Source organism: Eublepharis macularius, chromosome 8 (assembly GCF_028583425.1).
Source record: "Eublepharis macularius isolate TG4126 chromosome 8, MPM_Emac_v1.0, whole genome shotgun sequence".
Lineage (NCBI taxonomy): Eukaryota > Metazoa > Chordata > Lepidosauria > Squamata > Eublepharidae > Eublepharis > Eublepharis macularius.
This window is the reverse complement of record NC_072797.1, coordinates 84,967,240-85,111,418: the sequence shown is the minus strand read 5'-3', so window position 1 is coordinate 85,111,418 and position 144,179 is coordinate 84,967,240. Positions and strand designations below refer to the sequence as shown.

The following is a 144,179-nucleotide window of genomic DNA, read 5'->3' as shown; positions in this document are numbered from 1 at the left end:
TTTAAGACAAGAGAAATTATCATTGTTGATTCAGCAAAAGATCGGGATCGATAACAGCGACATGGAAACATTTGGGACAGGGTAACGGCCGGAACGAGATGCCTAAAAGGAACACCTGCTATTTGATGACATGCTGCAGCAGTTGACAACAAAATGTTTCGGGACAGGGTAAAAGCCGGAACGAGATGGAACAGGCCGGAACGGGCACTAAAGAAATGCCAGTGCCACAAAAAAGAGGGGGATGTGTTAGAGACCCTCCAGAGCAATATTTTAGAAATGAAAACTCTGGACTGGCACCCTTCAATTAACCCTTTCCATGCCAAAAAGCTCCCGGAACAGCACAAAACAGCCGGAAAGGGGACCAAAGAAATGCCAGTGCCACAAAAAACAGTGGGATGTGTTAGAGACCCTCCAGAACAATATTTTAGAAATGAAAACTCTGGACTGGCACCCTTCAATTAACCCTTTCCATGCCAAAAAGCTCCCGGAACAGCACAAAACAGCCCGGAACGGGCACTAAAGAAATGCCAGTGCCACAAAAAACAGTGGGATGTGTTAGAGACACTCCAGAACAATATTTTAGAAATGAAAACTCTGGACTGGCACACTTTTATTAGCCCGTTCCATGCCAAAAAGCTCCCGGAACAGCACAAAACAGCCCGGAACGGGCACTAAAGAAATGCCAGTGCCACAAAAAAGAGGGGGATGTGTTAGAGACCCTCCAGAGCAATATTTTAGAAATGAAAACTCTGGACTGGCACCCTTCAATTAACCCTTTCCATGCCAAAAAGCTCCCGGAACAGCACAAAACAGCCGGAAAGGGGACCAAAGAAATGCCAGTGCCACAAAAAACAGTGGGATGTGTTAGAGACCCTCCAGAACAATATTTTAGAAATGAAAACTCTGGACTGGCACCCTTCAATTAACCCTTTCCATGCCAAAAAGCTCCCGGAACAGCACAAAACAGCCCGGAACGGGCACTACAGAAATGCCAGTGCCACAAAAAACAGTGGGATGTGTTAGAGACACTCCAGAACGATATTTTAGAAATGAAAACTCTGGAGGCGGGGCGGGGGGGCGTCGGGGGGAGTGGCGCAGCCGCGACCCCCGGGGGCCCCCGGCCCGCCGCAGGCGGGGCGGGGGGCGTCGGGGGGAGCGGCGCAGCCGCGACCCCCGGGGGCCCCCGGCCCGCCGCAGGCGGGGCGGGGGGGCGTCGGGGGGAGCGGCGCAGCCGCGACCCCCGGGGGCCCCCGGCCCGCCGCAGGCGGGGCGGGGGGCGTCGGGGGGAGCGGCGCAGCCGCGACCCCCGGGGGCCCCCGGCCCGCCGCAGGCGGGGCGGGGGGCGTCGGGGGGAGCGGCGCAGCCGCGACCCCCGGGGGCCCCCGGCCCGCCGCAGGCGGGGCGGGGGGCGTCGGGGGGAGCGGCGCAGCCGCGACCCCCGGGGGCCCCCGGCCCGCCGCAGGCGGGGCGGGGGGCGTCGGGGGGAGCGGCGCAGCCGCGACCCCCGGGGGCCCCCGGCCCGCCGCAGGCGGGGCGGGGGGCGTCGGGGGGAGCGGCGCAGCCGCGACCCCCGGGGGCCCCCGGCCCGCCGCAGGCGGGGCGGGGGGCGTCGGGGGGAGCGGCGCAGCCGCGACCCCCGGGGGCCCCCGGCCCGCCGCAGGCGGGGCGGGGGGCGTCGGGGGGAGCGGCGCAGCCGCGACCCCCGGGGGCCCCCGGCCCGCCGCAGGCGGGGCGGGGGGCGTCGGGGGGAGCGGCGCAGCCGCGACCCCCGGGGGCCCCCGGCCCGCCGCAGGCGGGGCGGGGGGCGTCGGGGGGAGCGGCGCAGCCGCGACCCCCGGGGGCCCGGCTGTCTTTGTCTTTGTCTTTGTCTTTGTCTTTGTCTTTGTCTTTGTCTTTGTCTTTGTCTTTGTCTTTGTCTTTGTCTTTGTCTTTGTCTTTGTCTTTGTCTTTGTCTTTGTCTTTGTCTTTGTCTTTGTCTTTGTCTTTGTCTTTGTCTTTGTCTTTGTCTTTGTCTTTGTCTTTGTCTTTGTCTTTGTCTTTGTCTTTGTCTTTGTCTTTGTCTTTGTCTTTGTCTTTGTCTTTGTCTTTGTCTTTGTCTTTGTCTTTGTCTTTGTCTTTGTCTTTGTCTTTGTCTTTGTCTTTGTCTTTGTCTTTGTCTTTGTCTTTGTCTTTGTCTTTGTCTTTGTCTTTGTCTTTGTCTTTGTCTTTGTCTTTGTCTTTGTCTTTGTCTTTGTCTTTGTCTTTGTCTTTGTCTTTGTCTTTGTCTTTGTCTTTGTCTTTGTCTTTGTCTTTGTCTTTGTCTTTGTCTTTGTCTTTGTCTTTGTCTTCGTCTTCGTCTTCGTCTTCGTCTTCGTCTTCGTCTTCGTCTTCGTCTTCGTCTTCGTCTTCGTCTTCGTCTTCGTCTTCGTCTTCGTCTTCGTCTTCGTCTTCGTCTTCGTCTTCGTCTTCGTCTTCGTCTTCGTCTTCGTCTTCGTCTTCGTCTTCGTCTTCGTCTTCGTCTTCGTCTTCGTCTTCGTCTTCGTCTTCGTCTTCGTCTTCGTCTTCGTCTTCGTCTTCGTCTTCGTCTTCGTCTTCGTCTTCGTCTTCGTCTTCGTCTTCGTCTTCGTCTTCGTCTTCGTCTTCGGCGAGGGCGAGGGCGAGGGCGAGGGCGAGGGCGAGGGCGAGGGCGAGGGCGAGGGCGAGGGCGAGGGCGAGGGCGAGGGCGAGGGCGAGGGCGAGGGCGAGGGCGAGGGCGAGGGCGAGGGCGAGGGCGAGGGCGAGGGCGAGGGCGAGGGCGAGGGCGAGGGCGAGGGCGAGGGCGAGGGCGAGGGCGAGGGCGAGGGCGAGGGCGAGGGCGAGGGCGAGGGCGAGGGCGAGGGCGAGGGCGAGGGCGAGGGCGAGGGCGAGGGCGAGGGCGAGGGCGAGGGCGAGGGCGAGGGCGAGGGCGAGGGCGAGGGCGAGGGCGAGGGCGAGGGCGAGGGCGAGGGCGAGGGCGAGGGCGAGGGCGAGGGCGAGGGCGAGGGCGAGGGCGAGGGCGAGGGCGAGGGCGAGGGCGAGGGCGAGTTTTATTTTTGGCAACCTCTTCTACATGCCAAACTTTTTTGGTACAAATTTGTAATGTTATAAAATGGTTAAAATATCATAAAATTGTAATTTTACTAACAATCCAACTCAAATAATTTTATAGATAATTCAAACAGAATTGCTTCTATAATCATATTAGGCATAAATATTAAACATAACTTTTAAACATTAAGTAAAAAGTATTAAGTACTTGGTAGAGATGGGTTGAAGGTTTTATCTTAAATCCTGAGCAGCTTGAAACCTTCAAGTGAGAACTGAAAACACGTTTCTCTGTTTTAGAAAACCTGCTTTTCAGTACAAAATAAACGGGATGTATGTTTTTGTTGCACTCTCCCAACCAGGAGACAGACTCCTCCTAAGAGTTTAATGGCTTCTTTCATTAACAAACGCTAGTCGTTTTCATTACGTGAGGTATCAAAATATAAATGTTTATATGTATCTGATACTGCTCACTATTTTTAATTGGCTGTCAAAGATAAAGCACCAGTTATACACCATACTAGAAAAAGAACTACAGTGATGTTCATACAGCGTTATTTAGAATGCATATGTTTCACAAAGTATGTGTTCTAAACCATAATCAGCAGTCTATTGGTTTGAATCCCACTACTGACATGAGCTCACTAGGTGGCCTTGGGTCAGCCACTCCTCTCAGCCTCAGCTCCATTGTGGGGATAAGAATAGCACTAACTTGTTCACTGCTCTGGGTGAGGCACTAATATGTGTAGAAGAGCAGTATATAAGCACAGTTATTATTATTATTTATATTTCCATGACACCATCCCTTGACCTGTGAAATTAAGTATTTTGATAAATATGAAAGTGATACAAAATATAAATGCATTGCATAATGTGTGAGTGTACATATACAAACTTTAAAAATTGTTTTCGATAATACCGCAAAGCATGATTACTGAGAAAGCTGCTTTCACTGCTTTCAGTGTGGAGAGCTGCTTGTAGATCAAAACAACCTGACGAGCTGTCTTCATGCAGAGTACACTTGATTCTCTTGGCTTTCAATTCTGCTTTCGTTCAGCATGGGTAAATCAATGTGTCAGCAGTAAACATTTGTATCACTCCTCTCTGAATGACCTTTTAAATTTTACTGCCTATCGTGTCAAAGCAATTAAAATTAACAATACAGTTACTAAGCTGCTAAGATCAATTAATGGCTCTTAGGCTTTATCTATTGATCTAGTGACATCTTCAAAACCCACTGGTAACAGACTATACATACTTCTCTTCTATCCACAATAGATACACAAGGATTGATTACATATTCTTATCTTCTAAATTACTCATTTAAATGACATATTCTTATCTCCTAAAATAATTAGTCAAACTCTTACATCAAGGATTGGTGACAAGTTGTGGACAGACTATGCTTGGACAGAATGTACACTGAGAATAAATGACATCAAACAAATTGGAAACTAAATAAATCACTTTCATTTAACAAATAAATTTCTTCTGAAGTCTCTTTAGAAATTAAACAATAGAAACAAACTATGTGGCATTCCTCAAATCCACATGTAGGATGCTATGGAAGTGGTACTTAGAGGGAAATTCATCTCCGTTGCCTCCTGTCATGAAGAGCAAAAAGAAAACATTAGAAATGAAATGATATCTAGAATAAGAAAACTAGAAGATGAACACAAAAAAGGCCACCCAATCTATAAACTTGCTTGCATGAAAATTAGAGGAAAAAACCTCCTCACATTCTATACAAGCTATTAAAGGCACCCAGGAAAAACTCAAACTAATTCTGTAAAATTAGCCGATGTATTTGCTGAAAACTACCAAACCATTTGTACATCAGACAATCCTGACACTAATCATATTTTAAATTATTTATCATCACAGGAAATTTGGAAAAAAAACTCACAAGAATATAAACAATATCTGGACCAACCAGTCACAACAGAAGATGTTACAGTCACTATCAAATCCTTGAAAAAAATAGCAAAGCTTCAGACAGGGATGGATTCCCCGCCAAATTTTTGCAACTCTGTTATGTTAGGAGGTAGCATCCCTCTATCTTGGTCAGAGGCTGAAATAGTAGTTACTCCAAAAAAGGACAACCATATTACAAATACGAAATCTTCTCAACCAATACCCTTACTGAATCAAGACCAAAAGATCTTTACAAGCATATTTGCCAAAACATTGTCTAAATTTAAATAACCAACTACATTCACCTTGACCAGACAATACACGTAACACTTTAACTATAATTAATTTCTGTGAAGCATACAAAACCCCTGCATTACTTCTGGCCTTTGCTATAGAGAAGGCATTTGATTAAGTGGAAATACCATATCTAAAACTTTTACTTCAAAAAATGGGTTTTGGCGACCAATTCTAAAATGCCATTAATGCTCTTTATCTTTCTCCAAAAGCTACAGTTAGGACTAACAATGTACATTCAATAGATATCCATATAGCAAGGGGAACTAGACAAGGCTGTCCCCTTTCCCCATTTCTGTTTGCCATAACTATAGACAGGGCCAATGCTACCATTAGACCAACTAGGCAGCCGCCTTGGGCACAGACCTCAAGAAGGGCATAGTTTTAAACAGATTACTTTCTTGAAACAAATGCAACTGAGAAAACCTATTGAGCACCCCCTAAATGGTCCTGTCCACAGACATCAAGCAGCTCAAAAGCTCACCGTAACTTTTTTATTTATTCATTTATTTATTTGTTTATTTGTTTGTTTATTTATTTGATGTATACCCTGCCCTGGGCTAAGGGTGGCTAACAACATTAAAAAATACATTAAAATCACAGAAACATAAAATCAATAATATTTTTTTAAAAATAATTAAAATAGTCCAGGAGCAGGCTATTTAAACAAATATTGGGAGTCCGTATACAGGCATGGCAGGTGGCTGAGGGCAGCTCCGGAAGAAATGGTGGTCTTAGATGGAAGAAGAAGGACACTCGCTGGCACTCAGCCAAAGGCCCAGCAGAACATCTCCATTTTACAAGCCCTGCAAAACTGTAACAGGTCCCACAGGGCCCAGATCTCCAGCGGGAGAGCATTCCACCAGGCCAGGGCCAGGGCAGAAAAAGCCCTCGCCCTGGTTGAGGCCAGATGGATGTCCTTTGGGCCAGGGACCACCAGGAGTTGCTTGTCTGCAGAGTGCAACACCCTGCAGGGGACGTAATGGAAGAGGCGGTCCCACAGGTATGGCGGTCCCAGTCCATGAAGGGCTTTAAATACCAAGGTTAACACCTTGAACCAGATCTGGAACTCCACTGGAAGCCAGTGCAGCTGGCACAGCACATGATGAATGTGCGCTTGGATGGGTGTTCCGGTAAGGATGCGTGCCGCTGCATTCTGGATCAGCTGTAACTTCCGGGTCAGACCCAAGGGCAGTCCAGGATAGAGTGAGTTGCAGTAGTCTAGCCTGGAGGTGCATGGATTACTGTGGCCAGGTCCTGTGGTGAAAGATAGGGCGCCAGTTGCCTGCCCTGTGGAAGATGAAAAAAGGCAGACCTGGCAACAGCCATGACCTGGGCCTCCATTAAAAGTGTAGCATCCAAGGTCACACCCAGACTCCTCACCATCAGGGAAGGTTTCAATTGTACCCCATCAACAGCTGGGAGCCGGTTCCCAGCTCGATCGCCCCATGATCCAGACACAGAACCTCTGTCTTCAGGGGATTCAATTTCAGGCGACTCTGATGTAACCATACCATCACAGCCTCAAGACCCTTGACCAAGGAATCCAAAGCAAGATCGGACTGGCCATCTGTAATGATTCCAAGTAAACGTGTGCATGTATCTTTAAATGCTTGATGAGATAGGTGAAGAGTGGGGGGTGAAGGAGATGGATGAGTGGGTGATATGTGTCAGGCTATGGCATTCCAGACTTGATAGTCTGTTTCACTCCCTTCTGCAAGAAGATGAGGTCTTTTGATTTCAAAAGGTTTATTGTGAAAGACAGCATTCAAGCCCAGATGTGCATATTCCAGGATTAGAGATCCTGGCCGAGCAAAGCGTTGCTAGGAATGAATCATAGAGCAAAGGTTGTTACATTTCACACTCCCGGAGCCCAGCCTCCCCCCCAAGTTCATACAGCAAAACTTCTTAGAGGTGCGTTGAGCTGGCCAAGGTCGAAACAGCAGATAAGACAGGATCCTTTCCCATGGAATCGGCTCCTTGCAGGTGTTGCCTGGAGGGAAAGAAGTCTAAACACTACACGATTAAATATGGCGTTACTTAGGTTAAAACAGTTTCTGACAATATGATTGGTTGAGGACTGAGAGGGTGGGTGGAGTGAATGCAGTTTGAATGTGTGAATGAGAGTAAATGAAGTAACTTTAAGAACCGAGAACTACGTTTATGAAACCGATACGCTTCTCGAATAAATAAAAGCTTATTTTTGTTTTGCTATATCCCAGTGTAGCTGTCATTGCTATATCCCATTCCTATCTTCAGGGCCACATAGAACCACGAAGGAGCCTGATGCTTAGGAACGTTACCGAAGGGAAAATTTAAATAAAATATCTTGGAATAAAATATTCCGGGTGGCAGCAGACTAACCAGAGGGTTAAGGGATAGATTAAAAGAAAAATCTACCCTAAAGAAAGTAAAGGTCATAACACCACCCATCAGCAGATAGAGCTGAGTGTCATCCGCATACCAGTGACAACCTAGCCCAAAGCTGCGGGCTAACGGGGCAAGGGGGCACATATAGATGTTAAATAGCATCGGGGAAAGAATCGCCCCCTGAGGGATACCACATACCAAAGAATGGTAAGCAGACATCTGTTCCCTGAGTGCCACCCTCTGTCCTAGATTGTGAAGGAAGGAGTTCAGCCATTGCAGGGCTGTTCCACGAATCCCCACATCGGCAAGGCAATGGGTCAGAAGATTATGATTGACCATGTCAAATGCTGCTGTAAGATCTAAAAGTATCAGCAGTGCCGACCCACTCCGGTCCAGGTGTCGCCGCAGATCATCTGTGAGGGCAACCAGAGCCGTCTCTGCACCATGGCCAGGCCTGAAGCTGGACTGGAATGGATCCAGGATAGAGGCATCACCCAGGTATACCTGCAGCTGTTCTGCTACCGCCCTCTCAATTACTCAAAGTTATCTCAGAAGTCTCAGTCAACTTGAGAGGAACAATCCTTAGTGAAACTACTCCTTTTTAGCTCTCCAGAGAGCCAGCTAAAAAGAAGAAAGCAAACAAATTAAGTAACTGCAGACAAAAGTATCTCCTTTTCAAGTACAACACAATTCTCTCTCTCATTGTCTCACAGCAAACACGAGAAGGGGGTGGGAGTAGAAGACACTCTGTTGTGCCAGCCAGGAAAAAGGTGGGGAAATAGCTTCCAATGCTAGAAAAAGAAACTTTTCAGCAACTTGAGGAAGCCAAGCAAGAAGTGAGAAGGAAAACAAAAGGGAAAAGGTGGGAAACTGCCTCCAGAGCTAAGAAAAAAACCCACTTCTTAGAGCAAACTGTATTCCAGCAACACCAAGAGAAGAGGGAGAGTGGAAAACACTAAAATCTTCACAGCTGTTCTGCTGTGTCTGGAAAGAAATGGGCAGAAAGTCAGCTTCATGGCTGCAATAAAAGGGAGGAAAGTAGGGAAATTCTGCTGTAGCAATGCGCATAGCATACTTGCTGCAGAGGAACAAGTGCAGGGAAAAATACCTCTGAACTAGAACCTACAACTATATAGCCAAGCTTTTAAGGTTTCCTCAAAATCTGAAAATCCTTTAAAGAGTTATGATGACCTCGTCCAATCCTTAAGGCCACTTTTGGTAGGTGCTCGAGAGGGAAAACTGGTCAAGACCAATTTGTCATCTAAACCTTGGTTTGATCAAAGCTGTATTTGTGCTAAAAATGCTTTAATCTATGCCTATAAGCTAGCACTGAGAGCTGATGAAAAGACCAGACAAGATGCATATCGTTCTCTTTCATTTTTAAAAAAGAAGTATAAATCACTGGTTGCCCGCTGTAAGAAAGAACATACCAGAAAACTGTGGGCCAATATAACTGAAGCAGCTACGAGCAAAAACTCAGTGGTGTTCTGGAAACTAGTGTCAAACCGCGCCTCCACAGCCGCCTCCCCCTTGGCTTCCTCTATCCCCCCAGATAAATGGACTTCGTGTTTCCAAAAAATGTATGATGATCCTATTCAACCCCCTCCTGCCCTAACAATAGAAAACCTGGCCAAATGCTCCCCCCAGTTCATGCCGAAGAGGTAAAAGCTTATATTAGCCAGTTAAAGAATGCAAAAGCCCCTGGGCTTGATGGAATATCTCCAGAATTACTAAAAACAAATAAGGACTGGTGGGAAACTTTCCTAGCCTCCCTATTTACTTATATTGATGAAACCGGCTACATCCCCAATGATTGGGGAATGGCTATAGTAGTCCCCTTCCATAAGAAGGGAAAGAAGGAGGATCCATCCAATTATAGACCAATCAGCTTACTAAGCATTGTAAGCAAGTTGTCTACAAAACATCTGCTGAAGAAATTTTTAGACTGGCTAGAACAGGAGCATATAATTGCTGATGAGCAAGCTGGGTTTAGGGCTGGCAGGTCAACAATAGATCACTGCCTAGTAATGCAACACCTTGTAGAGAAATACGCTACAGGAGACCAAGCATCACTTTACCGGGCATTTGTTGATTTAAAAGCAGCTTTTGACACAGTCTCTAGAAATAGACTTTGGAGGAAACTGCAGGCCTCCTCTATTGATAGGCGACTGCTGTCCCTTTTGGGGGCTATGCACAAGCAAACTGCCCTGAGTAAGGTGCAGCCGAATTGGGCATTTGACTGACCCCATTCAAACTTACAGGCAGGTGTGCCTTCTAGCCCCCTTTCTGTTTATCTTCTACATCAACAATTTGGTAAACCTTTTGAATGACCCTGGATTGCACCCTCCCAAATTAGCAAATAGGCACATTCACGTACGGCTCTATGCAGATGATGCTGCATTACTTTCTAGGACCCCCATAGGGCTGAAACGAGCCCTAAAAAAATTCTCCCAGTTCTGTGATACTGAACACCTTCTAACTAATTACCAAAAAACTAAGATCCTGGCTTTCGGTAAAAATCCAAAGATCAGACGATGGGAGCTTCAGGGGCATCAGTTAGAACAACTTACCAGCTTCAAATATTTGGGTGTAGTTTTGCAAGCCTCAGGTACCAAAACAACACATAGCAGCTTCGTTGCTGATGTGGGAGAAAAAACAGCACACGGTATACTGAAATTCTATCGATCACAAGGGGGGCAGTATGTACCGGCTGCACTCAGTTTGTTTAAAGCCAAACCATTGGCCCAATTAGTATACGGATCATTTTTGGGGCTGCCATCCTCCTCTTTCTCTCAACTTGAGAGAGTGCACTCCAAATTCCTTAGAGCTCTATTACAAGTGCCCAAATGCATGCCAAACTCATGGGTTAGACTGGAAACAGGAATGTTAAGGGTAGAGGCCAGAATCACCATCCTTTCAATTTTCAAATGGCTGCCAGGACGTCTAAACCCACAAGGTCTGCTCCCTCTGTTATTCCAAGACAATCTAATTGGCAAAAGGCGACTCTGAAATCCCTGGGAAAATTGGGTCTTTCCCCTCAAAGTTTGCTAGTCATGGGGTTAGACCGAGCAAAATCACTCATTAAGCAAAGAGTGACAGACATTGAAAGACAAGCATTTTCTTAGAGCACCAGGTTTTATTTCTTCAGATACTACTAAATATATTGCCGCTCCTGCAGCCTATTTTTACTTTCTTGAATCCAGTAACTCCAGAAGGGCATTTGCTTTAGCTAGAAGTTCAACTCCACCCTCTGCCGTTCTGGAAGGAAAGTTTAAAGCTGTCCATTACTCTCTTAGGCTTTGCTCCTATCCCCTAAGAGAAATTGACTCAATGGAGCACATCTTCTTCAACTGCCCAAGTCATAGTAAAATTAGAGCGGAAACCATCAGTCCATTAGTAGAAAGATTCCCTGGAAGTTCAAATAAAATCAAACTTGATTATCTTTTGTCTGATCGGAATCACCAGACACCATGTCAAGTAGCAAGATTCTGTGCCCAGGTCTACAAGCAACGTAAATCACATAAGGCAGCTTAAACAACTAATTTATGATGATCTTATTTTTTTACTCTTATATTTATTCATCGTTCTTCCCCGGTATCCAGTCTCAACTGCTTTTAAACTGATTTGCAAATGGTTTTATATGTACTGGTCGCAGACTGTAATAATAAACTTGAATTGACTACCTCTGCACTAAGAACAGCAGAAATACCTGAACCTACTTCATGGGGTGAAATATCCTAGCTACCACCAGAAGAAGCTGAGAAATGGAGAAAAGCGGAGGGTGTGGTGTCGGTGTTGAAGAGAATGATAGCACTTTGAAAGAGCTCCGTCTCTCCCATGCCTGAAATTTAAAATTTATGTTGAAAAGGTAAAGTAAAAATATTTACCCTTCCAACGTAAAAATACACTAAGAGATCCGAAAGGCAGATTCATATTTATTAAAGGCACTATAGAAAACCAAACTTACACATTTGGCTCAATTGATGCCCAAAAACAAGACAGCCTAATGAAATTCTAAAACAAAGTTCATTAGAATACACATGTATCACTTAGTGTAATTTGCTCTAAACCATATTTTCATGACAAACCCACAGAAACAGCAGCAACATAATCTAAGAGTATAATGGAGAGCAACCAGTAGAAACAGAAGGATTAAAAATATCGTGCTCACCAGGTTGGAGGCAAGTTCTGACAACAACAGGGCCAACAACAAAGATTCTCAGGTCAAACTCCATGGTCAAGTAACAGATTCCAAAATCAAAGACTGTGACCCACCAAGGCTCAGGCAGCCAGAGCCTAAGAGCTCACCCACAGCCAACTCCAGAATGCCACAATTCTGACTAGCTAATCCCATGCTAGCTGCGGCCTTATAAAGGGAGTTTCTCCTACAGGTGAGGCTGGGTTCATTAAGCTTCTTTCTCCAAGCTGGCTCATCTCTGCTACTCAGGAGGACCCCTCCTCCTGATTGGTCTATAATTGGATGGATCCTCCTTCTTTCCCTTCTTATGGAAGGGGACTACTATAGCCATTCCCCAATCATTGGGGATGTAGCCGGTTTCATCAATATAAGTAAATAGGGAGGCTAGGAAAGTTTCCCACCAGTCCTTATTTGTTTTTAGTAATTCTGGAGATATTCCATCAAGCCCAGGGGCTTTTGCATTCTTTAACTGGCTAATATAAGCTTTTACCTCTTCGGCATGAACTGGGGGGAGCATTTGGCCAGGTTTTCTATTGTTAGGGCAGGAGGGGGTTGAATAGGATCATCATACATTTTTTGGAAACACGAAGTCCATTTATCTGGGGGGATAGAGGAAGCCAAGGGGGAGGCGGCTGTGGAGGCGCGGTTTGACACTAGTTTCCAGAACACCACTGAGTTTTTGCTCGTAGCTGCTTCAGTTATATTGGCCCACAGTTTTCTGGTATGTTCTTTCTTACAGCGGGCAACCAGTGATTTATACTTCTTTTTTAAAAATGAAAGAGAACGATATGCATCTTGTCTGGTCTTTTCATCAGCTCTCAGTGCTAGCTTATAGGCATAGATTAAAGCATTTTTAGCACAAATACAGCTTTGATCAAACCAAGGTTTAGATGACAAATTGGTCTTGACCAGTTTTCCCTCTCGAGCACCTACCAAAAGTGGCCTTAAGGATTGGACGAGGTCATCATAACTCTTTAAAGGATTTTCAGATTTTGAGGAAACCTTAAAAGCTTGGCTATATAGTTGTAGGTTCTAGTTCAGAGGTATTTTTCCCTGCACTTGTTCCTCTGCAGCAAGTATGCTATGCGCATTGCTACAGCAGAATTTCCCTACTTTCCTCCCTTTTATTGCAGCCATGAAGCTGACTTTCTGCCCATTTCTTTCCAGACACAGCAGAACAGCTGTGAAGATTTTAGTGTTTTCCACTCTCCCTCTTCTCTTGGTGTTGCTGGAATACAGTTTGCTCTAAGAAGTGGGTTTTTTTCTTAGCTCTGGAGGCAGTTTCCCACCTTTTCCCTTTTGTTTTCCTTCTCACTTCTTGCTTGGCTTCCTCAAGTTGCTGAAAAGTTTCTTTTTCTAGCATTGGAAGCTATTTCCCCACCTTTTTCCTGGCTGGCACAACAGAGTGTCTTCTACTCCCACCCCCTTCTCGTGTTTGCTGTGAGACAATGAGAGAGAGAATTGTGTTGTACTTGAAAAGGAGATACTTTTGTCTGCAGTTACTTAATTTGTTTGCTTTCTTCTTTTTAGCTGGCTCTCTGGAGAGCTAAAAAGGAGTAGTTTCACTAAGGATTGTTCCTCTCAAGTTGACTGAGACTTCTGAGATAACTTTGAGTAATTGAGAGGGCGGTAGCAGAACAGCTGCAGGTATACCTGGGTGATGCCTCTATCCTGGATCCATTCCAGTCCAGCTTCAGGCCTGGCCATGGTGCAGAGACGGCTCTGGTTGCCCTCACAGATGATCTGCGGCGACACCTGGACCGGAGTGGGTCGGCACTGCTGATACTTTTAGATCTTACAGCAGCATTTGACATGGTCAATCATAATCTTCTGACCCATTGCCTTGCCGATGTGGGGATTCGTGGAACAGCCCTGCAATGGCTGAACTCCTTCCTTCACAATCTAGGACAGAGGGTGGCACTCAGGGAACAGATGTCTGCTTACCATTCTTTGGTATGTGGTATCCCTCAGGGGGCGATTCTTTCCCCGATGCTATTTAACATCTATATGTGCCCCCTTGCCCCGTTAGCCCGCAGCTTTGGGCTAGGTTGTCACTGGTATGCGGATGACACTCAGCTCTATCTGCTGATGGGTGGTGTTATGACCTTTACTTTCTTTAGGGTAGATTTTTCTTTTAATCTATCCCTTAACCCTCTGGTTAGTCTGCTGCCACCCGGAATATTTTATTCCAAGATATTTTATTTAAATTTTCCCTTCGGTAACGTTCCTAAGCATCAGGCTCCTTCGTGGTTCTATGTGGCCCTGAAGATAGGAATGGGATATAGCAATGACAGCTACACTGGGATATAGCAAAACAAAAATAAGCTTTTATTTATTCGAGAAGCGTATCGGTTTCATAAACGTAGTTCTCGGTTCTTAAAGTTACTTCATTTACTCTCATTCACACATTCAAACTGCATTCACTCCACCCACCCTCTCAGTCCTCAACCAATCATATTGTCAGAAACTGTTTTAACCTAAGTAACGCCATATTTAATCGTGTAGTGTTTAGACTTCTTTCCCTCCAGGCAACACCTGCAAGGAGCCGATTCCATGGGAAAGGATCCTGTCTTATCTGCTGTTTCGACCTTGGCCAGCTCAACGCACCTCTAAGAAGTTTTGCTGTATGAACTTGGGGGGGAGGCTGGGCTCCGGGAGTGTGAAATGTAACAACCTTTGCTCTATGATTCATTCCTAGCAACGCTTTGCTCGGCCAGGATCTCTAATCCTGGAATATGCACATCTGGGCTTGAATGCTGTCTTTCACAATAAACCTTTTGAAATCAAAAGACCTCATCTTCTTGCAGAAGGGAGTGAAACAGACTATCAAGTCTGGAATGCCATAGCCTGACACATATCACCCACTCATCCATCTCCTTCACCCCCCACTCTTCACCTATCTCATCAAGCATTTAAAGATACATGCACACGTTTACTTGGAATCATTACAGATGGCCAGTCCGATCTTGCTTTGGATTCCTTGGTCAAGGGTCTTGAGGCTGTGATGGTATGGTTACATCAGAGTCGCCTGAAATTGAATCCCCTGAAGACAGAGGTTCTGTGTCTGGATCATGGGGCGATCGAGCTGGGAACCGGCTCCCAGCTGTTGATGGGGTACAATTGAAACCTTCCCTGATGGTGAGGAGTCTGGGTGTGACCTTGGATGCTACACTTTTAATGGAGGCCCAGGTCATGGCTGTTGCCAGGTCTGCCTTTTTTCATCTTCCACAGGGCAGGCAACTGGCGCCCTATCTTTCACCACAGGACCTGGCCACAGTAATCCATGCACCTCCAGGCTAGACTACTGCAACTCACTCTATCCTGGACTGCCCTTGGGTCTGACCCGGAAGTTACAGCTGATCCAGAATGCAGCGGCACGCATCCTTACCGGAACACCCATCCAAGCGCACATTCATCATGTGCTGTGCCAGCTGCACTGGCTTCCAGTGGAGTTCCAGATCTGGTTCAAGGTGTTAACCTTGGTATTTAAAGCCCTTCATGGACTGGGACCGCCATACCTGTGGGACCGCCTCTTCCATTACGTCCCCTGCAGGGTGTTGCACTCTGCAGACAAGCAACTCCTGGTGGTCCCTGGCCCAAAGGACATCCATCTGGCCTCAACCAGGGCGAGGGCTTTTTCTGCCCTGGCCCTGGCCTGGTGGAATGCTCTCCCGCTGGAGATCTGGGCCCTGTGGGACCTGTTACAGTTTTGCAGGGCTTGTAAAATGGAGATGTTCTGCTGGGCCTTTGGCTGAGTGCCAGCGAGTGTCCTTCTTCTTCCATCTAAGACCACCATTTCTTCCGGAGCTGCCCTCAGCCACCTGCCATGCCTGTATACGGACTCCCAATATTTGTTTAAATAGCCTGCTCCTGGACTATTTTAATTATTTTTAAAAAAATATTATTGATTTTATGTTTCTGTGATTTTAATGTATTTTTTAATGTTGTTAGCCACCCTTAGCCCAGGGCAGGGTATACATCAAATAAATAAACAAACAAATAAACAAATAAATAAATGAATAAATAAAAAAGTTACGGTGAGCTTTTGAGCTGCTTGATGTCTGTGGACAGGACCATTTAGGGGGTGCTCAATAGGTTTTCTCAGTTGCATTTGTTTCAAGAAAGTAATCTGTTTAAAACTATGCCCTTCTTGAGGTCTGTGCCCAAGGCGGCTGCCTAGTTGGTCTAATGGTAGCATTGGCCCTGTCTATAGTTATGGCAAACAGAAATGGGGAAAGGGGACAGCCTTGTCTAGTTCCCCTTGCTATATGGATATCTATTGAATGTACATTGTTAGTCCTAACTGTAGCTTTTGGAGAAAGATAAAGAGCATTAATGGCATTTTAGAATTGGTCGCCAAAACCCATTTTTTGAAGTAAAAGTTTTAGATATGGTATTTCCACTTAATCAAATGCCTTCTCTATAGCAAAGGCCAGAAGTAATGCAGGGGTTTTGTATGCTTCACAGAAATTAATTATAGTTAAAGTGTTACGTGTATTGTCTGGTCAAGGTGAATGTAGTTGGTTATTTAAATTTAGACAATGTTTTGGCAAATATGCTTGTAAAGATCTTTTGGTCTTGATTCAGTAAGGGTATTGGTTGAGAAGATTTCGTATTTGTAATATGGTTGTCCTTTTTTGGAGTAACTACTATTTCAGCCTCTGACCAAGATAGAGGGATGCTACCTCCTAACATAACAGAGTTGCAAAAATTTGGCGGGGAATCCATCCCTGTCTGAAGCTTTGCTATTTTTTTCAAGGATTTGATAGTGACTGTAACATCTTCTGTTGTGACTGGTTGGTCCAGATATTGTTTATATTCTTGTGAGTTTTTTTTCCAAATTTCCTGTGATGATAAATAATTTAAAATATGATTAGTGTCAGGATTGTCTGATGTACAAATGGTTTGGTAGTTTTCAGCAAATACATCGGCTAATTTTACAGAATTAGTTTGAGTTTTTCCTGGGTGCCTTTAATAGCTTGTATAGAATGTGAGGAGGTTTTTTCCTCTAATTTTCATGCAAGCAAGTTTATAGATTGGGTGGCCTTTTTTGTGTTCATCTTCTAGTTTTCTTATTCTAGATATCATTTCATTTCTAATGTTTTCTTTTTGCTCTTCATGACAGGAGGCAACGGAGATGAATTTCCCTCTAAGTACCACTTCCATAGCATCCTACATGTGGATTTGAGGAATGCCACATAGTTTGTTTCTATTGTTTAATTTCTAAAGAGACTTCAGAAGAAATTTATTTGTTAAATGAAAGTGATTTATTTAGTTTCCAATTTGTTTGATGTCATTTATTCTCAGTGTACATTCTGTCCAAGCATAGTCTGTCCACAACTTGTCACCAATCCTTGATGTAAGAGTTTGACTAATTATTTTAGGAGATAAGAATATGTCATTTAAATGAGTAATTTAGAAGATAAGAATATGTAATCAATCCTTGTGTATCTATTGTGGATAGAAGAGAAGTATGTATAGTCTGTTACCAGTGGGTTTTGAAGATGTCACTAGATCAATAGATAAAGCCTAAGAGCCATTAATTGATCTTAGCAGCTTAGTAACTGTATTGTTAATTTTAATTGCTTTGACACGATAGGCAGTAAAATTTAAAAGGTCATTCAGAGAGGAGTGATACAAATGTTTACTGCTGACACATTGATTTACCCATGCTGAACGAAAGCAGAATTGAAAGCCAAGAGAATCAAGTGTACTCTGCATGAAGACAGCTCGTCAGGTTGTTTTGATCTACAAGCAGCTCTCCACACTGAAAGCAGTGAAAGCAGCTTTCTCAGTAATCATGCTTTGCGGTATTATCGAAAACAATTTTTAAAGTTTGTATATGTACACTCACACATTATGCAATGCATTTATATTTTGTATCACTTTCATATTTATCAAAATACTTAATTTCACAGGTCAAGGGATGGTGTCATGGAAATATAAATAATAATAATAACTGTGCTTATATACTGCTCTTCTACACATATTAGTGCCTCACCCAGAGCAGTGAACAAGTTAGTGCTATTCTTATCCCCACAATGGAGCTGAGGCTGAGAGGAGTGGCTGACCCAAGGCCACCTAGTGAGCTCATGTCAGTAGTGGGATTCAAACCAATAGACTGCTGATTATGGTTTAGAACACATACTTTGTGAAACATATGCATTCTAAATAACGCTGTATGAACATCACTGTAGTTCTTTTTCTAGTATGGTGTATAACTGGTGCTTTATCTTTGACAGCCAATTAAAAATAGTGAGCAGTATCAGATACATATAAACATTTATATTTTGATACCTCACGTAATGAAAACGACTAGCGTTTGTTAATGAAAGAAGCCATTAAACTCTTAGGAGGAGTCTGTCTCCTGGTTGGGAGAGTGCAACAAAAACATACATCCCGTTTATTTTGTACTGAAAAGCAGGTTTTCTAAAACAGAGAAACGTGTTTTCAGTTCTCACTTGAAGGTTTCAAGCTGCTCAGGATTTAAGATAAAACCTTCAACCCATCTCTACCAAGTACTTAATACTTTTTACTTAATGTTTAAAAGTTATGTTTAATATTTATGCCTAATATGATTATAGAAGCAATTCTGTTTGAATTATCTATAAAATTATTTGAGTTGGATTGTTAGTAAAATTACAATTTTATGATATTTTAACCATTTTATAACATTACAAATTTGTACCAAAAAAGTTTGGCATGTAGAAGAGGTTGCCAAAAATAAAACTCGCCCTCGCCCTCGCCCTCGCCCTCGCCCTCGCCCTCGCCCTCGCCCTCGCCCTCGCCCTCGCCCTCGCCCTCGCCCTCGCCGAAGACGAAGACGAAGACGAAGACGAAGACAGCCGGGCCCCCGGGGGTCGCGGCTGCGCCGCTCCCCCCGACGCCCCCCGCCCCGCCTGCTGACTGAAAAAATAGGACATATTTTTTAGTTGTTACTTGGAGCATCCAGCCAGGTAACTCCTCTTCGCCTGAGGCTAAGTCCCAGGCTACCAACAGATAATTGTTGGGGTGGAGAGAAGCGAAAAACATGGTCTGGGTGTGCTTTCAGTCTCGAGTCTGCAGAAAACTGCAGTCTGTTTTGTGCTGTTCTGTGAGCATATTGGCATAGAAAGGGTTAATTGCCAGTCCAGAGTTTTCATTTCTAAAATATTGTTCTGGAGTGTCTCTAACACATCCCACTGCTTTTTGTAGCACTGGCCTTTCTTTAGTGCCCATTCCGGGCTGTTTTGTGCTGTTCCGGGAGCTTTTTGGCAAGGAACGGGTTAATAAAAGCAGGGCAGTCCAGAGTTTTCATTCTAAAATATTGTTCCGGAGTGTCTCTAATACATCCCACTGTTTTTTGTGGCACTGGCATTTCTGTAGTGCCCATTCCGGGCTGTTTTGTGCTGTTCCGGGAGCTTTTTGGCATGGAACGGGCTAATGAAAGTGTGCCAGTCCAGAGTTTTCATTTCTAAAATATTGTTCTGGAGTGTCTCTAACACATCCCACTGTTTTTTGTGGCACTGGCATTTCTTTAGTGCCCGTTCCGGGCTGTTTTGTGCTGTTCCGGGAGCTTTTTGGCATGGAAAGGGTTAATTGAAGGGTGCCAGTCCAGAGTTTTCATTTCTAAAATATTGCTCTGGAGGGTCTCTAACACATCCCCCTCTTTTTTGTGGCACTGGCATTTCTTTAGTGCCCGTTCCGGCCTGTTCCATCTCGTTCCGGCTTTTACCCTGTCCCGAAACATTTTGTTGTCAACTGCTGCAGCATGTCATCAAATAGCAGGTGTTCCTTTTAGGCATCTCGTTCCGGCCGTTACCCTGTCCCAAATGTTTCCGTGTCGCTGTTATCGACCCCGATCTTCTTTCACACTCAGGGGCCGTTATTCCAGCCCCAGAGCCCTTCTGTCACACCCAGAGGCCATCATTCCACTCAGGGGCCTGTCATTCCAGTCCCAGATTCTGTCTTCTACACCCAGGGTCTGTCATTCCACTCAGGGGCATGTCATTCCTGTCCTAGAGCCCTTCTGATATAGCCAATGCCCATCATTCCAGTTAGGGGCCTGTCATTCCAGTCCCAGAGCTTTTCTGATACACCCAGGGGCCGTCTTTCCAGTCCAAGAGCCCTTCTAATACACTCAGTGGCCATCATTCCTCTCAGAGGCTTGTCATTCCAGAGTCCTTCTGCTACACCCAGGGTCAGTCATTCCACTCAGGGGACTGTCATTCTTGTCCCAGAGCCCTTATGTCACACCCAGGGGCCGTCATTCCATTCAGGGGCCTGTCATTCCAGTCCCAGAGCGCTTCTGCTACACCCAGAGACTTTCATTCCAGTCAGGAGGCTGTCATTCCCATCCCAGTCCCCTTCTGTTACAGCCAGGTGCCATCATTCCACTCAGGGACCTGTCATTCCAGTCTCTGAATAGTCTATCTGGGCCCAGGGACCTTCCTTCAAAATACACTCCACATTTTCTTTCCAACTTTTTTATTTTTGCTGTAATGTGTTTCAATGGAGCCCATGCAAATAAATGGGCATTCTTGGTTCCCATTATTTCCAATGAGCGTTCAAGCCTCTCCCATTATTTTCAATAGGCAATCCTGTCATTCCTTTTAGTACATCCCAAAATAAGGACACGCGGCTCTAATTTGCACACATAACAGAAATAAGGATTTTTGAATTTGACTAGCAGGGCTTAGAAGTTCAACTGCATTCCTAGCTTTGATACATCTGTCTTTCCCATTGCCTAAGCCTTTATGTCCACCTTCAAACAATTTGGAAAATTAAAGAACTTTGTTGTTAAGGATTGATTTCAGAATTTGACCTCTGTCTCTCACCACATGTTGAAAGCTACTACTCATTAAATAGGTTGAGATGTTCCTGATCTTTCTTTTGATCTCCAAACACATTACGGCAATGTTTTTCATTGGGATGGTTCGCAAGTATTGGTCCACCTCTTTGGAAAATGGGTTGAGAGAGTATAGGATTGACCAAAGTCCTGGCTGTCCTATTTCTTTCTTCCTTTCATGCACACCAAAGTCTGCTATCTATCTGTCTGTCTGTCGTTGGCTTTTATCACTGAGACTCAAGGTGCATAGACACTGTGTTAACAGGGCCCAGCATGCGTAGAGAGGGAGCAGGGTGCAAGCCCCACCCCCCTCCTACATGCATTCATCATTCATGTTCCCAGGCTGTCCACATACTTCATCCCGGTGACTGGAAAACACTCATTCCTCATCACGGAGCTGTAACCATAGACGCGCACAGCATCCCAGACAGAGTGAACCGTTACAGCCTTGCATATGGAAACGCATGTCTCCGTTCGTGTACCTTTGCAGCGCAGGGCGACCAGCTTCCTGCTCCCCAGAGCTCGAGTGCAACGGCCTTTGCCGCTTTAAACGCAACTGAAAGAGCCATGTGGGGAGGGGATGGGCAGGCAGGCGAAGCGAAGCGAGGAGCGAGCTGTGGGGGGAGGCGTGGGGGCGAAGGCAGGCTCCCATGCGAAAGAATGCACGAGGCGCCCAGGAGAGGCAGGAAAGGATATGATGGTATGTGTGAACCGGGCATGTTGTGGGGGCGATCGCGGAGGGGAGGAGCCCTGCGACGCGGAGGAGGCATCTCCTCGCCGGCTGTTTGGGAAGTTTGCTGAGCTTCCCCGGGACTAGCAGGCTCGCCTTAAAGAGACGGGGCGGGCACGCAACTCCGCGCCTAGGCGCACTGCGAGTGGCGGCAGCCGCGAAGCCGGCACGAGTGGCCGGACAGCCAGAAACAGGAGTCACTGCGGAGAGCAGGATGAGGGGCGGCAGACGGGCACCCAGGTGAGCGGCTGGGGGGATTAGGGCATCCCTCGGCGGCGGCCAAAGCGGAGACGAGCCTTCTCTCTGCTGCGGCTGTTGCTGTGGCGTGGAAGCCGAACCCAGTGTGAGACCAGGAGTCGGGGCTGCTTTGGCGGGCTGAGAGGAGGGAGGTGACCGGACTCCTGCGGTGGGGCAGTTGCCCCTTCCGCTCTCTGGCGCCCGCTTTCTCTCTCGGGGGCTGCCTTCCCGCTAAATTCCGGAGTCTCTACAAAGAAAACGCGACCTGCGCCTTCCTGAACTTTCCAGTCACTTTTGACAAAGTAATAGGAGTTGGGTGTGTGCGCGCGCGCTTGTAAAGCGATAAAACTGGAAAAGCGGAGGGGGGGGGGGGACTAGTCCCAACTTCGCCTTTTTGCTTCTGAGGAAGTCTGACTGCTGGAGACTGAGACTCCTCCTGATTTGGGTCGGAGAAGAAGTTCCTCTGACATCAGTTCGTCTTTTGGTGTTACTTCCAAATGAAAGATGGGGCTCCAAAGAAGAAATACTTTGGGGGAAGTGGGAACGGCCCATCTGTGCTGGGAAGCGGTTGTGTTGAGGGCTTCTCCGCAGCAGTGGCTGCTTTTGTGCTGGAGTGGTACACAACCTCTACCAGAAGCAAAAGTCCAGCAGCAAAAAGCCCCCATCGGCGTGTTCGCGCGTGTGTTACAGCCGTATAGTCGCCTTGCCTGTGGCAGCCTGCTCCTTCTGACTTGCTGTTTGGATTAGCAAGGATTCTTTCGGTGCCCGGGAGGCTGGGATGTGGGGCATCCAGGCCAAGGCATTGACCAGTCGTCCTCCCTGGATGGGGCTGATCTTGTTTCCAGGTCGGGCTTCTAAGATATCGTAGCAAAAGCAATAATTGCTTGATAGGGAACAAACCCTGTGACCAAGCCCAAGTCTCTATTGGTTTTTGATGGTTGGTGCATTGTTAGTGTCAGTTGAATAAAAATATTATCTTTAAAGTTCAGAAGCATATGCCTGTTTACAGTGAACAACTTCCTTCAACAAAAAGAAACTTCTTAAAGTTATTTACCCACTTGAAGCACACCTCTGAACCCACAGTCATAGTGACTGAGGAGTTTAAGGATCAAAAGGATGAGAAGGAGTTCGAAAAACCCAACCCATTCCAAGAGGAGTCTTGGTTGAGCAGAGCTAGGTGGGTCAGGGGAGTGGAGGTTTGAGCACTGCCCCTTGGGACACTAGCCATCATTGATTTCTTGAAATCAGAAACATTCCTCTTCCAAAGACAAAATCACATTATTTAAACAGAAGGTATTCTGTTACAAATTTTACAGCCCATCTTTCAAAAAAAGTCTTAGATGAGAGAAATCAATGCAGTGAGCCCACAGTGCCTGCACTTGTTTTGGGGCAGGGGTGGCCATGGAGAGGGTAGCCACTGGGACTGGGTGCCCCCAGCGGCCTTAATGGCCAGTCCATCCCTGGAAGGCTCCCATCAGTTAGTGATGCCTGTAGAAATGGATACAGATGTGCATTTTAGGTCACTTCAAGACAAAAAGCCAAGCAAACCAAGTTTAGCTCTCTGGAAGTGCAATCTGTGGAAATGTAGGATGCTTATTATGGGGCCATGGTGATCTAAGGGATATCCTTTGAAATAATTAACATCATTATCTGTTTCATATTTTAGCTATGGGACAGTGACTAGAGCTAGATTAAAGGAGACCCCATTTTATCCTCTTTGTACCCCCAAATCTATCATATCACAACCCAATTCTATTATACAATAAACAACAATGGCCCTCCTCTTTGTTATGTAAGGCAGTAGTCTTTTAAATTTCTCCACACCTACCAACGTGATAATTTTTTAAAGGATAAAATAGAGGAGAGGAGAATTGGTAAGCCACCTTGGGTCCCCCTGTTGAGGAGAAAGGTGGGGTATAAATGAAGTAAATACATACATTTTAAAAATATAAAATGATGAGAAAACAGCCACCACATTCTGAGGTGTAAGAAGAATGTTTAAGGGCTTGCTGAAGGGTATACCTCCCCATTATCCCATGCAAGGAGCCAATTTCCTTGCTGTAGAGAGAGCCTGATGTTATTCATTTATTTCTTGCACTTAAGATCTTTTTACCCCTGTCTTTTGCCGCTACAGTTGGGATTCAAGGCAGGGAACATCATCAAAGTAAAACAGCAATTGAATAATTAAAACAACAAGATGGGTGAGCAGTGTCACTGAACAAAAGAACAGAGCCAGACAATCACTGCTCTGCCAGTAATAAAGAAAAACAATTGGCATGCCCATGGGTCCAAAGGTCATTTTTAACCCACCCAAAGCCATCCTAAACAGTTTGATTTTACAGGTCCTCTACAAGTTCAGCAAGGTTAGAGCCTTTCTCACTTCCTCTGGGAGGCTGTTCTGATGAAGGGGAGAAATAATTGAGAAAGCCGGAGCAACAGCAGATTGAACTCTGGCTAGGGGTGGAGGTAGAAGGAAGGTGTTGACTGGATGAGTGGAGCTGCCACAAGCAGCTCCACGTACAGAGAGGCCCCAGGGATTTATGAGCTTTGAAGTTAAACACCAGCATCTTGAATTGGAACTAGAAATGCATACGCAGCCATTCGAGTAATGTACTCACACCATCCTTTTCCAGAAGGCAAATGGTAGCATTTTTGCAACTGTTGAAGTCTGCTGAGTGAGATTTCTCTCATGGAAACATAATGCTGTGGCATTGCTAAATTTGGTGCATAATAGAAAGCTGTAATATTGAATACCATGCAGAACCACCGTGTCTCTTCCTGGTCTCTTCCTTAGGATAGCTGGGAAGATGATTTCCTGCTCAGATCAGATTGGCTACCCGCTCTAAGTTTTTGTTGTCTTTCACACAAACATGTGGCTTTACTTAATTTGCTATGACCCCACTAGTAGCCATAAACCATGGCCAACAAACTATTCCCTACTAAGTAGTACCACTTGATAGTAAAGAAAGCTTGGGCGATTTCCTGGCTCACTTTAGTTAATTCTCTTCTATTGAACTTTGAAGATCTGGAGGACTGATAGTGTAGCTCTCTGCATGATCTCATCTTTCCAGCCCTCAGATACTAATTTGATTAGCCATTTGTCCAGCTTTTTGCTGATAGCAATTGTGAAAATGCTGCAGTTTTCAGTGCAAAGTTATTTACATGTTACTTTATATGCTAAAATCCCCAGGGGTCATGCCTGAGTAGGGTTGCCGCCATCAGTGATATTAACTCTTTATGCTCTGGATAACTGCCTCTTATCAGCTGTCTTCTATCAGGGAGAATGCCCTTATTTCTCAAAGGGCCATGTCATCATCAGTTCTAATCTCCACAAGACACCACCCTTTCCAAATTCATATAAACAGCAGTGTTCTGAGTCAGCATTGCTTGCAAGCAGGAAGTTTTAGCAATGCCTTTACTTGGAATATTTTAAATTCAAAAGGTCAAATGTTTAGTTCTAAGCACGTGTAGGGAAATGTTGGAAAGGGGTATGGATCCCCCTTCCAAAATACAGTGTTGATCTAAATGCCACCCATTTAATCTTCCCTACTGTAACAGAGTCCCCAGCATTTGCGGGAGGAGGGGCACTCCATGGCTTTTGGCAGGAAAGGAGGTCATCTTCCTTTTCCCCCTGGCAGAAGTGACTTATAACCTACACAAGATGACCACTGGGTTCAATCCACAATCTCTAATCTAGAACACAATACTAGCAGTATTTCTAAGTAAAAACTTGCACCACATCCAAGGTAGGTACAATCTCCTGTGAGTGTTCCAACAGCCTAATGGTGACACAAGTCTCTTCTTTCTGGCCATTGTTTTAGGGATTCATTGGAAAAGAGGGGGTCTGACCTTACCCAGTCACAAAGTGGGAAGCTTTGTGCAAACAATATTTACTTACTTCAATTATAGTCTGCTTTTCTTGCCCAAGCTCACGTTAAATCAAACAATTAAACACCACAGTAAGTACAGTATAACCCATACATTAAACAATGCAATAAAACTGGATTACAAAATTGGAAAATACAGTAGAATAGCATAATGCATATAACAAGGAATGCAATATATTTGAATTATGGAATGAGAGAACAATGTAATAATACAGTATAATATATATAATGAAAACTGCCTAAAATTTCACAGACATTAACTACAACACCATTCCCTGTATAAAAATGTCCGTCCTGAATTATTTCTTTTTACACATTCTACACAGTTTACACAGAGGGCTTTTTCACACACTCAATTTATTCCTGATTTTTTTAGCAGTCAATTCCCATGCATTCAAATCCATTTGGCCATGGTTCTTCCACGTCTGCCTTCCCTTTGCATTTTTACAGTTGTGGAGTTGGAATATTTTGTTCTGCATATACCATAAGTAGTTTTTCGAGTGAGAGTAATGTCACAGCACCCTCTCCCTTTTATTTTTTGTACATGCTTATATTGATGGGCTGAAGTATTAAAAGATTGAAAATGAACACATGGGTAAGTCTTTGCATAGAAAAGCCTGAAAGGAAAGCAGTTCCACCACCCATACCTAAATTCTCCCCATCCTAACTGGAAAGTCCTGCCCAGGCTGACCCACAGCCAGGAGGCGGAGGCTGGCACCAGCAGGGACAGAGTCCAGAACAGCAGTGGCTATGTGGTTTTCAAACCGCACTGATTTTTCTGGCAGCTTAAGTGACCGTGCCCCTTCCACTGGCCATCATGCTTCTGCAATATTTTTTTTTAATTTTCTATTTCATATCACTAGCTTGACCTAACATTGTAATAAAAGATGCTGCTCTTTTATTATATACTCTGAATTCCCAGCTTTCATTTAAAAAAAAAGTAAGTCAAAGTCAATTACAAACATTCATAAGTGTGGATCCAGCGGGGAAGGGAGGAGACCACACAGAAGTGATAAGCGGAGAGAGGAGATCCCTTCGCCTCTTTTCAAGTAAGTCTCTAGCTGCTTATCTTGCAGAGATAAAACAAAAAGGGCATAGCTCTGTGAGGGAAGGGGCTAGAAACTTACTTTTTAAAAAATGAAACTTGGGAATTCAGAGAAGCTGCCACACCTTTTATTACAACATTAAGCTGATCAATCGATATGAAACTATTTTGTAAAAGTAAGTCTTTAGCTCCTTCCTTTGTGGAGATGTGCCTTTTTCTTTGTATCTTCACAAGGGGAGGGGCTAGAAACTTACTTTAAAAAAAAAAGAAAAATGTTGGAAATTCAAAGAACCTGTTGCACATGTTATTACAATGGTAAGTCAATATATTGATATGAAATTGATGAGTTAAAAAATCAAAACAAAACTAGGAAGGAGGGAAAGGAAAATATGGGGAGGAGTGGTTCAATGACGATGAACAGCCAGTCATCAAAAAGTGGGTTGGACGGGGATGGTGGAAACAAAACATTATGCACCAGGAAAAAATCAACTCAAAATTGGCTTCCAGAAAAAGATTGGGGTCAAAGCGGTGTCAAAAAGATAGGAAAAGCCACGGGGGGGGGGGGGACTGAAAAACTTGAAGTGAAAACTAAAGGCAAACAAATGCATGTGGAATTCAGAGGATAAACTGAAACAGTATGGGGCCAGAACCAATGGGAAGAACCTCATGTGGAAAATGGCAGGATTTCATCAGGGTGAGCACTGATTATTGCTATTTTTCCCTACTGTCTCTTCAAAGATACAACCACAGACAGAGTTGGGCAGTTAGATCCTTAGGCACAAATTTGATTGGTCCTAGCTAGTGAAATGCAGAATGCATAGTACGTGGGGGTGGGGGTTCCACTGCAACAGTCACCCACTTCAGTTCTCTGATTCTTGAAAAAAGAGTATTATATTCCAATATTCCTCCATTTACACAGAAGATTTATAGATATAGACACTTCACTGGAAGGTCTGGTAATATGGTTTATTGACCTTTTCAGTTAAAACACAGAACACTTTATGATTCAAAGGGGCTGGAATATCATATTCTCCCTTCAAGAAACAGATAGAAGAGGCTTGGATATATGCAGAGCTTTACTCTGGAGGACCTTTGGATCATAATGAAATTTAAGCTTACCACAACCAAATAAATTTGGAAATGGCAAGAAAGCAATGAAATATAGCTTCCATTAATATAGTTTAAAACCACTATTAAAATCAGTTGATAACATCTGTAGGATTTATATGCAGACTTCTCAGAAGAATTGCAAAACCATGCTCTGTAGAAGCCAAGACAAATAACCATGTACTAAAAACATCAGCTCCCTCCAAGAAATTCTGTTCTGCAAGCCACTGTTGTTATCTAGTCTACGTTTGCAGCCACAAAGATGTTTGGGGAGGAAAGAGGAGTGTGGAAGATGCATTTACATTGAAAGCCAAATCTGTTTTACACTTGAGCACCATCAGTGGTTACACAACAGATTATAATGCATTAACTCATTACATAAACAGTCAAACAATATATAGGATGTTTCTCTTCTGTCTATATACACACTTTCTCTAAATTAAAAATTGTTATTTGGAGGTTCTACTTATGATCACCAGCTCAACACTATATTATTGGGCCTTTATTTGCTTCCTTCTTGTTTGGTGAAGTTTTGTATGATCAGCTGTTTTACTCTTTTGTTAAACTGGGAAAGAACAAACTAATAAATGGGATTGTTAATTAGCACGGCTCAGGTGAATGTTCATTCTGCCATGAGACTAAAGAAGAAATATTGGTTGATCAATTAATCCATTAATTGAATACTAATAATTTTCTTATTTATTACAATTTTGTATCACTGTTCCTCAAGGAACTCCTTACAATAATCATAACTCATATGAAGCTGTCTTATGCCGAGTCAGAGCTTTGATCCATCTTTTAGTCTGACAAAGTGAAAAATTTTCTCAGTACTGCTTCCTGAAATACTTCTTAAAAATCAGTGGCAGTAGGCATTGCCTCTGGGTATGCTTGCCAGTCCCTTTCCCCCCTTGCTGTCTTTCACTTGGCTGGTGGGGGGGGGAAGAAACATGCGAGAATGCAGGGGCAAGGGCAAAGCATGCTCCCATATGCTCTGGAGCTAGGGTTGCCAGTCCCCCACTGGGGTGGGGGGATCCCCCACTCCCACCTTCAACCCCCCCCCTTCGCTTACCTGGCCAGTGGGGGAACACACTTCCCGGGTGCACTCCTGGGTGGCACAGCGCACTCCCGCATACCGTAGCAGCCCAGTTTGTGCTGGATTTGGCCTGATTCAGCCCGAATCGGGCCGGATTTGGGCTGAATCAGGCTGGATTGGGACACCACAGAGCACAGGAGTGCTCCCACGTGCCGCTGTTAGTTGAACAGCCTGTTCGGTGCACAACACAGGCTCTCATTTGTGTATTCAGGCTTGGCCCACTATAGCAGATTACACTTTAGAGAATCATAGCAATACAACTACAAAAACAATGGCAACAAACCCCTGTATTTTTGCTGATATATGTAATTGCTGTCACATTGATGTAGTCTTAAATAGAACTGCTGTCATCTAATATTTCTGGAAACTGTCTAGTAATGGATGGTGATGCTTGTTTGTTCTGCTGTTATAAATTCCATTGCTCTCTCTCTCAGCTTTCCCTCATGAAAGAGATGCCCTTTACACTTGTCCCACAGGAGCTGCTTTCCAAACAGGTTCTTCTCACAGAACTAGCACAAGCTTAAAGGCTCAGAACCATGTGGGTGAGGTCAGTTGTGTGCATGTTTCCCACAGAATCAGCCCCCAGAACATGAATACAGATTCCATAGGGAAAAGATTTACACAACGGGCTCCACCCTCAGGGTTGTGGGCTTGTAAACAGTACAGGAGCACTATGGGATGAAGCCGCCCCATGGTTGCAAAAATTTTAAAAGGTCACCTTAATATGACTAAGAAACAAAATAAAATAGTACAGATGGAGTAGGCTAGGGTCACAACATGGGCAGGTTTAGCTGTCACCTCAGGGATACTTCTGCTAACTTGCCAGTGTGTACTGGTTAGTGTGTTGGACTAGGATGTGGGAGATCCAGATTTGAATTTCCACTCTGCCATGGAAGCTTATTGGGTTACCTTGGACTAGTCACACACTCTCTGCTAGGGTTGTCAGGTCCCTGGGTTTGAAAGCGGGGGATTGGGGGACTCACACCACGAGGACTTACTTCAACATCACAACGGGAATGACATCGTTCCCAGTGCAATGCAGAAGCAACAAATCGCAACGGGGCTGATTGGGCAAAAATCAGCACCCAGTTTTACCCAATCAGCCCCTGGTGTGACCCATGCTTCCACATTGCAATGGAAATGATGTCATTCCTGGTGCGACATGGAAATGGTGCGGAGCATTCTCGCCCCATTCCTGCTCCTTTCCCCTCCACCAGCCACATGAGAGGGGGCGGGACGGAGGCTGGGAACAGGAGACTCCCCTCTCCCCCACTGGGAGAATGGGATCCCTACTCTCGACCTAACCTACTTCACATGGCTGTTGTTGTAAGGATAAAATGGAGGAGGGGAGAACTGGGTGGATGGTTTTTATCCATTCTTATAGTAAAGGTAAGAACTGCTCTTGGGAACAACATTGCAATGGGAGCAAGACATGCCTGGTGCTATAACCATCGACAAGGATTTCATGGACAAAGAGGCAAAGCTCCTCCTCTCCTCATGAAGACAACTCCAGGGTTGGTTGCATGGAAATAGACAAGATGGACAGTACTGACACGTGGAAGAGGGCAAAGACTTGATCCCTGATGCTCTGAAGATTAATTGATTGGACTAACTTTACAGGAGGATAATGGTTAGTTAGGCAATAAAAGAAATTTCCAAGCAGAGAGAGCAATTTAACAATGGAGCCAATGTCTTAGAGGGTTACAATACCTGAATCTGAGTTATTTCCACTGGCAATTAAATAATCATTTATGAAAGCAAGAGGTCGTTATAGATTGCCCTCCCTTGATTTGTTCTCACAAAACTTCAACTGATATTTAAATCTAGTGATTCTTCTGGCCCTCTAATTCTTAACTAGAATAGCCTGCAGCACTACAATAGAAGTAGAGTATGAGACTTCAGCCAACTACTTGCCACATCAGGAACCAATGCCAGGAGCTGGCAAGGTTGGGGTGGAGGAAGTTAGGAACATCTCATCCATCATCTGACTTTCTAGTGGGAAGTGATCCTGCACTTGGTATAAATCCCATGTCATCACTTCCTCACTGACGGAAGTGGAAATAACAGTCAAAAGTTGGCACAGCTGTAGACTGGCATCTGGGAAGTAGGTGGACAGCACCTGCTGGAAGCTGCAGATGGGTGGAGTCTTTTTCTTCATATATTAGCAGAATGTGCTGCTGATCCATAAGAAAGAGAGTGATCCATGAAACAGGGATCAGGCACTCCTGAATGCTTTTAATTCCCAAGAGAAGGAACCTATCCTTTAACATCTTCAGGATAAGTAAAAAGAGGGTGGACTTTTTATTACTTTATTTAGATCTGCTAGTCTAATTTCTGTGATCATTCCACACCCAGTTTGGACACATGCAAGAGAAACTGGGGTGGGGAATCCTACTACTCCCCAAGTGCATCAGTTCATCTCTCTGCAGTGGAAACAGTGAAGGAGCCAAATGGGAGATGCAGTCACAGAGCAGAGCCTTTTAATAGCAACACAGTAAAAGATTGCTAAAGTGCTAGCTAGCCCTTTAGCAGAAGATGCTCTTTGAAGGACAGAAGGTGGCAGCAAGCCAGAGAGAATTAAAAGGGGAGCCAGAATGGATGGGGATCCAGCACAGCTGAGTAATTTCTCTGTCCCACGTGCACAGAAACAGTGCTGGTTAGAGCCGCTATGCCACATATGCCAATGCAGTTGTTTTATTTACTGGTTAAAGGCTGCTGGGAAATCAAGTGAAAATTTGTTAACTGGTTGGCAACCTTAATCTAAATATGTCATGTTGCATAGGAATCTGAAAACAGATTATTTTAAACTATTTTCACATCTCTCTTGAGACTGCATCCATCAAGAGCTAAAACAGACTGGAGAGAAGTTACTCTAGCTCCCAGGATTTTCCCAGGAGATCCCAATTTTTCATGGTGTCCCACCTCTGCCTTATAGACATGCTTAGAGAGATCCAACATGCCTTGTTATTCTTTCCCCTGTCCAAGAGACAGAAGTCTGCTTAAGCACAACAGTGTCTGATTTCATTGTTTCAGAAGGAGCAAGGAGGTATAAAGATAAGGTGGGCATTGCTGACACTGATTGGTTAATTTGTTAATATTCAGGAAAAATTACTGGTGGAGGAACTGAGGTATCTTCTGTTATGGATGGGGTTATGTCTCCATAAAGGAGCATATTCATTGCTTGGAGGTTCTGCTGGACCAGGGCTTCCTGTTGAATGAACAGGTGGAAGCTGTAACTAGGAGTGGCTTTTACCAGTTTTGACTGGTGAGCCAGCTATGGCATTTTCTGGACAAAAAAGGATCTTGCCACTATGGCTCATACCCTGGTAATATCTAGATTGTACTACTGCAATACGTTTCATATGGAGCTGCCCTTAAAGAATATCTGGAAGTTGCAATTGGTACAGGATGTTACAGCAAGAATGCTCACTGAAGTGGGTCATATGGAGCATATATCTCAAGTTCTGTTCCAACTCCCAGTTTGTTTCCAGTGTACCTTACAGACTGCCTACTCCCATATGAACCTACCCAAACATCTTCATAAGACCTGCTTCAGGTGCCCCCACCATCTGAGATTAGATGGGTGGTAACCTGAGAAGAAGCCTTCTTGGTCACGGCACCAAAATTATGGGAGATTTGTCTATCCACCACAATTAGTGTCTTCTGGAGGATGAAGACTTTTCTGTTTTGTTTGGTCCTCTTTATTTATGTGTTGTGTGTGTGACTGTTTGCCATCTTGTGGGCACCTTAGTAGAAAGGAAGCATAAAAATGTTTTAAATAAAATTAATTAAATAATCTTTGGAACTTAATATGTACTAGTAAGTAAATTCTACTACCTAAGCCACATTTTCTAGTTAGCCAAATTCACTATGGGCAAACTCCAGTCAAAAGCCATCAATTTTAAGACTCATTAACCCACCTTTAAGACTGTTTATAAAACTTAAAGTTAAGCATCTGAGGCATTTGAAAGTTTGGTTACATTATACTTTGTTTGCCTTGTCATGTCAATGCAGTGAAACATTGGTGTCATTAAGTATATCTTTTGCCCTTTGACTTCCCTTTTAAAATGGCTTTAAAATGAAGTTTGAATGTTACCTTATTGCTATATTTTATGTAATGCAACCCAGGCACTGTTGCTGCTCTGAAGATGAAACTTAGCATTAGGAAAGCTGCAGGGCTGCTGCCAGAAATGATATCTCTGTAATGTCCTAACTATTCTGTTGTGTCTTTCCCCACCACATGATTGCCTTGGGGGTTGGGGGGCGGGATGTGGAACACAATGACATTAGGATATGGGACAGTTACACATCATTGACCATTAACTGCACATTTGTGGGGAAATGACACCTATGGCAATCTCCCATTGATTGGATCTAAGTAGTTTCTACACTGGTGAAAAAGGGAGGGAGGGTTCTTCTTTGACGGTCCAAAAGCTGCTGGGGATCAGGGCACCTACACAGACAAAACTAATGTGGGACAGAGATTCTACTAAGGAGAGGGATTAGATGAGATTGAAAAGGAAAGGGGACACCTCAGACCACCTGAAACGGCTATAGGGGAGATCTTGGAATCTTGGGAAAATCCATGTGGGACAAGGTCTGTACTAAGGAGAAGGACTAGGTGAGGCTGAGCAGAAAAGCTAGCTGGATTTCTCTTATAATGCCTAGATCTATTCTATAGATATGATGAGCTGAACATTTTAGATATTCCCCACATATTCTATCATAGAAAACGTGATTATACTGTTATAAATATATTTAACATGGTGAATGGCATATTGAATTATGTTGTCTTTTGCTGCTGTTTTTAAAGGTCTTGGTTTCAGCGCACGGGAATGCTGACATGCAACCAGTAGAGAGGAATACTGCTTCGTTCCTAAGGAGCCTTCTACATGGTGTGACTTGGGCTCCCCCTAGTAGAAAAAGTGGAAATAGCTTTCTAAATTTATCATTTTAAACCATGGCTGTGTACACCACACCAACCACTCAGTCTTTTTTGCACCAACAAAACAAAGCGTTGGACCCTGTGATAAAACTTCATTACGATTATGTTGGAAAGAGCGACCGAGGAAAACAGGCAAAGGGCATAGACCCGACCACTATTGCACTTCTAATCATCTGTAGCTTTATCATCCTGGAAAATCTGATGGTGTTGATTGCCATATGGAAAAACAACAAGTTTCACAACCGCATGTACTTTTTTATTGGCAATCTAGCCCTCTGCGACCTGCTAGCTGGGATTGTTTACAAAGTGAACATTTTGATGTCAGGGAACATCACCATGACTCTTTCGTATAGGATGTGGTTCGTTCGGGAAGGCAGCATGTTTGTGGCTCTAGGAGCATCTACTTTCAGCTTGTTAGCCATTGCTATTGAAAGACATTTGACGATGATCAAAATGAGGCCATATGATGCTAATAAAAAGTACAGAGTCTTTTTGCTTATTGGAACATGCTGGCTTATCTCAATCTCCTTGGGTGCCTTACCAATCCTTGGTTGGAACTGCATTGACAATTTATCAGACTGTTCCACTGTTCTACCACTCTATTCTAAGAAGTATGTAGCATTTTGCATCAGCGTCTTCACTGCCATTCTGGTAGCCATCGTCATCCTTTATGCACGCATTTATATCTTGGTAAAGTCCAGTAGCCGTAATGTCACAAATCACAGCAACTCGGAGAGGTCCATGGCATTACTTAGGACAGTTGTGATTGTCGTTGGAGTTTTCATTGCCTGTTGGTTGCCATTGTTTATTCTGCTGCTTATTGATGTGGCCTGCGAAACAAAGTGCCCCATTTTATACAAAGAAGATGGGTTCATTGCCTTGGCTGTCCTCAATTCAGCAATGAATCCCATCATCTATACTCTGGCAAGTAAAGAAATGCGTCGGGCTTTCTTCCGCCTTGTTTGTGGCTGCCTGGTAAGGACCAATGCCACGTCTTTGCCTATCCAGCCCACACCAGATCAGAGTCGAAGCAAATCCAGCAGCAGCAACACGCAAAAGCCGAAAGATGAATTCCCACAGACTAAAATTTCTTCATATACAGTTGAAAAAAATAAATCTTCACTTCAGAATGGAAATTTCTGTAAGTGACGCTTGATATCACTATGAACTAAGGATTTTCTGTGGCTTTTTAGAGCCAAATGGAAGCCCTTTGGGTGGGGTTTCATGATTTTCATTTATAAAGAAAATGATAACCAATTACCTATCTTGGAGTGTCTATTTTTTAGCACAAACTGTTCTGGACTAGCATTAGGACCATAAGAGAACTGATTTGGGAAAGGTAATTTAAAATAGTATATGAAACCTGGGTTTCAGTCACCAATAACTATCATATTTCACATCTCATACAACGCCTCTGGTAGGCTCTGTGTTAAGCATAGCTCTCAGACTGACCATTCCTTTTCCTAATAGCTGGGCAGTTTGGAAACATCATATGACTGACCCATCTCTCTCTAGCAGTGAGAATGTTTGCAAACATTCCATGATATTACAGTGGGTCAGTTAACTGTCTGGGGGGTAGGGGGGGCACGCTCACAGGGGATTGAAACAGCCAGTTGATCTTTGTGAATGTTAACATTTTCTATGCACTGCAGGTGCTCAGAACAACCTTCCCTAATAAGGTTTAAAAAGGAAGTTATTTCTTCTCTGTGCTCTGCATTAATTTTTTCCTCTTGTATCATGCTAAAGCTAACGGATTCACACTACAGGTATAGTCCCCCAGACCCTGAGATTTGCCATGCCACCAAATGAATGCTTAAGATGGGACATAAACCTCGCCCTGCTGAAGGCATTATAAAAACATTGCAAAGATATTGCATTGACATGAACAGACAGATAGCCAAAGCTGAGGCCTCTAACTATTTAATTGTATGTTTTTTTAAAAAATAACAATTTTATGGCAAGAATATCTTAGCATTATATTCAAGATATTGTATAATAATATCAAATGAAGATAAACCTCATGGAGGGGAGGGAAGGGCTATGCCATCCTAGTATTCTGTCTTGCAGTCATTTATTCTGTAAAATCCTGTTAACCATTTGTGAGAAGAAACAATTTGTTTTTTATTTTTTAAAATCACAATAATTGTTTATTGCTATTGAATCTTTTATTTAAAGTAGTTAGAATCCAGTAGAAACATGTGTCTTGGAATTTTATGCATGGGTTTTTAAAATTAAAAACAGTGCTTATATTTTTTTTATTTTACTTCTTGATAAATGTTTAAAAGTAGATGGTCCAACCTGTCCAAAAGTAGATGGTCCAATTGAAAACCCTCCATAAAGCAAGGGTAAATTGACTACTAGAAGTGGTATTCTTTGAAAGATTTCACATGAAAGACCACATTTCAAGAAGTGTTAGGGCTGCCAGGCCTCCCACTATGGCAGCAGTCCTCCTGCCATTAGCATTCATTGCGTGCTGCCCCTCCATTCTGTGATGGGAAAAACATTAAAGAAAATATTGGCATCATCTGTGCCATATCACTTCCAAGGAAAATCCAGAAGTGACATCAAGTAGCTCTAGGAATTTTCTGAAACTCTATGGTTTTATCATAATATTTCTGGTGATTCTTAGAGCAACCGGATATCATTTCCAGGTTTCCTAGAAGTGACATTATGGCATAGACAACACACATGCTCCATGTCCTCTCCTTCAAAGCTCCCAAACCCTCATTAATGCCTATGCTAATAGAGCTGAATCACAAAAATCACATTTGAATGTTCATTAGATAGATGAATGTTCATTTTCATAGATAAATATACTAGCTCATATGTACATGACATGAAGCTATAAAATAATTGGTAGAGCTATTCTGTTTACATAGCTCTAAAATTAGCACTCATAGGCACTCTCTGTTCACTCATGTGTTCTAGCTCCACACAGATTGTGTTGGAAGAGAGAGAGATGAGAAAAAGTTGCATTTGCCATACTTTAGATGTGACCTGTTGGATGTTTTCGGTGAATCAGTCAAAAGAAACAAAGTCAGCATAAAGAGAACAAGGGACAAATTGTAGTTCCTGACAACATTGTGAGCCTGTTGAAAGACTGGCCAAAACACTCTGAAGTTCCTCAGCTAACATTCTACTTTTCACCTCATAGCAGCATTGACTTCCAATGTTTTTTGACTAAACATCACAGCACCTCACTCAACAGGCAGAGACTGTAGATAGGTGACAGCCACTTTGTATCTTCCTTATAGTTGTATAGATGGAATTTGATGCTAGACATTAAAATATGTGGAGAGGCTCAGTTTATGAAACATTTTGCCATAAATGTTTGGGGAATTCTTTATTTGAGTGATAAATTATGTTAACAAAGGCTTTTAAAACGGGACATCATTTCAGATAGTATATTATGCAGAGTTATTGAAATTCAGTATTTAAGATCAAGAACATAAGCACATATAAGTGAAAATGCATTCCCTTATGCATTGTGGCATGACTTGCACTTAACGCTACAGTTCATAACCCATGGTCCTTTTTTCACTCCCAGATTATTAAATGGCAGTAACTGAAATGCTTAAAGTTGTTGAATTGCACATTTTGTTATTCTAAAATTACAAATCTTGTAAGCCATTCAGTACATTAAACTTTCAGATTGTATGCAATGCAAAAGAGAACTTTGAAACTGTGAACACGTACCAAACAGTAGAAAGTGATGTACTGAATTACAAAAATCTGTCTAAAAAGCAACAAGGCAATGTCTTAATAAAATATTTATGAAAATGCAAGTTAAACAAGAACTATCAGAATAACCCTTAATAAGAATTGGATCATAGATGCATGTTCTTAGGTACCATGAAAGGGTTTTTTTTTGTTATGTTGTTATACATTAAATTTTACTGTGTTATACCCAAGAGTAATTGTCTGGTTATTTTCTGGCTTGCTTTGGATTCTTCTTTAAGAAACAAATGAATACTTTTTAATTAATGTCGTTATATGATGCCTTTCCTGACAGACCATAACAGCCAACAAAAAACCTAACCTGTAGCCAATGTGAAGTTAAAACCAAAACAAATAAGGGAAAACAAAAAAATAATAAAACCTGGGGTTAACAGACTGTTTAATGGCGGCGGAGGGAGCTTTCTGAATTTTAAAGACAGTAATCCTAAGAAAGATTTCTTAGGGTGCAATTTCTTGCCACTCAGTATCCTGCATGACAGCTCCTTTTTAAAAAAAAAAAAATTATTGGATGGGTCAGTATACACAAATCATAATATTCTATATCAATATCCATCACATTATGTCACTCCCACCCATTCCCCCCCTTTTCAGTTGACTTCCAACAGTTTTCCATTCCCTTCATCTACATTACATCACTATCTCCTATAATATTAATTTCTACACTATAATATATAGTATAACATCTATATCTACCATGTTTAAAATAAGTCTCTAATATTACTTTCAAGATCATAATATAAAATATACTATATCATTCTTACTTATACACTATCCATATTTTCACCTCTAATATAAAGTAAAGATCTATTCTCCCCTCTTAACAATTATCCAAAGACCACATTTTGCCTTTCATGTCCCACTTTTTCCCCACATAATTCATAAGTTTCTCCCAACTCATAACATAATCCACAGTGTCTTGTTCTTTCAACTTCCTTGTTAGCTTGTCCATTTCTGCCATATTTAGTAATTTCAGAATCCAATTTTCCACTGATGGTATCTCTTGAGTCTTCCACAACTGTGCATAAGACATCCTAGCTGCAGTAATCATATAAAGCACCATTGTTCTGTCCATTCCATCAAATTCTTCTAGGTTCATACTTAATAACAACAATTCTGGGTTCTTCATCACATTTTTCTGCAAAATATCTGACATAACCTCTACAATTTCCCCCCAGAATTGTTTAGCTTTTTCACAAGTCCACCACATAAGATAAAAAGAACCTTCATGTTTCTTACACTTCCAACACTTATCTGACATTTGACTATTACCATTTGCTGACTTTTTTGGCGTTAAATACCATCTATACATTTTATACACATTTTCTCTTATAGTGGTACATGTTGAAATTTTTATAGTATTTTTCCACAACCTTTCCCAAGCTTCCATCGGTATATCTTTATTACAATTTATTGCCCGTTTCACCATCTGTACTTTAACTATCTCATCTTCTGTAAACCATTTTAACAGAATCTTATATACTTTAGATATCATCTTTTCCCCCGCTTGAAGTAAACATTCTTCTAGTTCCGAGTTTTTAGTCCTAAATCCTACCTTTCTACGATCTGTATCATATAAGTCTTTTATTTGTCTATCTTGAAACCAACCATACTGAAACGGCAGTTCTTCATTGGTTTTAAGTATATATTTATCACAATCTACTCTTAAAATTTCTTTATATGTCCTCCACTCCTCTCCATCATATTCCACCTTTGGGTTTACAACTTCTGCAGGTATAATCCACATAGGAGTCTCTTCATCTAAATATCTCTTATATTTTTTCCAAACCGCAAATAAACTCCGTCTCACAAAATGATGTAAAAACATAGCATCAGCTCTAGTCTTCTTATACCACAGATATGCATGCCATCCAAAAAATTTGTTATATCCTTCCAACGTCAATAGCTTATGGTTTTTCAATAACATCCACTCTTTCAACCAAACCAAACATATAGCTTCGTGATACAATTGCAAATTCGGTAATTGTAGTCCGCCTCTCTCCTTAGCATCATATAATACCTTCATCTTGACTCTGGGCTTCTTCCCTGCCCATACAAAGTTCAAAATCTTCCTTTGCCATTTTTCAAATTGCTTATTATCTTTCACAATTGGTATTGTTTGCATTAAAAACATTATCCTCGGAAGTACATTCATCTTAATTACAGCAATGTGACCCAACCATGATAAATTCATTTTGTTCCATTTCAACATGTCCATATCTATTTGCTGCCATAATTTGTCGTAGTTGTTTTTAAAAAGATCAATATTTTTCGCAGTGAACTCAATACCTAGATACTTTGTTTTATGGACTACCTCACAGTTCATTATCTCCATTAAATCTTGTTATTCTTGCGTAGACATATTTTTACATATTAATTTTGATTTACTCTTATTTATGTAAAATCCTACTAAATCCCCAAATTCTTTTATTTTATCCATCAATCTTGGCATATTTTGGATTGGATCTTCCACTATCACCATAATATCATCGGCAAAAGCTCTCACTTTATACGAGAATCCTTTAATTTTCAAGCCTCTTATCATATCATCTTCACGTATCTGCCTCAATAAAATTTCCAATACCATCACAAACAACAATGGGGAGAGTGGACATCCTTGTCTTGTTCCTTTACTTATTTCCAACTTTTTTGTTATATCACAGTTTATGATTATAGCTGCAGATTTGTCTTTATATATTGCCTTCACTTCTGCATGACAGCTCCTGATGTCCCAGCAGAAACGTCCCCCCCCCCCTCCGGAATTGGATGTAGACTAAATTTTCCAGAGGCAGAACAGAACTTTCCTGCTTCCGCCTCCTGCTGCAGACCATTGACCTCAATGAAATGTTGCTCCTGAGTAGAGATGGGCACAAACAGAAAAAAAAATCTGAACGTGATGTTCATTGTTCATTGCCATCCATGAACGGACTCACAAACAACCATGAACATGACCCTGTTCACAAACATGTTCATGCTTGGCTGTTCGTAGGGGCCAGCAGGCTCTCCTCCAGCCATCATCCAAGTTTGGTCAAGATCCCTACTGCACCACTTCCAGAAACCTGACCTGAGCAGGCACCAGGAAAGGTACCAGTAATAAATAATAGCTTGGCCCCAGAGCCTGGCTGTAGCCCTGGAACCTGAAGGTGGGTAGATCCCTACCGCACCACTCCCAGAAAACCTACCTGAACAGGAAGCAGGAAAGGTACCAATAATAAATAATAGCTTGGCCCCAGAGCCTGGCAACAGCCCTGGAACCTGAAGGGGTAGATCCCTACCGCACCACTCTCAGAAACACTACCTGATCAGGCAGCAGGAAAGGTACCAATAGTAAATAATATCTTGGCCTCAGAGCTTGGCAGCAGCCCTGGAACCTGAAGGGGCAGATCCATATCCCACTACACACAAAGAAAATTCAAGCTCCAATGCACTTTCCCTGTCTCTCTATCAAAATACCAACAGCAGCTGTCTCTCCCTCTCCACTGTCTGCAAAGACTAGCCAGAGCTGGAAGCTCCCCCCCTCCTCCATGGTCTTTGCTCTCTTGTAACAAATTTGGAGCTCCACACTTGAAAGGAAGACAAGCTAAATTGGGCTTAGATTGGGGTTTCCAGGGCAACAGCAGGAGTTCAGACAGAGTTCAAAAAATCCCTGCCTACGTTGCCAAGGGAATTGATTGCCAGACTGTCTGGCTTGATGAACAGCAACAAACAAGGCTTTCAACGACCACCTGTTCGTTTAGAATGGGGCCTCACGAACAGCTTGTTCTCAAACAGCAGATTGGGCTGTTCATGGCTTTTTGGGGGGTTCGTATTGCTATTCATGCCCATCTCTCCTCCTGGGTGATAAGGGATCTGGAGAAATGGATGGTCTGCAGGAGGAAAGGAAAATTGGCAGAAATTGCCAGTTTAGTCTGGATTGAACCCCAAGTCTGTATGCACACAATCTTGCAATAGTCAAGCTTTTTCAAGCCCTAATAATGAACAATTGCAAGGTCAGAATTAAGTTCATTCAGTTTCTCTCACTGAAACAGATGCAAATGGAGAGTGCTTCATATTTGCCAAGCTTCTGTTTATGATCTGTTGTTAGTCTTTATCATAATGAGGTCAGTGAAGGGTTGTACCATTTGGTGCCCATTTTTGTTTTCTAAACTTCAAGTCTGAAGTTCAAGTGCTATCAGAGGTGCAAAGGAAATTCCAGTGCTCTACACCCTTTTAACCAGAGACCTGGTAATAACAACAACAACATTTGATTTATATACTGTCCTTCAGGACAACTTAACACCCTCTCAGAGCAGTTTACAAAGTGTGTTATTATTTTCTTCTCAACAATCACCCTGTGTGTTGGGTGGGACAGACTGCTCTGAGAGAGCTGTGACTGACCCAAGGTTACCCAACTGGCTTCAAGCGGAGGAGTGGGGAATCAAACATATTAGTGTCCTGCCACTCTTAACCACTGGCTCCATAGTCAACTTTAATTTTTATTGTGGAACTTTAGTGGCAAATCCCCCCTGAATATATCAAAGAACATGGTGATCACCTATGGTTGCCAGATCACAGACAGGAGTGCACCTTTTCATGCGTGCGCTTTGTGTGCATGTGCTCCTGGGAAGTAGTGTCATCGCGCAGGCCTCATGCCGCACCTGGGAGTCCTCCTGTGTTCCACAGCAGGTTGATTTCAGTTCATTTAGGGCTAAACTAGCCCCCTTTGGGGCCAAAATCAGCCTGCTGTGGAGCATAGGAGTGCTGCTGGAGTGGTGCAATGGGCTCTGTAGTGCACCTGCACTCCACAGTGGGTCAATTTCAGCCTGTTTGGGGCTGAAATGGGTCCACTCGGGGCTGAAATCAACCTGCTGTGGAGCGTGGGAGTGCTGCTGGGGTGGCGTAACTGGCCCTGGAGTGCTCCTGTGCTTCACAGCGGGCCGATTTCAACCCCAAATAGGCCCAATTTAGCCCGCTGCTGAGTATGGGAGTGCTGCCAGGAGGGCCCTGGCGAGCTCCTGCAATTCACAGCAGGCAAATTTAGGCCCTGTTTTGGCCCATTTGGGGCCCAAATTGGCCCACTGCAGTGCGCAGAAGTGTGCCATGCTGCCTGGGAGTGCACCCCAGGAGATGCGTTCCCCCACCTTTCCCCCCGCCTGCCAGGTAAGTGAGGGTGGAGGGTGGGAGTGGGGAGATTATTCCCCGCCCCCAAAGGGGGACTGGCAACCCTATGGTCACCAACCAATATATCATTTAGCTAAAAATACCCTACCCCAATCAGAAGGCCCTTCAACTTACTGCAGAGAAAATGATGGAAAACTACATTGTTCAGCAGGATTTTGAGCATTGTTCTGTTCTTATTTTATTAATTAATACAGTAACTACTTTAGATAGCCAGTGGCCATATTAACTGAGTAGCCCTATTCTAAAATTCCATATCAGTGGAAAGCAGAGCATATACATCAACAGAACATCAGTCCTCTCCCTTACGACTGCACAGCATCTGGCAGTAGGAATTTTGTATGGTTGTAAACGCAGTAAGTATTTTTAAATTCTCATCACTTAACTACTCAGCATGCAGATCAGAGGCAGGAGAGAATATGGAGAAAAAATAGAAAAGGCAGGAGACACATCTAACATATGTTTCCCCTTTTCCTGTGGAGCATATCCTCTCCATATCACTTTTCCCGGTTCTGCACTTCTAATATCTACTGAAATGTACCAGAGAAAAGGTACCACAATGGCTTGAGAAGTTTAGAAAACTTTGCAATCACTTGTTTCCAGGAAATGAGAAAAATCTCCATTTTTAAAAAAATGACGTCATTTTTCAAGTGTTCAGTACCCACCATTAAATGCACAGTTCCTAAAAGAGTTAGCCTTAGTTAGTCATGAAAGTGACTAACATTTTTTTAAAAAGTATTTCTTATTCAGCATACTGTTAGCTTGTTAGCTTGTCATAGTATAGTTACAGCCCATGCAGGGTGCCCAATGAACTTCCTGTTCACATCCGCTAAGCCGTGGCTATGAAGGGAAGGGGCAAGCCTGTGCTGATGGATTTCTTCCATTATATAGTAACCATGGAATAGTATCCAGTTTGCACAGGTGAAGAAACATCTCAAGATCTTCCCAGGCATAAAGCTCCTCTACCCAGGGCAAAGGATGTCATCACTGTGTGCTGGCTACTATAAGTCTTCATTGAGAAAATAGCAATGCCAGGAATGGCTAGCAATTGCATGCTCTCCTCTCTTCTCTTTGGCTGATACTGTTACAGCTACAGATTTTTCAGAATTAGAATGGAACCAGATATGAAATTGCAAATTTGAGATTTTGCACAATTCAAATTGTTGGTTAAAAAACACCCTCATAACTATTTTGTTTTGAACACAAATTTCAAAAAACATTTTGCAGAATTTCAAACCCACGGGCAATTATTTCAAACAAGGGAAAACTCATTTCCTATTGCACTTCCCCAATTTTCAGTTTAGTAGGGAGAGTTGTTTGGGGCGGGGGAGCGCTCCCAATTGATGATCATCTGATGCTTGAAGCTGTATTGTTCCCCAACAGAAGGAATAGTTGGGGAAAGTGGCTGAGTTATACAAACTGGTCAGATTTAGAGAACTACAGAAATCAAACAACATAACCCAGTTAAAAAGTCAATGGAAAGTTTTGATCCACCGTGTAGAATGCCATGATGTAAAGGTATGAGGTTCATTGTGCGTTTATGTAGATGTTTAGCATGTACCAAATTATAATCATTTTTGCTACTTTTGTTTTGTAAATGATGCTTTGTGTGCTTGAAATGTCCTTACAGGACATCTTTACCTACAATTTTTAGATCCCCTAATCTGGAGCAGCCTCTTGAGAGTCACTGAAATATTCCTGCCACCTTTTTTCTCATTTGTTCCGACATCAATCTCTAGAGCTTCTACTAATTATTTCAATCTCAGGTTTCTGCTTTCAAGCAATAAGCTAATGATTGTATCAAGATGCAATTACGATGACCTTCTACAACCTGCTTGCAAAGCTGTCCTCTGATTTGTTTGCCCCATATACTAATTAACTAAGAAAAGGCATTCTAGGAAAAGAGGCATGATATGTTATCAAAAGTGACGTCTTCAAAGCTTGTGTTTGTTGAAGCTGTGGGTGGGATTACTCTCTTCCATATTTGACCTCTCTCTGTTTCATCATTCTTGTATTTCTATCCCATCTTTCCCTCCATTATGTATAACTTGAATGAATGAAATCCTGCCCTCAAGTCATAGTTGACTTATGGCAACACCTGGTGGGGTTTTCAAGGCAAGAGACTAACACAGGTGGTTTGCCATTGCTTGCCTCTGCAACCCTCATCTTTGTTGGAATTCTCCCATCCTATTACTAACCAAGGCTGACCCTGCTTAACTTCTGAGATTTCTACAACAAACAAAAGGGCTCCTCCAGATGTAGTAAAGCTACTACAAAAACACCATCTGGAGGTATAACAACATATCAAACTACATACAAGAATTTATGAAAGCATTTTTAAATATATTTTTTTCAGAAAGTGCAATAGTGCTAAAGTGCTCCATCTTAAGTATCAAATAATCCTATTATCCACTTATTCAAAAACCCAGAAACCTTCATATTGTTAAAGAGATACATCTTTATAAGAAGAACTCTCTTTCACCAGTTGGACTTAAAGGATGTTTAATGATTGTTATTTATTATGAACAATATCTATTTATTATTAATGTGATCCAATGTATTATATTTCATGTCTACTATTTATTCATTGATATTCATTGATTAGGATTTATTGATAGGTTTATGAATGAGTGGAAAATAGAATTGTTATTTGGTATTTAAGATTGAGCACTTTAGCACTATTGCACTTTTGGAAAAAATATATTTAAAAATATTTTCATACATTCTTGTATGTGTAGTTTGATTTGTTATACCTCCAGACAGTATTTTTTGTAGTAGCTTCTGAGATCTGACAAAATCAGGCTCTCCTGGGCTATAAATAGGATTTCCAGGAAGTCATTCCTCCAGGCACTGACCAAAGCTGGTTTGTACGAGTGCATCCTGTGGTCCTCATCCTTCAGCGTCTTCTCCCAGCCCCTTAGTAGCCGTGTCTCCTTGGAGAAGACTGAGACGGCCCTTAGCACTTCTTGGGAAGCTGGCCTCCAGGTAAGACGTGAAAAATTGAGCTCCAATCTTAATGTTGTTTTTATCTGGTTTTTAAGGTATTTAGACCAGCTATTTGGATTTTAAAACTCTTTGTACTGTTAGTTAGATATTTTTTTCCTGACCAGAGCCTTTGGCCAAATCCACACTTCCTTTTTGTTTCCACGCCTTTTTCGCAACCGCGGTGCTGTTCAAGCAGATACTCACACGCTTTCCCATTCCGCATGTTCCCCGCCATCACCACACCACAATTGCGCCTCCTTTCCGTACCACATGATAATGGCGGAAATCTGTTTTTGCCCGGATCTTTTTTTTAAAAAAATGGGCTTTCATAGCGCATTTTCACAATAAAGAAAGGTTGGTATACCACAAAACCTACTTTAGTGAGCAGCGGTTTGCACGGGAAAAGGCTAGGAACATATTGGCTGTGCTGCGAAGCATGCCAACCACAATCTGAGCCATCATTAGAAATATCACACTCTGCGCATCCATGTTGGCGACTACTACAAGCAGAACACCACTGTGAGCAACAGGGTTTCCGGAGAATGTTTTAATGTGACAAATTATTTTCAAATTTGCCCACCATAACAACCAGCCAATTGTTAGAAAGTGGTCTGTGATGAGCAAAAACTGGACCAATCAAAGTTGAGGGGGAGGGGACCTTGCCATTTCTTAAAAGTCGGAATATCGGTATAGCGCAAAATTAACTTTAAAAAAAAAAGAAGTGACGTGCGCCATCAATGCTGACGACGGAGGAAGGAACCGCCCACTATAACACTTTACTCATTGGTGTGTGGAGAACTGATTGTGCCACGAAGACGCACTGGGAGGGTGAATGCGATGATGCACAGCATGGTAGCAGAATGAACCCAACTGCCATGACTGCGCAAGATAAGCGGATGGTGAGTGTGGATTTGCCCTTTGTTTGCTATTTTAATTGGCTCAGCGTTTGATACTATAAACAATCCTTCTCAGTGTCTTATCAAGGTCTCCATAGAGTGGGAGCATAAGCAAGCAGCAAAATTGGCTGTGACTGCTTAATTGTGTCGTTTAACTACTGGAGGGAAGGAGAAATAATAAAGTGCAGAGGGAAAAGCAAAGAATATACCTGCTTGGATGTGTTTGGACGAAGGAGCAGTTAGTACCATGAACCTCATTTTATGGCTGCTAATTGTGAATAGAAGCTCCACCTGTGAGAGTGTTTGACTTCTAAGAATGGGCTCCTTCAAAAGGGCTCGGGACACAGAGGACCTTTCCCCATTCCTGCGGCTAAGCAGACTAAAATTGAGGACTTTTTTTCATCCAGCAAGCCATTGATAGTAGATACAGTTCAAGCAATTCTAACATCAGTCAAGCACTTCAAACTAACTCTGCTTCCAATAACAGCTATATGGAAGAAAGGGAGGTAATTTCAGATTCACTTGGAGGAAACCGAGACCTTGAAACCTCTAAACCAAAGTCAATTAGTGATATATTATTTGGTAGTACACTACTAATCACCAGAACAGTAGACTGTATTTTGAAGGGAATTAAAGTAATTGAAAATAAGGTTGACCTTCTAAGAATTCTACCAATTAGGCTACTAATCAAGAGGATTGTCTAGTTAAATTCACCAACAAAAAAATCATTTAAGAAAGCATATTACCAGAGGGAGTAGCCACTTCAGTTCATAACGAATTATCTAACTGTTTAAAGGCAGCTGTATCATCCTTTATACTGTATATCACAAAACATCAGGACTATAAAGCAACATGGATGCTATAGGGAGCCATTGGCTTGGAAAAAATTGGTTTACTTTTGCCAGCTCTCCCTTTTGTACTTACTGTAACTTGCTTATGAAAACTGTCTCACATGCTTGCTTGTATCTTTGTACCTGGCCTGATTGCACGATACAGCCATGAGTGCCATACAGACGCACAAGCAAATTAATTTAGCTGTAAAAAATGCTTTCTTCCATTTCCATTCAGCACAGAAGATGGCTCCCTACCTTGACCTGGGTGATATGGCTACTTTGAGGCTAGACTATTGTAACATATTCTACATGTGAAAACCCTTGAAGGCAACTCGGGAAGTTCAGCTGGAATAGCATCTTCTAAACCAGGAACATACTGTAAGGAGCTGGGCAGAATGAGCGTATGAGACCTATTTTATAGTAATTCAGTTTTCCGCTTTGTTTCTGAATTCAGTTGTTAATGATTGCCAATAATGTTCTTCAGGGCCTGGAGCCCACATAATCTGCAAGACGACCTTTCCCAATATGGTCTTTTGTGATGACTTTGCTCATCTGAGTAAGGCTTTTTGATGCCTTGCCAATGGGTAATAATAGTGATTAATGACTACCCATACCTAACCACTCTCAGTTGTGGAACAGTTCACCCAGGGCTGTATTTAGGGGAGGGGCAGTGGGGGGTCGCTTGACCCAGGTGGCACCAAAGAGAGGGCACCAGCAAGAGGGCATCTTCTAAGGAGGCTTCTATGCGCACGCACGCATGCAGATCAAGCCTGGCCACCAGCCACCACCCTTTCCCTCTTCCTTGACTGAGTGCCCAGCTGCGCACCGAGAGCAACCAGCAGGAGGTGGCTGCTGCTGTGTGTGCATGGACAAGTGTCCAACTTGTGTAAGGCATCACTTGTAGCTTGGCTCTCTGTTCGCTAGCCGGGTTTGGTGGAGAGGCTGTCTGGAGTGGAGGAATGGCCGGCAAGGAAAGAGTTAAGCATTTTCACAGGTTCTCCCCCATCTGCTTCTTCTCCGCTTCCCCTCCTGAAATAATTTCCCTTCAAAACAACAAACTCCCACTTTAGTTTGCCTTTTAGTCCTACATTTAGTGCATTTAGTCCTACAGTCACAACCAGCCTAGTTATATCTGGAATTGGGAAATTCAAGGATGGGGCTTGGCTCGTGTTTCCTGACACCTCTCTTTTAAGAATTGGAGACAAATAAGAGCCTGCTGCCTACGTCAAGAGCAGCTCCATTTTCTGCTATGGGGCAATTTAATTGGCTTTGCACTTTTTTTTACCTCCAGTGCTGTTTTTCAGAACCTTTAATTTGATACTGGCTTTGGAACAACCTAACACCTAAATGCTTCTGTGCATGTGCAGAGTGCTTTCTTTGCCATATTACTAAGCTCCTTGTAGACCCCAGCTTAGCTGCATCTTCAAAGCCCCCATTTGGGAAAGGGGTTCTTGATTGTTTCTTTGGCAATCTCAAAAGACAGTATTCGCAAGTCTCTTTTTTGGACTTTTGTGTAAATCTCCAGCTTTTGCTGTCCCAAAGGTTCAGAGTAGGCAATATGTGTTCAGTGGGTCAAAGGTAGGGTGGGGAAAACCAGAATAATGGTACTCACTTAGTTGCCACATTGCCAGCCTGGAAAAATGTTTTGGAAACAGCCTTGAAAGAAAGTCTATGAAAGTTTCTAGACCTCAAGCCCCACCCCCCTGTCTGAATTGTGATCAAAAAGTTTCTCAGTCTCGTTGCTATTCTGCCTCATCATTGGCAATCAGCCCAGCTAGAAGGCTCTTGGGTTTTGGCAGTGGAAGAGAATTCCAAGGTTGTAGGGCAGCCATCCTACATACAATGCTATCAAGAAGCAGCTTTTTGGAGGAGGAATAATGCCAGGTATAGAGAGTCCAGCTGGAGCATCCTAGCGGGGTAGGTCTCTACTTCCTCTCAGCATATTGAGATATGTTGATATGCCCAAGGGCATACAGTGAGTCCACAGCTGAGCAAACTTCCAGAAGGTGCTTTGCATAGGTCTGTTCCTCTCTTGGAGGGACAAGAAGGATCTGCATCTGTGAATGAGCAAAGTGAAGGGTGGGCTTTCTTAAAACTAAGGGTAAGCCGCCAAAGCTGACTCCTATTGCAGAAACACATTGGGACGAGGCTGACATGGCCAGGGAAAATTCCCAAATGCAAGCTGAGCTCATCTCAGAGAAAGCCCAACAGAACCTAACTGAAGCACAGGAATGGAATCCCCCCCGCAACCAAAATGAAGGAAGGATACCAACACCACATAAAAGAATCACATCCTTTCCTCCCAAACCAAACTGAAGCAAGGCAGACAGCTGCAACGTAACCCAACAGAAGCAGACTGGTGCAAGGGAATGCCTTGTGCTTCTGGTTGGATACTGCTTGGTTCTGTTCTGTGCTGTTTCCCCACTGGCTGATCCCAGTGCCTGGCTGCTGTGAGTGATGCTGGTCCTGTTGACCTAAGTTCCAGCCATGTCCCTTCCCTCCATTTGGTTTGCTAGGAATAGATGTGATTCTCTGATTAGATGTCTGTCCCCTTCCTTCACTTAGGTTGTGGGGGGATTGTATTCCTGTCCTTCAGTTTTGTCAGTGTGGGCTTTCTCTGGGATGAGTTCAACTTGCATTCGGGATTGTGCCTACCCATGGCAGCCTTGCCCCAGTGACTTTCTGCAAAGGGAGTCAACACAATTTATTCTATTGTTTAAAATAGTTGTTTATTATATATTTATATTTAAAACATTGATCATATATGTATATATAAAGAAAAAATATAAGGGAGCGCCATTTTTTACTTTTCCCCCCACTCAAAAAATATGTAGATCCGGCCCTGAGTTCACCTGACGGCATCATGAAGTTTTCCCACATTAGCACCAATCCACAGAATGTGCCATAAGTGTAAAAAGATCTGTAGCTCAATCCTTCCTCAGTTTGTTCAGAAGTTAGCTTCACTGGTTTCAGTGAGATTTATTTCCAGGACTGCAGCCTTAACAGTAACATGAACAGAGACAACTAGGTACCTTAAAGGATATAGTCAAGGGTTACAAGCTAATGGAGGGCTCGTTCACATGTTCATTTCCCAGCACAGATATACCTGTGTTTACCTATAACACTGGAACAGGTGATGGATTTTTTTTGTTCTTGTTGCTAATATACATGAAGTTGGGAACCTGACACAAGGAAAGTGATGTGTGAGAAGTCAAGGCGACTAAAGGACTTGAATCTTGATAATGCATATAACAGACAGAATCCTGTTTCTTTTTTTTACTCCAAGACAGACTTTACTGTCAGAATCATGGATAAAACGGCTTTAAAACGAATTGTTTTAGATAGCTATCAACTTTTTATTTTAAAAAAACTTTCTGAAGATGAGTTACAAGCTGCCTTGTTGGAGGAGACCAAGGCCCATCTAGTCCAGTATTCTATGTCCCACCAACAGCCAGCCAGATGGCTTTGAAATTTCATAAGCAAATGGTCCTTTATGACCCTCCCCTATTGCCTACCCTTATTTCCTAGGATCTTGATACACAGAGGTACCATTTGGCTCATACCCATTGATAGACTAGGTAGTGTAGTTAACGATATTTCGTCAGCACAAGCAGGGGCTGTACATTGCCAGTCAAGAGACCAAGCTGAACCACAGCCATGCAAACAGTGTTGCTTGGACTTGCCTTGGACCTGTGTCAACAGAGGCGGGGACAGGGGGAGTCCAGTGGCACCTGGCGTGGGCTTTCGAGGACCACGGTTCTCTTTGTCAGATGCATCTGGCGGGGAGGACTGTGGTTATCGAGGGCTTGTGCTGCAGTGCTGCTGAACTCTTTGATTTTGCTACTACAGACTAACACGGCAAACTCCTTTGAATCTTTACACAAGCAAACTGATCCCCACACCAAAAGGAGCTGTCTGCATCTCCATATCAAAGGAGTTGTTTACATCCCCCCTCTCCTCCTTCCCCCGTTTCCCCCCCTCTCCTCCTCTATATTTGGCCAGTTTCCTTCTGCCCTCCATGCATCTGACAAAGAGAACGTGATTCTCGAAAGCTTATGCTACAATAAAATTGGTTAGTCTTAAAGGTGCTACTGAACTCTTTTTAACAGTATGTGAGTTCAGGAGATGATGACAAGCGTATGGTAGCCCATTGTTTCCTCCCATGCCATCAGTCAGTGAGAAAAAGATGAGCTCCAGAGGCAGCTACCAGCATCCCCGTAGAAGGTGGCAACAGGGATAGGTATATTTTCGAAGGCTTAGGGATAGGTTTTGCCTGAAACTCCTTCTGTTTGGCTGTGTCAGCACTCTTACTAGATTGTGCTGCCCCAAGCAGCCAGTGAACTGGCCCAGCCTCTATGACTTTGTCTCTTTCTTGTTTTAAAGCCAGTGGCCATGACCAGCCCTATTGGGGATAAATTCTGTACATTAATTATGGGCTTTGTTAAGAAATACTTTCTTTGTCCTGAATCTACAGCTCAATGGGTAATCCAAGTTCTTGTATTCTAAGAAGGAGGAGGGATTCTCTATCTACTCTCTCTCCATACCGTTCATAATCTTATAAACCTCTGCCATGGTGTTTAAATAAAATGTAAATGAATCCATTCCATAACCCACTGTAGTCCTTGTTTCTGAGCACAGTGTGAGCTCTTTGGAGAAAGGGTAGGCATAAAAATGAAAGAATAAGCAAATAAAAAGAAAGGCCAGAATTTCCTACTGAACATGAATGACTGGAGAAAAAGAATCGTAATATCGAACATTGGTTTAATAAATCAAAGCTTATCTTATGTATTATTAGAAAAATCAATGCATATACTTCATACACAAAGAATTCACACCAAGTTAAAGTCAAAACAAGTTACAAACAATTTGGAGTACCATTATATAAGAATTTCAGTGGGACATCAGAAAAGAGAAAATGCTCTTGTACTTAAGAGACAGTGAAGAATATTTACAAAAGTTGTTACAAACTAACTTGCCCTGTTGGAATTCTAGCTCCTAGATTAATTTTCCCTCATCTGGTATTTAGTCATTGAAGATTGCTTGCTTTCTCTTTCTTATTGTGCTTATTAGATCATAAAACTACCCTTTAGACATTGAGGTATTCCATGTTCTCATGGAACGTAGCTCTTTGATACTCATTAATCTGAACAATCAGAGTTGGTCTCTTCAGAGAAAAGCAAGGGACATAATATTTTTGTTCCATACATTCAGCAGACTGACTTTAACAATAAAAATATCTATGTATTTATATATAATGTGTTGATGTGTGGTCAATATTCCTATTAAAGAATCATTTTTATTAAAGTCGTTTTAAAGAGGGGAAAAGTCTGCCTGTTATTTTACCATGCTTTACTATCCCTAGGAAGCAATAAGAATTTTCTTTTTCTTGATATTATGTGAAATGGTATTTCTTTAACCTACAGAAAACACAACAGGTGAGATTCTTTTAGTATGGAAATCAGTTTATAGCTCTTCTCTGGTGGCGGCTCAACAGAGATAGCCGTTGTTCTTATCAGTGGGTCATTGTTTCCTCTCTGCTGGCTGATGGAGGCAGAGTTCACTCCCAGAAGAGACAATGGGCAAATTGTTTTCAAGGTGATGGTTGATGAGGTGACTAATGCTGTCAAATACACGGTCCTTGGTACGAACCTGAAAAGAAGGAAGAGTAAGAAGGAAAATAATTTATATTCACCAAAAATGATAATTTTGGCCTAAGGCTCTGTATGAATTGAAAAATATAGAGATTCTTGAGTATAGTTTCAGGAGGTTAGCCGTGTTAGCTTGCAATACAACAGCAGGATTTGAGTCCCATGTCACTTTAGGGACTAACAAGTTTTCAGGGTATAAGATTTCAAGTTATTGATTCAATATTTGGGTGCCTAAAGCAGAAAAGTGGAAAGGCAGAAATGCAGGTATTTTTTCACTGTGCTATCTCATGTGGCCTTTCCTTGCCTGCACCAGCCTGCCCCTCACTGCCAACCTTTGGTGTTCAAGATGAAGTCAACAAACTTATGCAAAATCGGAGTTGCACAGGCACTCTAGCGTCACATCCAGTCAAAGGTCTGTTTTGTCATGCCCTTGATTGTTTGTTTGATTTTTTTTTAAGCCTGAGGATGGGGTCTACTTAGCCTCAAAAAATGAAGGACTATACTTCCACATTTTTAAATCAAATTCAGATCACAAACTTTTCCCTAGGATAAAACAGACCATTTTGACTGTTTTTTTTAAAAAATTAGATTCATGTGACTATACATGATTAAGTAAAGGGATGTGAACAGAAAAATGGCCTTTAAAAGGTGCTAGTTCACATGATGAAAATGCAGTAGTGAGTGTGACACTGAGTACATGACAGCTCAATTTAGCACGCAGTATGTAAATTGGCCATTACTAAAGGGCAGATGCCGTGAATTCTGAATACAGGGTTTTAGTTAAGGGAATCAGCAGTAAGTTGGAAAGCGACTTTTTCAAATCTTATTTCAGTCATGAATTCACAGGGTTGCCTTGTATAAGTGTCTGTTAGCATCTAGTTCCCCTTCCCGCAAAGGTGATCTCTCTAACACGGGTACAAAAGATTTGACTGATCGTCTTCAGAGGGAGGTTCCATCGCACTGCTGAAAGGATCTGTGTAGGAAGAGTCTGGGCTCGCACACCAGAAGTCATGTGTCCTTGAAGCCTAATTTCCACCACCACGACCATGCTGGGTTATTTCAGGCATAAAAGTGGGCTGAGCCCAAGTTACCTACCAAAAGGGGGAGGAGATTTTATTTTCTTTGCTCATTAACTCTCACCCCATGATCCTATTAGTGTGAGGGAAGGGCTCGTCCAATATCACTGAAAGAATCCCTTCAGGAAGAATTGGATTTCAAGACCACAAACCCTTTCATATGAGTCTCATTTTCCTCCTCCCAGTGAAAGGAGGGGGAATCAGTCTTCCTCTGTTACCAAAGGAAGCCTTAGAGTAAATTTTTCCAGTAGGCCTGGCTGCCAATTCCTCTGCAGGCCTATATTTCCCAAGATCTTTCCCAGATTTTGGATAGGACTAAGAGAAATTGGAGGGGAAAGGAAAGCCAGTCAGCACCAAGGAGGCTGGACCGTGGGAGAACTAATATCAGCTCCCTTTGCAAGGGAAGGTGTTCTTCTCCCAGAAGCCGTGTGGCAGCGACCGACAGGAGAGGCTCCCTCACCCAGGGAGGTGGGTTGGGCCCAGGAAGGGCCAGATGTTGTAGGGACCAGGAAGTTAGCTGCATTAAGAGGCTTTATTGTTTTCTTGCCAGCTTCTTTATATGTTAATTTTGCCCTGCCTTTTGTAAATGTATCCCATTAAACTGTTTCTCACAAGTGCTTCTTTCTTCACCTGTTTAGTGATTCTCCTGTTTAATAAAGCAGTTTGCTTTACTTTATCTGGGTCCTCATGCCTCAAGCTTGACTGATCAACTGGCAATACCCTAATCAGTAGAGGGGTGCTGTTAGGAAGGGTGAAGGAAAAAGGAGGTGCTCTGAGACCACTCTAGTTGAACTCCCAGATCAGAGTAGTGCCATAGGGTTGCAAGGTCCCCTTACTCTCTTGGCGGGAAGGGTAAGGCCTGGCACTTACGTTGTGGCTTCTGCATGTTTATTTTCACAGGCATGCATAGTGTGTGCGAGCTCCCAGCGCTTGTGTGATGTCACTTCCAGGAAGTGATGTCATCACACCAGGTATGGGCACGCTGCCATGCTTTGCACAGGGCTAATTTTGGCCTGTTTGGGGCCAAAATTGGCCCTAGTGAAACGTGGGAGCATGTCTGCAACCGGTGCAACAATGTCACTCCATGAAGTGACGTCGTCATGTCTTGCCCGGAATGTACCCAGTGTGTGTTTTTCTGGGTTGCCTGCCAGTGACAGGCAATCTCTGGGGAACTTGCCACCTCCTGCCAATTGCCAATGATCAGCGGGCAATGGGGCAAACCCCCGGGAGATTGCCCTCTACAGGCAGGCAACTGGGAAGCCTGTAGTGGCAGACAGTAAGGCCCTGAAGGGGGGAACAGGGCTGAAGGGGGGAACAGGGAGAGGGGTATGGGGAGGAGCTAAAGGACCCTTAGGGTTGCCTGTAGTAGAGAATCCTCCCTTGACTCCTCTTATGTGTAAGGGGAAATCACAATTGAGGGGGGGGGAGAATTCTGATGGACAAGTAATATCTAAATAATATTTAATTATCAAAAGGGATTGAATACACATTGTTCTCCACATTGTATATTCTTATACTATGAAAGCTGTCCAAATGTTTTATAATATGTAGTACTGTAAACCAAGGAGACCATGTTGAGCATTAGTTTCAGCTTACAGCTTGTTGTTCTTTGGGCAAACAAAGTCAGAACCACAGACATTAGCTGCATGTTTTTAGAAAGCCTTGCTCTAAAACTTGCAGACTTTTTGACCCATAAGAAAAAGGGAGAGTTTCTTTCTTTCTTTCTTTCTTTCTTTCTTTCTTTCTTTCTTTCTTTCTTTCTTTCTTTCTTTCTTTCTTTCTTTCTTTCTTTCTTTCTTTCTTTCTTTCTTTCTTTCTCATTTGGCCTGTCACAAGTAGAAGCAATTACAGACTAAGTCAGCTTCTGGGTCATTACAAAAATGATCCTTTACTGCCCTCTGGTGTCTGTTTGACCCCATGACACATGAGTTGCAGCTGTTTCTCTCCCAGAGTTTATGACTGTTGGATAATGGTTTGTCCATACTATTGTTCAGTCGGGGTGGGGGGATCTAGGGCCCATTTTTAAAACCCGGCTTTTAAAATCACAACTTCATTTGCACTAAACAGCATGAGGTTTGTCAGATAGGTTCTCTGCTGAAGTATTATTACAATAGGCTATTGAGGCAGTATGGTATAGCTGTCAGAATGCTAGCCTGGGATCTGGGAGATCCAGGTTTGAATGCCCACTCTACCATAGACATTTGCTACATCACTCTCAACCTAACATAGGAAGCAAAGCTGTTGTTCTTGATGTGAGAAGAGCAATGTTGTGTTGAATTCCCAACAGGTAGAAAAGTGGGGTATAAAGGAAGCAAATGAATAAGTACGTTAGGTAAATATCCTCCTGCTTGTCCCAAAACTGCTATAATTTTTGCACAGATATCTTTTAAACATTCAAAAATGTTTGACAGATAATTGGAAAGTGTTTTATGGAATGCTCAGAAATGTGTGTGTGTGTACACCTGACTCCTTCCCTCTCCATTTGTGAAGGGGCAAGGAGAGGGGATGGCTCTTTAAACAGTGGATTTGATCTATCAAGGCCTAACTTTCCTGAAAACTACTCTTCTGAATCATCTTCACCATAACTGCTTGCTGATGTTGAGTGGAACTGCAGTTGTGGCCTCCCAAACTCAATTAAAAGGCTAAGAAAATGATAACTTGAATCTACCCCAGAGATCCTGGAAGTTCTGGGAATGCCCTGGCCAGCTGTCCTTGTACTGAATGCTACTGGGTGTATAGATGCAAATCAGTTTGAAATACTGGAAAGTTTATGTTACAAACAAATCATCAATTTGATCATAAGGGGTGCTCAACTTGAGAAAAATGAGCCTTGCAAATAGGTTCATTTGGTTTGCAGAGAGCACAAAATCCTTAACTGTGGGTTTAATAACAACATTCGATTTATTTACCACCCTTCAGGACAACTTAATGCCCACTCAGAGCAGTTTACAAAGTATGTTATTATTATCCCCACAACAACAAACACCCTGTGAGGTGGATGGGGCTGACAGAGCTCCAGAGAGCTGTGACTAGCCCAAGGTCACCCAGCTGGCTTCAAGTGGAGGAGTGGGGAATCAAACCCAGCTCTCCAGATTAGAGTCCCACACTCTTAACCTCTACACCAGACTGGTTTATTTCTTGAAGACTGTGAAAGTTCACTAGCTGATTTTATTATAACAACAACAACATTCAATTTATATACCGCCCTTCAGGACAACTTAACGCCCACTCAGAGTGGTTTACAAAGTATGTCATTATTATCCCCACAACAAAACACCCTGTGAGGAGGGTGGGGCTGAGAGAGCTCCAGAGAGCCATGACTAGCCCAAGGTCACCCAGCTGGCTTCAAGTGGAGGAGTGGGGAATCAAACCTGGTTCTCCAGATTAGAGTCCTGCGCTCTTAACCACTACACCATGGCTTTTACTGGCAGTAGCAATAATTCACTTTGTTCCAAGCTACCTGGGATTATCACACTTACTTGCTGGATGGGGCTAACAGGGAACTTGCTGACAAACAGTTCAGGTCCAGCTGGAATTAGGGCCTGAATGAATGTTGTTTGCAAATGGCATGTGCTCTTCTTGCTAAACCTCCACAATACAAGCCCACTTGCAAATAAATACAATTACACAAACACTATATTATTCTCCCTCAAAGGGATTGACCTGAATATCCCATTACACAGACAAAGATACCAGTGAAACAATGTTAAGGAAGGTTGTTGTGGGTTTTCCGGGCTGTATTGCCATGGTCTTGGCATTGTAGTTCCTGACGTTTCGCCAGCAGCTGTGGCTGGCATCTTCAGAGGTGTAGCACCAAAAGACAGAGATCTCTCAGTGTCACAGTGTGGAAAAGATGTAGGTCATTTGTATCTACTCAGGAGGGGTGGGGTTGAGCTGAGTCATCCTGTAAGAGTTTCCCAGGGTGTGGAATGCTAATGGCGGGAGGCTTCACTGTATCCTGAGGAGGTTCTTTTGCATATGGATTGGTACTTGATGTGCTAATCTTCTCTGCAGGGCTATTGTCGGGGATAGAATGTTTTGTTAGCCTGGTGTTTTTCAGAACTGGAAACCATGCTCTGTTCATTCTTAAGGTTTCTTCTTTCCTGTTGAAGTTTTGCTTATGCTTGTGAATTTCAATGGCTTCCCTGTGCAGTCTGACAAAGTAGTTGGAAGTGTTGTCCAGTATTTTGGTGTCCTGGAATAGGATACTGTGCCCTGTTTGCGTTAGGCTATGTTCAGCCACTGCTGATTTTTCAGGTTGTCCAAGTCTGCAGTGTCTTTCATGTTCTTTTATTCTTGTCTGGATGCTACGCTTTGTGGTCCCGATGTAAACTTGTCCACAGCTGCAGGGTATACGGTATACTCCTGCAGAGGTGAGGGGGTCTCTACTGTCTTTTGCTGATCGTAGCATCTGTTGTATTTTTCGGGTGGGTCTGAATACTGCTTGAAGGTTATGCTTTTTCATAAGCTTTCCCATCTGATCAGTAATTCCTTTGATATATGGCAAAAACACTTTTCCTGTAGGAGACTGTTTTTCCTTGGTTGTTTGATTCATCCTGGGTTTGATTGCTCTTCGGATTTCATTTCTGGAGTAGCCATTTGCCTGAAGTGCGTGGTTTAGATGATTAATTTCCTCATTGAGAAAGCACCACTTTCTCACTCAGCTCAACCCCACCCCTCCTGAGTAGATACAAATGACCTACATCTTTTCCACACTGTGACACTGAGAGATCTCTGTCTTTTGGTGCTACACCTCTGAAGATGCCAGCCACAGCTGCTGGCGAAACGTCAGGAACTACAATGCCAAGACCACGGCAATACAGCCCGGAAAACCCACAACAACCATCGTTCTCCGGCCGTGAAAGCCTTCGACAATACAATGTTAAGGAAGATACTTGCTCTCAATGCTAACAGAGGCCTAAGAGAGATCTTTGGATTAAATACTTACAGTTCCTCCAGGATCCACCAAGAGAAGATGCTTGGCTTGTCCATTGTGTAGTCCAGTTAGCACATAAGATCCTGGATTGGAGGTGCTTTTCCTCACCAGGAAGTCTCCGCATTTCTTTAAGAGCTGTTCTGCTTCTTTCCGGCTCATCTCCCCTTGATACCAGGGTTCTGTGCTCAGCTCTTCTGCTGCTGCCACGTGAGCTGCTCTGGACAGAAGGGGACTGGTACATTCCACGGAGGTAGCCTTGTTCAAAAGGGGCTCGGGAGTTTGGCTCTTGAGAGCATCTTCAAAAGGACCTGGTGATAACGTAGAACAAACATACACAAGTAATGACTGAACTGAAACCCAGTGTAATACAGTCTTTCTTATGGCAACTTTGCTTTAGAATGGCTTTTTTTTTCTTAAGAAGTCGTCTTATAAAACAACTTTCTGGGAAGGTATTTAAAAGAAGATTTGCAGCTCTCAAGGATGTTTTTACATATGAGATATTTTGTTCTAAAGAAGAGGACAATAGATGGCTCAATCAGTTAACCTTCCCAATGCTATTAATTGCTAGTTTTGTTGTTAATGATCCTGAGAGATGTGCTGAGCATCAGTACTGGAGAAGGGTATCTCTTGGTTGTGGAAAAGTATTTTTAAGGAAATAGATCCATAATGTAGTACAGAGCTGTTGGGGGAAGCAGGGTTCCTTTGTTAATGATCACCTCTGTCTTCCTTCTAGAGGAGTTAGCTGTGATAGTCTGCAGTAGCAAAATAGCAGAGTCCAGTAGCACCTTTAAGACTAACCAACTTTATTGTAGCATAAGCTTTCAAGAACCACAGTTCTCTTTGTCAGAAGCATCTGACAAAGAAAACTGTGGTTCTCAAAAGCTTATGCTACAATAAAGTTGGTTAGTCTTAAAGGTGCTACTGGACTCTTTGCTATTTTGCTCTGTCTTCCTTGTTTGTTTATTTCAAGCTGTAAAGTACTCCTGTGCTTGAACAACATAGTGCAGGAGCACTCATTCTTTTAAAGACTTTAAAAATGTGGTATATACCCAACAGCAGAGGCTTAGGAGGGAAATTATGTTGCTCTTCACTAGTGATAGCATGGATACTATCTAATACATGCTCGTGATGCTCATTTAACCATGCTACCTCGCGCAGGAGTGTGGCAGAGAGACCACCAAGAATAGGGACCGGCATAGTTTGGTGCAGGTTGGTTGTTAAATGAGCTTAATTCCTGCAATGTAGATGAGGTGGACTGGCAAGCATGCTGAAGCATCTGAGGAGGAAGGGTGTTTGCTAGCCAGCCTGTCATTGACGTTAGTGGTTGCCATTGGTAGCATCAATTCAGTCCTTAGTTGCTGAAGCAACATGCTGGGGGAGACATAACACCTCTTGGGACTGTTTCATAAGTAGACTAAGATAAATGATGCCTGCAGTAATGTTGGCAAAGTTTGAAGCCAGTTTGCCCAGAACACAACAGGGGCAGGTAAGAATGTCGTGTGGGAAATGAGGAGGTTGGAGCAACTTTCTCATGAAGAAAGGCTGGAGCCTTTGGGACTTTTCAGTCTATAAAAAGACTGCTAAGGGGACACACACAATAGAGATTTATATAATGATGCCTAGAGTGGAGAAAGAGCATAGAGGGAGTGTCTTCTCTGTCTCCTATAAATAGATCTCAGGAGCGCTCAAAGAAATGGTATGCTCCTAAGTTTTTTTTAAAAAAAATTTATTCAATTTTAGAACTGTAACAATAATCAAACAACAAACCAATATAATACATTGCATTTACAAATATTAACACAGTGCTTCAACTTTAATACATTAACAATGAGTGGTGTGAAGAGGGAGGTTGCAGATCTCTTGCTTTTATGAATTCGTAAAATGGGATCCATTTTTCCCAGAAGTTTGATCCCGAAGATTGATATTCTGTCTGATGTAGATTGTCAGTTATTTTTTCCATTATCAAATGGTTCCAGATTTTTGTAAACCAAAGTTCTGTAGTAGGTGGAGATTGGTCTTTCCATTTGGTTGCTATTGCACTCCTAGCTGCCACCAGGAGAGAGTTGATAAGGTCTCTTCTAACATTTGGGACTGATGTCTGATCCCACAGTCCCAAGAAGATTACTTTTGGTGACATAGGGACACTGTACCCTGTTATTTCCTTAATAATATTTAGTATTTCTGACCAAAATCGAGATATCAAGGGACATTCCCACCAACAGTGAGCAAAATTACCCTCATTATTGCATTTCTTCCAACAAGAGGGCGATGCTGAAGAATAAATTAAGGAGATTTTTTTGGGTGTTAGGTACCACCTATGTATAACTTTATAGCTTTGTATTTTAGTTAATATAGTTGAGGATTTATTTAATTTTGATGCCCATACTTTTTTCCCAGTTGTCTAATGTCAGTACTTCATTAAGATCTTTATGCCATTTAGTTTGATAATTAAAATTGTTAGGGATGTTAGAGGACAATAGCAGGCCATATATTTTTGAAATCATGCCCTTTTTTGATATTTTTTAGCATCCATGAATTGCTCAAATCTTGTCTGAGTTGCATTCATAACCTTTCTTATGTTTATTTGTTGGGTGACAGCTTGTAATTGCAGATATAAGAACCAAGGAATTGAGCTTTGAAATTTTTGTTCTATCTCAGTTTTGCTTATGAGACCGTCCTTCGTTGCTATATCTTTTAATGTGATAATATCAGTAGTTTTCAGTGTTTTTGCTATTTGAGTTTTAGTGTCTATTGATATGTTTTGTACAGAAATAGGAGAGTGCCTCGACATGTCTGGTATTAATTTAGTTCTGGTGCTATTCCAAATATGTAGGATCGCATCAAGGAAGGAATTATTCTTTATTCCTTTAGGTCGTTTAGTAGGTGGGTTCCAAATTATTTCTTGTACTTTCCATTGGGGTGGTAACTTATTGCAAGTCGAAGTCCACTCTGTTGTTTCGTTTGAGTGCCAAAGCGAGAGGAGATTGGAAAGTCTGATTACCTTGTTGTATAATGATAGATCAGGGAAATTAAGTCCTCCGTGATGATTTTTTAATCTCAGAATTTTAAAGGAAATCCGGGGTTTCTTGTGAGCCCACAAAAAAGAATTTAGTATGGACTGCCATTGCTTAATTATGTTTTCATGAATTTTAATAGGTATAGCTCTCATGACAGATATTATTCTAGGTAGAATAAATGTTTTTATCAAATGAAGTCTGTCGTACCATGAGATTTTTATCTTTTTCCATTTATTCATGTCATTTTTAATTTGTGTAATTATTTTAAAGTGGTTTGATTGTATCAAATTTTTGTTATTAGTAGAAATTGCAATTCCTAAGTAAAGCAGTTCCTTTTCTAACCAATGAAACTTGTGTTGTTTTTTTATTTTGTCTGCATCTTCTTTCCTTATGTTAATTGGTAATATTTGTGATTTTGTTTGATTTATCAGTAAACCTGAAATCATACCAAATTCTGTGAGTAGTTGTTCTAAATAGTTTAAGGTGCAAAGGGGATCAGTCACATAAATAATCATATTGTCTGCAAATACGCTCATCTTATAATGTTCTTTTCCAATTTGGATTCCTTTAATGTTATTATTTTCTCTGATTGTAATAGCCAGTGGTTCTATTGCAATGGCAAATAGAGTTGGTGATAGAGGGCATCCCTGGCTAGTGCCCCTATCAATTGAAATTTTTCCGGAGGTCTGCCCATTTATTTTCAAATTTTGCTGTTGGTTGTATATATGTAGAATGTAGTATTTTCAGAAATTTTTTACCAAATCCCATAGCTTGCAGTACTTTGTCCAAGTATGTTATTTCTAAAGTATCGAAGGCCTTTTCAATATCTAATGATAGAAAGAGAGCCTGTTTCTTGTGATGTTTGCAGTGGTTTATGAGATTTAATGTCTTGTGAATGTTGTCCGTCATATCTCTTCTGGGTATGAATCCTGTCTGATTCGGATGGATATAATTATGTATGAATGAGTTTATTCTATGTGCCATTACTGCCGTGAAAATTTTATAATCCTGATTAAGGAGCGATATAGGTCGATATGATGAGGTTCTTGTATTGTCCTTTCCTTGCTTAGGGATGACTGTTATTAAGGCCATATTCCACGTTGGGGGCAACAAACCATGATCTCTTACGTTATTGCATGCGTTCTGAAGATGCTGCTCAAGTAAATTACAATACCTTTTATAAAATTCGGGTGGATATCCATCTGGTCCCGGGGATTTATTATTTTTTAAGTTTTTAATGATTACTGAGATTTCTTGACATGTGATAGGACTGTCCAGATAATTTCGGTGTTCTTCTGATAATTTTTTAAGTTTGTCTATTGAGGCTAGAAATGCACCTATATCCTGTAGATCTGGTTTCTTTGTCGAGTATAGTTGTTTGTAGTAAGTTTCAAAAGAATTAATTATGTCATTAGATTTTGTAAGGGATCTTCCTTTACTATCTATTATGTGTGAGATGTTTCTTTTTGCATTTTTCTCTTTGATTTTATATGAGAGCAGTTTTAAAGATTTGGGGGTGTTCAGCCAATATTTTTGTTTTACATAAATGAGGTTTTTGCGTATTTTGTCTGTTTCTAGGGATTCCAATAATCTCCACTGATTTATTAAATTTTGATAAACTTTCTTGCTTCCTGTACTCTTATGTCTGTCTTCTAAGATTTTGATTTTATTTTCAATTTCTCTTTTCTGTTCTCTCTTTTGCTTATTAATCCTAGAAGATAATGCCATTATGTGCCCTCTTGCAACTACTTTGATCGTATCCCAAAGTATGTGTGGTTTAGTGTTGGGTTTATTATTTTCATCTATTGTGGTTTTTAATATCTTTTCAATTTCCTTTGCTGTAATTTCATTGATAAGTAATGCCCTATTGAAAGTCCAGTTAGATTCTTCTTTTTTATCAGAGTTATTAAGTATGGTACATGAGACTTTCGCATGATCAGATATAATTATAGGGCTAATCTCAGAGTAGTCTAATCTAGAGCCTAATGAATCAGATACCAGAACAAAATCTATTCTTGTATAAATGTTGTGCCTAGACGAGTAGTAAGTATAACTTTTCTCCCTGTCATGGAGAAATCTCCATGTATCTATCAAGTGGTTTTTTTTTAATAGAGTGGCCAATCTAGTTTTACTAGATTTCCCCTTTTTAACACTGATATTGAATTGTGATCTATCCAATTTATGATCTATTATATAGTTCAGATCCCCTCCTACTAATGTAATTCCTTCTTGAAAGTTAGAGAGCTTTTGCAATGTATTTTCTATGAATTCTAGCTGCTTTTCATTAGGTGCGTATAGTGATGCTATGGTTACCATTTGATCCGCTATTAACCCCTTCACAAATATATAACTTCCCTTTGGGTCTTTCACCATGCTGTTTAATTGGAAAGTTATTTCTTTGGAAATTAATATGGCAACTCCCCGAGATTTGGAGTTTCCCATTGCATGATATTGGCTCTGTATCCAATTTGCTTTCAGTTCTACAAACTTTTTGGGATTCATATGGGTTTCTTGTACCATTATGATGTGCGATTTTGTTTGTGCCAAATTAGAAATTCTTCTTCTTCTTTTAATTGGATTTCCCAATCCTCTTACATTTTGGGATGTGACCTTTAATATTGGTTGCATTGTGTATGATTAAGTTTGATTAGGTTACTAGAGTAATATATTACCTGTTTCTTTTCTATTTTCTTTCCCCCTGTATTTTCTTCACCTATATTGTTGTTTATTCCTAAATGAGTTTAAAAGTGAAATAGAGTATTCCCCTCAGAATGTATTAGGGTACTGTTTCAACTATTTTCAACTATCTCCAAAAATTTATGAATCCACAGAATACTTAAAACCAATCAATTATACAACTAGTATCACTTCCCCCTTTCTCTATTATTCTTTCCCTATTGATGATGTAACTATATTCACAATAATATTTATACTAACTTATCCTATAAAACCATCTTATTTTATTTACTTATTAATACAAAGTAGAAATTCTATATAACTATACAAATGTTTTAACAAGTCTAGCAACTGCAAACTACTTTCCTCTTTCTTTCAATAATGGTTACTCTTTTTCTTAACTCCCTGCTGTCACGTTCAAAAAACTTTAACAATGTAATTCCCCCCTCTCACACACCCCTCCCCCTCCCTTCTCCCTCCCACCTCAAAATTAAAAAGGAAAAAAAATTAGAAGTAAAATAAAAATAAACAGCCCTTGAAAACAAGTAAGTTAATTCACTCACAAGTTACTGGTAAATACCAGTGCCCTTTGGCTGTTTAGGCTTCAAGTTAACTGACAAAACACTCTCTGTACAATTTCAACAATAATGGGAGCAATGTCTGTAGTACTCCCCTCACCCCACCCCCCACCTTTGCTTCAATGTTTCCCCTTACAGGTAAATCGCTATCAATTGGCATCTTTTTTCTTTTTTTACACATAAATGAAGACAATAAACTTGCCAGAGTTCAATTAAACCACACAGGGATCTTGCTGTTTTTCAATGGAGACAGCAACTGATGACTTTTCCTTTTTTGGCTCAACTTGCTTGTTTCCATTGGTGATTCTATATTGAGATTTACTAACAAGTTTTCCCCAGAGGCTTGATCTGTGATGATATGCTGCACATCCTGCATGATAACAAGGAGCTTTGTTTGGTTAACCCATTTATATGGGATATTTGCACTCCGGGGTGCCTCTGTTGTCTTCTTAAGCTCTTTTCTTTTAAGGAGGATCTCAGCAGGAAGATCTATGTAGATTTGAATTGGGTGACCTTCAAAGGAAAAATTGCCTTTTCCCCTCGCTGCATCTAAGATCCTTTTCCTTGTCCTGAAATCAGGTATTTCAATGATTATATCTCTTGGTTGCTTTTTTATCCTGCTTAGCTTTTCTGAGCCTATTCTGTATGCCCTTGTGATGTATGGGGCCACTCCATCTTCTAGATCAAGTTGTTTTGTAAACCAAGATGTTAAACAGTTAAGTAAGTCTTTTTTTCTGGTTAGGTCTTCATTCAGACCCCTTATCTTCAAATTTCTCTGATGCGCGTTAACTTCAAGAGCCAGCAGTTTATCCTGTTGGTTCTCTATTATTTTTTGTAACTCACAGACTGTTTGTCGAGTTTCAGTGCTTGTTTCTAAAGCTTTATCTGCTTTTGTGTTAGTCTTGTTTAAGTCCAATTTGATCTCCGCAAGTTGTTTTGTTAGGGGTTGTAACATTATATTCATTTGCTGAATTATATTGTGCTGTAGTTGTGTAAGTTGAGGGTTTAAAACGATCTTACTGTCCTCTGCTGAGGGAACCTTTTCAGTTTCATAGGCCTCAGCCATTTTGTTTAGCTCTCTTCCTGAGTTGTTTTGAGGCGTTTTTTTCAGCGAAAAGAAATCTTGTAAGTTCCTCGAAGCTTTCAGTTGTGATTTCTTTCTGTCTGGGACTCTCTTGTTCATTCTAGTTTTATAGAAATTTATACCGTTTGTTTTATTTTGGTGGGGTAAAGGTGAGGTGATATGGAGCTCTACTGAGACGCGTCCATTACCCTCGGCCTGCTCCTAAGTTTTAGTATTATAAGAGAAGTAGAATCCAAGCCAACAAAAGTAAATACCATACAAGTAATTAAACTGTGGAATTCATTGCCAGGGCAAGAAGTGATAGTAACGAGCATAGATAGCTTTCAAGGGGGACTAGGCAGATTCATGGAGGAAAGGCCCATCAATGGCTACTAGCCATGGTGCCTGAAGGGAGCCTCCATATGCAGAGGCCTTGAGTGCCTTGAGTACCGGTGCCTTGAGGCAACCGCAGGGAATGGTCTCAGACTCTAAGCCCTGTTTGTTTGGCCCTCCAGGGCAACCAGTCGGCTGCTACATGAAACAGGGTGCTGGACTAGATGGACAGCTGCTCTGATCCAGCAGGATCAACTTATGTTCTTATATTACATAAGGAAATTGCATGATGATGAGTATATTCATTTGTATGCAGTTGGTGGAACAGGGAACAAAGATGGTAGGCATTACAAGAAGCCCAAGAAATTAGGAGGCCCCATCCCCACTGGTCAGTCAACACCTTTTCATAAGTGAATATAGCAAATATCATTGTGTAGGACTCCAAACTGGCATTTTCAAAAGAACTTACTCATGTCAAAAAGATCTTTTCCCGGGCTGCTGCCTTTGGTGCTTTCTGTCGCTCCACTAAATAGATGTTCAGCATCTGCTTGAAGTGCTTGCAGAATTTCCATATTTATATGTTGAGTATTTACATAGGTTGGCATCTCTCCTGATGGTGTTCCATTAGACTTTCCTTCAGGCATGCTGTAGGTATCTAAAGACCCTGTGAACATTAAACCACACCCTTTTTTCCAAATACAGCTACTAGAGAAAGATAAAAACAATTAGGGTTGCTTCCACACAGGGATGTTGTTCTAAACTGGAGAGGATTTTTTCAGATCATCCACACAATGTTGTCCTATAACTACCCACTTTCCAGGTTTCTCTCTGGTCTTAACTGATCTTTCCAAAGCTGGTTCAATATGATCTTTTTGGAAAGGACTGAATCCTAGTGAGTTTGTAGACTATCTGGACAGGAAGGTGTGCATTTTTAAGATCTTGCCATATTGGCAGTACTGTCCTTGTTTGCTGTAACTAGCCCACCAACCCATTCTCTGCCCTGAGCCACTGGAGTTCTTAACAAAAAGAAGTGTTTGTTTGTTTGTTTGCTTGCTTGCTTGCCCTGACCTGGATAGCCCAGGGTAGGCTTTGGTTAGTAATTGGATGGGAGACGTCTAACAAATACCAGGGTTGCAGAGGCAGGCAATGGCAAACCACCTCTATTAGTCTCTTGCCATGAAAACCCCACCAGGGGTTGCCATAAATCAGCTATGACTTGAGGGTACTCTCCAGCATCATTTATTTATTTACTATAAAATTTATAGTCCGCTCTTCCCGCAAGCAGGCTCAGAGCAGATAAAACAGGGTTAACATACCTGTAACTTATGTTCATCGAGTTCTTCTGTGCTGACACACATGGGGGACTGCGCAGGCGCAGGCCAGCCGCCGGAGAATTTTCTAGAGCTTCCATGGCTCCGAAGGGGCCGTTCGTCGCGCGCCTCAGCGACCGTTTTCCCGCCTAAACGGTCACGTGATCCTCCAGCGACCAACGGCCCCTTCCCTCAGTTCTCCCTTGCCGCCGCTTGACCAACACACCTCAGCCGTAACACCTTAAAAACACCAATATCCGTTACAGCCATCACAGTATTGTGCATTGGAGTTCACAGCGGGGTAGGAGGGAGGGTTGTGTGTCAGCACAGAAGAACTCGATGAACATAAGTTACAGGTATGTTAACCCTGTTTTCATCTTCGTTCTTCTGTGCCTCCACACATGGGAGTGTACCAAGCTTCACACAATAAGGAAGGCGGGGGTGAAGTCCAACACAATTTTATTAAGCAAACAAGATCAACAATAAATAGATATGCATATATACATCTATGTAAAAATACTGTGTAAGGACACATAAATACTCAATATTTACATATATACACACCCCCAGGTACATATATACACACTTTCACTCAAGGGTACCCAACAGGTACGTCAAGGAAGTCAAACCAAAACTCCCTCAGGAAAAAAGGGAGTGTAAGACAGCCTTGGCCACAGATACATCCTGCTCCGCATTGACATCAACGGCGTAATGCCTGACAAAGGTGTCTGCAGAGGACCATGTGGCTGCTTTACAAATGTTAACCAGGGGCACCCCCCTGAGGAGTGCCGAAGAGGATGCTTGGGACCGCGTGGAGTGGGCTCTGACATGAAGCGGGCAAGCCACCCCTGCTAGGGAATAGGCCTTGCTAATGGCCGTCACAATCCACCTAGACAGGGTCTGCGAGGAAGCCCTGTTACCCTTGTCCTTGGCCCCAAAACATACAAACAGGTGAGGACTGGAGCGGAATCCCTTCGTCCTATCCAGGTAATAGGCTAGGGCCCTCTTCAAGTCTAGGGTATGGAGGGCCTTTTCCCCCTTAGAGGAGGGTTGAGGAAAGAAAGCAGGCAGTGAGATATCCTGCGAGAGGTGGAAGGCGGACACCACCTTGGGCAGGAACCCAAGGCAGGGACGCAGGACCACCTTGTTGGGATGAAACACAAGAAAGGGAGGGTCAGACCTCAGTGCAGACAGCTCACTGACCCTTCTGGCCGATGTGACGGCCACCAAGAATGCTACCTTGTAGGATAGCATATCCAAGGGGCATGTAGCCATCGGTTCAAATGGAGGCAACATGAGACGTGAGAGCACCAAGGACAGCGACCACTGAGGCACTGGCGCTGACACAGGTGGGTAAAGATTGTACATGCCCTTAAGGAACTGGCGGGATTGTGGGTGAGAAAACACCGTAGCACCCTCAACTCGGGTGTGAGCAGCTGATATCGCTGCCAGGTGGACCTTGAGGGAGGAAGCCTTCAAGCCCAGGCCACGCAAGTGGCACAAATACTCGAACACCACCCCCAAGGGACTGTTGTCAGGCACCACTCCTCTGGCAAGTGCCCAGAGCTCAAACCTGCGCCACTTGGCCGCATAAGCGCGCCTAGTGGATGGCCGACGAGCATTCAGGAGGACCCTCTGTACCTCGTCAGTAAAGCCTATCGGGGAGGAACGATCCGCCAAGCCGTTAGATGCAGCTTCCTTGGATCGTGGTGGACCAGGCTCCCGTTTAGGAGAAGGTCTTGCCGAGAGGGCAGACTCACATACGTCCGTTGGGACATCCGCAGGAGCTTCGGGAACCAAACCTGCCGTGGCCAGAAGGGGGCCACTAGGATGCAGTCCGTCCCGTCCTCCTCTATCTTGCACAAGACCCTGGGAATCAAGGGGAACGGAGGAAACATGTAGTGCAAGCCCTGCGTCCACGTAAACTGGAAGGCATCCCCAATAGAGAGGGGGTCGCTCCCTGCCCTGGAACAGAACGTGTGGGCCTTGGTGGTCGCCGCAGTGGCGAACACATCTATCACTGGATGACCCCACATCTGGAAGATCGGCCCAACGCACTCTACGTTCAGTTCCCACTCGTGTTCCAGTAAAGGGACCCTGCTGAGGGCATCTGCCCGGGCATTGTCCGACCCAGCCACGTGTATAGCACGGAGCGACACGCCGTTCTTGATAGCCCACTGCCAAGTGAGTGTGGCTTCCCGGCACAGGGCCATGGACACTGTGCCCCCCTGCTGATTCACGTAGTACATGGCAGTCGTGTTGTCCGTCTGCACCAAGACCTGACGATTTCTCAGCAGTGCTGTAAGAGACACAAGTGCGAAACGAATGGCCCTTAGTTCAAGCACATTGATATGGAGGGTCTTTTCCCTGTCAGACCAGACATCTTGCACCGACACATCACCACAGTAAGCCCCCCATCCCAACAGAGAGGCATCAGTGGTAACCGTGATGTCATGGTGTTGATACCCGAAAGGGGTCCCTCTAAACAAGTTGTCATCAGACAGCCACCAGTCCAAGGAGGAGAGGATGACCCTCGGGATAGAGAATTTGAGGGACGGAGGGTGCAGTAGAGCATCATACCTCCGCACAAACCAGTTCTGTAGAGGACGCATACGCAGCCTAGCGAAAGGCACCACAGAGGTGGCCGCTGCCATATGCCCTAGTAAGCACTGGATAGTGCGCACAGACTGGAACCGGTTCCTTTTAAACATGGACACTAGACCCCTTAGGGACCGAGCCCTCTCCAAGGGGAGCAGGGCCTTACCCTCCACAGAGTCTAACAGTGCACCAATGTAGGACACCTTGCAGTTGGGCACCAGTTTGGATTTCTCCAAGTTCACCAGGAGCCCCAGGCGTTGGCAAGTGCTAAGTACCAAGCCAATGTCCTGCACCAGCCTAGACTCTGATTCAGCCACGATGAGCCAGTCATCGAGGTACGGAAAGATGGTACAGCCTTCTTCCCGTAGGAAGGAAACCACAGGGGCCACACATTTAGTGAACACTCGTGGGGCAGTGGACAGGCCAAAGGGGAGCACCTTATACCGGAAAACCCGTTGCCGGTAAACAAAGCTCAGGTACTTCCTGTGCTCCTTCCGTATGCCCACGTGAAAGTATGCGTCTTTTAAGTCAAGAACCGCAAACCAATCCCCCTGTTTTAGCAAGGCGATCACAGCCGCCAACGTTACCATTTTGAATTTGGTCACCTTGAGGAAGGCATTAAGGCCCCTCAGATCTAAGATGGGACGTAAGCCCCCATCCTTCTTAGGGACCAGGAAGAACCTAGAGAAGAATCCCTTTACAGAGTCCTCATAGGGCAATTCTTCCACAGCACCCTTGGCCAAGAGCGACACGATCTCCGCATCCAGCTCGGCCATAGTGTTATTGACAGCTGTCAGGGGTGAACTGCATCTAGGCAGCTCAACGAACTCCAGCCCGTATCCCAGTTCAACAATAGTTAAGACCCATGAGTCAGATGTTATTGACTCCCACTCAGAGAGGAGTGGACTAAGTCTGTCCGAAAAGTTCGGGGATACGGCTGGCGTGACCCGTCAGTACTGCCTCCCGGTGCCCTGCTGATCCTTCTGCTGGGCCGGTTGTTGTGCCGGACGAGGCTTGAAGGGCCGACGCCTCCTCTGCTGTTGTGCGGGAGGGTAGGGCCGCTGTTGGTAGGCAGGATACTGCTGGTAGCCCGGCCGCTGTTGATGGTATCTGCCCTGGTAATGGTAAGGGCCAGATCGGGGAGCGTACCGTGACCTGGAGGAGGGCTTGTCCGCTGGAGCCAGACCCAAAGACCGCGCCGTCTGCCGGTCCTCCTTCTTTTTCTTCAGGGTCTCGTCGGTCGCTTTGGAAAAGAGCGAGTCCCCCTCAAATGGCATGCTCTCCACTCTGGAACGCACCTCTTGGGACAGGGCCGTAGACCGCAACCAGGAGTGGCGCCTGAGGACCACCGCCGAAGCCATCCCTCTAGCAGCAGTGTCAGCAGCGTGGCTTCCAGCGTTCATCTGCTGCTTAGACAGCCTCACAGCCTCTGTCTGCAGCAGGGACACCACAGCCTTCTGCTCAGGAGGGAGGTCTCGTGTATAGGATGCCAACTTCTCCCAGAGGTACAGCTGGTACCCTGCCATGATGGTCTGATAGTTGGCAATCCTCAGACCCAGGGAAGAAACAATGTACTGGCGCCTGCCCATGGCATCCAGTTTCTTGCCCTCCTTATCGGCAGGTACCGAGGAGTGACCCGATCGCCTGGGGTTGAACTCCTCTGTGACCAAGGAGGAAGGTGGAGGGTGTTTCACCAGCGCCGGCCAGGTACCCTGCTTGATCTTGTAGAGCTGCTCAATCCTCTTGGATGTTGGAGGTTGATCGCAGGGCACCTGCCATACCTTCTCCACGATTTCCTCAAGACCCTCGAGCATGGGGAAGCCAACGTATGCCGGGTTGTCTCCGTAAATGCGTTTGAGGAGCTTGTCCTTGGTCTGGGGAACTGCCGAGGAGATGTCCATCTCGAGAGCCTTAGCCATCCTTGCCATCTGGTCGGCGTAGATGCGGAGGTCCTCGAATGGCGAGTCCGCAGATGGTACCAGCTCCTCAGCTGGCGATGGTTCGGACCAGGACTCCGACTGGTAGCCGCCAAAGCTCTCCACATCCTCCTCATCGGAACCGAGCTGGGATTCCGGAACCTGGTGCGGAGGGGGAGCCCACGTCGACCTCGATGTCGAAGGCCTCGGTTCCGACACGGAGAAACCCGCAGGTGCCCCTTCCCACTGGCAATGGTATGGCGAGGGGAGGTAGGAGGCCTGTCGATGTCGGGACGCAGTGGACCGGGCCGATCGGACACTGTCCCCAGACCGACGTCGCTCACGACCGGCAGCTGGTGAAGATGGACGGGCAGGAGAAGGACGGCTCCGACGAGGAGACGGGCTCGGTTCCAGCCTCGGCGACCGAAGAGCAGGCGATGTTCGGATCCGACGGCGCGGGCTCGGCTCCGGTCCCGAAGAGAATTCTGCGGGCACCGTCTCGAAGGCCATCGGATCCGGCACCGGCACGGAGATGTCTTCTGGCTCCGGGGAATCCAGATGAGGGGAAGGCGTGTGAGGAAGCACGATGACCTCTTCCTGGGGAGCGGGATGCGGCGACCGGTGATGTTTGGTCTTCTTCTTCTTCTTCGCCGGTTCCGAAGAAGACCTCGGAACCGACGCGCTCCTCGCCTTCGAAGGGGACCTCGGCCTCGATCTCTTAGGTTTTACCGGAATCGACCCGGTCGTCGGTTCCGATCGGGGACTCGGTAGACGGATCCTCGGTTCCGATGTCGGTCTCGGATCCGACCTGGTGGAAGATGCGCTACGGGGCGGCCGCACCGGTCCCTGCGCTGGAGAGGCCGCTCTCGACACCGAGGCACTCGGGGGACGCGGTTTCGACCCCGACCTCGCGGAGGCCACTGAGCCAGCTCTGGAATGCCGTTCGGCAGAGGGGCTAGGGCCGGCCTTGGAGGAGGGCAACGGGGCGCCTCCGGACATGACCTTCTGCCACAGGGAGGAGTTAAGACGGGCCTTGCGCTCCTGTCGGGCCTTGCTGGTGAAGCCCTGGCAAATCTTACAGGCCGTTACATTATGGGTCTCCCCCAAACAGAACAGGCACAGTTCATGGCCATCGGTCTTGGCCATTTTAGTGTGGCATTGGAGGCAATGCTTGAAGAGAGCCTTTGAGGCCATCTTCAGGGGCACGCGAAAGGAAGGTCAAAAACAGTCCGAGTCAAATTACCGAGTCCACAACAAAGTCCAAACGAGATCCGAAGAATAGTCGAGGTCACGAAGTCCGAAGTCAAAAGCCAAGCAATCAGTCAGAATAAAGCACGAAGCACAAAAGCACAGAGCAACGAAGCTCACGTTCTCTCCAAGCGGCGGCAAGAAGAGAACTGAGGGAAGGGGCCGTTGGTCGCTGGAGGATCACGTGACCGTTTAGGCGGGAAAACGGTCGCTGAGGCGCGCGACGAACGGCCCCTTCGGAGCCATGGAAGCTCTAGAAAATTCTCCGGCGGCTGGCCTGCGCCTGCGCAGTCCCCCATGTGTGGAGGCACAGAAGAACGAAGATGAACATCATGTAATCCCTTAACCTTTAACCAAGGTTCACTATCAGCATACATAACTCCAAATGCAATTTTGGCACTCATGTAAAGACTCAACTATCTTAGTGCCCTACTTACCTTGTCGGCTGGGTCCCTGTTGCGAATCCTCGCCAAATACATTTCTTATGTGATGGCTCTGGTAGTATATTTGCTCTCTTCCCATTGTAGATGCAGACTAAGGTGGTAGTAAAAATATTCTTCATGCAAACTCTACCTTTAAAAACTGTAATGCATTTTCAGTGGGTCTGTTTTATGATTGGTCCAGATGCAATTCTACCCAAACCCAGTCTTCGTTCATTCATCATGTATGACACTATGATTGAGTATTCTTTTATGAATGAGTTTGCATAGGAGGATGAGAGTAATGATGACCTTCAGAGAAACTGCACTCCTTTCCTGTTTTATTAACCCCTGTAATTCTAAATGACAAAGTAGGTATATTACATCTATAAAATGAACTCCTCCAGTTCAATCACCCTTTCCCGGAATAAACTTGACAGTCTAATAATGCCAATAGTGTTTTCACACACCCTAAAAAATAACGCCAGGCCATGAACCCATGTATCTTCACAATGATATAATAATAACTGATGTCAGAACTGGGACTCTTCACTCATTTTTCTTCTATGATGATAGAACGGTTTCCCAGTGAAATAATAGCTGCCTTAGTTAAACTCTGAAAGGAACAAAGCTTATCCCAGCACTTTTGTCAACAGAGTTTGAACATGAACAATGTTAGCTGGGTTTCTCTACTTTTCAGATAAGTTAATTCTTTCAATGCAATGTCATATAAAAATGCTTAGTAATTTGAGCAAGCACTACATACATACACTGTGACACTGAGAGATCCTTGTCTTTTGGTGCTACACCTCTGAAGATGCCAGCCACAGCTGCTGGCGAAACGTCAGGAACTACAATGCCAAGACCACGGCAATACAGCCCGGAAAACCCACAACAACCATCACTACATACAAAATTCTGATCTTATATTTTTACTTTACTTTCTTAGTTATATACACAAGATTTTGTGATGAAAGTGAGAAACTGAGTGAAAGTTAACATTTAAACAATCATTTTTTTCACACTGAATGCAGAGAGGCTGCTGTTTGTTATTCCCTGTTTTGTATGCTTCCAAGAAGCACCTGACTGGCTACTATAGAACACTGGACAAGATGGACCCATTAATCAGGGCTCTTCTCATAGGGTTTGATCCAGACTAAATTGGCAATTACCACCAATCTCCCTTCCTATTGCAGACACCCTCATGTATTCCTGAGGGTCCTGTATCCCCCAGGAGCAGCATCTTGTGGAGATCAGTAGGCTGCAGTGGGAGTGGAGAAGCAGGAAAGTTCCATTCTGCCATTGGAAAATTTGTTCTGGATCCAACCATATTCTTATTTTATGAGGCCAGTGTCAGAAAATGTTCACGTTTACATGTAAACTTCAACTGATGGAGCAATTCTGATAAATGACAAAAATGCATCCTTATTTCCATCAATTGTTACCGAGCAGCCCCCCTCCCTCCAGAGGCCAGCCATGAACTGGGTCTGAGTTCTACACTAAAAGACTGCAGTGCCTGTGTTCCTCTAATACACGTGTCAGTTTCATATCTGATGCTGCAACAGACTGACAGTTCCTGGACAATTGCTCTCAAAACTCTTACGTGGCACTGCCCTGCTCAAGCTTATATCTGGACTCTCCTGTGTGATGCTGCCCTGTTGCCAACCATGGACTGTGTCTTAAACGCTGCTCCCTTGCCTGCCATGAGAGCTTGCCTCACTCTGGGCTTCAGCTACGCTGCCAGCAGCCAGATGCCAGCCAGGGGAAACCTTCTGCGAGGGTGGCCAGGCGCTCCCTGGCCAGCTCCTGCCGGGAGCCTCCCTTGGGCTGACTGCCCTCACTGCCAGACAATCTGCTGGTAAGCCCTAGCCAACAGCCAAGAAGCCGAGGGGAACAGCCTGCTTTGGGAAGCCATTGCGAAGGAGCGAGCGGACCACGTACGCAGCAAGAGAATCCCACTCTCCTCCGCATTTCTTAACACCTATCCTGAATGGAGATTGATCATCAGTCAGCCAGGGCAATCAACAAGCGCACATCAAAGCAACCTTTGCACTCCGGACTTGAAGGCACCAGGATGGGCGCTGGGAACGAGCAAACGTCCCGGTTCCCCTTCCTCCTCCCCTCCCCTCTCCCCAAAAGTGTCATTTATAAATTAATCAGACTTCAAACATGGTCCAATCAAGGCTGTCCCGATGGGCTCAAACCCTTTGATTTAAGTCCTGAGAACCACGGACAGGGGCGCCAGCCCCTGGGTGCTTTGAAAGTATATAAGCTAGCCCCTCAAACCTGAGGGTGCGCGCGCGCCAGCCCCATCACACTTCCTTGCTGTCTCTCCGTGATTCCAGTGCGGGCGCTGGATCATGTCACGTCCATATCTCTGACATGCCTACTGCTCGTGAGTATGCCCTTTGTCATCGTGGGGTTCCTGCTCAGGTCTCTAATTTTCATACTCTGTATTTCTTAGATCTTGTATGTAACCTTGGATGTGTGTGTAATTTCAGGCATACATCACACTATTAGAAAATACACTTATTGATTGAACATCTGTAGTCTGCCTCTTTGTCACGGGGATTTCTGAAAATGGACCTTGGTATAGCTGGCTAGATCCGCGCTGTTTTAGTTCTGGACTGCTAAGCTAACTCCCCATCCTATTAATAGAGCAGTTCCAGTAACAGATTAATGGTGGAGAATGCGTGGGCAGCCCGGTTTGTCTGAATCCAGATGAGTCGACACATTTGTTTTCGGCAAACTGACGTAGAGGAAAACTTTTCGGAACTCCGTGCAAAGACAGCAACCTAGCTTAGGGAATTAAATGTGTGAATGCGTTTGGCTCTAGCGAGCATCTATATGCGTGGGTTGGCTTGTCCCCTTTTCCTCCTTCAGCCAGTTACGGACAGATTGCCTTATTTTAACTGTGGGCAAGAAACTCTGTGCTGGTGAAGTTCCCTGGCCACTTCCCGGGCCACCTAAACGCGTCTATGTGGGTGGGATTACAGAAGTAGGCTCCAGTTTTCATAAGCAACACATATAAAACTCTCTCCCGTCCCCCTTCCCTCCTCAGCCCGTCCAAATCCCCGCTCCCCCCCAGCACTTAGACTTCAACCTCCTCTCCGGAGGAAACGTGAAGAGGTTGATAGTTCGTTTGTTTAACTTGCTTTGGGAATCTGCAGCTAGGTTCCTGAAGCACTGTGCCTGAGTTTTAAGTAAGACTCTCGGGCGTTTGTTGCTTGGGAGTAAAGCAGTTTTGCTCCTGAGCGCTCCGGTCTTTTGGTCTTGGCTTGGAGACAGCTTTAACAGTCTGTCTCTGGGCAGTAGGCCTGGGGATCTTTTGAGTTCTTGGGTTTAGAGAACCTGGGAGCGCCTTTTTCCTGGTCTCGTGGCTTGTAACTGAGCCCACACGAGAATAGGAGTTGAAAGTAAGGAAACCCTCACCCCCTTTGGAAACCCTTTTAAATGTCCTTGAGGACTAAGAGGAGAGGAGCTCTGGAAAAAAATAAGTCCCTGGAGAGGACGGTGTAATCCTGTGTATGCCCCTTTAAGAATCCTTGAGGACTTGTAAAAGCCCCTGGAGAGGACTGGCTTAAAGGACCCCCCCCCATGGGCATTGCATCAGTGTGCAAAATAAAAATAAAAATAAAATAATAATAATAAAAATGTACCGTACTAACACCAGAGTACCCCACTTGGAGAAGTGGGTGGTAAAGAAAGGAAAACACCCTTGGGAATCCTGTCCAAATAGCTAGAGATGCTTTCCAGGATTTTTGTGGAAAGGAGAAACCCAATTCGGATGATGAGGAAGACAGGCTCTTCCAAGCCGGGAGAAATGCTAACCTCCCCAGATCAGCCCTCAAAGTAAGCATCCCTTGCCAGCCAGCAGACACCCCCCCCCCCCACTCCGCTGCTGAGCTTGGAAAGCTGAACATCTAATGGATTGTAGAATTCCATGAAGAAACTCAGACACCCTAGATTTTATAATATCTAGTGCAAAAGGTAAAAGAAAGAAAGAAAGAATTTTGTGTAAGGAAGCTTGTATTTGTGTGCATGAGGAATGGTAGGAAGTGACTTCTTGCCATCCGGCAGGGATAGCAGCTGCAATCTGTTCCCCCTGTTTGTGTGTGGGTGTGCAAATTGTGTGTATGAAGGGCCCCTTGCTTCTCAAGGGACCCTGAGCATCTTCAGGAGGATTGTATTTTGTGGGCATTTCCAGGCTGGGTGGTGGTCTGGCAGACAGCCCAGGACAGTCTGTAACCTGGTGTTAACCCTTGGTACCGGGGAGACAGCAGGAGCAGATATGGCCGGGTTCTGTGTGCGAGACATACACCATACTTGAGTTATGGTCCAATTTACTCCCTCCACTCTCGACTTCTGACCAGTTCAGGGGCCGGGGAAGTTGCTCGGTGTGTTAGTGGTTGCATTTGTAGGTTGAATTTGATTGCGGATAGGTGAAACAGTCCTTCTGCTAAGAATTCATCCTGGCCCCCTCTTTCGCTAGGTCCCCCAGCAAGGGAACTCAGACCTAGTGGATGCAGGCAAAAGGCTTATTTGTTGTGTTGTCTAGGACTGATTTTTCTGGTAAAACTCTGATTTGGAATGTTAAAATGACACCTGAGATAGGATAAATGTGTTGTGGATATTGAGTAAAAAGGATGATAGTTTAAGTTAGAGAAAAGTGATTTAGTTTGGAGAAAGGAAATCTAGCCTCCAAACGAGAAATGGCCCGTGCTACCACAAAGGCCGTCCATGATAGAGTATCTTCCCTAAAACGACAATTAAGGGAAGACAGGTAGCTGAATTTCTGGCTGCTCAGATTAAGGCCAACCACCAGGCTTGTTGTGTTAGGATGAGAGCTCTGGGGAGTCAACTTGGTTTGCTTAGAGAGTTGATCGCCTCTACTCATTCCAGTGACTTGCCGAGACGCTCCCTCCTGACCTGCTTGCCTCTTGATGCCTTGGCCAAATACTGCCAAAAGAGAGCCAGAAACTCAGCAGAAGTAGAACAGAGTCTTTTAACCAGGACCATAAGAGATTTTTATGGGCAGAACTTAGGAGACATGGCTCACTTCTGTCCTCCTCAAGACCTCCTTAAGAGAGGCATAATCTGTCATCCGCAGACCTCCTTAAGAGAGTCAAAATCTGCCGTCCCACCTTAAAGCGTGAGGCCTGTGTTAACCCTCTCTGCGCCTATTTGTCTCAACCACCCAACCTGGGTCTCCATGGTCCGGGAAGCTAAATTTACCCAAACCTGAAAGGAGACGAGATAGAAACTATTAATAAGGGAAGAAGGAGCTGACGAAAAACGTAGAAACTTCCTCAAGAAATAGAAAGCCTTGTAAATGGCCAGTTTGAAGAGAAAAACACACATTGGCATGAAGTGTAATAAAACTCCTGGTGTATAGTACTATGTGTAATAATACTCCAGAGGATAGGATAGGACTTTTGAAGCCCCTCCAGTCTAATGCTGAGAGCAGCAGAAGAGACTGTGCTTCCCTACCACGGAACTAGAAATTTGGCCCAGCCTCTGAGCATGTGCAGAGCTTAAAAAAAAAAAAAGAAGAAGCCATTCCCCAAGCAATTGTCTTGGCTCCCATAGAACGCACCCAGCCAAGCTATGCGGAACCCACCGTGACTGGGCCCTACAAACCAGTCAAATGGGAGCGCAAATGCAGCCCCCTTAGGAGACCCAAAACGGCGTTAAAAATCACTGAGGTCAGCTAGCTTGGTCTCAGCTTTCCCGAACCAGCAACTCTGAAGAAAAGATTGTGTGGTGCATCTGTGGTTTAATAGTATTTGTACTGATTCAGAGACATTTGTGCATCGGTCTCCCCATTTTAAAATACTTAAGCCCAAAGTTTAGTGAAAAGGTGGAACCTCCAGTGCCAGGAGCAGTCATGAATGTAGTAATGCTCCCAGGCTGAGATCAGCCTAAATAAAAGTGTTCATTGGTTTCCTCTTAGAACTTGGAATAGAAAGGACCCAAGAGTAGTAGAACGTCTCCAGGATGGAATGTAAATTCGGGCCCCCACAACCCCATCCTTTTTTTAATTGTAAGGTTTTCTCTCTCTCTCTCTCTCTCTCTCTCTCTCTCTCTCTCTCTCTCTCTCTCTCTCTCTCTCTCTAAATATGTTTATGAACCTCTGCTTTCAGAGGCACTTTGTTGTACCCCACTTTATGGAAGTCACTGGCCTTCTGAAAACAAGGGGGGGAGAAATAGCCTCTCCCACAACCCAATCCATTGTTTTCAGAAGCCCAGACAATCTTGGTTAAAGGCATAAACCCAAAATTATTACATCATCATTGCATTATTGTTGATTACATGCTGCAAGACAAAAATTTTCCTGTAGGACGGATCTTTCTTTAATAAACTGCCATATGCCCGGTTGAATTAACCAATAGCCTACCTTGCAGGAAGGGTGGTGCCTTTGAATAGCTGACAGCTGCACCCACCCCATTCTTTTGTTTGCTTAAGCCAACTCAGTACTGGCATATATATATATATGTATCCCCTTTTGTTATATGTCTAATAAATGGACTGGATTGTTGGGTGAAATGTTAATATTGGATGTTAAGTAGGAGCTAGATGGTGTGTGTAAAGAATAATTATTAAGGCAGAAGGAAAGATGAAGGCAAGCTGTATATTTCAGTTGGTCTAATAGGAAGTAATATGTAGAGGTAGGATCATTTGGTATGTGCAAAGAGGTTTAGAGATATTTCTGAGAACTGTTTGGAATAAAGATATAGAGAATTAACGCTTTGAAACACCCGGCAGCCAGTGTCCTCTTTACTACTGTACAATTTACCTTGATGCTGACCTGCTCAGCAGCAAGAAGTTCTTCCCCTCCCCCTTCCCCTCTTTTTTTGCTATGTTTTCCTTTTCCAAATGCTGTTAGTGTTCTTGTGATTCTTGAGGAAGCAGACATGAGACCCTCCAGCAACCCCTTTTGGAAACCTACCTACGGAGCAGCCAAAGGAGCAGAATTTGAGACTCCTTCGCTGGCCAGAGGCTGCCTCCGTTTTTCTGGCTGATTTGATTCAAAGGCCAGCACCAGCTCCATGGAAGGGCAGCCCTCTCTTCCAAGGGGACCCCTCATTTTTTTTTCTCTTTTTGCTAAAGGACATGCGTGTCATTCCATTTTTGTTTTTGGGGACATTGCCGCTTATTCTGTCCAATGCCCTTTCTGATACAAGGGGGGGTGTAAACACTTTCCTTCCTACCTTGTGTACCTAGTTGCATTTCTTTTGCCCCTCATTCGGTTACTTATTTGATTGAATGTATTCCTGAACTGAGTTCATCGATCTATGTTTACTGTTCAAATTGATTTTGATCTGCTTTTTACATTAAGTTCATTGGGTGTTAAGCTAATTTTTATCTTTGGTTTTTCCTTACATTATTGAATTGTTATTTGCCTTCTTAATTTTGACCTGCTTTTTGCAGTAAGTTCATGAAGTGTTAAGCTAATTTTATCTTTGGTTTTCCCTTACATTATTGAATTGGTGTTATTTACCTTTTCATTTGTTCTATTCTGACTCACTAGTTATGATGATGCTTGTATGTTTACATAGGGCACTGCCATTTGATTGGATTCCTTGCCCTTCACCAACCATATCTGATTCCTATGCCTTTAATGCCTAGGGTTAATTCATAGTATCCCATTCACTTAGTGCTGTTGGTTTTTGTGCATCATATTGTTGCATTTTCTTTGCTTTAACTATTTGCATCCATGCTCATGGTCAATGCTTTGCTGTTACATTGCTTTAAGGGTTGCCTAGAAATCTTTGTGTATTTCTCTGTCACCTTCATTGCTATGCCTCTCACCTGTCAACTCTCAGGCAGGGGAAGCCACTATACTGGTTGAATTAATTTTGATATGCTTTATTTTTATCAGTTGCTTTTTATGTGCTATTTTGACATAATGCCCTCATTTATTCTATGCTTGTATGTTTTTGTGGAGCACTGCCATTCATTCTGATTGTTTGCTTTTCACTGACACTATTGGATTTCCATTGGACTCTCGCATTGATTATGCTGCCTTAATGCCTGTGTTACCTCACTGCATTTCACCCTGTATGTGTATACATATTGTTATGGCTTACTAGTACTATGTGTATAAAAGCATGCATGATTTACATGAATGTAAGATGCCTGTGATGATGCTCAATGAGGCTGTCTGCCCACCCAACAGCTCCTACCTTAAGCCGCTCTGATGTATAGCCCCCTTGGGCACTAGGGGGGGTGGTCTCTTTTATTAGGGCGCCTCACCCCTACCAGCCTAGCTACTGCATGCTCAGACTACAGGGAATGGAAATGACTCCATCCACCTCCAAGCTCCACCAAGTGAAGACCCAGCCAATTGACCAGAAGCTGTGTGCCTAGAGCTCCTCATTGATCCTGCACTGCGAAGTGACAGCGGAGTGGAAGTGTGTTCTTGTTTCATGTATTCATAGGCTGAATGAGCTTGTTTCTGTATATATATGCGTAACCCAGTTTGACAGCTATACTGTAAACTGTGCCTCTGTGAATACTGTATGCTTGCATCTACCCGTTATTATTGATTGCATGTTGACTATGGCCTACTGATGGTGTATACTATGCCTGCTGATTCCTACTGGTCGCTCATTGCTTATTGACCCGCTATAATTGATTACTGCTTATTGGTTACTACCTTTAATTATTAATGTAATACTGAATATTACGGTTTAGCCCTCCTCTGCTGGAGCCCCACCGCTATGGGAATATCCAATCTGACCATGCACCCAATTGTTGTTATGTTGGTCTTCCAGGTCTTGGTGCTCTCCATCCATCCCTTGCTTGTTTTATTGCCCTTGTTGTTATGAACCATGATAGTTGTGTGTACATTTATGCGTACGGACTGAACCGGTCCCATGGACACTTTGCCTGCCGGACACCGCTCTGAGGCCCTCTTGTGGACTAGGGGGGGAGCGTTCCTCTCTACCTCTCGACCCACGATCTGCCTCCAGACGGCCACCTGTGGCTCCACCTCCATGAGGACTAGAAACTGTGTGCCTGACGTCTTGTCTACCAGCCCACGCTCCAGCGCTGCAGTTCAACGCAGATGTCTAGGGGAGTGCACAGACACATGGACTAAGTTTGCTTGTCTCTTGTATATATGCAACCCAGTCTCATAGCTGTGCTGTGGACTGCGCCATCTGTGATCTTTTTCCTCCCCCGGTCCCTATGGACTTATTCCAACGACTTGCCTTCTAGGAAGTGTAGTCCTATGAATTTAGTTCCCCAAGTTGTATGCCTTATGAATTGTTCTCTCAAATCCGTTTTCCTCAACTATAGTGCTTTTAGGTATTATTGTCATTATCCTTGTGTTTGTTTGTACTATGAACCACATTATGTTTTGAGTCTATGCATATTTTATTTCGTTATAAAATGTCCTCAGCTTAGCCTATGGCCATACCACCAGTACCCATGTCTCTGCTTTGCTTTTGATTTTGGCCATATATGAAATAACCATGGTTCTTATGTATGCATCTGTACCACTGTAAGCCACCTCTGAGTCTAGCCACATGGGAATGATGTTTATTCATGAATTGTGATGCGACGTCTAGTCTTGTATGATTACTTCCACCCTCTATGAGTGGATAGGTCTATGAATGAATTGTTTTGTGTTTATGAATTGCTCTTTTATGAATTGCTCTGTACCCATGAATTACTATGCATTCATGAATTGCTTTACACCTGTGTCTGGGCTTATGAGTTGCTATATACCCCTCACCCGGAAATGAGAGATGAATTGTTTCAAACCATGTATGATCTGCTTCCCGCTTTTACCTGAATGAATTGCCTTGTGTTTTTATAACCGCTGATCATTCTGTGAAATGTCTCTGCCCTTAAGTATGTGCATATGAGTTATCTTGCATATTATGAAATTGTGTATTCCTGCTTGTGCTAACGGGTGCATCTTGGAAATATGTGTGTATGTGTTTATGTACATGTGTTTATGCATACCTATATGGGTAGTTTTCCTGAGGTGGACACAGAGATGTGCAGCCCATTGGCTGATCTAAATTTTGTAATCTGGCTGTGTGGTTCTCCATACCAAATTTGCAAATGACACCTCCCCTTCCTCCCCCTTCCCTCTCCCACCTGGATGCTCGACCACCAGACGTGCCACTCTTGCTCAACAGTGAAGACATGTTCGGGGACCGACCCTCCTGAGTCGGGTGGTCCCCGAGGGGGGGAATTGTTACCGAGCAGCCCCCCTCCCTCCAGAGGCCAGCCATGAACTGGGTCTGAGTTCTACACTAAAAGACTGCAGTGCCTGTGTTCCTCTAATACACGTGTCAGTTTCATATCTGATGCTGCAACAGACTGACAGTTCCTGGACAATTGCTCTCAAAACTCTTACGTGGCACTGCCCTGCTCAAGCTTATATCTGGACTCTCCTGTGTGATGCTGCCCTGTTGCCAACCATGGACTGTGTCTTAAACGCTGCTCCCTTGCCTGCCATGAGAGCTTGCCTCACTCTGGGCTTCAGCTACGCTGCCAGCAGCCAGATGCCAGCCAGGGGAAACCTTCTGCGAGGGTGGCCAGGCGCTCCCTGGCCAGCTCCTGCCGGGAGCCTCCCTTGGGCTGACTGCCCTCACTGCCAGACAATCTGCTGGTAAGCCCTAGCCAACAGCCAAGAAGCCGAGGGGAACAGCCTGCTTTGGGAAGCCATTGCGAAGGAGCGAGCGGACCACGTACGCAGCAAGAGAATCCCACTCTCCTCCGCATTTCTTAACACCTATCCTGAATGGAGATTGATCATCAGTCAGCCAGGGCAATCAACAAGCGCACATCAAAGCAACCTTTGCACTCCGGACTTGAAGGCACCAGGATGGGCGCTGGGAACGAGCAAACGTCCCGGTTCCCCTTCCTCCTCCCCTCCCCTCTCCCCAAAAGTGTCATTTATAAATTAATCAGACTTCAAACATGGTCCAATCAAGGCTGTCCCGATGGGCTCAAACCCTTTGATTTAAGTCCTGAGAACCACGGACAGGGGCGCCAGCCCCTGGGTGCTTTGAAAGTATATAAGCTAGCCCCTCAAACCTGAGGGTGCGCGCGCGCCAGCCCCATCACACTTCCTTGCTGTCTCTCCGTGATTCCAGTGCGGGCGCTGGATCATGTCACGTCCATATCTCTGACATGCCTACTGCTCGTGAGTATGCCCTTTGTCATCGTGGGGTTCCTGCTCAGGTCTCTAATTTTCATACTCTGTATTTCTTAGATCTTGTATGTAACCTTGGATGTGTGTGTAATTTCAGGCATACATCACACTATTAGAAAATACACTTATTGATTGAACATCTGTAGTCTGCCTCTTTGTCACGGGGATTTCTGAAAATGGACCTTGGTATAGCTGGCTAGATCCGCGCTGTTTTAGTTCTGGACTGCTAAGCTAACTCCCCATCCTATTAATAGAGCAGTTCCAGTAACACAAGTGAACATTTATCAAGACAAGTTTTTAAATCTCCCAAGGCAAATTTTTAGACACAAAAATTTCTGACATCTTCCTGCAAATCTCATGGCCAGCAATAACATGCACATTTTGTATAAAAGCTGCCAATCTATCTCTTGTGTATATGTACCATTTTTACAGTGAGATTCCTTATCGGGTGATCTCATACCAGAATCTGTTTTTAATCTTAGAGAAGTTAAGAAACAGTTTGAGTGTTCAGTACAGAAAGTAAGAGTCCATTTTCTTGCCCACCTGTCCTGCATCTGAGGCCCCTGGATGTATATATATGTCACATGGATATAATATTTCATTACAGCACACAAGCATAAAACATAACTTGCATGGGCCCAGGCTAAGCTATCAATTCCTGGATTCTTTCCTACAACATTGATTGCACTCAGGGGTTTTTTCTGGGAAAAGAGGTGGTGGAACTCTCAAGAGGGAAATGAAGAAAAAATACACAGGATTCTTTGAAATAATATTACTTTCAAGCACTACTGCCAAGTATTTTGAAGAGGTTCCGGAACTCCATTCCACCGTGTTTCCCCTGAAAAAAAGCCCTGATTGCACTGTTGATCACACTGGCCTCTATGCACTGGATTTTATGCATGCTTGCCCAATTCAAAAGTTGCACTCACACATGGATGTCTAATGGCCTTGGAGACAGGACAGGTGAACAGGTAGGAAAATGGCAATATCTCTCTTCCATCATGTACAGAACGGAGACCTGGTCAGCATCTCTAAATTACACCTAAAATAGCTCTCTGATTATTTGTCCTTCAAACAAACCAAGATATATCTCCCACACCATTTGCTTCTAGCTATTGTACTCTAGCAAAATAAAAACTTAGAAAACAAAGCGTAAATTTCCCTACCTGAACTTCATCTGAAATAGAAGGGCCCCTGGCTTTGAGCCTCGCATCAACCATGCCTCCAGTAGGAGGTATTTTGTTTGGAATGCTGTTGTAATAGGGGTGTTCTGTTGCCTCACCATCGTCTTCCAACCAAAGTTCATCCAAACTTTGCATCCTATGAGAAAGAAGCTATGTTATTTTGCTTCTGAGCTTTCCCAGGCTTTCCATACCATAAGAACATTCAAGCTGTAGCAAATATACCCAGTTCCTGAATTGTTAAGCTTATTTGTTAGATCACTTACACGTATCAGCCTGATCCAAGACTTTGTGAAACTACTTGAGTTGGTGCAATAGATTTCCAGTTGGCCTATGTATCTTCAGGATTAACATAATGGACACCATTCCTAACTGATCCCTTTACACAATAGTGGTAGCTATTCCAGTTCACTATTTTCTACTCAAATATCTCAGACAAATGCATGGATTCTACCTGCATTCTGCAATCAGGTGCTTTAGCAACATATTTCATAACACTTCTTCAAAGGTTATGCACCATGTATTCATACCAACAATCCTAGCAGGATCTCCTACTGAGTGTCTCTCTATAGGAGACATCTTACACAGGGACTCACAAGTGCAGGGAGATGCAATGATAGCCGGGAGGCATAGTTTAAATTTCATCTCTCTACACTAGGGTAAAAAGACAGAACTGGCAGAGATGGCTCCTCAGAGGGCTTATTAATTTCATCTTCATGAAATTGACAGAGCCTTCAGGGAGGTGAAGATGAAATTAATAAACCCTCTGAGGAACAATATCCGTTGGTCTGTCTTTTTAAACTACCCTTGTGTAGAGTGATGAAAACTACATTTCCTGGCTAACATTGCATCTCCCTACACTTGAGCATTCCTGTTTAAGATGTCTCGTGTAGAGAAACTCTGAGGGGATCCAGTTTTTCAGGAACTTGCAATCTGAAGTCATTATCTATCTCCCTTTTCCACCTGTGAAATGTCATAGACCCAACTCATTACAGAGAAACTTATTCTTCCTCTCATGTGCACAGAGGGAGAGACGGAAGAGATACCACTCCAGTGGTATGGTGCTTGGCAACGAAATAGTTCATTATTGTGTTTCCTGTTTCACAGAAGAGTGGTTTGGAGCAGCACAAACCAAACATATAATAGCTGCCAAACATATAATCTTAGTTCTGTGGACTAGGCTAGATTTCCCAAAAATCTATTTTAAATCTTTGCAGTCAGTTGTTCTCTCTTACAAATTTGACCAGTTCATTGAGGTATTTCACCAGTTCATTGAGGAAAGAGTTCTTTCATTAAAAGAAACAGCATTTTCATTAGAAAACGTTACCTTGCTGTATCACTCACCTATCATGAAGAGCAGGAATCTTTGAGGGGCACTGCAAATATTGCTTAAACCGGAGTTCAAATGCTTGCCCTATAGTGCTGATGATATCCTGGGCCAAGCTACCACAGCATTCCAATATATGGCATGCTAAAAGTGATGGTAAAAAAAAGAAAATGTTCGAGAATACATCCTCAGATACTTCAATGCTAAGGTGTCACCCTTTATTTTATATATGGCTAAAACAACAAAAGGTATGGAATGTGAAAGTCACTGAACTAGTACGTAGAATTTCATTTTTTAAGGAGAGCGACCAAGTCATGTGAACCTTATGGGGACGAAGTCAGCTGATATCTTTGGCTCATCCACCACTACAACTCTGAATCTGATCTAGCATTCTTGAATATGTTTTACTGCTCAGTGTTATCCAAGGTGCAATGTAATATTGATTTTCTTATTTATATTTCCTGGCTAATATTTCTAGTAATTGAAAATAACTCTGCAAAGGGTGCTCGACATCCTGAGAGCTCCTGGCATGCAACATGAGCCCCATTTAATACGATCCTAAGCAGAGTTACACTCTTCTATTGAATTCAATAAGCTAAGAAGGGTGTAACTCTGCTTAGATTGGCACTGTTAGTCATTTAAGATGGACCCAGCAACAGCTTAGTTGTTGGCCTAAGCCAGTCTTTTGCAAGAAAACAGCTGCTTGTTGAGTTGCAAAAAGGATACACTTTGAAAGAGCATATTTGAACACATTCTGCTTTTTAAGGTAACAGAACCGGGGGGGGGGAGGGCAGGGGGAAGAATAATCCATTGTTCATCCCTAAAAGATGCCTAACATTATTTTTACTTGTGTAACTTGAAGCCATTTCAAGCACTGAAGAAACTGACTTGACTTGTTTTTATTATGTATGTGGCAATGCAGACTTCCAGGTTAGAAGACAGTGAGTGTGAGAGGAAGTAAAGATGTCTAGATTTAGATTTAATGGTCACTACATCCCCCACCTTCATCCAATACTAGCATGTTTTCTGTCCATAGGCTGTGGACATCACCCAGAAACAAGAGGGATGATGTTCTGCTGAGATTTGGTGGTCAAACAGTGTCGCAGGCCCTCTGGCTGCATTTAACATTGTAGCTGCTCTAATGCCTTGGCAGCCTTGGGCTGAAGGTTGAGCAGAGAGACCACCACTGCAGACTTACAGTGGGTAGCAGAGAGATGGAGCCATTGATCTGTGACCATGGGGGAAAGGACCCCTTGTTCTTACCAATGGTCTGCAACAATGTTGAAGGTCAGATGTGGCAAGAGCAGCACCCTGTAAGGTGGAAGCTGACTTGCAGCAGCACCTTCTGCATCATCAGCCTCTGTCCACAGAGGATGCTACTAGCTAGCCACGTACTTGCATACCGCTTCAAGCCCTTATAAACACATGGGTCCCCCTCTGCCATGCTCACTGCTCAATGACAGCCATTACTACTCTGATACACATCGTCGCCAGCCATTGCTGATACTGAGAGCTGTGGAGACCGTATCAGTTGGATCCCTAGATAAAAGAACACTTCTTTTCAAATTCAGTCTTCTGATCATCATCTAGATACCCTGGGCGTACAAATAATACCTGGAGACAGGAAATCAAGTGAATAATTGCATACCCTTTGTAGGGAAATGAAATTCCAATCAGCTTCAAAGGTCAGTGGGCAGGTTGAGCAAGTTACTGCCTCTGCCTGACCTACTTCATGAACTGCTGCTCTGAACTCTTTGGAGATGGGGGTGGGGTGAGATACAAATATAACAAATAGCTGAATGAAGCATGATACACATATATATCATTAAAAAGCCATTAGAAAGCTGCTGTAGCACAGTGGTTAAGTGGTTTGGCTGCGAATCAGCACTCTACTGGTTCAAATCCCACTACTGCCATGAGCTCAGTAGGTGGCCTTGGATAAGCCACTCCTCACAGCCCCAGTTTCCCAGCTGTATTGTGGGGGTAATGGTAATACTAACGTGTTCATCGCTCTGGGTGGGGCACATCTGCCTAGAAGAGCGTTATATAAATTCAGTTATTATTATAAATAGAGTATGGAGGTAACCTAATGAACATCTGAGCAGATTATATTGTCAAAAGAAAAAAGATACTGTATTTATTTATTTATTTATTTATTCATTTATTTAGAATATTCCTATGCTGCCTCTTCTGCTTCCTGCTGGAGGTGGCTTACAGTTAAAAAGCCACAGTATAAAAAAGTCCGTTTAAAAAAGAACGTAAAGTAGTACTTTACCTCTGCGATTAACAGGGTCCTTGGCCACGTATGCCACGTAGTCTGTTGTATCCTGGGGTAGGTGGGGAGTGAAAAAAAAGAGAAGCATCCGTGGTGAATTTTCCTTTAAGCGGCAATAAAGGTGCGTTGCATTTCATTTGAGTATTTGCAACTGGTTGCCTGTGCTTGGATACCATGGTGACGAGTGTGTTATAAATATCAACCAGATACCAAGATTAGATTCTACGGCTGCTAAATTAGTTGGAGAGATAAAACTCTTGCAAAGGCAACCTGCCAATGAAAGAGAGCACACTGTCTGCATGGAACAAAGATACAATCAAAACTGGAGTATCGTTTTTAACATATATGAGAAAAAAAACCACACCGAAGATAATTAAAACACGCCTGTGTATGCACACCTTTAAAGGGGTGCCCTTCTTTTTTCATCCTGATTGATGCTTGTTTTCTCAGGAGAAAGTCTGTATTAGACAAGTACAAACTACTGTAATCTTAAAGTCTTCTTGAAATTAACTTTGGCAGACATTCTGAGGATAACAGAGGAATTTGTACATTATGCAAATGCCTTGAGAATTCGGGTCAGACTTCCAAATGTGGCAGAATGAGGTGGCAGAATGGACTATACCATGTCAGACTGCAAGTGGGTTATGTTGTTTTTGTAATTCTCTCCCTCTCTGCAAATAAAAATCAGCACATCAGAGAGAAAGGCTCTAAACTACTTCTCCAAATGCTGTGCAAGTTTTTCAATTACAGGAAACAAATAATGCCTGAAATTTTTGAAAAATCTGATTCCTCCACCCGCACTCTGAATTGGTTTAGTCCATTCAACCCTCCCTCTCCCCTTCAGGGTTTGACCACTTCATTGCCACCGCTTACTGAAGCATGTCTAGACCATACCTTGGTATTATGATGTTAGCATTTGGAGGCAGACTTACCTAATATTCCTTGTCTCCAGATGAAACATAATAAATAAAGGCCCATTCCCATTTTGGAAGTATAATGATATTCAGAATCCTGTGCTGTTGTTTCTAATATATCACTTTCTGCAGTTTTTGATAAATACCATTGGGCATGGTGTGAATATTCTTGCAGAGACTCTTTTCAGCTATGATGGACAGCAGAACCCATTCTTACTACTCTTAAACTTTCAGCTAGATCACATCAAGGTCCATTTAGAGCACGACATTCTGCTTTCAATAGCAGTGGGAGAGATGCCTACAACCTATGTCCTAAATATCATCACACTGGCCTACAGGATAAAATAACATAGGGAAAAGCTTTGTTTGTAGTTTGGAGGAGCTCTTAATCCCAGATAGGGGTGCCAATTCTGGGTGAAAGATCTGGAAGTGAGTGGGGTTTGGAGAAGGAACAAATCTCAGCAGAATATAATGCTGGATGCTGGCTATCCTAGACCCAAACATACTGCTGGATAAGCTGGTGGCAGCTGTGGCCAAGAGAGCATTTTACCAGGTTCAGCTTATCTGCCAGCTGTGGCCTTTCCTGTACTGAAAAAATCTGCACATTATGCCTAGCTGAGATTACTGTAGGGCACTCTACAGAGGGCTGCTGTTGCAAAGTGTTTGGAAACTTCAAGTGTTGCACAATGCTGCTGCCAGGATGTTGACTGGAGTGGGTCGTAAGGTCTATATCAGTCCAGTCTTGACCCATCAACACTGGCTCCCAATTTGTTTCTGGGCACAATTCAAGGTGCTGGTGTTGACCTTTAAAGCCCTATATGGCTTTGGACAACATTCCTAAAGGACCACCTACTCCCTTATGAACCTATCCAGCTGTTATAGTCAGCTTCTGAGGCTCTGCTTTGGGTGCTCTCACTTTCTGAAATTAGGAGGGTGGTAAGTCAGAAGAGGACATTCTTGGGCGTGGCACCAAAACTCTGGAACTCTTTCACCAGAGAGACTTGTCTGTCCTAGGTCTGCCAACCTCCAGATGGGGCCTGGAGATCTCCCAGAATTACAACTGATCTAAGGAGATCAGTTTCCTTGAAAAAAATGGCTGCTTTGAAGGGTAGACTCTATGACATTATATCCTGCTGCAGTTCCTCCCATCCCCCAAATCTACCCTCCCCAGGATCCACCCCCCCCCCAACTCTCCAGAAATTTCCCAGCCCAGAGTTGGCAACCCTAGTCTGTCCTCTTCTGTTGCCATCTTCTGTCAGAGGGTTACTCTCATTTCCAAATTCATTGAAATTCAATTAATTTAACTGATACCTACTCTCTCCCACACCAATATGACTTCATCTTGCTATTGTGGACAATGGTATTTTTCCAGCTGTAGCAGTTAGCATCTTCTTAATTCTACATTCTTTTTTAATAATCATGTTTTAGGCCGTAGCTGTCCCTCTGGCTCCAAAAGAAACCAGCTTCCCTATCACCATGTAGTATGTATGACAATAAGTTGATGACACATAAATCCAAGTACTGGAATATCTTAATTAACTTTGGTAATGAAAGTATCTTCCTTGGAGGATTAAAGGCTATAATTAGATTTTTTTGTTTTTCTCCTGCTAAACCGTCCTAAAGGAATGACAAAGATTTTCCCTCCATTCGGGATTTCACACCGCCTCTTTCCCTGTAGGTCCCACTGATCTGTGGATTGTCTCAGTCTTGCACTGCCCAACAGGAGGTCAGGAACTGTGAACTGAGGCAGGCCACAACTCACACGAGCTCTGCCCCAGCACCAAGGTTTAAGCAGAAGGAATATTTTTTAAAAAGAATTTCAGAAAAATAAACAGAAGATACAAAATACAATTGTCATGGATGTATGTGTGTGTGTGTTATGACAACCCTACGAATTAACAACCTCCAAAATGTCCTATCATTAACAGCCTTGCTCAGATCTTGCAAACTGGAAGATAAAATGACACGTACAGGGATTGAACCTGCAACCTTGGCATTATTAGCACCATACTAACCAACCAAGTTAACTGGTCATGTCATAGTTACCTGTAATATATTTATTGGTATGTAACTTACAACAGCTTCTGAAAAAAACCATGGTATTTTGTGCTACATTTACTAGCATCAGCTGGAATAACAGTTGCCAAAGACAGGGAATTCTGCCTAAAGTGGAAACTTGGTGTCAAAAATTGTGGTTCGTGAACAAAATGTCTATAATAAGACATGAACCTTCAAAGAAGTTACAAGCTCAGAACTGTTTTGCTCAACAATGGCCTCCATTTATTGAATTTTGGAACTTTCTCTTGGAATTTGTAAGGAAAGAAGTGGTAGATTGGATTAGATTAGATTTGAGGAGAAGATCTTAGTATATATATATATATAATAACATACATATATATAACATATATATTTATGTCCACAAGAGGACATAAAAGCCTTGCCACCCCTCTCCTAGATGGGATGGAAACTGGACGAGTGATGAACTGCAAAGGAAAAGAATGGGGAAAGAGGCAATGGTAACCATACAGACGTTTCTGCATGGGGACAATTCCCTGTTGTGCATTCACAGCAGTAATGGAATACCCAATGAGGGAATTCTTTGGTTTTTCCTTCATGCCTGCCATTGCACCCCCTACCCCCCCCGCCCCTGCTGGAGGTTTGTTGTTGTTGTTGTCTTTTTAAAGTTTTATAGCAGCTAGCTACTAATTAGTAGGAGCTAGTAGTGTTTTAACCTTATAGCAATATAACAGCTACCTATTTTTAAGGTGGCAAAAACCCCTCTGGGGGAATTGCAAGCAGGAGATGCTAGGAAAGGAAAATGCCAGCACGGGGATCTAAAAATCCACAGCTTCCTATCCACATGCTGACTAAACCCACTTTGAATAAAATCTATCTAGAAAGACGTACCAAAGCAGGTATGAGAAAAATATAGAGAGGCAGGGAGAAACCCAGAAGGTCGGTGATTACACAATCCCTTCCCCACAACCCCCCCCCCCACTGTAGTTTAGGTGGAAAGAAGGAGCTAAATGTTCATGTGGAACCAGCCCAAGTGCTCGTTCTGTGTGAAGAAAGGCAGTCTATAATTATTTTAATAAATAATAAGGGGTAAATGAAAACAAGGTTTGCACCTGCAAGAAGGGATGCAAGTCATCCCTAGCCGTTACAGTCAATGAGTTACGCGCATGCACATGTGAGTGAACCACCACAGGTTAGTCACTGCACATAGAATCAAATCATACCATCTAATGTTAATATATGCAAACCTTTTCCTAGGAGACAGTTCCTACATTCCACTGAGAATCATCAGGCACTAGTAATTGACAACTGATGCATGTATACATCATTAAAACATGTCTGAAACTGGGGCCTCTCTTTATTTTTAATCCAAATACCATAGCATTTCTACTACTGTTTGCTACCTGCTAACCTATGTTATTCATTCAACAGCAGAAGGCAATGGGCATTCCTAGGATTAAAGGCACAAAAAGGAAACATTTAGAGGCAATGAACGTTACTTAATCATACCTCTACCAGTGTGGAAATTGTTCACTTAGAACATAAGATCCCATCAATTGATTTTCAGACCACCTATGCCATTTATGATCTTTTTCATGAGGTTATCATTAGCTCAATACCACTGGGAGTTCCTTTGTATGTTACAGAAGTGGCCCCAGTTAAATGGAGTGATAATGCTTTCCTTTAAATGTTCAGTGACTTTCCTTAGAGTTTAAAAGGAAATATCAAACTAGCTATGTTTACTTTCTCAACTGGAGCAAGCTAAGATTCAGATACGTGCTGGTACAGCAGCCTTTGACATTAATACCACAAGACAACAACCAAAAATACTCACCACGTCTACTCCAGATGCAAAGGAAATAGACTGCATATGATGGTTCGCTATAATCTGTAGAGAGTTCAGAAGAGGATCCATATGAGTGTGACATGCCGCCTGCCTAGCAATCTATTTTTCCTTTATAATGGTGTTTTTGAAGTATGTATATAGTAGGAATGTGTATTTGTTTATTAACTAATGAAGAATGAAACAAAAAAGTCTATTTGTTACTGTCGTTATAATAACTAAAAGAAACAGGAAAGCTAAAGACATTCGTTCATATTCATTATCCTGACATCTGGCTATGAAGTTTAGGAAGCTCAAGCAGAGTTCCGATTCAGAGGGAGGGGGAAAGCACTGAGAGAGAAACTGGCGGAGATTCTTGTGAATCATTACAACCAAGCAGATCTTGCACCAAAATAGATTTTTATTCTTGATAAGTATTTCTTTCCCAGTGTTTCCACCAATCATCAGTGCTACCTTGCTACTATTACTATGAAGTAGTATTGTTATTTTTATATCTTTGTATGTTTTTAAAGATCAGGTTTTAAAGATGTGTTTTTCTGTTAATGGTTTTATAATGTGATTTTAGAATATATTTTTTAATTTGTTAGCTACCATGGTGGCCTTTATGAGGGCAGAAAGGCAGAATATAAATGTTCTTAAATAAAATGAATAAAATAATATTACTTTCGCTTTTCCATTTATTATTTTCTTAGAAGTCAATAGTCGGCTGCCCCAGAGGCAAGTGCAAAGTGAGGAAATGTTTTGATTGGAACTTCTGGATGCTAGACAGCAAAAGACTATGTGGGAGAAAGAGAAGAGGCAAACATTTTGTTTGCACAAACATCCCCTCCGATGTCAGGAAGTACTACAAACTGGGGAGAACAGAAGTTGCGTTTGTCTTCCCAGATGCCTAGCAACAGCTTCTCAATAATGAAGGAGAATGGAGGGAAAAAGTCACACACCAACGTCATGGAATGGGGGGAAGAGCTGAGCAATGCCCACACACACCGAACCTTCTCTATCACCATCTTCAGTTGTGCTGCTGTCAGTATCTGTAACCTTGAAGCCATAAGCGTCATCAACTGCTGATCTCTATGAATAGCCACTATTCCATTACATTGAGGGCTTTGAGAATATTGGCAGATGTATGCTTCTGGTCATGATCCTGTCCCCTGCCATGTACTAACTCTTCCTGCCTCCTCCAGCTACCACCAGTCAGGAATAGGAAGGTGTGCTGGACAGCTGGCTATGCTGGATGTTGCTGGTGCAGTGCAGTGTGTGATCCTCTTCTCGAGAAACCTGCAGGCTCACCCAGTTTGACTGATAAAGAAACGGTACCATGTTCCTGCTAAATGTGGCACCTGGCAGTATTTTTTTACTGAGCAGGGCAAGGCTGCCTATTCAGCACAATCATCTCACCAGTGTACCTACTGATTGTGATTGCTGCCAGTTACTGGGTTTGCAGCAGCATACAGTTATCAAGTGTCCATTATGCCACAAGTTGCCATAAGTTGTGAGATGCTCTGTCACCTTCTTTCCCTCCCAGACAAAAGCAATCTTATAACTGGAGATTCTCCTACAGACAGAAGTGCTCCCATATAGCAGTTTCAGGTAGATGGCCATGTTGGTCTGCAGCATTTGAGTCCAGTAGTACCTTAGAGAACAACATGATTTCCCAGTTATAAGCTTCTTCAGATACAGGAAGGAGATCCCTGAATTTTATATCCCAGTAAGGAGGTGGGAGGGATGAAGCCAAAAAAAGGAGACATGATGGATAGATGCAATGCAGCTAATTAGAGCAGAAATTAGCATCTGTAGTGAGATAAGAATCCTATGTCTTTATTCAACCTCAGGTTCATTCTGTGCAGAGTAGGGATTCAAACCAGTTCCTAGAACAACATGAACAATGAATGACTAAAGTCATGAATCTCTGAACTTTGAGTCACAACGTACCCATATGGCAGCCCCCCATGCTCTCATGTTGGCTCTTGTGTTCTAAACTAAAAATACTGGGCTCTTGCAAGGCAGGAAGGCTTGTTATGCTACCACAGTCTGACTCCTGGGAGCACAGCTGGAAGTCCTTCACCTAGGAGCACAGCTGGAAGTCCTTCACACAAGCTGCTTGCTGTGCTAAAAGATAGTTTGCATGGAATACACATCCATTCATCTCCCATTCAGAACCACCACTGAGATGCCCCTTTGGGTCAGAGACCCTACTGAGCAAATAGCCAACATAAATGATTCAACATATTTTTAACGAAGATGAAAAAGGTGGCAAGAAAGGTTCCTCAAACTCACACTATTTTTTGTGGATGCTCAGTCCTGTTCAGTAAAAAAAGAAGAAACATTTTACTTGCTTAATCTGGGTTTGGGTGCCCGTTTCATTTTTATTCTCATACTTTTAAAAAAATCTGTTTGGGAAAAACCATACAGTAGTAATAGCTTACTTTGTCTGAAGATAAATCCTGTGAAAAGAGGAGTTAAAGACTGACTGAAGTTTCACTATATGGGAAAACACTTTGTTGTTCCTAATCATTCATTTTATAATATCAAGAGTCAGGAAATGCTAGTGTATGAGTAGTTATATTGACTTGAATTAATTTGCTTTTGTGGAAGTGTTCATAGAATTAGATGAGGACTTGTACAGAAATAATCAGGCAGGTTACAAGTGATAAGAAACATGGAAATGTAACAATGGTGGGCTTGGAATCACCCACCTGTTTAGAATCAGGTGTCATCAGATTTAAGCTAGTCGTAGATATATTCAGAGTTATGTTCATTCCTGCAAACTGAAGGTTGCTCTTCCCCAAGATACTAGAGAGAGCTTTACTGGGTGGCTGTAAAAGGAGAAAGAAAAAAAATCACGTCTGAGAACTGTATTGACATTTGATGGCACCGTGCCCCACATGGTGTAAATTGAAGCCTCCAAGGTTTACTAGTTGAGACTGAGACTGATTTTAATCAACGTTCTGCATCTGTCTGGAGTTAGCAAAAGATCTATGCAATTAGAAAAGAAAGGAAAAGTAGTAGAGAAAAGAAAATGAAGATTGTTTCTGTTGAAATGAGAGAAGAGAGGACCAAGCTAAACATGACTGGGAGGGGCTCATTCATACTGTTGTCACTCTAATTAATCATGGGGTGAGGGGCTGTTAACAAAGTAGAGCTAAGGGGTGAGGGGAGATGAACCCAGTCCCCTCTCACCTTGCCTCACTGCTTTCAGCACTTGATTCCCACCCAGTTCACTTCTGGTATCATAGCTGGGTTGTGAGGAAAAATGCCAGAAGCATTGTGGCATAGTGAGGAAAGATGAGGGAAGAACTGTCACCTGGAAACCAGACCACTTTATATCAGTCCATGCAGCTGCTGTTTTCACATGGAAAACCATCAATATGGAAAGATTATCCAACCGGCTAGGACCGTTTGGTCCTTTTGGTCCTTCTGCTAACTTTGAAAAAATGACTCCAACAACATAGTAAGCCGATCCATGTGAACAGTTGCCAAGTGATAACAGCTACTATGCAAAGACTTCAAATTGTTCTCACTCCATGTGCTATCTGTAGCAGGTTAACCATCCCAAAGTGGCTTTCTCTATCACAAAGTTTCATAGGCATTAGCAGGCTTTCCCAAAGGCATGAAGGAAATTAAAAAATAAGATTAACTAGGTGAAAAGTAAAGGGGATAGGAATACTGAGTGCTAGAATATAAATACAGTAATGTACAACCTTTGTATAGACATGACTACTAAACCTCAGTACAAAACATAGTCCAATGGAAGACCAATCTTTCTTTCTCTAGTGAAAGAATCTCCTTGACAAGTACAGTCACGTCTTTGAATGCATTCCTGTTCTGCAACCTCTCATTGCAATCATCTTTCACATTTCTGTTCAAATACAGGAACCCTTAGGTCAGTGATGGACTGTCCAGTGAAACTGAAATGCACTCCCACAGGGTTCCAGATTGAAGCCAGAATTATAGGCTCCAGAAACACCTGTGGAAAGAATGCTGTCAGACAAGAAAAAGTAGATATACATGGTGAAAGAGTGTACAGTTGCCAGTTCCTGACCTAGAGGTAATTCTTCTTGTTTTCACAGCTTTGTGGACATAAGGAAATGTAACACAAGAAGGTTCCGACTCTGAAGAAAGTTTTTGTGGCAAGCACAATAAATGAACAATCTCCATACTCTGGCAAAAATCTCAGACAGATAATTTCAACATCTGCTTTCCATATATGATTGGATATGGACAATGATAGTAACCAAAGTTCGCGCATGCATTTTCATCACTATATAAATTAGCAAGGGATGCAAAACAGCCATTGGAGATAGTTTTTGTTCCACCTTCAACAGAATACATTAAAATGGATGATCATCAAAGAAACATCGTGATGATGATACATTTTTATTTTTCTATTTATTTATATTTACTTCACTTATACCCCACCTTTCTTCCCAAAGGGGACCTAAACTAGGTTACACCATTCTCTTCTCCATTTTATCCTGTGATGTTGCTTAGACTGAAAGTGTGTGACTGAGCCAGGGTCACCCAGCAAGCTTCCATGGCAGAGGGGGATTCAAACCCGGGTCTCCCAGATCCTACTCCAACACTGTAAGCATTACATCACATTGGCTGTAACATTTGACCTGTACTACCAGTAAAATGATCTTCGCATTCAAGAAAAATCACATGGGGCTCTACTGCTTAAGAAAGCCAATCAGAGATCCTCATGAGTCTAGGGGGGGAAACCTAGCATGGAAGAGAGAAGGGTTCTGACCCAGCCTTCTTTCTGACATGTTGGGTTTTATGTGTAGGAAAGGTTTTCTGGAGGAACACAGGGGGAATATTCAATCCTGTGATCCCCGTCTGCCTTGTGAATGGGCAAGTTCAAAGGGACATACAATTCTTCCGAGTGTATAGTTATCTCTTGTTGGGAAGGAGCATTCTCTCTCATTTATTTCTTTATGCAAAATATTAATATTATGGCTCTACATTTTAAAAAATGCCCAAGGCAACTCACAATCATCAATAATCTCTTTAAAACTCCACCTTTAGCTACATACAAAGGAAAATTCCTAATTTATACTGCAAATATGTCTTGAATATCACCTATTATATCTGGTACAGAAAGTTGCATGTGAAGATCCAGACTCAGATCTCTGATCAGTAATGCCTTAGACAAGTGGTAATTCCTCATTCTCTCTCCACCATCTGTTCCTTTGCTATATTAATAAAAGACATCTAGTTTGTAAATCACTCAGCATACACAGTGTTGTAACAAATAATTAATAATAGCTCTATTGGTTAGGGTTGAGGTTATCTGTCCTTACTTTGGAGCACATCAAAGAGTCTCTCTACATAAGATGAATTACATGAGGATGCTCAAGTGAAGGGAGATGTAATGTTAGCCAGGAAGCCAAGTTTTAAAAGACAGATTGGAAGGCTCTGTCAGTTTCACCTCTCTAGGGCTGGCGAAGTTGCTCCTCAGAGGATTTGTTTATTTCCTCTTTGCCTCCCTGAAGGCTCTGTCAATTTCACTTCCCCTTCAGGGAGGGGAAGAGAAAATAAACAAACCCTCTGAGGAGCAATCTTTGCCTGCTCTAGAGAGATGAAATGGACAGAGCCTCTCAATCTGTCTTTTAAAACTTGGCTTCCCAGCTAACATTGTGTCTCCCTTCACTTGAGCATCCTCATGTGATTCATCTTATGTAGAGAGACTCTTAGTCTCAGGAAGAAAAAGTAACAGCTTGTCAAATCAGAGTAGATTTATCAGCTCTATGTAGGCTATCTAGGCTGGACCTGGAGGTGGAGTGAGGAAGATGTAGGTTTGGGTTAGGAAATTGAAAAAATATAACATATTTACTATGTTGTATGGGGAGGGAGGATTTGACCAGTGAGATTTTCTGCCTCAAGCATCACTCCTTTCTCATAGTACTTAGCTTGGGCTAAAAGGTGATGAAATACAAGATTTGTGAAGAAATCTTTCTTATGGAAGGCTTGGTCAGATAAGAGAATTTGGTCAATTGATAGGTAATGATGATGAGTTCTTGTCATTTTTCCAACTGAGGTCTAAATATAATTTGCCAGATTCTGCTGAATGGCAATATTTACAACTGCAATATTTGCTGGTATCCAAATATAGTCCAATAGCTTTGAAAACTTCAGAATCTCCCCCACTTCTGGAGATCCTTATTCAGTCAATACAGCAAGCAAAACCTACAATATCAGTATATAAATATTTGAGGTTGATTAATAAATATGATACACAGAGCCTTAGAGATGAATAGAATAAATATCTGGAGTGTCCAATTTTTCTAAATTAATGAGGTAAGGCTTTAAGCCATATACCCCATCGCTACTATGGATCTTAAATTGTAACTTATTCAGAAAAAAATTATGTTTAAAGGTATATTGGACACCACAGTGTCTTTTTACTAAAGGTTTAAGCACAGTGTCTAACTAATACTTTGGAAATGATTAGCCATTCAGCCCTTTTGGGATTAGTCATATTAATTCTGTGTTAGGAAACTCATTTATTTTTGAGACTATTAATGTCCTGTTAAATGACTTGCCTGTCTCTCGGAATCTAACTGATGGTCAACAAAAATGGACCCTCTGTGCCCTTACAGTTGCTAAAAGACTTATACTTCAACATTGGAAAGACAAAAGCCCATCTCCTGTAAATCACTGGGTTGAAGACCTTATAAACTTATCAATATGTGAATGTATCACATGTAGAAGGCAAGAGCGCATGGACTTATTTTATATATTTGGAAATTTTTTATAGATACCTATGTATTCATTTGCCAATAGTGTTTTTGTAGCCAGCACTATTTCTTTTATTCCTCTTCTGTTTGCTTTTTTATTTTTTTCTGTTTTGCACTAATAAAATATTTTTTTAATTTTTTAAAAATTTATTTATTTATATGAAGTCCTTGGGAGAGGACCGGGTTTCGTATCTGGATTTATGTAACGTAAGTGTGAAAACAGGACTAAAACAACATAGTACATTTGAGATGAAGTGTAGATGACTCTCCAGTTGGCGTAAGCTGCAACTGCCTCTTCCTAGGCTGAGCTGAGGTAATACAATCAGCTTATCAAGGAAACAAAACAAATACCTTTCTTTTTTTGAAGGCTCCTTTGGCACCTGGCACAGCTTCACAAACAAGGCTGATCGCTTCCCTGGAGAGGGAGAAAAAAAAAGGCTATGGCTATGCTTGATCCTTGGTTATTTTTAGGAATGGTTCTGGAAGACACTGGTATAAGTCTATACTGGAAACTAGATTTTTGCATTACATCAAACAAGAAGTCAAGCCAGACCAAGAATTTTCTGCACAGTTCTTTGTGCTACCAAGGGTTCACCAGATGTATTTAATTTCAAAATAGACTTAACAGCCCAGTGCAGGACAGCATATGAACATTTCTTGTGGAACAATACTACCAAAATTGAATAATGATGTACTAGATTGAACAATCTTGTTTATTTTCATTTAGACATCATTTTTCATAAATAGAGGCTGCAGATCTGAACACTCTTATTAGAGAGTAAGTCCAACTGAGCAACTCAACAGTACTTCTGAGCATACATACATTGCACTGAAATTGCACTGAACTGAACTGAAAACAAGGTGCTTCACACATTGCAAAGGATTCCATCTTATTAAAACTAGCTCCCATTTACAGTCACTGATTGGAACAACAAAATTCCAAGATACTTTAAAATGCCATCTATAAATGAGGTAAACTGTCCTGGGCCAATTCAGGCAACTATCCATAAATACAAACCACACAGGAATATATAGGTCATGTAAATCAGTACTGAATCTGGTTATCACTTAGATGCTGGCTATGATCTTTAAAGCCCTTCACAATCTGGAAGCAACATATGCATTTTTTATTTATATCTATGTTATTTATAATCTGCCTTTTCTCACTGAGACTCAAAGCAAATTACACAGTGTAGGATTAATGTGATCAATGGCTGCAACACCAAACAATACCATGAGGTATGGATAGCAGAAACCCAAATACAGAGCCAAAACAAAATGTTATGGAACTTTCTTTAAAGTACTCTGCTTTAATTTTATTTTTCATAACAGCTGTTACTCTCCATTATTCAATCAAGACACTAAACTGTGATCAATGAAGAAATATGAGTTTTATTACATTTATTTAATAAAGCTCAGATACAGATGCCCTCATTATGACATATGCATGAAGATCAACCATAGTAGAGAATATTATATACTTTCCAAAGTTAATTGTTTACAGAAAAGAGATAAAATTGTTATACAAAACTAGATACAAACAATTCTTCAGAATCAAATTCTTCAGGAGACATGGCACAAAACAGGCCTGATTGACAAGACAGTAAACTCTCTCTGTAATATAAACATGCTACATGCCACATAGGAATTTTGGGTGTCTTCCTGAGAGGGTGTTTATCCAAGGGAAATTCTAGGGGACAAAGTCAAAACAAGAGAGATACTGTCCTTGCAACAGGGCTTTCTAACCTTACTTAACCACAGTGTTTGAAACTGTGTCAGAAGGAATCTGCTTACAAGAAAAAGCTTTTCCCTTCTGTGCGAAAGGTCAACTTCAATAAATGCGCATACATAGGTCTTTTAGAATGGGGTCACAGAAATTCCCTATCATAAAACATAAGTAATGTGACATGACATAGTAAACAAATGGAAACTAACCAGGAGGAGCATACCTAGAACAATAGATAATACCCATTAGTATAGTCTAGAGTCTCTTTGTCACAAGTATTTGTTTGGTTGTTTGTTTATGTCATTTATAGTCCGCCTTTCTCACTGAGATTCAAGGCAGATTATCTAGTGTGAGATTAATACAATCAGTATCAAGGACATTTCCATACAGTGTCAAGGACATTTCCATAAACTATGTCATAGGATAAATAAATACAAGTTTACAAAGACATAGCATTAGCAAGAATACAGAGTTGGAGAATTGCTGAAACAGAACATAATTAGTTGTAGGACTGATATTAGACAACATGAAATACAGGTAAGTATATGGGAGTACAAATTTAAAACCATTTCCTCTGAGCCATTTCCTTATAGCACATCCCTATTATCTGTGTAAAAAACCTCTCCTGAATAATTTAGATTTGCTTACTTTGCAGAAAGCCAAGAGAGTGGGAGCTTTCCTTCAGGTAGTGAGGGGCCCCTGTTCAGATGAGCTGAGCTGCCATGCTGGAGCATAGGCAGTCACACAGATATAAGGGACCAAGCCCATGAAGGGCTTTGTATGTGATCTTGAACTGAGACTGATAACTGATGGGTACTAGCCAGTGAAGTGACTGCAGAATGGGGGTAATATGCATGCTCCACAAGAACCATCTCCTCCCATATGTTCCTGAGCAACAACAACAGCAACACCTGCTGGCTGTTTCTCCGCTCTCGTGGCCTATCTAGCATTGACAAGAGGTAGGGCTGCCAACCTCCAAGTGATGCCTGGTGATTTCCTGGAATTACTCTTGATCTCCAGATTACAAATCTGCTCCCCTGGAGAAAATGGCTGCTTTGGAGGGTGGATTGTATGACATTATACCCCTTCCTTCCCCAGGCTCCACCTTCAAATCTCCAGGAATTGCCCATTCCAGAGTTGGCAAGCATAACCAGAGCCAGGGCCTTCTCCATTATGGCTCTCAAACGGTGTAATGGGTTCCCTGAAGAGGTGAGGGGAGCCCCCTTTTGGAGATCTTTAGAAGGCTTGCAAGGCTTGCTTGTTTACCACAATTTTTGAGGGGGTATGAATAGCAGGCATCTTTTAAGGCAGGGAGGTATTGGGGAAGGTTTATTTGGTTTTATTCGGTTTTGTTTAGTTATTATTTGTAAGCCGCCTTGAGCCTAAAGCAAAAGCAGGGTATATGTATTTTAATAAATAAAAATAAAATGTTTTTTCATGTATCATATTGCCATCGGTCCATATAGTAATACATCTGAAACTAAACTGAAGCATTATCTATCCCATTTTAGCCTACCCTTCTTCTGAGGGAATCAGGGTAGTATACAAGGGTCTCCCTCCCCATTTTATGTTCACAATAATTCTAATTTTTGAATTTGAAAGGCTGTCATTTCAATATTTGAAAGGCTGTCATTTGGAAAAGGGCAAGGAGCTGTTCTAGTTGACAGCAGAGGGTAGGACCCGAAGCAATGGGCTTAAATTACATGCAGGAAGGTACTGGCTGGATATTAGGAAAAACTTTTTCACGGTCCGAGTAGTTCAAAACTGGAATCAGCTGCCTAGGGAGGTGGTGAGCTCCCCCTCACTGGCAGTTTTCAAGAAGAGGCTGGATGAATGCTTGTCAGAGATGCTTTAGGCTGATCCTGCACTGAGCAGGGGGGTTGGACTACATGGTCTGTATGGCCCCTTCCAATTCTATGATTCTATTCTGTTCAAACTCAGGTTATCTAAGGCTTTTTCCAACATTACACCATACTAGATTAGGATACCAACATCTCATCATCTTGAAAGTGCTGATTCCCCGCTATCCCTAAATTATAATCAAGCTTAGAGTTCAAATTTGGAATGAAGATAGTCGCTCCATTTCCTATCCTATATAAGAGCTCTCCCCCTCCTGATTTCCAGAACATATCAGGGATGAATAAAAAAATACTTTAAAAAATACTTTTTACATTATCATGTCATGTGCTTACTGTTTAATATCATATCAATATAGCTAGTTTTCAACATGGCCCCATCAAGAATTTGGGGGCATTAACAGTGCACTGCAATGGCCTGTTCCAGGCTGATGCAGGTTGATTCGAGCCCAGTCCGGGACGGTTCTTGCCAAATCAGCTCAAATTGGGCTACTGTGGAGTTAGGGAGCACTCCCATGCTCCACAGCGGCTGGTTCCAGGTCGATTTGAGCCCAATCCAGGCCTGAATCAGCTGCTGCACTCTGCAGCGGCCCAGTCCAGGCTGAAGCAGTCCAAATCCAGCCCAATTTGCCCCCCCCCCCGAGCACAGGAATGTTCCCGGGGAAGCCAAGCCCTACGCAATGATGTCACTTCCTAGAAGTGACATTATCGTGCAGGCTCAGGAACACACACACGCAATAAGGTAGGTGCCAGGTCCCCTCCCAAAATGATAAATGGAAAGCCTGTAGCTTTAAGAATCAGATGCCCTTTGTGACCATTGCTAGGCAACCACAACAGTATTGCCAGACTTCAAACCTTGATTTCAGTCAGTAAAAGGCAGAAGGAGGGGGAAGGGCCCTTTTCAGGGCTGTTTTGGCCTTTGAAGAAGGACTCATTGAGGCCAGACCTGGTAGCTACATCACTTGATCTGCATGGCTCTTCCAGGCCTGACTGCTTGTTCAACAGTAGCTCCCCCACAAAACCCAGTGTATGTAGAGGTTTCAGACTCAAATCTGAGAGATCCAGGTTCAAATCCCTACTCTACCATGGAAGCTTACTGGGTGATCTTGGGCCCAACCTACCTCACAGGTTATTACAAAGATAAAATGGAAGAAAAGGGAATGATGTGAGCTGCTTTGGATCTCCATTGTGGAGAAAGGTGGAGTATAAACAAAATAATAAATGTAGCTCAAGATGGAGGTCAAATAAAGGGCAAGTGTGTGGGAAGGAGAGAAGGAAGCAGGGAAAGGTGAGGATATGTAGAATATCAGGAGGAGGAAAAGATGAAAAAGTATGGGGAGGGGATACAGATAACACTCTGCTATCCCCCACAAGTCCTTGCAGGTTCCCCACAATGCAACTGGACCCAGGTCAGCCGGCTCCATACAACTTGGTCGGAGTTTTCACAGGAAGAGGCTGCCAGGGAGAAGGAAGGAAGGAAAGCCGAAGGCAGGAGGGCAGATAAAAGTATGTTGGGTGGGAAGGAAGTGGTAAAAAGGGGAGATGCTATAGGGGTTGACAAGGAAGGAAAAGAGAAAATAGTGAGGGAGGTTGAATGAGATGCCCCCTGCAAGTCCTTGTGGATTCTCCACTTGTATATAAATAACAACCTGGTCTTCTAAAGATCTTGGGAAAACACAACTGGAGTTTACAAAGAAAGCATTCCCAGTGCTTCGAAGATGCCAACAGCTATCATAGACAACTGAACAAGGTAGTAGAATGATACAATGCTGAGAAAGAGGAACAGTTAGGAGTCTGTCACAATATTCTGCTATATGTGTAGCCTAGGTTTTATATTCCACCACCCCAACAGCAGCGTTTCTATTTTTGTGGGGACAGAGTACCCAGTGATCTGCTACCTTCTAGCATCCTAGAGATATGTAACAATCTATCTATGTACTATCAAGCTGTCAGTTCACATTAGATTAGTCAGCTTCTTCCCAGATTCATGGGAGACTGCTTGCCCCCCAAAATAACCAACCCTTGCAAACCTGAGCATTATACAATTGATAATATAACCCGAGCAGTATACAGTTGATAATATGGTAAGCAGGTCAAGAATAAAAATGCCAATGGTCATTTCTGTACTATCCACAAATAAGTCAGTAATTCCAGTATTTTTGACACGAACCAAAGACCAGAAAATTCATGTTATATGCACATGCCTGTAAATCAAAGCAGAATATAATAGATGGCCCACATTCTTTGCTCTTTGAGTTCTTGCTTAGATGGATATGTTTATTTTGGACAAGCAGTTCAAACAACAGCTGTTGGAATGTATTTGCTGCACCTCATCTTACCTGGTAATTTGTGTTCTAGTATTGAAGTCAAGAGATCTCATAGAGCGTAGAACCTCTATACATCCCAAATACTATAGGAAGAAAGAAAATTTAAAATGTATATTATAAGCATAATTGAAAACAGCAATATAAAAGAAATTTTAAAATGCAATATAAAGCCACAGTCTATCCCTATTAAGCCCTGTGCTGACATTTACTACACCCTTTGCCAGGCACGCTGCCACATTGTTGGGTACCTTGCTATGCCCAGCTGTTACAAACAAAAAAGTTCCTTTCACAACTAACAAGGAGATACGAAGTTAGGGCAGTTGGGTTAGCTGGGTTTTATCCACAGTTTGGGCATTCCACTAGGTGTTCAACTGGCCCATCATCTGATCAGGATTCATAAGTTTAAAAGAAAAATAATCAAGTCTCCAGGCTTTCCAGTTTGAGAATAGAAAGCAAAATGTGAATACAGTTTTCTGCTTAATTTGTGTACAGCCCATACCATGTTCCCTTTTTTGTAGCCAATGAAAGCTAGAATTCATGGCTGCAATTGACAGACCCTGCAGCAGGAACTGGTAGCTTGATTCGTGTTTTCCACCTCTTGGGCATTAGCTGGCTTCTAAAAGTAAATTCCGTTAAGTAAAAGCATCGCATGCCTTCTTGTGCATTTCTCAATTATTCTACAAAACAACACTAATGTAATAAGAACCGTCCTCCTCTTGGCATAATATATTAAGCGTGTGCTTATGAATCCCTTCACCAGCTCTGCCATGTATAGAACAGCAGCCTAGCCAGGCCTTATCTAACAATGACGTCTGAAACAGCACTCTGGACAATGTACAGAATATAGAAATACTGCAGTGTAAATATGGACCTTTTAAAAAATGAAGCAGCGGTAAGCTATTAACATTTTCAGAAACTCCTGCTGGAAGATATACATTTGAAACAATATAAACAGCATTTTCAGAATCAGCAGTTTGTAATGCTGGCACAGAAAATCCCTGAAAAGGCTTGTTGACAGGCAGGCCAGCCAGCTATTCATTATTCTAAAAATAAACCTACAAAATTAGAAATTTCCTCCTTAGGCAGATTTGAATTCATGGCTGCCTGGATGCAATCTGTCTCTGTTGCGTTACAATAGTTGCAACTGAAAAAGAGGAGCCCATCTTCAAAAACTTGCCAAGATTTATTCATGTTGAACTGATCACTTGTACAGCAATGTGATAACACAGAAATGGCTCGTTCGACAGGAAAAAATCCTGGGTGTTAATTATACATGAAGGAGTTATATTATTCAGATATTTGTGAATGACCACACAGTGTGAGAGACTGTACATGCCCCTATATCTGAATTGGCTGTAATGGAAAAGGATTAAGAATAGCAGAGTTCCAGTCAATCATGCTAGCTGAAGGTTGCATTTACTAGTTTTAAGAAAAAGAACCCAAACAACTATGAATAATACTTCTGCAGGGCCGGGGGAGGGGCGTGTTTAAAGAATTATTTTAACTAAGGGCTAGACATTCATTGTTTAAATTAAATAGTGCTATTAAGCTCTCATTGAAATCATAATCCATTCCTAACAGTGGTTGTTGTGGATTTTCTGGGCCGTATAGCCGTGGTCTTGGCGTTGTAGTTCCTGACGTTTCGCCAGCAGCTGTGGCTGGCATCTTCAGAGGTGTAGCACCAAAAGACAGAGATCTAACCTAGACAGAGATCTTTTGGTGCTACACCTCTGAAGATGCCAGCCACAGCTGCTGGTGAAACGTCAGGAACTACAATGCCAAGACCACGGCTATACGGCCCGGAAAATCCACAACAACCATTGTTCTCCAGCCATGAAAGCCTTCAACAATACATTCCTAACAGCACTGTAACGGAGGGAGCGTCTCATAGCCAAATCCGCATTGGTTGCTGACTATATTTCCATGCAACTTTTTTGACAGGATGAGGATGGCTTTTGTTCTAGTAATACACTGGCTACAATATCACAGCATCTTGTTAGGTTATATACCAATCTCAGCAACAGGAGGGGTTCAGCTCCTAGTTCCTTAAGCCTGGCTGTGTTGGAGGCAATCCTGGCTCTCCTCTAATTTGAGGTCTGGTCAGAGAACAGAACTGCAGCCATCTTCATCTTCCTCCCTGTATTTACGTCTTCCCAGCATGTAGGGTGGCCAGCTTCTAGGTGGGGCCTAGGTAGGGTTGCCAGGTCCCCTGGAGCCCAATCCAAGGGATGGGGGAAACTTATCTTACTTTGCACACTCCGTAACTCTTCTTTGTCGCATGGGAATGATGTCAAGGAAAGGAAGGCCCCCACATGGGGCTGATTTGATTTGGGGGCTCATTTTCATCAAATCAGCCCATGTAGGAGCCTTCCCTTCCTTGTGCCAGGAATGATGTCATTCCTGGTGAGACAAGGAAGAGCTGTGGAATGCACTCCTGTGTGCTCTGGAGCTCCTGGGCCCATTCCCTGTGCTTCCTCCCCCTAGCAGCCAGGTAAGAGATGGCGGGGGGGGGGGGGTTGTGTGTGGAGGCTGGGAGCGGGAGATACCCTACTCCCACCGGGGTACTGGTAACCTAGGCCTAAAGACCTCTAGGAATTACAACTGATCTCCAGATGACAGAGAAAATGGCTGCCTTGTAAGCTGCACTCAATGACATCACATTACTGCTGAGGTCCCTACTGAAACATCCACCCCCAAATCTGGCAACCCTACCACTGTGTAGGCTTCCCAGTCTCCTGGTGGGGGAGAGGATCCTCTTCCCCCAGCCTTTGCAACCCCACCACCTCTCAACCCACTGAGGGGGGAAGAAAGGTGCAGGAACATGGTAGGAGGAGTGAAGCATGCTCTCATGTTCTTCAGAGCGCCCCCATGCTCTCTCACATTGCACCAGGAATGACTTTATTCCTGGTGCAACATGTAAGTAATGGGTCACACCACTGGCCAATTGAGTGAATATCAGCCCCTAATTTAGTGTCTGGGGCCAATTTTTCACTCTATTGGCTCCCAGCACGTCCCATTACTTTCACGTTATGTCAGGAATGACATCATTCCTGGAACGACACAGGGCACTCAGGAGTGCTCAAGAGGCAAGTACTCCCACTGCGTGATCCCTCACACACACTCACCCATCCCCTAGTTTTGACCCCTTCCCTGAGACTTGGCAACCCTACCAGTGTGCCAGTTTAGAATATGGGTATGTGGGACAGTTATCAATACTACAAGGTCACAGCTGGCACCCAGCCTGATACAATGCGTCATTTCTCCACATAACAACTGGTCTCCAGGTGACAGAGATCAGTTCCCTTGGAGAAAATGGCTGCCTTGGATAATACATTTTACAACACTATACCCCACTAAGGTCCTTCGTCTCTCCAAACCCCATGCTCCTCAGGCTCCACCCCCAAATCTCCAGGTATTTCCCAACCCAGAGCTGGCCTCCTTAGTTAAGGCTCCTGCTTGCCTCTCAGAATTTGGGCTTGCTTACCTCAACTTTATGAACTGGAAGCTGGATGGCTCTGGTTAGGTGAGCATCCCTTTTTGGACCTTAACAGCTGTTCCATAAATCTGGAAATCAGCAATGTTACAACTTTTCTTAAATGTCTAACCCCCTTCCTTATATTGAAACATTGCTCTCTTTTGTTCAATATTGTTTCCTCTGAGTGAAGTCTCTCATTACAAAACTTTGGATTACACTTGCGCTAAGGATTTTGTGCTTCCTAGGCAAATATGGGCCCAATTTTTATGAGAACTGCAGTAGGTGTGGAGAAAGGGCTTCAGACTTTCCCCCTCCTGCTTCCTTGCACTTTTTCCTCATCTGAAATGACCCTGGAAAGCTGCTATTTGTCCCATTAGGAAATTATTCATATATCCATAATTACACATTTCCTAGCAGGTAGATAGTGCCCTACTTGGCCAATTCAGATTGGAAAAATAGGTTCAAGGGTAGGGTTGCCACTCCTCCACTGGGGGTGGGGGATCTTCTGCTCCAGCCCTCCACCCCCTGCCCCCACTTACCTGGCCAGTAGGGGGGAAAGGCAGGGGAACGCGTCTCCGGGCGTGCTCCTGGCCGGCATGGAGTGCTCCTGTGCACTGCAACTGTCTGGATCGGCCCCTAATCGTCCTGGATTGGGCTGCTGAAGAGCACAGCAGAGCTCCGGCACTCCACAGCGGCCCGATCTGAGCGGAAACAGCCCAAATCGGGGCCAAATTGGCCTGGTTCAGGGCCAAATCAGCCTGGATCAGGCCCAAATCGGACCACTGCAGAGTGCAGCAGCACTCTCATGCACCACAGCAGCCCGATCCAGGCTGAATTAGCCCAAATTAGGCCCGGATAAGGGCCCGAATCAGGCCCGGATCGGTCCCCTGCAGAGTGCAGGAGCACTCCCAGGATGGCCTGCATGATGACATCACTTCCCAGAAGTGATGTTATCGCACAGGCCTGGAGCATGCACACATGAAGAGGAGACAGCAAGGTAGGTGCCAGGCCTCAAGCCTCCCACCCAAGGACTGGGGGGACCTGGCAACTCTATTCAGGGGGGAAATAGATGAAAGGGCTGTATTGCCTTTTTCTATATGCATCATGGTTCCAATCCCCATCTCAAATTGGGCATGGACATGGGAAGCATGGAGCTTCCAGGACACGTTATCCAAAATGCCTGTGATGGCAGTAATGACTTTTTAAGATGTGAATCAGTCCCTAGATCTGATCAGGCGGAGAAGGGTTTATCAATATATTATTATAAAATGGCACAGGAATGATCGTTGTTATTCTAGGTCCACCTCCAAATGTCCTGACTCTCTTCCCCCCACCCAGACAGAGAAAGGGTTTTTTCCCCCTTGCATAGGCATAGTCAAGGCTTTTTAAAATAAACACATACTTAACAGGGTACTCAATATGAGATGTGCCTCTGTGCCTCTTCATATGCCTCCTCCCACCTTATTTATTTCATTTATATCTCACCTTTCTTCTCAATGAGGACCCAAAATGGTGTAGATTATTCTCCTTTCCTCAATTTTATCCTCACAACAACCCTGTAAAGTAGATTAGACTGAGTGAGTGGCTCAAAGTCACCCAGCAAGCTTCCATGGCAGAATGGCTATTCAAACCTGGGTTTCCCAGATTCTAGTCCAATGTTCTAGCCTCTACACCACACTTAAATTTTGTGTGCATCTATCATGTTATCCATACAATGGGAATACAGAAAGACTAGAGTTTTGGACATCGGCAATTAGTAAATTGTGTACCAATGTAAAATCTCAAAAGAAAATGATCTAATGATTCTGTATATCCCTAATAGCTATTTCTCATTAGAGATTGCATGTAATATACATTCTGTCCCCAATATAGATACAGATAATGGAAAGGAAATGTAATAAAAAATCTTAAAATGAAGCATACTATGGCAAGAATGTTGTTCTATAAATCCCCATTAAACAGAATGGGAATTGTATTTCTTTATTAATTTGTATACAATTCAACAAAAAGGTTATCTGGTATCTGTGCTGCTGCAATTCCACCGACTACACCTACAATCTCTAAAGCCACTGTGTGACAAGTGTCCAGAAAAGAGGCAGAATTGTGGTAGATCCCTTGCTTTTTCTTTTTGTGACACTAGAACGATCCTGTTAGTCACCTGAGTTCAGTAATCTTTTGCATAGTTATATGTAATTAGACAAACCAATAGTACAAACAAGGCACAGAGCAGAGCACAAACATAAATGACTCTGTTGCAGCATTGTTGCTAGAGAAGCAAGTTAATTCAGCTGTGAAAAATGCTTTCTTCAATATTCATTTAGTCCAGAAGATGGCTTTCTGACTTGACTTGGTTGATCTGGCCACATGGATCCATACTATGGTATTGGCAGCCTTGAGACTTACACTATTATAATGCACATTACATGGGTCTGCCCTTGAAGACAATTCAGAAACTTCAGCTGCTACAGAATGCCATGGCTCTATTGTTGAGAGGGGGGCAGAGTTTGCATATTGCAGTAATTGGTTGAGTTGCTATAATATTAAGAGATCTTCACAAACAATGGGTAACTTCATACAATACACAGCAAGAAAAAGGTCAGGTTCTATCATGTGTATATGCTTTGGAATGCTTCGTCCAACTCATCATTCTTGTGCATGTACATCATTGTACCCATTTTGCTTTTATATATGTATATCTTTAAAAATAACAGCTGAATCAAATATCAGCACAGAGGCATTAGAGCTTTGCTGTTGTAAAAAGTAGTTCAGAGAAACAGAATCTAAATTTAGAATTCACCAATCAGAATATACATTTTGCATCACCATGTTAAGCAAAGTTACACACTTCTCAGGCCACTGAATTAAATAGTCTTAGATGGGTGTAACTCTGTTTAGGATCCAGAGGAGTTAGCCGTGTTAGTCTGTAGTAGCAAAATCAAAAAGAGTCCAGTAGCACCTTTAAGACTAACCAATTTTATTATAGCATAAGCTTTCGAGAATCAAGTTCTCTTCATCAGATGCCTGATCAAAACTGGGCAGATACAGAAGAGGAGGGGGAAAGAGAGAGAAAAGGGAGGGGTCATAAATCACAAGAAGGCAGAATGCAATTAGCATAGAGGCAATCAAAACATTCCTTTGCTTGGAAATGTAAACATCTCCTTTTGGTGTGCAGTCAGTTTGTAGCAGTGAAGGTGTCCAATTCCTATGTAGTATAAGCCTTCGGTAACCACAGCTCTCCCTGCCAGTTGCATCTGACAAAGAGAACTGTGGTCCCCGAAAGCCCACACCAGGCGTCACTGGGCTCCCCCAGATCACGCCTCTGTAAAGAGAATCTGTTACCTGTGGTAATGTGATAACCATTCATAGTCTCTATTCAGTCCCCGCTTGACAGAGTCAAATTTGCATATGAATTCCAATTCAGCAGCCTCCCGTTGGATTTTGTTTTTGAAAGGTTTCTGTTGAACCACAGCGACCTTTAAGTCTTTGGTGGAATGTCCTGGTAGATCTACCAGGACATTCCACCAAAGACTTAAAGGTCGCTGTGGTTCAACAGAAACCTTTCAAAAACAAAATCCAACGGGAGGCTGCTGAATTGGAATTCATATGCAAATTTGACTCTGTCAAGCGGGGACTGAATAGAGACTATGAATGGTTATCACATTACCACAGGTAACAGATTCTCTTTACAGAGGCGTGATCTGGGGGAGCCCAGTGACGCCTGGTGTGGGCTTTCGGGGACCACAGTTCTCTTTGTCAGATGCAACTGGCAGGGAGAGCTGTGATTACCGAAGGCTTATACTACATAGGAATTGGACACCTTCACTGCTACAAACTGACTGCACACCAAAAGGAGATGTTTACATTTCCAAGCAAAGGAATGTTTTGATTGCCTCTATGCTAATTGCATTCTGCCTTCTTGTGATTTATGACCCCTCCCTTTTCTCTCTCTTTCCCCCTCCTCTTCTGTATCTGCCCAGTTTTGATCAGGCATCTGATGAAGAGAACTTGATTCTCGAAAGCTTATGCTATAATAAAATTGGTTAGTCTTAAAGGTGCTACTGGACTCTTTTTGTTTCTGTTTAGGATAACACTGTTGATTACTTACTGGAAGTTTTCACTTGCATATTCTTGTCGTTCATAATCAGCATGTATCTAACCATTCTTAATTGTTAAATATCAGTTTAACCTAGTATATGCTACCAAGCACATGAAAAGCTGTCCCAAAGGTTGTCAATTCAGATGGAGAAGGAAGGATGAGGAAGTACAAGTTGGTTGTATGTTCTGTCCCCAGTTGCAATTTGATCACATGCAAAGTAGCTATCCTGCAGAATGAACAAACAAGCTTCGAGGCTGAGATGTTGTCCCAGTAAAACTGACCCTATTTATTGTTTTCACCTTGTTGCCCAACAAGGTCATTTCTCTAGAGTAAAATGCACTGAGAAGACAAATGCTGATCTTTAATGGAGGAGTTCAATGCTTTCTAGAAATTACTTTGTAAAAATCAATCCCAACAGTGTACAGATTTGGTTCATTTGCTTCCCCAGAGCATGAGAGCTTTGTTTGGGCATGATGCAAAGCTCAGTCAACCCTGTGCCTGTTTTGTTCTTTTAAACAATATTGCTTTAACTAACTGGGTCATTGAACAGATCACTGTTTAAGCTAGTATGATGCTGCTAGACCCAGAGACCTCCATTCTCCCACGGATTCACTGTGCAGCCAGGGGCAGGTTGGTTGGCCTTAAATGATTCTAGCAATTTTGTGTGTTTACTTCATTTATACCCTGCCTTTCACCCCAATAGGGACCCAAAGTGGCATCATTCCTACATTTGAACCTCACAAAAACCCTGTGAGGCAGGCTAGGAGTGTGTGACCGGCTCAAAATCACCCAGCAAGCTTCGAATCTGGGTCTCCCAGATCCTAGTCCAACACTCTAACCACTATACAACTAATAACTGAAATACTGCTAATGAATTTGTATATGTACAGTGCAATCCTCTGTGGGGGGTCGAAAGTGCTTAGAAAGCCAATGAGCCCTCTACGCCATCGTGAACCTGACTTACATTGGTGGTTCTCTTCAGCACTGCTGCACATTAGTTCTCCACCTGCACCTAGCTGCTGTGGCCAGGTGAGGCCACAGCAGGGCAAATCTGCAATGTAGATCCTTGTGCTGGTGGGCAAGGGGACAGGGCACAAGTTAGTCAGCTCCTTAAGTCATTTCAGACTTGGGAACACCCCCACCCCCACCCCACCGCAGATGAAAGTAGCACCACAAAAATGATATTGTAGCCCATAAACGCTCATCCTACAAGAAAAGTAGCTTCCTCCCCCGCGCCTGATCTCACTCAAACAGCCCGGAGGGGCATAGGATGCTGACTAGAGCCATGACCAATCCGTATGCACCTCCAGAGGTGCAGAATCCTCTTCTTGGCACCCAATTACAGCCCCCCCCCCCATAAACTCCAGCCAGGATGCCAAATAACTCAGGTAACTGCAGGCACGGAACAAAGCTCTGCCCGAGAGCCTTCTGCCAGGGGGATTTATAGCGCAAGGTGGGAGAGAGTGCGCACAGTGGCACAGGGGACACATTGCAAAATTTGGGGAGTACTTTGCACTCACACAGGGGAGGAGAGCTAAGTCCAGAATGTCTGACTAACAACTCCCATTCAAGTCCCCTTACAGGTTTCCTATCTCCAGAGTCTTGGCTCTAGAGATATTGTTTTATATGCAGCACACAGATTCTTAAGAGGTCAGTGTGTATTTTAGAATTCTACCGTGTGGCTGTGAGTCAGTACATTTTATTTTAGGCTCTTCTTTAAATAGCTTAAAGCTGTTTGCAATTAATTTCCTGATCAATCATAAGATGTCTAGGGCTGTATAATGAAGATCTATACTTCAAAGGGCTCTTAAGATTCACTGTAAATAAATGATAACAGAAACAGTAATAACAAGGCTGAATATGTAAAACGTACACACACATACTTAGACACATACAGAGGAACCACACAAATACATATTATACATCAGTACAATTTTTTAAAATTCTGTACTTAAGGTGAGTTACCAGTATTACAGTTATAAAACACTACTCACTGTAAAACACATCCCCAATAGCACCATCCAGGTGAATACTGGCAGTTTGTGTTACTCATCTTCCAGCAATCCTTGCATACAACAATCTTGCCACATCAAAGTAATCATTATAATTCTACTTCTCTGGTGTATCAGAAAAACCCTTCCAAGAGAGCTCCAGAAAGTTGCTAGAGAGAGATTGATCAACAATATGATTTTCAACCAAAGGTTTAGCTTGTTTATCTGCTGACCTGAATCCTTCCTCACATGCCCTGCTTTCCCCTGATCCATTACTCTGTATATGTTTTACCTAATGAAATTGCTCTGTTTAACTGACTGCTCTTATTGTGACCAAAGGGTTCCCTTTGACCAAAGGTCAGGGTTCCCTCTGGTGTGGACCTTGTTCACTTCTTTGCCTTGTTGGGTATTCACTGGATAATTTTTTGGTTTACATTTCAGCATGTGCCCCATCTAGCTTTTATCTTGCCACTTATAGGTAATATCCTTCCTATAAAAAAACTCAGCAAGTTTTCTGTGATAAACCAAAAGAAATCATTATCTCAAATACATGTTTTAGCTTTAAAATTCAAAAATCTACTAGATAATTCCAGCCTTTACTGTCATATGAAATTAATTTGATATTTGAATTGTTTTGAAGGGCATACTACCAAGAATGCACTAGGACTTCTTTTTAAAAAATCACAACACTGTTTATTTCAGATGAATAATTATCATTGCAAGTGCTAGATAATGAAAATATTTCAACATGCGCTGAGCTGACTTAATTTAGCAATGATTATTACTACTTCAAACGTTGTTGGCATTATTACCAATGTATATGATGCATTACAAAGTGACATATGCCAAAAATGAGAGGTGTGTTGTCAAAGCAGCTCACAGCTGAAATTTCAACAGTATATGGAAACAACCGGGAGGGAGTTAATTCGTTCTGCATGATGAAAAGTTATTCTGAATTTGTTTTTCCAATAATTAATAATGTTACATATGTGTAACACACTAGTTACGTTTTTTTTCTTTCTGTCTTGTTTTTGTATCTCTCTATTGTTGTTGTTCCCAGTATGTTGTGTTCTTTGGTAATGATTTTAACATAAATGCAACAGTAGGTTCCTACTGGATGAGGTGGTACTTCAGATATTCACAGATCATTTATTCTGCGTGAGAAAAGGAAAAAGTGCCCTCAGCTTTCCAGCTGACTTGAGGCTTTTAGCCTCAAATAGATGTAAGAAAATGGTGGTTCAACAGTGTTTATGGTCACCGCAATTCCAAGTTAGCCTGGAGAGACAACAATCTTAAAAGCACTTTCCTGGAAGTATATATGGGATTCTGAATAGATATTCTTAGGAATACTCCCATAATTATTGGTCATGACTACGGAGAAGAACGACATCCAAACTAAGCATCTTTGGGCTTTTATTTTATTTATATCACAAACCCAATTATTTCTATCCTGTTCTATCCTGTGCACGATCCCCAAGTTCACATAACATTTTAAAAATACTGTATCATAAAAACCATTAATTGAAAAGAAAGAATAAGCCAGCAAAAAAAATTAAGCCAGCAACAGTAAAATTCAGTAAAAAAATTAGTAGCTTTAAAGTCAATCAGTAGTTAACAAAAGGCAGAAGCCAGATATTAACATGCAACCATCACCTCTGAATTCTGAAAGCCCACCAGCTGGCAAAACACTAGCAAGAGGAGGAGGATGAGTGTCCTTCAGCAAAGTAAGGTTGCCAACTCTGGGTTTGGAAATTCTTGTCGTTTGTGAGGCAGTTGGAGGAGGGGCAGAAGCTCAGCAAGGATGAGATCGATTGAGTCTGCCCTTCAAAGCAGCCATTTCTGGCAGGGCAACTGATCCCAGTAGTCTGAAGATTAGTTGCAATTTCAGGAAATCTCCAGGCCACATCTGGAGGTTGGCAGCTATATCCCAAATTCCGTAACTGCAGTGCCATTTTTCATGCATTTAGGTAATTTGTATCTTTGTTCGAACATTCATAAAACAATCCACAGGATACAATAAAAAAGAAGGGCAAATTTCTTCTGGAAGATAAATGTTTTCTCAAAGGCCTGTAATAATGGAGTTGGCCTAACTTCCAAGGGAAGGGAATTCCATGGCCTGAGGGAATCAATCAAACATTCCTGAGTTTCATCTCAGACACTGCAGGAAGATCTTATAGGATTGCCAGTCCCTCTTAACCTCCCGGAGGGAGACTGGCTCCTTGCACTCACCTCTTGTGGTGGGGTGTGTGCTCCTGCAAGCGCAATGGCATCACTTTTGGGAAGTGACATCATCACATGGCCCCCTGGGAGCATGCCCACACTCCACAGGGGCTTGGATTGGGGCCACTGTGGAGCGCGAGAGAGCTCCTGCACTCTGCAGTGGCTCAAAATGGGCCCATTTCGGCCCAAATCGGGCTCATTTCAGGCCCATTTTGGTCCAGATCATGTCCATTTTGGTCCAGATTGGGGCCGCTGCGGAGTGCAGGAGTGCTCCTGCACTCCACAGCGGCCCAAAAAGGGCCCGATAAGCGCCAAAACAGGCCCCAAATGGGCCCATTTTGGGCCATAGCAGCCCCGATCCAGGCCAAAATGGGCCCAATCCAGGTGGCTGCTGTGTGCAGAAGTGCACAGCACTGCAAGGGAGCGTGCACAGAAGTTGTGCGTCCCCCCCTGGCCAAGTAAGTGGGGGCGGGGGGATACCCCACCCCCCCGAGGGTCTGGCATCCCTAAGACCTTATCCAATCATCCCAGAGCCTAGGCAAGTTGGTAAAGAGGAAAGCAATCATTCAGACCCAATGCTGCCTAAGACAAGAGAAGTAGGAGGTAGTTCCTGTTAACCGGCTTTACCAATAGTAGAGCGACCATGTCTACCAGTCTAGCTCATGCAATGGTTACCAGTACCGGCAGCTTGGGCTCCAACTCCTTCCCCCACAACAACAGCATCAGCATCACAACAGGATCCCATGAGAAATTTGCAGCTGAGGGTGAATCCTAGTGGCAGAGGCACTCTGCTGTTATGCCACTTGTTTGCCCACTCACCTGTTGCTGCCTGCCATTACCACCACTGCTCACAGTATCTTTACATTTCTCTATTTATAGTGATTTAAACCCTCACCCCATTTTTTTTAGCTGTTTGCATTTTTCTACAAACCTGGGGAATTCTCCCAGACTGTAAAAAAAACCCTCCTTTCTCTTTACATTGCCCCAGTCTCTGGATTTGTCTGCAGTGGGGGGCATGTTGACAATTAGATATAATAAGTGCAACAACATGCAGGAACTTGTGGAAGGCATATCATTTTCTGCTTCCCCACTATTTCCTATTTCTCTTCCCTGAAAAATCCCCATAGCTGCTCCCATTTTCCCACCTTCTCTCTTTCCCACTCACCAGCAAAGCTACCTTTATCTGCCCCCTACATTCAATTTTCCCTCCTTCCCTATCCCTGCAGTTTCTCCATGGGAAAAGCCTGATCAAGTTTTGCCAGCTGCCAGGCCAAGCCTAGTCACGCAGTGGGGAACCTGCAAGGATTTTGGAAGAGAATCTCCTTTCTTCCTCCCTTGCTATTTCCTCTTTTCCTCCTACTTGCCACCCCCATATGCTCACCTTTTTCCTGTTTCCTTCTTCCTTCCCACTCTCCAATTAATCTACATTTTATCTGCCCCCCCCCCGACTGCAGCTGAATTTATTATTCTTCAAAAATGTGGGCCATCACAGCTGTAGCTTCCAAAATATCTATTACAGTATTAATGACCAGTACTAAAATAGTTATTTGTTTCCCATTGATAGCACTGAGACTTGTCAGTTAACCACAAAATAATTAGGCACTGGAAACAAGTCAGAATTTTCATGAAAAACTAGAAAGCTGAATCAATGGATCTAACCAGAAAGGACCAGAATGATCCTCAAGTTCAGTTTCACTCCTCACTTTGCCCCATGCACCCCAGACTACTCGTCCAGCCACTTATGTTCTTCTAGAAACATAACCACAGACAAATCAAATAATCCACTGAGATAGTCATCAGTTAGTACAGCTGTATTCCCTTTGGGTTTTTCTTTAATCCCACCCTCTCACACACAGACATTCAATAATGTTGACAAGGTAAAGCACCATTTCGAAGTCTTCTCTCCATGTCTTGATGCAATATACTTAATATTCATGCCAAAGTCAATGGAACTGCGTCTGCAACCCATGCTTGACTCCCTTTGCAATTAACCTCTCGGAAATGATGCTGTATTTTAATCAGCTACACACAATTCCTTTTCTAACATGCTTGTGTATGTATCTTTCCATGGAAACGAGCAAAAAAAAAATCATCTGTATGTTTAACATGTCTTCCCATTCTAAATTATTTTGTAAAACAAACATTCTGTGTATCAATTCTGTGTGTCTAGATTTTTTAAAAGCAAAAAAATACAACTAAACATCTTGCAGAGAATGATCCAATTATTTTAAGGGGCTGTGGTGACGTCCATTTTGCACATTAGATTTGGGGGAGAGGGATCATGAAAGACTAGAACTAAACTTCATATTGAATTTTGCTTTTTCTACCAGTGATTAAAGCTTTGAATCTTTCTGTTGCGGACCACCAAAGATACTTTTTTGGTTTATACCATTTAAAGTTACAGTAGCTTTGATGATTAGCAACGATTATAGGAAATGTTACAGTGAATACTCAGAAACCCACACTGGCCGAAAATTGGAACAATTCCCCCGAAGATGCATTATTACATGATTCTTTCATTGAATGCTGTATATTGATTGATATTTGGAACAGACAAAAATGTTTCCTAATATAAGAACTGCACTTCTTGTATGTATGAATTCTTTGCTCACTGATAAAAATTCGAAAATACTAAATGCAAAGACAAACCTGACAAGCATGACTTGGGCTAGGTATCTGTAATTAGAAGATGAACAATACAAATATTTCTATCTGTCCATTTGGTATCGTGCCACTTAGGCACTATGCTTTTAATAGGCCTTTGCTTCAACTCTTATGTTTATCTTTTTATATATTTCTGGGATGTATGAAATCATATTTTTTATTTCTTGTGTGCAATGGTCATGCAGCATTCTTTTTTATTTCTGTAGTCTCAATCGTTTCTGTGCACATTAGCAGTGAGAGTTCCCCTTTCCAAGTATAGCTGCAAACCTAAAATGGTTTGAATTTCAGTATGTGCACTTGGAACCTACAATAACCATACATAATGAAAACAAAAACCATCCTAACATAAGTATTTTTTATCTGTGAGTGACAGAACTTCAGTAATAAAATACAGGTATTGGTTAAGTTTCTGAAGTCAAGCGACTTTGGTAGACAGCATTTTTTTTGTCCAGAACATTAATTAGTAAGATAATAGCTGAAAGTAGCTAGTGTAAGATCCATCCTCAAATTACTTGCTGCTTTAATTGTTGAGTAGCACTTAGTATGTTCTGAAAGGTAGCAGTTATGATCTCATTTCACTTTACATGCCATGGTCAGTTTGATATTATGGGAAATAAACCTCAGCCTTGACTAAATATTATTCTTAGTAAAACCACTTGTTCTAATTACCATCATTAAACAATCACCATGTCTCACAGCTGCCTCTGACCAAAGCATGCTTTTAAGATAGATAGACAGATACTTAATATGAACCAAGGAGATTTTTATCTAACTGCAGGTTAAGGATGGACACACTGTTGCACAACTTTAAATGCTTTAACTCTTTCCTTTGAGTACAGTAAGCTTATTTGGTATACATTTTTAAAAATTAAATGTTTTTTGTGTAGCATTACTGTACATTTTTAAAAAATCAGTCCAATTACAAAGGCTTTATTATCCACAATGCAATGTTTCAGCCAGGTACCCTGCATACACACTTCATACACTCTTTCCCATAAAGTAAGCCATCAGCTTCATCTGTAAGCCTTACATTCTACCTTGTTCAGAACATACTTTAAGAAAATTCAAGCATGTCAATCATATTAACCTAGAAACATGCAATTTTTTTGTTGTTGCTCTGCACCTAGACTATCAGTGTGCTGAAAATGAAATGCTGTTAAAGTGGCTGAATATCTGTTATGTAAAACAAGACTGCATTTTGTCTGCACCACTCAGAGAAAGAGTATTTCGTGATTGCAAAATAAGACAAATACTGCAAGCTGTGGCTTTTGCCATTCAGAAAATATGCACACATTTGAAAATAAAACACACACACAAAACAAAGGTTTCACCGGATATACTTGAAGCTTTAATGTGGTAAAGGATAAGCACAGGGACACCTAACATAAAGGTGCTTCTCTTACCTTTTGTATTATAGGTTGCATCAGAAACCCTAGAAACTGAAATGTACAATATACATGCAATATTTTGAAGGTGGAGGGAAATCTTTTGTTTTAGAACTATTCCTTTCCCACTGCTTTAAATCATGTTCACTGCCAACGAGTCAGCATGCACGTTTCCTTAATTAAAACAAATTAACATGGTTTTCTGACAATGTCTTTCTGCACTTAACATTCCTCACAAGACTCCCAGAAATGAAATGTGCAAATAGAGATCCTTTCAGTCTGTTCCTGAAACAAGCAAAAATTTTCCATTGATTTTTTTAAAAAAGAGAATGGAAAGAAAGCCAACCAACCTTCACAATGTATGTCACTCCAGGTCCCAGTATCTTCTCATTCGAATGCAGCCACCCTTGGGAGACTTTATTGGCAACATTGCTCCCTTGATTCCAGTCTTCACCTCCCAGGTGCATTTCTTCTGACCAGTTTTTTTTCCCTGTACTCATCTTGCTCTTGTCCTGCTGAGAAGATGGAGCAGCAGAGGCAAGGTTACATGCGTTGTCTGAAGCGTCTGCTGCCAAGCTACCTTGCAACTTGGAGACAGCAAGCTCCTTCACTGCAGAGGAAAGGTTTTTGATACCCAAAAGGGTGCCTGTGTTGGAGAGTTTCAAGTGGGACACTTTGTGCATAAGAGTGCAAAGGGTATTTGGTCCATCATGGTCCTTCTGGAGAACTTCAGGCAAGTCCAGGTATGGCGATGGTGCTGAAGTTGTCCCAGCTGCTGAGATCTTGCTGTTCATGGACAAATTATGAAAAAGATCATCAACCGATGTCACTGAATCATTCCTGAAGCGGTTGTACTTGGTACGTTGAAGCATGCCCTTCTATCTGGAACCCTGCATATGTTCATGCAAATCAGGGAACTCCTGTGCTAACATAGCAGACGATTCAGAATATCAAAATGGACAGTACAAATTTGTTTATGTGGAGAATTTTTTAAAAGAAAAAACTTAAAGAAATTTTGCTTAAGGTTCCATAGTCAAGCTAGGTAAAGCAATAGTTTTTTCTGTGAGAGAGAAAGATCCCAGTCCTGCTCAGAGCTGCCAAGTCGCTCACAGCAAAAGCATGACTCACACAAATGAGAAGGACCCTTTTCAACAAAAGGCTCAGTGAACGCTGCAAATCACTTCCTGTAGGGAAAAAAATCCACCCACTTACAGCACACCACCACCAATCAATTCTCAAATTTTCTTTCCCTATCTTAAACAGATATTTTATTCTCATCTTTCCTTCCTACTCTTTTTTTACAACCATAGGCCTTTGATAGCTTGAAATAACAGCCTTAACTTTTTTCCCACCTGAATGACTATTCTATTAAAACATGTTTCCCTCCCCCTCTGTATTCTAGCACTATGGCTATATAAAATATGCCATGGCTAGGCAGGAATATAGAAATGTTTTAATGAATAACATTCCTGTAAACCCCAGTACACAAATCTCTGACAAGGTTTTCAGACAACTAAACTAGACAGTAGCATTACAAATTCAATGGTGAATGATAAAACTATAAATAAAGAATCTTGCTCTTTTCTTTCAGAAAATATGAAATCTATTTTTAAAAAGTGCTTTATCTTGCGAGATTATTTCACATCATAATTACTCCATTGTTTTTCTTGAAAATGCCATGGCATCTCATTCTTCTCTCTCCCTCTCTCTTTCTGCACTGATAAGTTTTTTAAAATGCTGCATTAAATGAAGTAGTTATGGCTGAAGAAAAATAATTTCTGATCTATGACAATGACAAGAGGCTCTGACACAGTGCCTTTCAGTCTATCCACAGCACAAGATACCTAAATCTCAGCTATCAGTGCTTGATTTAAAGTTGAAAATCTGAGAAGGGTGTTTAAGAGTTTGTAGCAATGTAGTGTTCTCTGTTTAAACAAATGAAAATAAATACTTGGGTTTACAATAATAATAATAATATACAACTAGAATAATAATAATATACACCTAATCTGAAAAGATCAAACCGACATATTAAAAATTTCAAAAGACTCCATTTACTTGTCATAAGCACACAAAATTTAACATTAGCCATTAAATCTGAATTGTATGCTGGTGACTGAGCTCTAGCTACACAGCAAATTATGGATCTCTCAGTAACTATACCGAGAGAAGACTGATCAGCATAATGGCACTGCAACTTTTTTAAAAAGCAAAGCAATAAAACCGCAACATACAAGTCAATCAATTATCCAAAGGGTATCCCACACTTCTTCCCCTACTAAAGGCTAGAGTACATAAAATGCAATGCACACAAAAGCATCTTTCAATGCAGGTATTTAATGAGAAGAACTGACGACGTATAAATGAAGGCAGCACCTCTGATCCCAGTAGTGATGAATGGAAATGTCCTATTCATTGTAAGTGCAGGTTTCTAGTGATCTGCAGAGTAGCCTTTCATCACGCTGCAAACCTGCTACAGCATCCACACTGCATTCATTTTTTTTCTTTCCTCCTGCTACCCTAGCAACAGCAAATATACATAGTATAGATCATTTCTGGTCGTGTATTCAATAACAAGCTGAAATCTCTGCCATTCAGAAATGATTCCCTTCATTAGAAGCAGTTTAAAAAAATGGGAAAATGTGAATGGAATTCTGTATATGTGAATGAGAGAGCTGGCTAGCATACCGGCATTTCTATGAATGAAGCAGGGCCTTGCAGCCACTGCCAGGCAATCCCTTGGATGCTAACTATTTCAACCAATAAGAGGCAGCCTGGATGACTCATTCAACAAAGACTTGCTAAATAGTGGAAGGTTCCATTTCAAACACGGGTAGATTTTCATTAAAAAGTAACAAAAAAATCCCTATATAAAAAACAAACACCAAGGATGAATACATAATTGCAACACTTTTTCTAATGTTTTTCTGCAAAGAGGTTTTTAGAGAATGAGCTAGAGCTGTTTGCATGCTGATGTGTCTCTTGTACCACCCTCCCACTGAGTCTATTCCTGTAGTTGGTTTATGCAGCCTGATGATCAGAACGTGAGCAGGCATACCTTGAGGGCTGTGAATTCACATTGCCAGTACAGTGCGAACAAACAAGTCTTTGCACGGTGCAGGCAGAGCCATGCCTCAGCACACCAGAATCCAGCAGGCTCAGCTGATGTGCCATAATCCAGTAGTACACTTGAACAGTGCAGGTGCAGATCTCCCTCCTCCTGCAAATCATGGCTGTGGCAAGGCAGAGAATGGGTCAAAAAGGAGGACTGGCTGGCCAAATCAAGGCTGCAGCTTGCTAAACACATAGCAGAGAAGAAGGAAAACTTGGCTGTAGGCTGTTACAGTTAGCATCCAAATGTTGCCAACAAGTTTCATTTTGGTTCATATCCCCCCCCTCCCCTCAGTCTTGGAGTGGGCCAAAGTCCTCTGCCATTGCATGGACTAGCAAGCAAAGTTTCTGGCCATTAGCAGAACAAAGAAAGGATAGTGAGCAAGACTACATTTAATCTCATTACTTTACATGGAGAAAAATAACTGTATTCAGGAATGGCCTGCCTCGCCCAGTAACTATCAGACAATGGCTGTTTGCACAGGTTGCATTGGGTTTGATGCTGTTGGGATGTGGGTTTTTATACGGCTTCATTCATGCATCTCCCAGGGTTTCCCCGGCTTTTATCCAATCTTCAGATAAAGGTTTTGGGAAATATTGAAGCAATGTCTGGATGTCTGCTGTAGGAGTGGGAAAGTTTGGATTTTCCCAGTTCTGCCCACATGGCAGTCATTTTCCATGCTCCAGTTCCCCATGCTACAGAGGACCCTTTTGTTTTGTTCAATAGGTACTTGCATTCCACTGAAGTATTCTAATAATCTGGCTATCGTGTTCTCTGAATTTCAGCATCCATTTTTTTAAAAATGTCTCTAGTCCCTTTCATTATGGAGATATAAGGGGAAAGGCATATTTCCACAATGAAATGGATTGAGACTTACTTTTTAAAAAAACCCTGGGAATTCAGATAATCTGATACATAGATTGCTATAATAATATTTGATTATTGATTTTTTTTAATCTGGAAAAGCTCTGATAATGCAGGGGTGGAAGAGAATGACCACTGTCAGGATCTAAGGTAAGATAACTATGGAAAATCCTGCTGCGTGGAAGCCCTGTTGCTGCTGTGCTGCATTGCAGCAGCAATGAATAACCTACACTAGGCTGACCCAATATAGAAAACATCAGCTACGCAAAAAATCTGTTCCACCAGCATTTTCCAAAGAAAATGTGTCTCTTACCTCAGACTGATCTAAATTAAACTATTTGGGAGTTGTCTGTCCAATCAGATCAAAACCATCCCTCTCCTCCAAGACACCTCCCCGATCTATGAATATTTGGAAATATTCATAGGATCCAGAATAGATGCTCCTTCTATTTCCTGAGTCAGGGTGCATAACTGTTCATTCTACCCTTGCCCCTTCCATTCCTGCAAGCCAGGAAAGAAAACACTCTGGTTTTGGGACCAGGATGCTTGTTCTATAACTGGTTCCAGTGCACTTTGATTGGCTGTGCACCTGTGAAGCAGTTTGGAGACTGAATTGTGGTATTTTGATCATGTGTCATATCTGTACCCCTACATCCATGTCATTGATCTAGGTGGTGAACCATTGCCAATGCTGTACCTTAATTTCATTTTGCAAATGCTCTAACCATCACTTTCATTTCTCAAGCAGCCTGAGGAGCTGAGAACACAGCTGTCTTATCTCTTTTCTTTGAAGCTCACAGAAGTGACCTTGTACTGTCTGAAATGTTGCAGTTTACTCTTATGTCTTTTGTCCTGTCTACGCTGATGTATAAACTCTAGAAGAAATTCCCAGATCCTTTCCCATGCAAACCTGTGGTCTACGTGGGAGGGGGGAAATGATTGGGTATTTAGAACTGTACTTTCTTCAAGTTTCTATTCCTATCAAGGAAGTGTGTACTGCTTAGATGCTTTCTTGCCTCTGAGTAATTCTATAGACATATATATGGAAATTATTGGATTTCTGAATAAAATCATTTAACCAAGAGCTTGGACTTCTTGTTGCAATGGTACAGAGACCTGTCTACCATATCTTGTCAGTCACCCATAGCCTGACACCATGCATGCAGAACTCTGGACAGAAATCAATGCAGTATGGTATCAGAAGAACTAACAAAAAGCCCAGTGCAGAAAAGACTTGCTTGGCTTTAAAAGTAGAAATATGACATCATAGATCATAAGGTTTTGTTGTATACACGATAAATTCATGAGTAATTAGCAAATTAAGAAATGCCACAACTGAAAACTATAAGATAGATTTTCTTGGCAAAATAAAAAAGTAAATATATACTAAGGAAATGCATTTTTGTCTACTTGGATCCTAGGTTTTTATGAAAATTTGTCCAGGTCTTCACAATGGGAACTATTGAACATTTCAAAAGATCTTTTTTCCCCTCTGCACCTTAATGCACTGGACAATCTATAAAACAGAAGAAACTTTGGTGGATTCTGATAGGCTAAAATGTATGTTGACTGTAATGGATGTCCCTTTACTTTGAATCAGTTATGGAAGAATAGGAACTTTGAAAAAATAATAAAGGAAACACTCTTAACAGAGAATTCCTTTCTGCCTATGTATAGCACACTCTTTTTCTCACTCGTTGCATAGCCATGTGAATTTTCAAAGGCAGTTTGCGTGGTTGCAGATATTCAGAGAAATCACAGCCACAACTGATGTCAAAAGCAATAGATGCCTAATTGTGAATGCATTCCAGAGAAAACATATCCATAAGTGAGCTTGCAACAGTAATCTATGTTCTTACCAAGTGAGAAGATATGCAACTGTGCTTATATTATCACAACAGAAAGATGCAAGACAAGAACAGAACTACAATTTTGCTTTTCCCTGTTTTACAAATTCAGACCAATTATTTCAATAAAACATTCTCACAAGCTCTCCTTTGCATGCACTGTTTCCACAGCAACCTTGTTGCTAAGGGGTGTGTGTGATAAATACATTACAACCTTATCCACATTTGAAAATTGTTCCTGTAAAAGAACAGGTTAGCAACAACAACAGCAACACAGTGCAGGCCACTCAAATATGGCTTACTGTGTGGCTGTAATGATCATACAGTGCAAGGAATCATGCTGAGGATTTCTCACATTATTAACTCTGTCCTAGGAGTGGGAAGCAGCAACCATAGCTTATATTGTAAAAAATGTACTTTAACCACCCCCACTTTAAAAGTCCAAATAGATTTAGGACCATTTAAACAAAAAAGAGGTGGTTAAGAAGAGGTTACCAACCTAAGATTTATTAGCAGATGAGGACAAATCATAATATTTGGCTATAAAAAGAGCAAATAATGAACAACTGCATTTCAAGTAGACATGGGCACAAATGGGAAAAAACCCGAACAGGCTGTTCAGTGTTCGTTCCCGATGACGAACACGAACAAATGAACAGAACCATATATGTCCCGTTGACGAACATGTTCGGTGTTCGTCGGCACCAGAGCGGCCCCCTTACCACTTAGAGAGCCCATATTCACAGGGAATGTACAGCAGGCTCTTCTCCAGCCACCACCCAAGTTTGATCAAGATTGCAGCATGGATCTCGGAGTTATACATTCCCAAATTCGACACCCCCAGGAAACTCCCAATCAACACAAATGGAGCCACCCTCCCCAGTTCACTTGTGCCCTGTGTGGTGGTCCTGAAGGCATGCCACCTCCCCTATTGGGGACAGGAGGTCTGGCCACTCGCTGGTGGCACCCCCCATGTGCCTGCCCGCTAGGCCTGCAGGTGGCAGGAAAATTATCCACTTACGCAGCAAAGTGGGGGAAGACTGCGGCTGCTGGGCCTGGTGGGCTTGGGGAGGTGTTGGTTTGCCGCCTCCTCTCAGGGGGCGGGGGCTCTGGCTGCTCGCCGGCAGCACCCCCCCATGTGCCTGCCCGCCAGGCCTCCAGGTCGGATGCGGACAAAGCATCCGCTTGTGCAGCAAGGTGGGTGAAGACTGGCCGCCAGGCCTGGCAGGCTCGGGGAGGCATGGGCATGCCGCCTCCCCCTCAGGGGGCGGAGGTCTGGCTGTTCGCAGGCAGCACCCCCCATGTGCCCACCTGCCAGGCCTGGCGGGCATGGGGAGGCGTTGGCATGCTGCCTCCCCTCAGGGTGCGGGGGGTCTGGCCGCTCACCAGCGGCACCCCCATTTGCCTGCCAGGCCTCCAGGTTGGAGGCGGACAAAGCATACGCTTGTGCAGCAAGGTGGGTGAAGACTGCGGATGTCTGGCCTGGCGGGCACAGGGAGGTGGTGGCGTGCTGCCTCCCCTCAGGGGGCGGGGGTCTGGCTGCTCGCCGGCAGCACCCCCATGTGCCCGCCCACCAGGCCTCGAGGTCAGAGGCAGACAAAGCATCCACTTGTGCAGCAAGGTGGGTGAAGACTGCGGCTACCGGGTGGTCAGAGAGAGGAGGACCCAGGGGTTCTGGGCGCGGTGATAAGCCGCACCTGGGAGATCCTGCGAGGGGGACGGGAAGACCCCAAATTGGCGGCTGCAGGCATCACCCACCTCCCTGCCATCACGGAAATGAGCGGACAGGGCAGTACAAGTGTTGGAGAAGGGACTCAAGGCAGTACCCGAGAGGGAGAAGAGTAAAGAGAGAACACGAAGTGGTTAGGGTGGGAGAGGAGGACCCAGGGGTTCTGGGCATGAGCCACACCTGGAAGGGGTTCTGTAGTCAGGGTGGGAGAGGAGGACCCAGGGGTTCTCGGTGCGGTGACAAGCCGCACCAGGAAGATCCTGCGAGGGGGACAGGAAGACTCTGATCTGTCAGCAGCTGCTGGCTTCACCCACCTCCCTGCCATCACGGAAAGGAGGGGACAGCGTGGTGCAAGTGGTGGGGAAGGGACTCCTGGCAGTACCTGGGAGGGAGAGGTATGGATCGGGAACTGGAAAGGTCCCGAGCGAGAGGTAGTTGGGAGGGGTCAGAGTGGTCCCAGAGAGGGAGAGGAAGAAATAGGGCAGCAGCAGCTGCTGCCATCGCCCACCTTCCTGCCTTTGCAGGAAGGTGGGCGATGGAGAACATTTTAGTGGAGGGGCATGCATCATCTGGTTGCTGGAAGGACCTGTCACAGTGGAGCCACTCCCACTGCCCCCAACCATGAACATCCTCCCATGATGTTGCAGACCCGACTAGGGCTTGCATGAGGCCGGTCTTCTTGGCACATATGTTTCTATTTCCCTTCCAGGCAAGCTGCAACCTGTCTGGGAGGCTAAGAAGCATGGCTGTCCCAGCCCACAGTGATCCTCCTCAACTGCCATTCGAGGCCAGCCCAGGGAGAAGCTCTCCAGGCAGCATTGGGAATGGATACTGTGGCTCCAACTGCTGCACAAACAAACTCTGCTCCCTTCCCAGCCAAGGGCCATAGACAAAATGCACCTCCAGACATCCCATTCACTTTTCGCAGTTTAAACAAAACATTTTGAGTTGAACCACTCCCTCCCTGTCCATTTGCTTGTCTGTGCATGACGGTAGCCTCCCTCCCACTTCCCTAAAGAGCTGCTATTCCACACTCCAAAGTGAATGGTCTCTGACTCAGGGCTGGGATGTGTGGGGTGGCTCCGAAGAGGCTCCTGGTGTATGTGGCTCCGCTGCCCATAGGAGCAGGTGTCCAGTGGCACCTTGGAGGCTCTAGCCCCAGCCGACTTCTCTCCCCCCTTCACCCTCTCAGATTCATGGCAGGCAGTGAGGTGGGACTTGGAGTGTAGCCTGTGTGTGTATGGCAGGGGGTTTGCCACAGAGGACTCTCATTCTTCAACCTGGTGTCTGATAAGCCAGACAGAAGAACTCTGTATACGGAGAGTGGGATCATTGTCAGGGGTGGGGTGGGGATATGGTGTCATGTCCTGGAATCTTGGGGATTCCTCCCCACCCCAAGACCAGATGACTCTCCCATTTGCTCTTTGTGGAGGCAGGGATGGACTTTGGGAATCTTGCACTGGGAAGTGGGATGGCAGCCCCTAGAGCAGGTTCTGTTCCCGTAAGCTGTCATTCCACTCTGAGGGCTGTCATCCCAGAACCGGAGCATGGCTCACAAGGTCCACCCCGTGTTCTCCTTGCACATCTTCAATGTGGTGATGTGTTTGAAATGGAGCCGCTGCACATTGATGGGCAGTCTTTGCTTCCATCACATCCAATGTTCCACCCAGTCTCTCCAATGATTGCCAATGGGCAGTCCCGTCAGTCATTACAGAATGTATCCCCCGCTCGCCTCTACAGAGCTGCCTCTCCGTGGCCTTGAGGTGCTGCTCCTGAATGCTGGGTCCTGCCGCCTTTCTGGTTCCACTTTTCCAGAAGGGGAGCATATTTCTTGGAGCAGCAGCAGGGAGTGGGGAGGGATTTGTGAGTGGTGCTTCAGCTGTCAGCCTGGCCCTTGTCGGTAATGGGGATTGGCCAAGCAAGAAGGCAGGTGCCTTGTCTGCACCTTCAGTGTGTACCCCACCCCCAGGACAGGGCTCATTTCCAGGCAGATGCCTCTGTCAGGGAATGAACCCGAACATGTAGGTCTTTCTGTTCTGTCCACCCATTCTCTGCAGGGCTGGGGAGTACTATTGGCACTGTGTGGTCCCCAGTCGCCTGCTCTCTGGCAGGGGGGAGGTGGTGTCACTGGACAGCGGGGATAGTGGCCTGCCCTTTGGCTGAGCTTCTGCTTGTCCCTCATGCCCCTGTCACGGGGGTGGTGCAACCATTGGCTGGTGCTGGAGGGGTGGCAGGAAAACGGCGGGCTGGATGCTCTCGGCAGTGGTTGTGCCACGCCTTGGCAAGCTCAGGCACCATCGTGGCTCTCCCTTGTTTTAATCAACTTTCTAAACACTGAAAGATTTGGACTATTCAAATCTATCAAATAAATGGGATATAGCTAATAAATAAATAAATATATTACTTGCATATAATTTGCAGGTGTGAACTAGGCTTATAGATACCTATATTGTCCAGCAGAATGCAACATATCTTATTGGACAATTGTTGTCCCCAACATTACTATTGAACATTGACATTCTAACAATGATAGTACTGTATAAGTGAAATGATCAATATCAAATGCGATGTAGTCTGGGTTGCAGCAAAATTTAGCTATTTGCAATGAATATTTTATGAATAATTTGGAGGCTGTCATGCCTCAGGTGGGGTGAGCCACCTTACGCTGCCACCACTCTGGGATTTAGAGTCCCTTGGGAAGGCCCAGAGTACCCTCCCAACCCTTCTGACCTCCGTAGCTTGGCCATTAAACAGGCGTGAGGACCCAGCAGAGTAACAACAAAGAAAAGGATTTATTTACAAGGAGGTCAGTTAATATCAAGCAAGCAAGCAAGCAAGGTGCATTAGCAACAATAGATGGGTGAAAGTAAAATAAACAAACGGCCCTAGCGTGACTGAACTCACTGTCCCTCTGTCTGCCAGGCCTGTCTTCTCACCCTACCTGGATGAGGGCCTCTCTCCCTAGCCGAAACCTCCTCTGGCCTGCTCCCTGGGAGAAAGAACGCAGGCTTTTTTCCCTCCCAGACGTATATAGCACTAGCCCCCTGTGTTCTGATTTGCCAAAAAGGGTGCCAAAACGGCCCAGGGGCTCCTGGGAATCGTAGGCAGGCCTACTCTCACTGCTAACAGGCTTCTGAGGCCATGCTAGGCCTTCCTGGCACAGCCAGATCATGGCAGAGGCACATAACAATGCTATCCAAAATTCATCCTGGTTCCAGAGAAGTCCCATAGTTTTGAGGGGAGAGGGTTTTTTGTGACTGTTGTTTTTATTTTGTTTCAGTTTATTCAAGCTTAACAGCCCATAGGCCATACACTAAAACAAAATTTAAGGATTAAAAATAACCATCAAACAAAAGTTTGCCACATCTACAATGCAGCTTTTGCAAATGCAAATCAGCAGTATTCTTAATCTTGAAGAATTGGGAATGGTCAAGTACTTCAGCAGCCATTTTTAAAGAAATCTTTCTCTGCTAGTTCATGCTTTAGACAGTGGAATAAGGTATACGAGAGTGAGTCAATGACAGTCAAAGGGCAATCACAGAAGTGCTGGTCTGAAGGTATATTGAGAAAGCAGTCTTTCATCTGGGCTGTTAGCAATGCGTTGCAGCATGCAATCATGTTCACCTCAGTCTTGGAACTTCCAGTTTTCACTAAATCATCAGCCCACAAGCACTGTTGGTCAAGGTGGAATAGAACTGTGGACATGGAAATAAACCAACTAGGTCCACAGAACTCAAGAATCTTAACTGAAAAAAGATGAACATTACTTATAGAGAAGTTGTTCAGACATGACTAGGATTCCTTTCAAAAAGATGCTGTGCAAAAATACTCCCCACTTTATGTGGGAATTAAGTATTCTACCCAGTTTGACCCGCCTCATTATCTCAGTATGCTGGTAGTTTTTATATTGTAAGTAACCTTGAGTGCTAAAAGTAGAAAGATGGCTAATATATATTTTAAATAAATAAAATCCCACAGAAAATGGTTAAGATTGCATGTGTTTCTGTACCATGTAGTGACAAAATTGATTTAAGCAGGTTGTCCAAAAGTTCAAATTTTTAATTAAATGAGGGGATTGCTCAAAAAGAAACTGAAAGATAGTCCAAATCTTTCAGGATACTTGGAAGAGATTTAAAACCAGAATATTTTAAGCTCAGATAGAATGTATACTTCAGATTACCACCAAATCTGAAGGAATGCCAGCATGTTTAATGAGCAAACTAAAGCAAACTTTAAAAGGCAAGGAGACTTCCTTTAAAAAGTCTTGCACAAACAGACTGATTTTTATCAGAATAGATATAAGTTGATAAGGTGATAAGAAAGTTTGAGGTGTTTGCTGCTAAAAACATTACTTAATGTATTTAAATATACCAGAAGCAGGATACTGATCAGGGGTCATTTTCACACATCTTTACCCTCACACAAAATCACGCAGAACTCATGGAACAAGGGCATCTTCATGGTGCGATTTCTGACATCATCCCATCATGATTCTTTTTTGTGGCATGATGATGTCAGAAATCATGCCACGAAGATGCTCTCGTTCCATGAGTTTTGCATGATTTTGCGTGAGGGTAAAGACATGTGAAAATGACCAGGGACATCATCTGGCCATTGGATGATGAACTCAAAGGAATGCTAAAGGAGGATATGGAGACTGAAAGAGACTAAATAAATTTTGTGTGCCAGTTTTCACTGCAGAACATGCTTTTGGCGTTTTTATTGAAGACAGCCCTTGAAACACCTCATTGAAATCTGAAGGGGGAGTTGTGGTGGTGGTGGAGAGCTCTCTAGTCATAGCTGACTTATAGCAACCCCTGGCAGGGTTTTCATGGCAAGAGACTAACAGAGGTGGTTTGCCATTTCCTGCCTCTGCCACCTTGGTCTTCACTGGGGGTCCCCCATCCATTTACTAACCAAGGCTGGCCCTGTTTAGCTTCTGAGATCTGATGAGATCAGGATAACCTGGGCTATCCAGGTCAAGGTGAAGGGGGAGTTAATCATCCAGAATTTGGAAGACAACTCGAAGAGGTATGGGGCCAAACACAGCAAAAATTGCCCATGCAAAAAAAGGCCTAAGTGGGAAACACCACAGCAAGTTAGGAAGGAATGTTGAGATGCAGACAGAGTGAAATAAATTAAACATTATTAAAGGGACTGATACAAATATTGTGGCTGGGGAATTAGCAAATATCAAGCAGTCAAAATAATACCAAGCATTCAATATTAGCACCCAGTACTAGAAAACCCATTTAAAAAGCCAGTCATATGAAGGATTTTGCAGTACTTAGAGACAAGAGATCAAAGAGACAAAGCGAAAGAGAAAGCAGAGATGGCAGTCTACTCATCTGTGAATGTTCAAGTACCAAGAACATACCAGTCTTAGCCTCATCAATGCCAGTCTTGGTCTCATCAGTGAAGTGGCAATTTGGCAAGCTCTTCAAATAGTCTAAATTGAGAATAAAATAATTTACTTTTATACTATAACTTAATACAAAAAAATCAGAAGATGCAAGTATATGACATGCTATTAGCCATAATTCACTAACTACATATGTACCAAAATATCTAAACTGTTTGTCATGGCTGAATAACAAAATGAATTCTGTAAGAAAAAAATGGTAGCACTGCTGAGAGCCAACAGGGGCTCCTGAAAAAAGATTTCCTCTGCTCCCCCTCACATATTTAAAGAACAGAAAAAGTTCTCTAATGCTTGATAGAAAAAAAGACTTCCTTGGAATCAGTTACTGCCCACATTAACCCTTTAATCAACTCTTTCTGCAGGAGAGTTCTTGCATATTGAGGAAAGGGTTAAACTGAGCAATTATAGAATTGTAAACTTGAGAGCCAGTTTGGTGTAATGGTTAAGAGCACGGGACTCTAATCTGGAGAGCCGTGTTTGATTCCCCACTCCGTCACTTGAAGCCAACTGGGTGACCTTGGGCTAGTCACAGCTCTCTGGAGCTCTCTCAGCCCCACCCACCTCACAGGGTGTTTGTTGTTGTGGGGATAATGATAACATACTTTGTAAACTGCTCTGAGTGGGCATTAAGTTGTCCTGAAGGGTGGTATATAAATCGAATATTGTTGTTGTTGTTAACTGCTGGTGAAGCCCTGAGATTATGGCATTTTGCCAGCTGAGAGCATGAAAGCAAAATGAGGCAAGTAGGCTTTTGAGGTCCCCCAGAGCAACTGAGGCCTGGGGCATTTTGTACCCCTATACACCCCCACCCCGCTCTGTAAACAGAATAGTTCTCAGATATCGAGAGAGAGAAAAAGCCAGTAACTTCTAACTCATATTTAATTGTAAATAAAGGTGTCCATTAACATCCCCAGATCCTGTGTAATGGGTTAACTTTTGGCTTTTATTTTCATTGATGTGAATTGCTTGTTTGCATACTACAAAACCACCATAACTATTTTACGCTGTCAAACATTGAGAGGGAAAAAGGGATGCCACTAGTCTCTTTGGTTGTGCTTTATTGGATGTATTACTGTATCTACCATGATTTTAAATACACAGAAGTAACAGAAAATCATATGCTCAACCAAGAAAATGGAGAAAGGTATCAAAATGGTCAATCCTCCCAATGAATAAATCTATAAAAACGGTCATACTTTTGTAGCTATTTGTCATGTACTCTTGCCATGTGTAGAAAATCAGAATGCCTTATTCCTTCCAACTTTAACAACTAATTCTGTTCTATGCGTTTGATTTGATGATTATCTTTCACATTTCCAGTTCCTTTTATTTCACTATTTACTTTCTAAAGACTTATTAAATGCACAGTCCACACTGATGTTTAAAGTCTACAGATTAAAATGAACAAGAATAAGTTCATTTAAATGTTATCAAAGGCAAGCAGTTGGATGTCATTCTTAAAAAACAAAAACACCTTCTAACATTCAGGCTGATGGCACTTTTCTTTTTAATGAGACAGTCCAACACTTCCAAAGCACTAGCATTTTGACTCCATGAGGCTTTGTGAAATCTGCTGGATATGAAAGTGAAGAATGGCATTTGGAGAGTTAACCTGGTGAGTCGTGACTACTTGTAACTGTCAACTTCTCTCTGAGGATAAATAATTAAAGCTTCAGAAAGAACAAGCACACAGGAAGCAGTGGAGATTGGATGTACGTAGGTGTGGAAGGCATTCATTTTTATCCAATCACTGAATAAAGAGCACATTATTCATGCAATCTGGTTCATTCATTGCTACGTGATCTGAACTCCAATGGGAGCCTGCCGCATCCAGTGTACAGCTGAACTACATTTAGAGGTAGTGGGGGAGAGGGGAGCTGTAACTGTAACCAGCTCAGTGGTTCAAACACAAGAACCAAACATTACATGGTTCGTGCATACGTAACATGTGGTTATGCTGAAACAAGCCTTTTAAAACACATTATTTGTTTTATTTTTTCATCAGAGCTATAAGGCTATGACTCTGTTCTCAACTTCCCCCCTTGTCACTTGTATTGTTTAAATGTATGTCTCTCGATTTTGACTGACTAGGAGCCCTCAAAGCTGCTTCCATCACAAAGGCGGGGGAGGGGGCATCTTATGCTTTTGAAGTGTTTTAGCTAGACTACCTGCAGCATTTCTTCACAATAAAGCGTTTCTTGATATTGCTCGTGAGTCCTCCTTTTTTGCATGCTATATCATTAGACAGTATAAAAGGCAATTAAAACTTTATTTAAATTCCTCTGCCTTAAATATTTAAAATGAACATTTAAACAATAAATAATATATTCATGGCTTTTAAAAAAATGAAAGCTAAGAAAGGACAGGATGCTGTTCAGCTTTTGAATAATTTACACAGAAATAAACAAATGTTAAGCAGTGTCAAATAACCAAAGCTGATAACTATAAAATTCATTAAATGATCTAAACACAGACACAGTAAGGACTACACTGTAAAATACAAAACCTTGAACAATGTAACAATACTGTGGACTGCCGCTAGTAGTTCCAGTTACTTCCAGTTCCATTTTATTCGAGGCAGAAAGGTTGTAACTCTCTGTGGGAGGGCCCTGCTCTGGTGTTAAATTGGCCTTGTTGTCACATCCCCCTAGTAAATGTGATCCTTTTACTACATTGTGTAACATTATCCTTGCTCAATCAGCATATTCCTAGACAAGTTTTCTAATTAAATATAATTTCAAGTATAATTGCTTATTTTATAGTTCTAACACTGAAAATATTTTTTTATTAAAAAATATCCACCCTCAAATTAATCTTCATCACACTTGTATGAACAAAAACAATAAAGCCATTCACAAGGCCAGCCTACACAGAACAGAGAAGGCCTGTGACTGGTGGATCTGCCTATATTTCTAAGGTTTCAAACTGTTAGGCAGAGTAGGTAAATAAAGTGCAGTGACGTCATGCTGTGCTGATTAAAGAGGTTAAAAAGTTTATTTAGGAACTACATACTTGAGAGTAAAGGAGAGAGATAGAAATAGGTCCTCACTATCTGACTACCTCTTAGAGCCAAGCTACAAGTGACACCGTACCCAGGTTGGACACTTGTCAGCTTACCTCAAGTTTTGATGGGAAATGTAGGCGTCCTGGTTTTACAGCTTGGCTCTCCGTTACAGCTGCAAGACCAGGATGTGCCTACATTTCCCATCAAAACTTGAGGGAAGCTGACAAGTATCCAACTAGTGTCAGGCGTCACTTGTAGCTTGGCTCTTAGAGGGGAGAGGATCAGAAGAGAGAAGAAGCAGGATATTGCCCTGTTTAGCCCAATAGGAGACAAGGAAATGACCCCCAGGAAACAAGAGACATGCCACTCTCACTGTCCTAACTAAGTTATCCTTGTTGCCCCTGTGTGGAAGATGCTTCTTCCCTTCTTCCCTAAGTCCACTGAAAGCAATGGACTTAGAAGGGTGTGATTTAGTTTAGGATGGCACTGTAGGTGCCTGTCAATGCTTTGTTTTCCCTTTCTGAAGTCCTTGTGTGCTTGCTTACTTTCTCTGTACATGTTTGCTGTGTGCATCTACAACAATGTTTCTCTTATGGAGATCTTGGGGTGTGGAGAATGGCCAGACTATGCCATAAACATCCTTTCTCCGGTATGATACACTGCTGGGTTCCCCCCACCCACTCCCCCCGTGGGTAAAATGCATTTTGCACATGAACACACACACACAACTTTACATCCCTTTCTTGCCAAAGGTGATCTCGCTGCTGCATTTATGTGAGTGGGTTTGACTGTTGCTATAGCAATGTGGATCCGTGGGTGGAAGATTTGAGCTGGCATTGTAAGCATCCCCCCACCCTGGATTTTTTTATAGGAGGTTACTTCTGCTTGGGTTTCTTAACAGAGGTACTTGGGGATAGTACAATAATTCCTATTGTTTTTTGACACTACAGCTGTATATCTTTTTCATGTAATCAACTAAGTGTTTGGTTTGTGCACACATTAATCAATATATGCTTTGCTTCATTGGTTTAGCTACCTTGTGCTGGGGTGTAGTATTTAGGTATTTCCCGGGTGAGTGCTGGCCTTGGATGTTTCTTATCTAAAAACAAAAACTCAAAATGACATTCCTTTCCTTTTTGAGGAGAAAAGTGGGAGTTAGAAGCCAGAAAATGCCACTACCTCTGGATTTGGCAATGGGAATGATGGCTTCACATTGCTTCATATTAAGGGTGGCCTTATATGAGCATCCACAAACCTCAGCTCATGCAGAACACAGTGGGCCGCCTCTTGACAGTCATGAGAAGATGCCTGGAGATCTCCAGGAATTACAGATATCAGTTCCCTTGGAGAAAATGGCTCCTTTGGATAGTCTATAGCATTAGATCCCACTGAGGCTTCTCCCCTCCCCAAACCCCACCATCCTCAGACTCCACCCCCAAAATCTCCAGGGATTCCCTAGTCCGGAATTGGCAACTATAGCATCAACCATGAGGAGCACATTCCAGCGGCTTACCAGTTTCTGTACTTGTTTCATATTCACAGCCTATCTCCAATATAAACCAGAGACAATGTGTCCTACCATAAACACTATGATCAACTGAGGCATTTTCAAGTTCATGATCTGTGTTTACACAACAGCAGCATGTAGAGAAATTTCAAGAGGATGTTCCATACTTTCTTAAAAGTTTTCTCCATACTGAGCATCTTTCTGAAACCCTTTATTTTTCTGGGCTGCCTTGTGTGTGTGTGTTTTTAAATATATATATAACATTTTGCCACACTCTTTTCCATAAAAAATGACAGTGCCATACATGAAGTTCATTCCTCTCACTAATCCTGGAAGACAGATGACTTATCTGAAGCAACCTAATGAGTTTTTGTGACTGAGCCAACATTTGAAAGCAGAACAAGCTGGAATAAGCCAGTGAAAAGGGAGGAGAAGAGATGCTAGCCATTGCTGTGTTTTAATTGAACATGTTATTCTTTATTTGTAATTTATGATTGCTCACCCACATTAGGGAGAGGGATAATGGCAAGACATTTATTTAAATAAACAAAACATCAAACAAAAACAGTAATTCCTTAAGTCTACAGTCCTGTGGATAATTACTCGAACTTATCTCCATTGGAATTTCCAAGTAATACGTATGGCACTGAGCTGCACATGACTGATTGCTATTGACCCACAACAAAGTACCTTCCCAATCATGTAAAATGGAATCAATGAGCCCTCCAGTGGCATTTTTTGATGTTACACTTTATGAGAAAATGTGTAATATGGAGCAGGCAATATATCTGAGCTCAACTGAGTTATTTATGTAGGTTTTGTTTAATTGTAGGCAGATACAATGTTTTCATGCAGCATAATCGTAGAAAATCAGTTGGCTGAACTGAACCCAGCCCTGGTGCCATCTGTTCCTTTTCATCTGATTTTTCATTTTTTAAAAGTCCAATTTAAAAAAAAAATCCAAACAGAACGTACAACGAAACAACCAAATATTCATAAATATAGTTTAAAAGTGTTTTTAAAAAGCAGTAGGTAAGCCTGATCTTGTCTCCAAAGCTAAGCAGGGTTGGCCTTGGTTAGTAATTGGATGGGAGACCTCCAATGAAGACCAGGATTGCAGAAGGAGGCAATGGCAAACCACCTCTGTTAGTCTCTTGCCATAAAAATCCCACCAGGGGTCACCATAAGTCAAATCTGACTTGAGGGCTTTCTCCACCACCACCACTAACATTCCCTACAGTGATGTGTCAAACTTTCTCTTTGGGCTAGTTCTCTCTCTCCCCCTTTTCAATTTAACTTGTCTATCACACAGTCATCGTGTTCTTTATTTAACAAAGACCACAGCAATGCCATTATGTGAAGGCTTATGCTACTCATATTAAAAATTACTAATGTAATTAACATGCAATGGGTCTTGATTAAATAAGGAACACAATGTAAGTATATAATGTAATACAAACAAGTAGCCTGAGCATATGAATTTGTGAAGCTAGTCACACCCTTGAAGTTAATTATGGGTGTACATTATTTTAAGATCTAAAAAAAAGTGTTCATTAATCAGCAAAGTCTGGGACAGTGGGGTGATGCATAGTCTGAGGAATAGATCTTAGTAAAACTAAGTATTATATACTATAATCTCCTGTTTGAGTATCAAATTTTCTACCATGAGATTCTGCATTTGTGATAGGCCAGCAGTTGCTATGGAAATAATATTCTAAATTCTATATTATCAATTTGGTTCAACTCTAGTACAATTTAACAGAGACTACATTCCAAATCTTTCTGATTCTTATTGAGGGTCTAATATGCCACTATACAAATATGCCATTTTTTATTGCCTGCAGACAACCCCCCCCCCAGCCTTAAACAACTCCTCACTCACAACAATGTACTTCCCAACACGAACATGAATCCTAGGACAAGGGCCTGCAACAAACCAATATTCCAACTCTGTCCCCATATTCATTCCAATAATGCAGTCACTGGACGGTGGACCCAACAACACCAGCTATACCATCTCACTCTCATTCACTTGTTCATCTTCCAACATTATATATGCCATCAACTGTCAGCAATGCCCTTCAACTCTCTATACTGGAGAACAGGTCAGTCTCTTCGTAAAAAAATAAATGGACATAAATCTGATATCAAAAATCACAACATTCAAAAACCAGTGGGAGAACATTTTAATCTGCCAGGATATTCCATTGATGATTTAAGAGTAGCAGTTCTCAAGCAGAGAAACGTCAAAGGAAAATCACAACATGTGATTGGTGAAATTGGGTTTACTTGCAAATTTGAAACCATTGACCCACCCAGGGTTGCAGCAGGACATTGGATTTTTCTCACACTACAGATGCTAATTTTCTGTACTTTCCACCCCTACTCTACTTGCATTATAGCATCTGACGAAGAGAACTGTGATTCTCGAAAGCTTATGCTACAGTAAAGTTAGTTAGTCTTAAAGGTGCTACTGGAATCTTTTCTGTTTTGCTACTACAGACTAACACAGCTAACTCCTCCGGAGCTCGCTTCCTGACACTCTAATTTGCAATATTCCTCCCACTTTCTGCCTGGATTATAAAGATTCCTACCTTTTCCCGCTCTTTGTATCTGACAAAGGGAGCCCTGACTCTTGAAAACTCATATCCTGGAAATCTAGTTGCTATTTGTGCTACTGGAGCCGAATCTTGCTCTTCAGACCAACGTGGATACCCACCCGAAATTATTTTTTTTCATGTGATATTAAAAAGCACATTTGAGAATCTTTTGACTTATTTGAAGTATATAGTTGAAGTATATATTAATGTGGGACTTAATAGGAAGATTAAATAAATGTCCACTCTTGTTAATAAAATAACAAAAAGACTCACAGTATCTTAAAGAATAACAGTTTTTTTAGCATATGATTTTGAGAGTCAAAACCCAGTTTTGACAGATGCATGAAGCTTTGCTTTCAGTTTGCTGAGAAATATATCCACAAACCTACAAACTGCAGAAGCAAAAAGGTAGGCAGAGTTACCAAAAAGAAGAAGGTATTTCCAGTTTCACAGGATACAGGTGTGCTAATTACATTGCAGAGCATACATGAAAACAAGATCCAGTCCAAAGAGTTAATGATTTGTGCAGAAAAACAAATGGCCTTATTTTGCCAGTGTTACAACTTATTTCACAATAAGTAATAAATGCTAATACTGTAAACATGATAGCATTCTTCAAAGAACTTATCCAGATTATCAGTGGATATACAAATTTCAGCCTTTGTGAAATAATCCTGCTTCTCCTCAAACATGATGAGGTCTCTCCATGGAGAGACAGCAATGTATGACTCTTCACCTTTTAAGGAAAAGTCTAACTAGATATGTACTT

The 144,179-nt window shown here is 42.9% G+C and overlaps 2 protein-coding genes across 2 annotated transcripts; one reads left to right on the top strand and one right to left on the bottom strand.

The window, feature by feature from the left end:
- Window positions 1-21,527: 21,527 nt before the first annotated feature.
- Window positions 21,528-35,189, top strand: S1PR3 (sphingosine-1-phosphate receptor 3). The gene is made up of 2 exons (XM_054987142.1): window positions 21,528-21,615; window positions 33,558-35,189. The coding sequence occupies exon 2, from the start codon at window positions 33,705-33,707 to the stop codon at window positions 34,836-34,838; it is 1,134 nt and encodes a 377-aa protein (XP_054843117.1). The 5' UTR covers window positions 21,528-21,615; window positions 33,558-33,704; the 3' UTR covers window positions 34,839-35,189.
- Window positions 35,190-52,812: 17,623 nt separating this feature from the next.
- SHC3 (SHC adaptor protein 3) lies at window positions 52,813-124,197 on the bottom strand. Its single transcript, XM_054987668.1, has 12 exons — window positions 123,676-124,197; window positions 107,507-107,577; window positions 101,937-102,000; window positions 97,542-97,661; window positions 94,837-94,890; window positions 90,073-90,124; window positions 87,815-87,941; window positions 86,456-86,609; window positions 74,132-74,228; window positions 67,092-67,286; window positions 58,968-59,263; window positions 52,813-52,944 (listed from the first exon to the last, which is right to left on the bottom strand). The coding sequence occupies exons 1-12, from the start codon at window positions 124,195-124,197 to the stop codon at window positions 52,816-52,818; spliced, it is 1,881 nt and encodes a 626-aa protein (XP_054843643.1). The 3' UTR covers window positions 52,813-52,815.
- Between the last annotated feature and the right edge of the window lie 19,982 nt (window positions 124,198-144,179).

What these genes read in the sequence shown, in the direction of transcription:
- S1PR3 (XM_054987142.1), top strand. Translation starts at nt 33,705, where the DNA reads ATGGCTGTGTACACCACACCAACCACTCAGTCTTTTTTGCACCAACAA.
- SHC3 (XM_054987668.1), bottom strand. Translation starts at nt 124,197, where the DNA reads ATGCTTCAACGTACCAAGTACAACCGCTTCAGGAATGATTCAGTGACA. An exon ending in TGACACCTGATTCTAAACAG is followed by an intron (nt 94,891 to 97,541) that starts GTGGGTGATTCC and finishes AACTCTCTACAG; the next exon opens with ATTATAGCGAACCATCATAT. An exon ending in AAAAGATCTTTTTGACATGA is followed by an intron (nt 59,264 to 67,091) that starts GTAAGTTCTTTT and finishes CGTTATCACCAG; the next exon opens with GTCCTTTTGAAGATGCTCTC.